The sequence below is a fragment of the Choloepus didactylus genome, chromosome 2, assembly GCF_015220235.1.
Source record: "Choloepus didactylus isolate mChoDid1 chromosome 2, mChoDid1.pri, whole genome shotgun sequence".
Lineage (NCBI taxonomy): Eukaryota > Metazoa > Chordata > Mammalia > Pilosa > Megalonychidae > Choloepus > Choloepus didactylus.
The window spans coordinates 142,513,212-142,657,390 of NC_051308.1; the positions used below are offsets into that span (position 1 = coordinate 142,513,212).

The window sequence follows — 144,179 nt, forward strand, 5'->3', positions numbered from 1 at the left end:
TAAAATATTTCTATTCTTAGCAGCCAGGTAGTCCACGTAGTCCATTTTTTACTTAAAACAACTATAAATACTTATTATCCACAGAAGCTTTTTAAATGCAACTTTTGAAAATACAATGAAATCAGCTAAATGTATTTCTCATAACATGCTATCGCTGTGAATTCTTCTTACATGGAGACAGTACTTAGCTCTAACAGCTTTTTCTGCTGTTACATTTGTCCCCATTGGAAACTGATCTCTTTCTCTTTCTCTCTCTCTTTATCGTTTAGAAACAGGTTACAGAAGCAATGGCCAGGAGGAAACATGAAATATTCATAGTCACTACTAGAGGCTTAAATTATCTTACAGGTGTATGTTTTCTCTTAAAGACTACGTACATACGTGTACATACACATGCAGGACATACTTATATATTTCTAACAATCTAGATCACACAGTCTGAAATAATTCTCTCTGACTTGGTCATGAAGCACTTCTACAGTGCCTCTCCTGAGGTCTAACAAGGCATGTATGGAAGTGGACAGAGCAGGGATAACAGAACTGAGAGGTAAAAGCTAAAATTATAATTTTTAGTTCTGGACAGGATTATTAGATAGTCTCCAGCTGTGCTGCCAGGTGTCTACCATTGAACAAAAACATTAGAAAAAGATTAAAGATTCAGACTAGAGAGAACAAGTCTTAATCTAACTAGTCATGGATTTTGGGAAGAGGCAATTTTTTTCCCCAAGGCTACATCTAAAGGACTCTAAATAAGCTTATATATATATAGATGTATTCTTTTTTTAAAGATAAACTGAACTCATGTTGGAGCAAGGCCTCTTGTCAAAAGTGTTTTTTGAAGGTATCATTTTTTTTTTTTTTTTTTTTGCTATTGATAAGGAATTATCCAGGTTAACTTTTCTGGATGGGTTTTTGATGAATTAAATTCATTGTTCCACTTTCCCTCCAAATTTAAATGACTCATTGAGTCTGAATGAGTGTCCGTTTTTGAGCCTGACTCACCAACAAGGGGAAAATGCTAAATTTCTGTGTAGCCCTATCATAGAGTGCTGGGAACCCAGAATCCTGAATTTTAAAATTTGGTTTGTCAACAGCTTGTTAGTGAGTTTGACAGAATCTTATGATTTCTTCAGGTTTTGTCTCTTTTCTTTCAAACTGAAATATAATAACTATTAAGTTGTTGGGAGGATAAGTCCATGTGATGGTTAAGTTCACGTGTCAACTTGGCTGGGTTTTGGTGTCCAGTTGTTTGGTCAACCAAGTAGCAACCTGATTTTTACTGTGAGGACATTTCTTGAACTTAAATCATCACTAAGTTGGTTGCATCCATGGCTGATTACGTCTATAATCAACTGAAAAGATAGCTTTCAGCAGTGAGAGAAGTCTCACCCAATCAGTTGAAGGTTTTAAAAGGAGAAGTGATGATTTCAGTTGTCAGAAGAGAGACTTTCCATCTCTATTTCAGCCAGCCAGCTTCTCCTGGGGAATTCATTGAGGACTTTCATCAGAGTTCCTGGCTTACAGCCTGCCCTAAGGAATTTGGACGGGTGCATCCCCACAGTGGCATGAGGCAATTCTTATAAAAATCTCATAATATTTACTTATATCTCCTGTCAGTTCTGTTTTCCCTGGAGAACCCTAGCTAATACAGTTCATATAGATGATTTTGAGTTTTTCCAATGCCCAGAGCCCTGAGCTAGGAAATAGACTTTAAATGGTGAGTAAAACTGAGTCTCTACCTGTCCTAGTGGTCATTACAGCCTAGTGAATGGTTTCTACATGTTAGTGTGTATAACTATCACCTGGGGTAATTATTGAAATGTAAAATTATGAAATTGTATACCAGATTACAGTTTTCTCTTATGAAGCCATCAGTTTTGCACAAAATTATTTATAGCTCTTGCATTGAAGTACACATATTTTAAAAAAATTAATGAAAAATTAAATTTTCAAAGAAAATTCAATCAGCAATATTATGAATGTTTGCAAAAATGAATCTAAACTCCAGAATGATTGCAAAAATGGTTGCAAAACTTTTATGCATTTGCTTCTGGCAGGATTAAGGTATTTACTCAGCTTGTACAGCATAATAGAAGCAGTTATTGGACTACACCTAGCAGAGAGGGAAGATTGTATGAAGCTAGAACGGAAGTGTGGAAAGCAGACAGAACTGTGACCTCTGGGGGATAAAGTTGAAGGCTGACAACTAAAGCCATAAAGGGGTTCTAGAGATTCTATCCAGTTCTAATCCAGATGCTGGCTCCCCTATATCCACTAGGGGAAATAGACTGTAGGAAGAGGTAGCAGGTTCAGAAATACAGAACACATATGGTGTGGGAATGAAGAAGATCTGGGCTCATTTCAGTAACAACAACATCCAGTCCCTGGATAATGGGGCTTGGAGCAATAAGGCCCTTGCTCAGCCATGTGAATTTGGGGCAGGGCTTTAATCTCTTGAGTGGTCTACACAGAGAAGAGGCACAGTTACCCAAAATGTACAAGAAAAAGATGGGTTTTCTTAAGAGAAGTAGAGGGAGGAGAGATCATGAAGGCACAGAGAATTGTGCAAATACCACTCACACGAGTCCCTTGAATTGATCTCAGCAGAATGACTCTCTACGTGCCACTGAGAAATTGGTGAAGGTCTTGCTATACCAATTCCTGAGCAGTTACTTTCTCAGTTTATAGAATAACAAATTGTCTGCTGATTGCTAGGCATTCATTAGAAGCATCTGGAATGGGGCTAGGCCTGTCAACAGTAAGTAACATTCATGAGTGTCTATGGAAAAGAGCTTTTAAAAATGCTGACACAAGGACCAATCTGAATAACGAAGGAATCCCTAAGACCAACAGTTCATTATATAATTCAGCATCAATTTGAAGTGAGAATATAGTCTGTCATCTACAATACTTTACCATTTTGATTTGTGTAGCAGCAGAGACTAGTGCAGTATCTAATTATGCTGTTTAAATATGATTGTACTAGCATATTGAACAGCGAGCTTAGATTTCAGAATATTTTTTAGGGATTAATTGAAGTATTTTTAGAGAATTGGGGAAATAAAAAATGTGATAGAAGACAACATTTTGGTAAACAAAGTTGTAAAATCTGTACCATCCTAGGTATAATCTGGAATAATATATGTGTTTTAAAAAAAGCAATCCTAGAATTTTTTTAAAGATAAGAAGACAATAAAGCTGTCCCTACAGTCTTTTTACAAAGAGATATCAAAAAGAATAGCTCTGATTCATATATAAGTTATAATCAGAAAGGGACCTGTTTGGAAACTATGTAAAGTTTCTAGGGAGAAAAAAAGCAAAACTAAAATCCCAAAGGAAAGAAACATGATAAACCAAAGACAAAAGAAGGCTAAACCAAGGAAAACTGTCATGAATAATGTGAAAACGAATAAGCTCAAAAACAAAGGAAAAGTCTTCTCTGAGAAAAAGAGTTATAAAAACTCAAAGAAAAGAAATAAGAAATCAGAAGAGGCTGAAAATCAAGGTAACCAAGCTTGGAAAAGAAATTGAAGGTCAAAATAAAATCTCAACAGAAATAAAATTCCCATTAAAAGAGAGGGTATGGGGGATGGACGTAGTGAAAGAATGGAGAGATCTATCTGCAACTGATTCTGATGGGAAAATCTCAAAGAGGTCCAAAGAATTAGTCTAGTGCCTAAACAGAATAATACATCTAAGAAAATGTGCTTCTAAAAGATGGGAGATGGAATGGGGTTAAACTAGCTCCTGTCAATAGGAGCTAAATGAGTTAGGGATTTGGTCAAAAGAGGTGTGGGGGGAGTGGGGTTGGGGGGTGTTTTCAAGAGAGTCATGGACGTCAAGGAATAGAAGCAAAATGAGAAACTGGGATGGTCAATGGTGGGCCATTGTGAAGAGTTTATCTTGGGGGTTCTTTTCTCTTTAATTATAGGAAGGTTATTTTTAGCACAGAATTTAGATATTCTTTTACCTACTATGTTTATAATCACCTTTGATTACTCTGATACACTTATATAGATTTGCATATGGTAGTGTGAAGAACAAAAGGATGAAGCATTAATGAGAATGTTGCCTTCTCCGTATCTTTCCCCCATTAAAACCTAAGTGAAAGGAACAGCATTATATTTCAGCACCATGTCTAATGGTCTGAGGTGGTGACAGAGAAGTCAAAGGTGGGCTGCAGTGATGCTAGGAGAGGCATATATCAGTGCAAGATGCTGAGCAGCAACTTGTGAGTGGACAACTCAAGAGTGGATCTGAGATAACCACCTGCTTTATATCTAAAAATGCTAGAAGAACATGTGTTTTAAAAAGGATGAGAAAAATGACAGGTTATGCATTTATAATCTTACTTATCACATGAAACAATTGAAAATAATTTTTACCATCTTTTCCTAAATGAGAATTCCTCTGAAGTAGTAAGAGAGATGTTCGAGTTCACAGAATTGGTATTAGGGCCAGAATTGGAATCATCTTTCTCCTTTTCTAAAATCTCTTTCCTCTTCACCTGAGGCAGTGTCATTCCATATGCTTAACTCATTGACCTACACTTTTCAGAGTATGAAGGTAAGGCATCTTCTGGGGTAATCAGAACAAGTGCTGGGCCTTATGAGAGCTCAGATAATAGCTATTGTCAAAGAGATAAAGGCATTGCATCCAGTGAGACAGAGGGAAGACAGGGCACCTTAACCTCAGAGGATGTGGAGACCCTGTGGGGATGCTTAGTTTCCACCACCTGGAGCTCAGAACCTTCGCTTAGCAATATTCTAATTCACCTTCTCTTTTGGCATAGGGGTTGTTTTAGTTTCCCAGCTGTTAAAACAAATACCATACAATGGGTTGACTTGACAATGGTGTGCCAGTTTGGATGTATTATGTCCTCCAAACTGCCATGGTCTTTCATGCAATCTTGTGGGGGCAGACGTATCAGTGTTGATTAGGTTGGAATCTTTGGATTAGGTTGCGTCCATGGAGATATGACCCACCCAGATGTGAGTAATACCTTTCATTAGATTATTTCCATGGAGGTGTGGCCCCACTCATTCAGCATGGGTCTTAAATAGTTTACTGGAGTACTTTAAAAGGAGCCACACAGGCCAGATGCAGCTGCAGCTTAGAGAGACATTTTGGAGAGGGCAGTTGAAAGCAGACTTTCGCTGATGCTTGGGAGATACTAGCCCAGAATTTGCCCCAAGAAGCTAAGCCTGGAAACATTTTGAGAACGCCATTTTGAAACACAACCTGGGAGCAAGCTGATGACAGCCACGTGCCTTCTGAGCTAATGGGTTTTCCGGACACCAATGGCCTTTCTCCAGTAAAGGTAAACTCATGTTTATGCCTTGGTTTGGACACTTTTATGACTGTAGAACTGTACCTTTGTAACCAAATAATCCCCTTTATAAAAGCCAATCCATTTTTGGTATTCTGCATAATGGTAGCATTAGCAAACTGGAACAAATGGTAATTTATTGGCTCAAGGTTTTAAGGTTAGAAGTCCAAAATCAAGGTGTCATCAAAGCAATGCTTTCTCCCCAAAGGCTGTGGCATTCTAGGTTGCCAGTGATCCTTGATCCTTGGCTTTTCTCTAACATGGCTATGTCCATGGTGCTGTCGTCTCCTTTCTTTTCGGAGGTCCATTGACTTCTACATTCTGGTTGCTCCCTGTGTCTTCTCTCTTTGGCCAATTTCCTATGCTTATAAGCACTTCAGCCACATTGGATTCAGGCCCATCTTTATTCAGTTTAGGCATGCCTTAACTAATATCTTCGAAGTTCCTGCTTATAAATTGGTTCACGCCCACAGGGCCAGCAATTGGGACCTGAACATGCCTTTTATGGATAACATGTGGATAACAATCCCCAATAGGAGAAGTAACAGTTTCCTGCTATTGATAAGTTCCTGGATGCTTTACCATCCCTTATTGATTTTCTTAGCTGTGCTCACACCTCTGAAAATAGTCCCTTCAACCATACTCTCTTCAATGAAATTCTTTAAGTGTGTCATCTATTTCTCACTGGCACCCTGACTGATATAGATTTCAATTTTCCTTGAAATTTATTGTTTCTGATTTCTTTTAGGTTACGTAGGAATTTAAGGATATTCCTATAACTATTCATTTAAAATTCACTTATTTAAACCCTGAGCAAGTTTATGAATTCAGGAATTCATCTTTGAAGATTAATTTTTCAGAAATTTAAGACACACTCAACTACCCTTGCTTTCATTGTGGTGGCCAGATTTATGATAATGTGGTTGAAAATCACTGTATTTTTTTTCTTAGTATCTGCCTTAATACTGTGTATGTCCAACAGTGTCAACTGGCCCCAATTAGTGAACTGCAATTATTGGAATAAGACATAAGGGACAAGGACAGTTTATGCCTCATTATTTTGTTTTTGTTTTTAGACAAGATAATCATCAGCCCGCAAATTGCAGAGACAGTCACTTGTGGGCAAATGTGGCACTACCTGGATTCTGAATTTGATACTGATTCACAGATGGCCTCATTTCAGGCTGGAATTCCTGTCTTATGGCTTCTCACCGTTAAAAAGAATCTAAGAGAGGAGTAACCACACCCATCTTTGTGTCCCAGTTTTATCCTGGAGCTTACCAAGACGCTGAATGACATTTTTGTTTACACTTTTCTTCCTCACCAGTCTCTGAGCTCTTCAAATGCAGAAATGTCTTATTCATATTTATAGCCTTGAGGTGCAATGCTTGGTTGAAAATTGCTGTTGGAGGCATAAAAACAAAGAAAGGGCCAGAGAAAGTGCCCCATGTGTTGGTTTTTGTAGGCAACAGAAGTTCCTTAATATGCCCAGTAGAGAAATAGAAGGGAGCTGAGTTGAGTGCTGGGGGATGTGTCATGGAGCTTCTGTGGGATGAGGTGAAATAATGCCGTAGCAGTAGTACAGAGCCTCACCTAGAGCAGGATAAAGGATGTGGCTGAGACTCAGAAAATCTGGAATTCCAGCAATTAGAGGAGTGGACCAAGTCAGGAAGAGTGACCACAGAGCCCAATAATGTAAAAGAACAGACACCCAAATTTCTTTGTTGATCATGTTAGCAGGAGATGCCAGCAATATGAAAAAACAAACAAACAAACAAACAAAAAACATTGCTACGGGAACTAAGTAAGGGCTCAGAACAAAGCAGGAGGCTCAGCATAACCTTACTGCCAGATGGACACTTCTAGCAAAATGGAAACATCAAGCTAAGATGGGAGACTCAGGAGTTGATGATGTTTAACCAAGGGTGAAGGCAGTGATGGTGGGGAAGTGGGAACATAATTGTGATATACTTTGGATGTAGAGCTGATAGGACTTGGTTTGGAAGAGAATGGTGATGGAAAAGAATGGATAAAAGAAATAGTTTAGACTTTTTTGCTCTAGCAATTGTGGTGGGAGTGGACAGTTGGCTATTTACTAAAATGGATGCCTGGGGTAATGACAGGTTTGGGAATAGATATCAGGAACTGAAATTTTTAAATGTTAAATTTTAGATAATTTTATAGATATTTAAGTAAAAACAGTTGTATATTTGAGGCTAAAGTTCCAGAGAAAGGTGAGGACTAGAGATAAAGAAGTCATAGAACAGTGCCCAAGAATGACAACTAATACTTTTTACTGCTTACTAAATGCAGTATTTATTCATGTAATCCTCATTACAACCTTTAATTTTTGAACAGATAAGAAAGCAGAAGTACATAGTAGGTGGTATTGAAATTTGAAAACTTGTTAGCCAGACTCAAAGCCTTTTTCATTATTTCAGAATTTGGAAAAATATTGGTATATCCTAGTGGCATGTTGGGTAAGAATGAGCCCAGTAGAAATGCCAGATGTAAATAAAACACTGTAGTCCCTGGACTCTAATCTCTGTTTTTGGATTTGAAAAATAACCTTGAATGCTGATTATAATTTTTTAAATGATAGAATAAGTAAGTACACTTTATTGGCACTTGCCTCCACAGATATTTCTGTGAAGGTGGAACATTTGAACAGACAACTGTTGCTAAATCATGTTTGTTGTGAGAAGACAGCTTGTTCCGAAAAATTTGGCTTGCATCATATCAACACATTTTAAAGATGCCTCAAATAAAAAAAAATGAGGAAAAATACAAACAACATAAAATTGGCTTCAGAGTCTTGGAGGGATTATTTTTTTTTGGGGGGGGTGTGAAACTTCAGAGAACAAGCAAATGAAAGACCATTTCTTTCTTTTTCAAATCCCCTCATATTTTCTTTTCTTTAATAAATTCTATTATTGGCTTATATTAATGAAATTCTTTTTATTCACAGTAGATAAAACATACTGTAATCTTTTAATTATCCATATATTTATTGAGCACCTATTGTGCTAGGAGCTGCTTACAAGATCTTGCAATTTAGTGTGCAGTAAATATTGAATGCCTCGCTAGTCAAGTTGATTAATAGTACAAACTGCATAAGTGAATACATTGAGCATGCAGAACAAAGATCTATGAATATTGTCTAAAAAGAGAGATCCATTGTCTCTTTTGAGAAATGTATCATCTCTGGTGTCAGTGGATTTTAGATTCCATTCATTAATTTATTTCAAAATGTTTATTGAGTGCACAACCTATGTGCTAAATCTTAGGGATTCGAAAATGAACAGATGATAATTACACTCTTCCCTTTGTGCCCTCCTGACACTTTCTAGTTAAATCACTTTGGATAAATATTTCTCTTCATTCCTATCTCTAATTGAAATCTCAACTGTTTTTCAGCTTTTTTAACCGTTGCTGTATGAGGTAATACTGACATTCATAGCTGCTGAACTCTAGCTTTGAGTCTCAGGTGTCACACATATACCCAAAGTTCCAGAGACTGACCAGGTAATACACTAAGAGCTCAGCATCTCAGAATTTAGAGAGAGCTATTACAACTCAGGAATAGATGTGACTGCTGTAAGAGCTTACAATCTGGGGACCTTTACAATAAGCCTTCTAAGATTCAATCCTCTGAGTTTACACATTAAAGTTAGTCCATATTAGTGAGGCATTATAATGTCTGTCTTTTTGTTTCTGGCACACTTCAATCCAAATGCTGTCCTCAAGATCCATTCACCTAGTTGCATGTCTCACAACTTCATTCCTTCTTGCAGCTGCTCAATATTCTCTTGTATACAAATACCGCAGTTCACCATTCTGTTCATCAGTTGTTATACCCATAGGTCGCCTCTGTCCATTGCAAATTGTGAAAACTGCCACCGTAAACACCAGTGTGCAAGTGTCCATTCATGTCCCTGCTCTCAGATCATCCAAGTACATACTGAATAATGAAGTTGGAGGACCTGATGGCACCCACATATTTAGCTTCTTGTGGAACCACCACACTTTCCTCCAGATAGGCTATATCATTCTACTTCCCCACCAATAATGAATAGGTATTTCCCTCTCTCCATGTTTTCTCCAGTGCTTGTATCCCTCTGTTTATTTTTTCTCTGCAATTTTATAGAGATATATTCACATACCATACAATTATCCACTGTATACAATAAATTGTTTACAGTACCATCATATAGTTGTGCATTCATCACTACAATCAGCACTTGAACATATTCATGACTCAAAAAATAGGTATATATAAAATATATAAAAAATAAAAAAATTTAAAAAGGTAAAAGAAAAAATAAAAACACAATACAATACAATAACAATAATAAGGTCAGACAATAACACCACCACCAAGAATCCCATACCTTTCCCTTATATCCCCTCTCATAGACATTTAGCTTTGATATATTGCCTTTGTTACATTTAATGGAAGCATATTACAATATTACTGTTAACCAGGGACTCCAGTTTGCATTGATTATATTTTTCCCCAATACCATCTCTTTTCAACACCTTGCAAGGTTGACATTCTTTTGTTCTCCCACACATAAAATATTTTTATATTTGTACGTTTAGTCACCATCACTGACCACTCTAGGTTTCACTAAGTTATATGTCCAAGTCTTTATCATCTATCTTTCCTCCTGGTGTCATTCATGCCCCTAGCCTTCCTCTTTCAACTTTACTCACAAACATCGTTGTTCATTGTACTAACAATATTGTGCTACCAACATACAGTATTGTGTTATCCAAGTATGGATCTATATAATCAATCCTGTGAATATTCTATACTCCTTTAGCATCAAATGCCTGATCCCTACCCTGTTTCTCCTCCTGATAACCTGTGTTCTAAGGTTTAACTCTCAAAGTTTGCACATTAATGTTAGTTTATATTAGTGAGACCATACAGTATTTGTCCTTTTGCTTTCTGGCTAATTTCACTCAACATAACATCCGCAAGGTTCAATCAGGTTTTTATATGTTCCATGACTTTTTGCTGTCTTACAGCTGCATAATACTCCATCATATGTATATAACAGTTTGTTTATCCACTCATCCATTTATGGATATTTGGGCTGTTTCCATCTCTTAGCAATCATGAAAAATGCCACTGTAAGCTGTGGTTTACAAATGTCCATTTGTGTCTTAGCTTTCAGTTCCTCTGAGCACATACCTAGTAATGGAATTGCTGTATCATATGGCAATTCTATATTTAGCTTTCTGAGGAACCATCACACCGCCTTCCAGAGGGGCTGCACCATCCTACATTCCCACCAATCATGAATAAATGTGCCTCTTGCTCCATATCCTTTCCAGCACTTGTAGTTTTCAGGCTTTTGTTTTTGTTTTTGTTTTGATAAAGGCCATTCTAGTAGGTGTGAGATGATATCACATTGTGGTTTTGATTTGCATTTCTCTAACAGCCAGTGAAGTTGAGCAACTTTTCATGTTTTTGAGCCATGTGTATTTCCTCTTCAGTCAACTTTCTGTTCATATCTTCTGCCCATTTTTTAATTGGGTTGTTTGTCTTTCTGTTATTGAGTTGTAGAATCTCTTTATATATTCTGGATATTAAACCCTTATTTGGTATGTGGTTTCCAAATATTGTATCCCATTGTATAGGCTGCCTTTTCACTTTTTCTGACAAAGTCCTTTGATGTACAAAAGTGCTTAATTTTGAGGAGATATCATTTATCTATTTCTTCTCGCACTGCTGCACTTTGGGTATAAAGTCTAGGAAACCACTCCCTATCACAAGATCTTTAAGATATTTCTCTACATTTTCTTTTAAAAGTTTTATGGTTTTAGCTCTAATGTTTAGGTCTTTGATCCATTTCAAGTTAATTTTTGTATAAGGTGTGAGATAGAAGTCCTCTTTCATTATTTTGGATATGGCTATCCAGTTCTCCAAATGACATTTAGTGAAGAGGCTGCTCTGTCCCAGTTGTGTTGACTTGACTGACTTATCAAAGATCAATTGTCTGTAAATGACAGGATCTATTTTTGAGCACTCAAGTCTATTCCATTGTTCAGTATATCTATCTTTATGCCAGTACCATGCTGTTTTGACCACTTTAGCTTTGTAATATGTTTCTGAGTCAGGTAGTGTGAGACCTCCCACTTCATTCCTCTTTCTCAAGATGTTTTTGGCTATTCAAAACACCCTGCCCTTCCAAATAAATTTGGTTAGTGCGGGACACTGTTATCGAGTTCTGACTTGGCGGGCCTGGGCCAGGGGAACTGATCAGCCCCTAGGAAAGGTAGTGGGGCACGGGTGGTAGCGCCCTCCACGGCCCCCCGGGCCTGAGAAAGTGGAGCCGAATGCAGGCCCCATTTCCTCACCCCAAAGTACAACCGTTGGGGAGGGCTTGCCGGAGAAACCCCCCCCCCCCCCGTGCCTTACCCGCACCCTCCATCCTCTTCGTTACCGGAGCAACTCCCGCCCCTTTTCAAACAACCTCCGTGCCCTCTCAGAACCAATCCAAGCCTTTAACCCCTACAGCTACCCCGCCCTCTAACCGCCCGACATAAGCTTGTACTCTCCCCTAATAAACTCTCTCTCTTGGCTTCTTCACCCTAAAAGAAACGTGTCCCGCCTGTTCCTTCTCGCCGCCCTCCACACCTTGCACGCCTCCGCCGGGGACCGGGCCCAGTCCCCCGCCTCGCCCTCGCCTCCGGGAAAGAGCCCCCGCCGCCGGTACCCTCCGAGCAATCCCGAGAGCCTAGGATTTAGCAACCGGCCGCCACCCCCCCCAGACGAGTCAACTGCGACCGCAACTGGCGCCCAACGTGGGGCTCGAACCCACGACCCTGAGATTAAGAGTCTCATGCTCTACCGACCCTGGGATTAAAAGTCCTCTCCAGGCAGCGGTCCAGTAAAACCACCCGCTCGCCCGGACGCCTCTCCAACTCCCCTTCTCCTCGCCTGCAAGGTAAGGGCCGCCTCTCCCTCGCCGCCCCGCGGAGCCGCCTCTCCCTCGCCGCTCCACGTCCGGAGCCGCCTCTCCCACGCCGCTCCGCGCCCGGGCCGCTCTTCCTTTCCCGCATTAACCTGGCTCTTGCCCCCGACTACCTTTCGTCTTCTCTTCCTATGTCCCCCCCATTCCTCCTAACACTCTTCCTCCAGTAGCTTTCCCTCTTCCCCTCCATTACTTTGCTGTGGTCCTCTGTGTCTTTGTTTCTTTGTTTGGCGCGGTGTGCCTCTTTGCGACCACCCCCCCAAACTGCTCTCGCTACTAGAGGGTCCTGCTTTCTATTCTCGCCGTCTCCTTCGGCCTCGCGGCCACAGTTTACCTCATTTTCTTTACTCAATAATCAACCCCCCTTTTTCTTTTCTCCCTCCGCTATGGGTAATCGTCTATCTGCACGCCAAGCACCTCAAGTTCGCGCTCTAGCGGGTCTCCTAGACACACATCGCTGTAAGGTGTCTGTCCGGCAGCTGCAAGTATACTGGGACCTCCTGCTGCCCTTTAACCCATGGCTCACCACTTGCCATCTTTGGGACCCTGTTACTTATAATCGCCTTATTGATCGGGTCACCAACGCCATGGAACATGAGAGCAAGCGCTTCCCTCCCGGCTTGCTCCCCACCTTAACCGTCCGCTCCTGCCTTCAAGGCTCCCTCCCCCCTGATCGAGGCCCCATTAAATCCAAAGAGGCCCTATCCACCCAGTCAACAGATTCAGACAGCGATACTAATGTTGACCACGATTCGGACACAGAATCCTTAGTCGAGCAGATTAACAACGCGCTTGAAGTCGCCCCCCAAAAACAAAGCAATACTAAGCCTCTGCAAAATGGCGAACTTCCTCCTTCTTCTTCCACTGAGGTGAGGAAGTACTCTAGTGATGACGTCAGCCCTAAGCCGGGCCGGAAACCGCATGCGCTTTACCCCGGCCTTTCACAGGGCGGAGCTAGTCCGCCATCTTATGCCTTAGGCCCCGCCCTTTCACAGGGCGGAGCTAGTCCGCCATCTTACGCCTTAGGCCCCGCCCTTTCACAGGGCGGAGCTAGTCCGCCATCTTATGCCTTAGACCCCGCCCTTTCACAGGGCGGAGCTAGTCCGCCATCTTATGCCTTAGACCCCGCCCTTTCACAGGGCGGAGCTAGTCCACCATCTTGTGTCTTAACCACGCCTACCGCGCCGCCATCTTGCGACGCTTGGGGCCTCCCACTTCCGCCTTCCCCTTCGACAAGCTCCCCCTCGGAGCCGCTACCGGCAGCTGCCGCCGCTCCTCCCACCCTGCTGACTAACAACCCCTGGCTGCCTTCTACACCTCAAGGCAACCCTTGGGACAACGCTCCCCCTACCCCCACTCCCGTGCCAGGCCCTCTGCAAGCGCGTCCTCCTTTCTCTCGTGCTTTTCGCTGCTTTCCTCTTAACCTTACCCCCACACCGCAGAAACCGTACGACTGGTATCCCATTGACTCAGATACTATCAAGCAGCTTCGCAGGGCCGTCAAGGAAGACGGGTTAGGTAGCCCATACGCTTCCCAATTACTACAGGATATCGCCATGGACTTTTGCCTCCCCCAAGACTGGGCCTCGCTTGCCCGTACCATTCTTAACCCCGGCCAGTTTGTTGATTGGCGTGCCCACTTCCAGGCAGAAGCAGCTAGGCAAAGTGAGCAAGACGCAGCCACTGGAGTCTATCATCACCCCGAAGCTTACTTGGGCACGGGAGCGTTTATAAATGCATCTGCCTATATTAATGCACCTGCCACCTTTTGGCCTATCCTTTGGGGAATCGCCTTACGAGCGTTTGCCAACTGCTCTGCCTGTCGGCCTAATAAATTCACCAAGCTCTTCCAGGAGCCGAGTAAGCCTTTCGCCACCTTTGTCTCCAGAGTCGAAGAAACCTGCGCTCGAAAGGTAAGTGATCCCCAGGCCCAATATTACATGTGCCCATCCTCAAATCCTAGAAAATCGTACTGCAATTCCCCCAACGAGTACTACTGTGCATACTGGGGGTGTAAAACATTAGCCACTAATTGGAAGCCTCCTGTTCCTAATCAATACCTTACCTTAAGGTGGGCCCCTCCAGGGTGCAAACTCCCTACTGTTAACTGGCTCGGCCAAGAAAGTGAGGGATCCTGCACACATCTTAATCTTACAGTGCAGCTCCCCACTGATCCCTCCTGGTTACTCGGTCGAACCTGGGGCTTCAGAATCTATTTGGAAGGAGTTGACCCAGGTTCCCTTATTTTGATAAAAAAGGAGGCTGTACTAAAAAACCCCTCTTCCATTGGTCCCAATAAAGTCATTAACCCCCTTTTTCCACAGCCCTCCAGCCGCACCTCAGCTCCAACCAGCCGCACCTCAGCTGCCAACAGCGCATCGCCAACCCCACCACCCCAACCTTTTCTGCCCCCCTCTTGTTACTCCTCTCCCCTCCTCGGCCTTATCCAAGCGGCCTTCACCTCAGTGAATTCCTCCAACCCCAATCTTACCTCCTCCTGCTGGCTTTGCCTCTGCACCTCCTCCTCCCTGTATGAGCCCGTCGCCTCCAACCTTTCCTTTTCAGAAAATACAGAGGACAGCCCCTCGGAATGCAATTGGAATACCTCTGCCGTCCCCCTAACCTTTCATTCAGTCTCCTTTACAGGAAAGTGCATCTGCCCTCGCTCAAGTAACTCTCCCAACCTCACAGCTTGTGCCAACTACTCATCTCCCAGCAGCTATGCCAAGTTTCTTACTCCCCACTACTCCTCCCAATGGCTCTGCTCCTCTACAGGACTTACCCCCTGCCTTAATGTGCAAACCCTCAATACAACTAATGAAACTTGCCTCCTAATTGTCCTTATCCCTAGGGTCCTATACCACAGCGAGGAAGACTTCTTCCTCCGCCTGGAAAGAACTGCAGCTTCTGCCCCCCTGCAAAAGCGAGAACCCATCACCGCCCTCACGATTGCCTCCCTCCTAGGTCTTGCAGGCGCTGGCACCGGAATCGCTGCACTAGCCAGTCAAGGCTCCACCCTAACTCACCTCCGGGCGGCTGTTGACGAGGACATTCGTCACCTACAAGACGCTATTTCCCATCTTAAAAATTCTGTCAATTCCCTCTCTGAGGTCGTGCTCCAAAACCGCCGAGGCCTCGACCTTCTCCTCCTCAAAGAAGGAGGCCTTTGTGCCGCCCTAGGAGAAGAGTGCTGTGTATATGCCAATTCCACAGGTCTCGCCGAAGACAGCCTAAAAAAGGTCCGAGAGGGACTAGAACAACGCAAAAGAAACCGTGAAACCACCAACTATTGGTCCCACATTTTTACCCCCCTCCTCCCATACCTCCTCCCTCTCATCGGCCCCCTACTAATGATTATTCTAGCTCTCACCCTAGGGCCCTGCATTATCCGCAGAATTGTCCAGCTTGCTAAGAACCAAGCCAATGCTGTCTTTTCATCATTTGTGCAAGTCCAGTATCAACAACTTGCCTCCACTGAAGAAGCTGACCCTCCGCAGTGTCGCCACCCTCGTCCATCCCGCAAGCAGCGAGGCCCCTCTCGAACACCCGGGCGCCACACCAACGTCGAGCTCCAGCCTCTCTAACTACCATCTACCCCTATCCCTTCCCCCACCTCCCCTTTCCCTCATCCCTTGGCGGATCTCTCCGGTAAGCTTCTTCCTCTAATTAGAAAAGAAGGGGGAAATGCGGGACACTGTTATCGAGTTCTGACTTGGCGGGCCTGGGCCAGGGGAACTGATCAGCCCCTAGGAAAGGTAGTGGGGCACGGGTGGTAGCGCCCTCCACGGCCCCCCGGGCCTGAGAAAGTGGAGCCGAATGCAGGCCCCATTTCCTCACCCCAAAGTACAACCGTTGGGGAGGGCTTGCCGGAGAAACCCCCCCCCCCACCGTGCCTTACCCGCACCCTCCACCCTCTTCGTTACCGGAGCAACTCCCGCCCCTTTTCAAACAACCTCCGTGCCCTCTCAGAACCAATCCAAGCCTTTAACCCCTACAGCTACCCCGCCCTCTAACCGCCCGATATAAGCTTGTACTCTCCCCTAATAAACTCTCTCTCTTGGCTTCTTCACCCTAAAAGAAACATGTCCCGCCTGTTCCTTCTCGCCGCCCTCCACACCTTGCACGCCTCCGCCGGGGACCGGGCCCAGTCCCCCGCCTCGCCCTCGCCTCCGGGAAAGAGCCCCCGCCGCCGGTACCCTCCGAGCAATCCCGAGAGCCTAGGATTTAGCAACCGGCCGCCACCCCCCCCAGACGAGTCAACTGCGACCGCAGGTTAGTGGCTTTTCTATTTCTGCAAACTAAGTTGTTGGGATTTTAATTGCTATTGCATTGAATCTATAAATTAATTTAGGTAGAATTAACAACTTAACTATATTTGGTCTTCCAATCCATGAACATGTTATGTCCTTCCATTTATTTAGGTTCTTTGTTATTTCTTTTAGCAATTTCTTATAGTTTTCTGTGTATAGGTCTTTTGTGTCCTTGGTTAAATTTATTCCTAAATATTTGTTTCTTTCAGTTGCTATTGTAAACGGAATTTTTTTCTTGATTTCTTCCTCAGAAACACTACTGATTTTAGTATGTTGATCTTTTAACCTGCTACCTAGCTTTATTCATTTATTAGTTCTAGTAGTTTTGCTGTAGATTTTTCTGGATTCTCTACATATAGTATCATGTCATCTGCAAACAATGAAGATTTTACTTCTTCCTCTCCAATTTATATGCCTTTTATTTCTTTTTCTTGCCTAATTGTTCTAGGTAGAACTTCCAGCACAATGTTGAATAACAGTGGTGACAGTGGGCATCCATGTCTTGTTCCTGATTGTAAAGGGAAAGCTTTCAGTCTTTTCCCATTGAGTATGATGTTAGCTGTGGGTTTTTCATATATTGCCTTTACTGTATTCAGGAAGGTCCCTTTTATTCCAATCCTTTTGAATATTTTCATCAAGAAATGATGTTGGATTTTGTCAAATGCCTTTTCTGCATCAGTTGAGATGATCATGTGGTTTTTCCACTTTGATTTGCTGATGTGGTAGATTACATTAATTGATTTTCTTGTGTTGAATCAGTCTTGCATACCTGGAATAAATCCCACTTGTTCATGGTGTATAATTCTTTTAATGTGCTGCTGGATTTGATTTGCAAATATTTTGTTGAGGATTTTTGCATCTGTATTCATTAAAGAGACTGGTCTATAATTTTCTTTTCTTGTAGTATCTTTGTCTGACTTTGGTATTGAGGTGATGTTGGCTTCATAGAATGAGTTAGGTAGCTTTCCCTCTTCAATTTTTTTGAAGAGTTTGAGTAGTACTTGTACTAATTCCTTCTTGAATGCTTGGCAGAATTCATATGTGAAGCCATATATTTCTGGACTCTTTTTTGGAGGGAGGGGGAGATTTTTGATGGCTGATTCAATCTCTTTACTTGTGATTGGTTTGTTGAGGTTGTCTGTTTCTTCTTGGGCTGACGTTGATTATTCATGTTTTTCTAGGAAGCTGTCAGGTTTATTAGCATATGGTTGTTCATAATATCCTCTTGTTATCTCCTTTATTTCTGTGGGGTCAGTGTTTATGTCCCCTTTCCCATTTCTGATTTTATTTATTTGCATTCTCCCCCCACCCTCTGTCTCTTTGTTACCCTAGCTATGGTTCCATCGATTTTATTGATTTTCTCAAAGAACCAGCTTCTGGTTTTGTTGGTTCTCTCTATTGTTTTCATGTTCTCAATTTCATTTATTTCTGCTCTATTCTTTGCTATTTCTTTCCTGTTGTTTGCTTTGAGGTGAGTTTGCTGTTCTTTCTCTAGTTCCTCCGGATGAACAGTTAATTCCTCAATTTTTGCTCGCTCTTCTTTTTTAATACAAGCATTTAGGGCAATAATCTTCCCTCTCAGCACTGCCTTTGCTGCATCCCTTATGTTTTGATATGTTGTGTTTTCATTGTCATTTGCCTAGAGATATTTATAATTTCTCTTGTAACTTCTTCCTTGACCCACTGGTTATTTAAGAGTGTGTTGCTCAGCTTCCATATATTTGTGAATTTTCCAGAATTCTGCCTGTTATTGATTTCCAACTTCATTCCATTATGATCTGAGAAAATGTTTTGTATAATATCAATATTATTTAACTTATTGACACTTGCTTTGTGACCCAGCATGTGGTGTATCCTGGAGAATGATCCATGAGCACTTGAGAAAAATGTGTATCATGTTGTTGTTTGTGGTAATGTTCTATAAATGTCTGTTAAGTCTAGTTCATGTATTGTACAATCCAACATTTGTTTCCTTATTGATCCTCTTTGTAGATGTTCTATCCATTTATGAGAATGTTGTATTGCAGTCTCCAATTATTATTGTAGAGGTGTCTACTCTCCCTTCAGTGCTGTCAGTGCATGCCTCTTGTATTTTAGGGTGCTCTGGCTTGGTGCATAAATATTTATGATTGTTAGGTCTTCTTGATGAATTGTCACTCTTATTAATATATAGTGTCCTTCTTTGTCTCTTTTAATTGTTTTAAATTTGAAGTCTAATTTGTCTGATATTAGTATAGCTATCCCCTCTCTTTTCTGGTTGTTGTTTGCACGAAATATCTTTTTCCAACCTTTTGCTTTCAACCTATTTTTGCCCTTGCATCTAATGTGAGTCTCTTGTAGACAGCATATAGATGGGTCCTGTTTTTTAATCCATTCTGCCAGTCTATGTCATTTTATTAGGGAGTTTACTCTGTTAACATTTAATGTTATTACTGTAAGGGCAGTACTTTCTTCTACCATTTTCTGTTTTGGATTTTATATGTCATATTTTATTTTTTTCTCTCTTTACTTTTACTCTGCTTGATAGTCTTCATTGCTACACTCTTCTTCAAGCCACTCTCTCTTGTCTTTTCCTATCAGCCTAAAGCACTCTCTTTAGTATTTCTTGTAAAGCAGTTCTCTTTTTCACAAACTATCTCAGTGTCTGTTTGTCTGGAAATATTTTAAACTCTCCCTCATTTTTGAAGGGCAGTTTTTCTGGATATAGAATTCTTGGTTGGCAATTTTTATTTTTCAGTATCTTAAATATATCTTACCACTGCCTTCTCACCTCCATGGTTTATGCTGAAAATCCACACATAGTCTTTTCAAGCTCCCCTTGTATGTGATGGATTGCATTTCTCTTGTTGCTTTCAGAATTCTTTGTCTTTGACATTTGACAATCTGATTAGTAAGTGTCTTGGAGTAGGTCTATTCAGGTGTATTCTATTTGGGGTATGCTGAACTTCTTGGATCTATAATTTTATGTCTTTCATAAGAGATGAGAAATTTTCAGTGATTATTTTTCTTTCTTCTCCTTTCCCCTTCTCATGTATATTCATGTGCTTCATGTTGTCATTCAGTTCTCTGAGATCCTGTTCATATTTTTCCATTCTTTCCCATATCTGCTCCTTTGTGTGTAGGATTTAAGATGTCCTGTCCCCTAGTTCACAAATCCTTTCTTCTGCCTCTTCAAATCTGCTGTTGTAAGTCTTCATTGTGTTTTTCATCTCTTCTGTCAGGCCTTTCATTCCTATAAGTTCTGCCATTTGCTTTTTCAAATTTTCAATTTCTTCCTTATGTTGCCCAATGTCTTCCTTACATTTTTCATCTATTTTACCATATCTTCCCTCACCTCATTGATTTCATTTTGTAATTGATTTAGTGTATTTGTTTGAACATCTTTAATTAGTTGTTTCAACTCCTGTATCTCATTTGAAATGTTAGTTTGTTCCTTTGGCTGGGCCATATATTTGGTTTTCCTAGTGTGACTTGTAGTTTTTGTTGGTGTCTAGGCATCTGGTTTCCTTCATTAGTTTATTCCAGAGATCATTTTCACTCTTTTTACTTCAGGTTTTCTTCTTGGTTGGCTTTGTTCTCTTTCTGTTCTTTGGCTTTCAGTTCAACTTATTCTAGACCTCTAACATAGTTTCTGTTTAACTGATAAGAATTTTTAGCTCCTGTTATCCTGGTTTTTGCCCTGCCAGTATGTTTTCCTTGCCAGCCAGTTGTCAGATTAGCTCTCCCCCAGTTTCCCCCTAAAACCAGGTGCCCACGGGCAACCTGGCTCTGGGGGTAGGCACTGTGCACCACAGCAAGTGTGGGTGAAACAAGTCTGCTCACTCCCAGTGGTGTTCCATCTTTTACCAGCCAGCAAGCTCTGGGTTTGTTTTAGAGCACTGCTTTAACTGTTGTTTGTCCATATTTCTCAAAGAGGGCTTGTTTCCCATGTAGTGCATGAAGACCAGCTCCCATGGGCCTGGTGTTAGGTCTGGAGAGGGTCTGAGAAATCCTCAAATTCCTTAACACTTTCCAGTCTGCCCAGAAGATGGTGCTGTTTGGTGACTTATTCTTCCTGGCAAGGTGTTTACCTTCTGGATCTGAGGCTGTGTCTAACCAGGTGAGGCTGAATTATCTCTTGAAGCCCTGCTGAGTCTGTCTGGGTATGGCTGAGTTACCTCTTGGAGTAAACTGAGTCTGGCTGGGTGGGACTGAATTGCCTCCTGGTGCCCCTATCTGACTGGGCAAGTCTGAAGCTGCAGGGTTCCTATGCCCTCACTTTGCTGGGAAAGTCTGACACAATATCAGCCTGTGTCCCCTACTGTCCCTTTTGCAGAGGACTCCCCCAGCTGCCAGTTTTCAGCCATCCCCCAGGCAGACCCAGGCTGGAAACAGTCTCCGCCTACGTTTTCTCAGACTCTTTGTCTGTCACTGATCTGGACCTTGAAATGTTCTCCCCTTTCCCCCTGATCTCCAAGCATTGGGGAGCTGTCTCACTGCTCTGAGCAATTTTTTAGACTGTGTCCCCACCGGGAGGTGAGAGGAATCCCAACTGCAGGTTCTGTGTTCCTTCTATGCTGTGTGAGACCAAAGTAGGTGGGGAGAAGATCAGCCGGCCTGAAATGGAGTTCTCCTACCTGATATCTCTCTTTTTCTTCAATCTGGCATCTGTAGGGTCCTTCTCCCATCCAAACCCTCCTCCAGAGTTCCAAACAAGTCAGGGTTATCCCCCTTTTTTGCTGAGTAACTGGGGAGAAGTTTTCAGTAGCTGTTTACATTGCCATGTTGATAATGTTACCCTGACAAATAGGATTTTAAAAAGCAAGAGAACACATTCCAGAAAGGAAGTTAAAATTTCAAAAATAATTATATATGCTCATTGGCTAATGAAGAGGCCATATGTGTTGCAGCTTGTATTAGGGTTCTCTAGGGATACAGAAGTGACAAAGATATCTGTAAATATTACAAGGTTTTATAAAATTGTCTCATGCAACTGTGGAGATACATGAGCCCAAATTCCATAGGGCAGGCTGCAAGCTGGGAACTCTGAAGAAGGTTTTCAATGAATTCCCCAGGAGAACTTGGCCAGCTGAAGTAGAGATGAAAATTCCCCCTTCTGACTGCTGAAGTTATCACTCTCCTTTTAAAGCCTTCAACTGATTAGATAAAATGCCTCTCATTGCTGAAGGCAACCTTCTCATTTGTTTGTAGATGCAATAAACCATAGATACAATCAATTTACTGATTATTTAAGTCCATGAAATGCCCTCACAGTAATAGGCAAGTGCTTACTTGACCAAACAACTGGACACTAATACCTGGCCAAGTTGACACATGAGCCTAACCATTACACAGCAATAGATGTTCATAAAAGAGTAATGGAATATAAGGGTCTATAGGATGCATCATGAAGGGTTTGAAAGCTGATGTCACAGAGACTGATCAGTAGCCCCCAGGGACCATTCTTATCCTTTTCTATGTAATTAAAGAATACACAAAATTTTAGCTTGGCTGAGGACCTTCTAGCTAGACCCCAACCCTCTTGAAACAAGGTGTGACTATTGATCTAGTTTGGGCCTGTTGGGTGGATTATAAGTGATTGGTGCGGCATCTATATACTTTTCTTAAAGACAAAGTTGCTTACCTGGATTTCCTTTCTCCACTGCCACTCCTGCTGGAAAATTATGGCAACTACAGTAACCTTGAAAGACAGGTGTTAAAGATGTCTAAGCCCTCTCTCCAGCTATGGGCTGCTGATATCTGGATTGTTACATGACATGAAACATACTTCTATTTTATTTAAATCAGTTTATTCTAAGGTCTCTGACACATCAGTTCTCACTGACCCTAATTAATATCATTATAATCACCATTTTAACTATATCTAATCTCAATCCTAGATTTTCATAAAGGCAAGTTATTTAATATGTATTAAATAAATACATATTAAATACGTAATTATATGATTTATTTTGTCTTACAAATAAATTTGCAGAGAGTTCTTGGTTAAACTAAGTGTCTGGATTATTTAGTGCATAAAATCTGGTCTCTATAGAAAATGTATGCTCTACCAGACATATGAAAAGTTAAGGGGCCTTGGAGGGGACTCCAGACCTTTTTCCTGGGGCGTAGCCTTCTGGAACATTTGGTGCGGTCTCTCCTCTGATTGCTTTTCTATCAGGAATAATGGGACTGCTGTTGATGATTTTTTTCTCTGTATTTCCATCTTTTCTGTCATAGAAAAAGTAAAATATGTACTTAAAATGAGAATAACTTGTTTCCAAAATTGGATTAATTATTGCAGGGCCAGAATTAGGGTGAGGCAAAAGAGGCATTCCCTTTGGGCATAAAATTTAAAGGATGCTCCAAACTCAGTAATTAAGACAAATGATATTTTAATGTGATATGAAAGAATAAAAATTAATGAAAAAAATCCATGGTGAACAAAATGTCCACATTTTAAATAAAGAGAAGGTTAGGATTAATGCTTCTTCCTTTTGCCTCATGCTCCAATATGGCTCTCTACATCATGGTTTCGACCTTATCTTAATACACTAGAATGATGTACTGTAAAAAAAGTCTAATGCAGGTGCATAGACCAAGCCACTTGCTACTAACATGAAAAATTAAGGAAGAATAGTCATTTCTTGGGTTTCAGAACATGCAGCACTTTTGAAGTCACCACTTCAAAATCAGCAAGTTATATATTCTAGAATTAATACCTTTCAAATAAAAATACCCCCTTTTAAAATTAAACATTCTATTTTGAGATAATTTTAGATTCACATGGAGAAATAATATGAATCCTTCCCACAGAATCCCCTAGTTGCAGCATCTTGCAAAACTATATTACAATGTCACAACCAGAATATAGACATTGATATGTTATTCAGGTCTCTCCAATTTTACTTGTACTTATTTGTGCATGTGTTCATGTGCCTGTCTGCTATTTATTTCCGTGCAATTTTGTCACATATATAGGTTTGTGTCCATCATGATAATCAAGAAACAGAACTGTTCTATCATCACAAGGATCCTTCATATTGCTTTCTTTATGACCACACCTACCACCCTTCTCTCCACAGACAATCCCTAATCCTTGAAGACCATTAATCTGCTCTCCATTTCTATAATTTTGTTTTGTCAAGAATGTCATATAAATGAAATCATTCAGCATGTAACCTTTTGGGACTAGCTTTTCTCATTTAGCATTATTCCCTGGAGATTCATCCAAGTTGTTGTGTGCATCACTAGTTCTTATTTTTTATTATTGCTGTGTAATATTCTGTAATTTCTTTAACCATTAACCCATCAAAGGACATCTAGGTTGTTTCTAGTTTTGACTATTATCAATAAAGCTGTTAGGAATATGTGTGTACTGTTTTGTGTGTGTGTGTGTGTGTGTGTGTGTGTGTGTGCATACTTTTCATTTCTCTGGGATAAATGCATAAGAGTGCAATTTCTGGGTTGTATGGTAAATGTATGTTTAGATTTTTTTAAAAAAACTGCAAATTCTTTCAGAGTTGCATTCTCATCAGCAATGTATGAGTTATCTAGTCCCTCTAAATACTTGCTAGCTTTTGGTGTTGTCACTATTTTTCATTTTAGCCATCCTGACAGGTGTGTAGTAATAACTCAATGTGGTTTTAATTTGCATTCCCCTAATGGCTAATGATGCTGAACTTCTTTTTATATGCTTATTTGCCATCTGTATTTCTTCTTTGTTGAAATATTTCTTTATGTTTTTGTCTGCTGGTTTTTTTTTTCTTTCATTTTACTGTTTCACTCTTTTACTGTTTAAAGTTTTAGTGGATTTTTTTTTATTTTTTTAAACTTTAGAATTTTGAGAATTCTTCATATATCCTTTGCCAGATAATGGACTTTTCAAATATTTCACCCAGTCTATAGTTTGTCTTTTCATCCTCTTAACAGGGTCTTTTGAAGAGCAAATGTTTCTAATTTTGATGTGGTTCAATTTAGCTTTTTCCTTTATGGACCATGCTTCTGGGGTCAAATTAAGAACTCTTTGTATAAGCCTTGAGTTTGAAAATTTTCTCCTATATTTTTTTACTAAAGGTTTTATAGTTCTGTGTTTTACATTTGTCTTTGACACATTTTGAAATACATTTGAAAATACCTCTTTTATGCTTCCAAAAATATCAGCAGCAGTACTTATTCATGTCATTATTAAATTTACACCAGAATGGAAAAGATTATGTTGAGGATGGAGTGAATTAGATTCTTTAAATACTCAAAGATCATGTCTTTTCTCAGAGAGACATCACAGCCTAGACATCAATACATTCACTAAGCGTAAAATGTATAAACCATAATAAAGAGAAAAAAAGGGTTGCTAGTATTGAGAATAGCTCACTTGCTATAAAGTAGTAGCCAGGTATAAAGTGTTTTGAGCAGATTAAGGGAAAAGGAGATTTTATATGAATATAAGTCTCACATTTTTCATCTCCAAACTCATTCATCTAATTGTCAGCTGTACTGTTTTAAAAAGGTGACTTTAGATATTAGATGGACTTTTCTTATAGGGAATAACTGAGAATCTTAAGGTAGGAGGAGTAAAGGAGATAAAATGGGCACTTGAGAAGTTTGGTATTTAGAATTGTTGACAGAAATATACTTTTGCTCAGTTCCCCACTCTTTATCATTGACCATAGCGCACAAACATACAACTAGGGCTTTCAATGAAAAACATTTATATGGACAGCAACATAAAAGTCATTTATGTATCAGAGAACTTTTCTAGATATACTCTTGAAACTAGAGATTTCTTATAACTGGATTTTAGCTGTAATACCATATATTATTATTATTATTGAAATCTATGTTTTCTGACAATTGGAGTTGTTTGAACCTAGAACATCTTAAAAGCTTTCTATAGAATGAAGGCAGGGGACACATTCAGTAAGCAGAGGAATTGAGGTATCTATTCACAAACAGACAATTAACTATTTTTCAAGCCATGTTTTACTGAAGAGAGCATCTCATCTCATGCTACTCCTTCCAACCAGAGTCCACTTAACATGGTGTTGCTATAAAGAAAAAAGCAGGCTTTATTACGTAAATATTTAGTTTATGCATATTTAAGTCACTTACCTCATTTTGGTTAATTTGTTTTCCCCCCAGGAAAATTATAATCTTCCTTTCTATCATCATTCTGTAATTTTTTTCCATAATGGAAATGCATTCCATCATTCTTGTTTTTCAAACTGCCAATTCCTTGAGAAACTCATCTAGAGATATGGATTCTCTTTCTCTAGAACATTTTTTTCTAATCTTAGTGTAGTTCGGTTACAGCTATCGCCCATTGAAGACCGTAACTCCTGTCTAAATATATCAGCAAATGGTAGCCCTGAAAATTGTTTGCCAGACAGTGTAAGGGAAAGCTGTGTGACAGCCACAAAACTAACTTTTCTTAGCTTCTAGTTTCAGGGAAATATTTGTGATTGTATGGGAGAAAACAATTGAGGACCCTCGAAAGTTCCACTCCTGCCATTTTATCGAGGTGAGTTGATGCGTTAAAAGGTGGGACACCTCTGCAAACCTAAACTCCTATTCTGGCTATTTTTCTCCATTTAGGTTTGTGATTTCTCATTAGTTTCCCTGTTTGCTTTTCTTCGATCATAACCACTCATTCATTCATTCATTTAATATGCATTTATTTTATGCCTATTTGTAACAAACACTGGGTTAATTTCTGTCTATTCTCTTAAGTTTCCTATCCAGAACCATTATCTGTAAAAGCAGCCTAGTGGCAGCAGAATCTGGTGTTCAGTCTGCCCATAAAAGATGGGAAATAATTATGTTGACACTGCCCATATTTGGGTTTGGAGATGCTATCATAATTTCAGGAAATTAACTTAGATCATGAATCAGTATACATGAAGAAATTTAATGCTTAAAACTAATTGCAAGAAGGTGTATATTATGTTTTTTGATTCAAGAAAATGGAAAAAATTGAATAGAACCGTAAGTCTGTTCATTGAACCTAAGGAAACCCTAATGTAGAGTTAATTTTCTACATAAATCTTGAATGCTCAAGAATAAAGAAAAATTCCATGTGGTTGATGAACAAAAATACTGTTAGAACTCAGCAACCCAAGGTGTTAATGAACTTTTTTCCCTACAATATTTTCTCTCTTTTACAAATGTAATCTGTTTCAGTGAAACATTTGTGTCCGTTGACCTAGAGATTAAACAACTAAAAGAGTTCTAAGCATTTTTCATTATCCAACAAATCATTTTCTTTTTTAGATAACACCATCCCGCCTTTTAATTTCCTTCAAATGTATTTTGTTAATCAAATTGCTCTTTGAATTATGCATAAATTTCCATATTCCACTTGAACTGTAATACAAAATGACCTGCAGTTATCAAAAAGGACTTGACCTTTGAAAGACAGAAATGTCATGGCTCCTAAAGGTAGCTTCTTATATATACAACCCAGAATCCTCTCACCTGATGCCTCATGAGAAAGGAATTAGGATGAGGGGTACCTGTGTACAAGTCACCTATTTTGATTTATTATACAGTAAACTACTTGATGAAGGCTCATCATCTCTCTGATGATGACTTATATTACTCTCTATGGTTAATATAGTAGTCAAAGTAGTCAAAGATAATACTCATTAGTTAGTCATCTTAGACCACCAAGGTATTTCCTATTTTCTCTTCAGTAGTTTTTGTTCCAGATGAAATACATAATGCTAATCCATAGAAATTTAGAAAGAACTTGGGAGATAATGTACTTAATATCCCCATTTTAGACATGAAGAAATGAAAGCCCAGTGAGGTGTAATACTGTCTTTCTTTCATTGTAAGGTACACATTTTTTTTTTTTTCACATGTTAAAATCTCCAAAAACAGTATGTTTCTTACAATTGATAGCATTTCTTGGTCAGTTGGCAATCATGCCTGGAATGCATGCACTCGGTTGCTATTGGACAACTGCACGAACTTGGTGGCATGACTGGGCAACTGCAGCTTCACATTTCAGTCAGTGAACCACTTAAGGATCGTTTGAGTAAAGCCTAAGCCCTATTTGTAGCTTAAAAACGTGTGTTAATGCTTTCTAGTAAGAGGTACAAAGTAGCAGCCTTAACACTTTTATAATGGTTGTCAATGGCTTCTGAAAGTGAAGCATTCTTTTAAGAAAGCTTCAACACCAAGCCCATGACGGCACAAAAGATGACGTCTGGGAAAATATTTACACCAACTATTCCTAGTCAAATAATTGATTCAAAAGAGTCAACTGTCTTTTTTATATTTTCACATATGTATAAAACATAGATACATGAAAAATCTGTGCTTAAATAAGTCTAAAATAGCTCTTTTAATAAGCATAAACTAATGATATCATTAATGGCATCTTACATTAAATGAAAAAATAGTATTTATTAGTTGGTTGAAGAAGTATTAGAATACAGCACTTTTGACTCCCAATTTAATACTCTTTTCTCTAAACAATTATGAATTTAATCCATTCTATTTCATTCTGATTTCTTCAGGTGTTTTCCTATAAGCCTATTATCCATTTGTACTCCATCTGAAGTTAAAAAACAAAATGTTCCAATTTTGGTGAAGAAATCTAATCTTTATTTCTATGATGTTAGCACAATATAGTCACACAATCGCTTTAATCTGTACTTAACAAAATACATTTATAGCACTTTACAAACTTTTTCAGTTTGGAAAACATTGCATAACATTTTATTAAACACATACTTTATATATATATTATATATTTTTCATAATCTTATTTACTTTAAAAAGATAATTAGCTCTCTTTGTCCAATACTTGGTTTTATCAATAAAGCACAGCCTAACAAAGGAAGAAGTGCTCCCATTAGCAAATAAGATAAATAGAACACTAGGAAGAAATACCACCTGCTAGCCTGATTTATTTTAAATTAAGGTACCAGTGGAATGTAAACAAATACTTTTTGTAATTTTCTTACAAAAGATGTGTTATCAAATATACATGCAGAGGTCTGAGTTCTAGTCACTATCATTATATTTCCTTAACAATGTGGTACAATTTTTTAAGTCATTAAAAACCATAGCCTTTGGCACTTTGAGTAGAAAAAGAATATATCAATATTTATGTAAAGAAAACAAACTTCAATGACTAGAGAAGTACTTTAAAATTTTTTGTTAAGAAATATGAAATATTAGGAAATATCATACTGCACCTGAAATGCTGCGGATTTTTTTTTCTTCAGAGTACTAAAACCAGTCCACCTTTCCCTCTATAAACTGGCAAAAGCCAGTAGGAGTGTCATGATGTTGGTGGTGGTGAGAAGTGGAGAAGGCAACATTTTACTCCTACTCCCTTCTCTGAGAAGGAAATTGACCAAAGGGATATGGTTGAGTCTGTTTTATTGCCAGAGTTTTCAATTCTGCTGGTTTCGCCTAAATCCCTAATGCCTTAGGAGCTTGGTTTCTCTATGAAAGTTCTGCCCTTTTCCTGTAGAAGTTGTTGCTGATGTGATACCACCCACCTTAAAAGAGCTCATTCTGTTCTCATTGAAAACTGAACTAACACCAGATCAACCAGCTCTGTTGTTTCCTTTTTATCCCTTTGGCAATCACCAAGAGTATATTAGAATTCTTAAGAAATGGTGTAAAAAAGGTTTAATACTAAATTCCAAGAACCAAGTATTTCTTTGTACTTAAAATATCATGTAAATTTTTAAATTGGAAAACACATCAATATGTTTTGTTTTATCTTCTTATTGATAGTATTTCCTTTGATTTAGGCTCAAGGCTTCATTCAGGATAGGTAGCGAAGACTGTTTTTTTCCATTTTAAGCACTGAAACTGTGCCTATTCAAATTTTTGAAGAAATGCATTCTTAAGTTAGAGTATGAGATACTTTTACATACTAATTTGCATCTTTTAAGATTATTCCTGTTTTTGTGTAAGTAATAAAAAACATTATGGAGAAGAGGATAAAACCCATCTACTGTGGCTCAAATTTACCTGTTATCAGGATACCAAAAATGTTTATTGACCTGGAACCCCTGGAATCTTGGGGTTACTTGTTAAGGTAGCAACAACAACCTAAGTCAGATGGTTGAAGACATCTAAGGGTAGATTTGACCAACATTGCTGGAAATGTAACCCAGAATATCAAGTTTTGGTTCAGATTTCGTTTATAAATTCATAGTATATTTTGCTTAAGGAATGTCAACTGTTTTTTGTTTTTAAAATAGAACATCTCTATAGCATCAAAAATCAAATACTAAATAAAAGAGAAACAATAAAATGCAAAATATGATCACAATTTTTAAAGATTCTCTGAAACAATATTTAAAATTATGCAAATTTACTCACTAAGAAACCAGATTCTTCATTAGCAGTACTTGTACTTAAATAAAAAGTAAGCAGCAGAAAAACTATGCAGAAAAATACTAGTTAGTCCCTTTCACTGAAAATGGCCCTATGCAATTTTCTTTGTTGAAGAAAGCATAATTTTGAAGAAATGCATGAAACCTTTTCATTTTTTAACTGTAACAGAGCCACTATGGAGAAGCTGCAGGGTGTCCTAGTCTAACACAAAGCAGCCAGCGTCTTCTTAATAAAGTAGCATTTCTTTGACAAGGAATTGCACACCACTATTTCACAGCTAAATAGAGTTTAAGAGTTTACATGGTATATGTACTATAATAATAAGCACCACCCAAAATTGAGCTTTAGGTGCAGATTCTGCAAAATGATTATATAATACTGCATGGCCTCTGCTGTAGGGGAAATCATATGTTCTTGATTCCCATGGATAATTATAAAGAAAAATCACCAAAGTTGGCACATTCAGGAAGTAAAATAGTATACATTGATACTGCCCTCTGCAAAACATTTTGAGCTGATGACAGATCTTAAGAAAACTCTCCACAATATCACATTATTTAGGTTCTCACATTGTGCTTTTCCCCCTCTTGATGTGAATGTAATCTATAAGCTTGAGTGTAGCAGTCCCAAAAATCTTACAGTTCCTTGTTGACAGTGGGTAATTAGTTTGGCAAGACTGTTTTCCAATCCTCTGGAACAGAGCACAGGTAGAATCAACATCTGGACTTCTAGAGGTCACCCAAATTATTGAATGGCCATCACTCAATCCTTATATGCCCGTGTTGGAGAGGTTCCTTTGTAGAAGATATTTCTAGTGTTTTCAGGGCTGTTGCTTCTTTCAGGGATTAAAATGATGTTACCCTTTCTCCTCAGGGTGGAGTCGCGTGAAGAAGAAATGGACAATGTCTCTGAACCGATTTCACTACCCTCTACTGGAGTAACGCGGATGGTGGTGATACCATGGTGATGATGCTCATTATTATCTATGTTGCTTCTCTTGCGATCTCCAGAACCAAAACTGTCTTTCAGAGACTCACAGCTCTCTGAGTCCCTGTTGAGATCGTTGAGCTCATAAGTTTGGCGAAGGCTGCCCTTTTCAGGAGCTTTCCATTTCCAGGAGCCACTTCCTTCGCCTTCAGTGGATGGGATCTGGATGATGGGCCTGTTGTTCTCTGGGTGAGCCTCAACCCTCACGATACCACTGGGTTCATGGTCTGTCAAAGTTTTGTAGCGGATGGAGCCAGTACAGGAGACAGTGCTGCCTTCAGTGTTCTTGGGGCTGCTTTGGAGGACACCCTGCTGCTTGGACATGGCTATCACTTGCATGATTCTGGGCTGGCTGTTGGTTCTATTGCAGGCCACAGTCTTCTCAGCAGCTTTCAACCATTTGGCCCGAGCAGAGCTGCTTTTGGGGGAGATGCTTATGTTTTCTTGGGTCTCTTCAGGGATGTGCACCAACTGTGAGGACCCAGGCCGGGACTGAATGGACACTCTTGGCCCTCCAGGCATGCTATTGTTACACCCAGGTACAGTGCCAGGTTGGATCTTGAGATACTGATTTCCAGGACCATGATGGTCTCCATTCACTCCTACCCTTGATGGCTCTGAACTTGACCTCATTTCTATGGATCTGGGTGGTGACTGTCCAGGCTCAGTCTCTATTACTTGCAGGGACAACTTACGACTTTCATTTTTATTCTTCCACTGGGTAAGAAGTTGCTTTGATCGAGCAGAATCCATAGACGCATGAATGGTTGCATTTCTTCTGACAGGGTCTTCTATGGATGGGGTGTTGGCCCTGGGAAGGGTATTGCTGAAGGTAACCATGTTCTCCTTCCCCATTGGGCTTCGTGGAGTGATGATTTCTACATCAGCATTTGCCCTTTTGAGGTTTGTCAGTGAGGTAGCATCTCTGTGGTTTCGGTTGAGGATGCCTTCTGTATGAGCAATTCCATCACTGCTGCTACCATTTTTAGCAGCTAAAACTCGGCTGGGGTCTTGATTGAGGTCTGTCAGAGACCTGAGAGCTTCTCTATGCTGAAACATGCTCTCTTCACCAGGCAGAAAGTTCCCCACAGCATATAGACCCTGGTGTTCAAGATAAAACAATAAATAAGCATGAGAAAACATAGCTATTAAGAGTTTTTCCTGGAATACCCATGAATGTACATGATTGAAATGTATACTCTATACCACAATATTGACTAATACAAATAATGGAAAATTCAAATACACATTCTTCTGCTCTTCAGAGCACTTCCTTTTTCTCATTTTAGGAACCTCTTGTTGAGTGACACATCAAATGGCTTAAATGATTCATTTTACCTTCCATTTCAATCATACCTTAAGAAGGAAAGGTGAAGAGGTATAGAAAAAAAAAAATAGAACAATGGATCATCCAAAAAAAAAAAAAAACATATCAGGTTTTGAAGTGAGGTCAGAGACATATATTGCTACAAATCATATTGAGTACAGACAGACTAACATGTTCAGCACTGTACAGAGTGTTCTCCAAAGAAAGAGAAGACACTGTCACTAGGTTGTGACACGAACATTCCTTCCTGATTTATACTCAGTCTTAAACTGGAAATAACATTTGGTGAATTTAGTGCTATTACACTAAATTTAGTCCAAACATGAGCCAATTTTATTTAATCATGTCTTCATATTCAGACTATCAATATTTTATTTGTTTTAGATTTTATGGTGAAAATTTGGAAAAGGCTACAAATCAGATTCAGAATGTTTACCCATTTTACACATAGAGATCTAATCTGAATTTGCAGTTTATGAGGTATTAGTTTAGACTTATGATAAAGCAAAGCAGTCACTAGATGCTTTTAAAGTTAAAACAAAGGAATTTCATGATTTAATATTTTATAGAGTAATTAATGAACAACAGCTTTTAGGTTTATAATTGATACATTTCCAATTTAGGGTACAGAGTGAAAACAGGAATGGAAGAAAGTCATTATCCTGCCTCTCCAATTACTTTAATTTCTAGTTAAAATCTGCCCTTAAATAATGTCTGCCTATGCTCTCACAACCAGAGTTAAAAAGATGAGCTAAATTTACCTAATGCTGTATTAAAATTTGTACTAGATTCTGGTCGAATAAGGTGTCAGCACAAGATGCTCCTGAGATCTGTTCCTTACAGAATCTTTGAACAACTAGCAAAAACTGGCAAAGCCACCTTCTTCAAAATTCTAGAAAACAGTTATAGGTTGCAGTAACTGGGCAAGTACCAAATCAAGAAAATGCAACTGAAAAAATGGTAGAAGTTCATGGAGACTTGCTGACTTCTCTCCCATCACCTCCTTGGTGCAGTGTGAAGCCAGTATGTGCTCCAGTTATGGATCTCTGACCCTGTTATGGAGGGAACAGACTTACCCCCATGTACATACTGGAGGGCCAGTATGTCAGTGCCAGTCTATCTGTTGGCAGCTTGAAAGACTGAACCAGAACACTTTTCTCCAGCTTGCCCTCCCAGAGCTTACTCTGCAGGCAGGAGCAGCTTGCCCATCGCTAAAGTAGTATAAGAAACAATCAAATCAAAGCACTGAAGGGGGGTGGAAAGGATTACTGGCTTTAAGACATACAATAGAGCCTGGAGGAGAGTATCTGTTTCATAGGGATTAGAGGGTACATTTAGATTCCTATAAATGGGGAAATTCCTGAGGCCAGGAGTACAAGCCAAGGACAAGATGCAGGCTCAGAAAGGACTAAGAGGACCCCACAGTTTCACTTCAGGCTGATCTTCTTGATAGGTGGGCTAAACTCTGAAGGACAGCACCACCCAATAGAAAGTCAATTTTCAAAGACCATAAAAGGTAATTTTGCATAAATTTGTTTCTGTTAGCTCCTGGCAAAAGTTTATATCCAATATTGCTAGCTGGATATAAACTTAAGGAAAAGACAGCTCAGGGACAAAATCTCAGAGTTAACACATTAAAATATTAAAATTTACTGTGTGTTACAAAATATTACAAAATAAACAAGCAGGAAATGATGATCCCTTTAAAAGAACAATATAAAACTTCAGAAAGCATCAATGAAAAAGACCAGATTTTTGACCTACCAAAGACTGAAAAATGATCTTCACATGCTCAAAGCTAAAGGAAAAAGCAGAGAAGGCACTAAAGTATATAAGGATAATGATGAGTGACCAATATGAGAACCTCAATAAAGATAAATAGAAATTTTAAAAGGGAATCAAACAAAAATACTGGAGTTGAAGACTACAATAACTGAAATTTAAAATTCCTTAGAGGGTTTCAATAGATTAGAGCTGACAAAATAATGAATCTGTGAACTCAAACAAAAGATAATAGAAATAATTCAGGCTGAGGAAAAGAAAGAATAAAGAATTTTAAAAAGTGAACTGTGCCTTATAGACCTGTGGGACACCATAGGTATACCAATATATGTATTATGGGAGTTCCAGAAGGAGAAGAAAGAGAGAAAAGGGCTGAAAGAATATCCAAAGAAATAATGGCAGAAAAATTCCCTAATTTAACAAAAGGCATGAATATGTACATTCAAGAAACTCAGTGAACACCAAACATTATAAACTCAAAAAGAACCATGCCCAGGCACATAGTAATCAAACTGTCCAATACAAAGTAAAGAGAAAATTCTGAAAGCTGCAAGAAAATAGCAAAGTATTATGTACAAGAGACAGCATGATTGTGAAAGCTCATGGATCACATCCCCTTTATCCAGTGTATGGATGGATGAGTAGAAAAATGATGACAAAACTAAATTAAAAATAGGTGTGATTGGGGGGTGTTTTGGGCGTTCTTTTATTTTTTATTCTTATTTTCAGTTTTCTGGTACAAGGAAAATGTTCAAAAAATAGATTGGGGGTGATGAATGCACAACTATATGATGGTACTGTGAACAACTGATTGTACACTTTGGATGACTGTATGGTATGTGAATATATCTCAATAAAATTCAATTAAGAAAAGTATTATGTACAAGAAAACTCCAAAAAGGTTAAGTGCCAATTGCTCATCAGAAACCATGGAGGCAAGAAGGCAGTGAGATAGAATATGCAAAGTGCTGGAAGAAAATAATTGCCAACAAAAAAATTTTATATCTGGCAAGACTGTCATTCAAAACTGAGAGAGTGAAAGAGAGAGTAAGACATTCCCAGGTAAACAAAAGGTGAGGGAGTTTCTCAACATTATATGTGCCCTACAAGCAATGGTAAGGGGACTTCTTCAGACTGAAAGGAAAGGACACCAGACAGAGGATTGAAGTGGCATAAAGAAATAAAGACATCTGGTAAAGGTAACCATGTGTGTAATTATAAATGCTAGTACTATTGTATTGTATATTTTGGTATGTAAATCCACTTTTTACTTCTTACAGTTTCTAAAATGCAAGGTGGCAGCATAGAGAGGTGTGGAATTTAATTAGTCCTCTAGAGCAACTAGTAAATAGCCGAGAAAAACTAGTAAATAGTCTAGAACAATTGTTGGGGGACAACCGTGACTGTTCACACATCATACATCAGCCTGGAATGGGCAGAATGCCTGAGAACACAGCATAAAAGCTAATGAGGTCTGCTGAGAATTAAAGGGACCACACTTCTTTACACCAGTAGGGAGTGATGGGCTGACAGATGCCACCTGCTGGGCAGGTTAGGAAAAGCACAGCATCTAGAAGCCTCACAGGAAAGTCTGTCAATCTTCTAGGACTCACCCTCAGCGAAATGATACTGAAAACAGCCTCCTCCTGAGACCTGAGCCTGTTCTGATCTGGGAAAAACTGATTGGGGTAATCAAGGAAACCAGATGCCTAGACAATTACAAATTACACTAGGAAAAATGAAGATATGATCCAGTCAAAGGAACAAACTTACGTTTCAACTGAGATACAAGAACTGAAACAACTAATTAAATATGTTCAAATAGATATGCTAAATCAATTAAAAAACCAATTCAAAGAGTTGAGGCAAGATAAGGCAAAAGAAATGAAGGATATAAAGCAAACATTGGATGAAAATAAGGAAGAACTCAAAAGTCTGAAAAAACAATTGGCAGAACCAATGGAAATGAAAGTTACAACACACGATGGAAAACACAAAGGAGACATACAGCACCAGATTTCAAGAGGCAGAAGAAAACATTCATGAACTGGAGAGCAGGACACCTGAAATCCTACACACAAAAGAACAGATAGGGAAAAGAATGGAAAAATATAAGCAACATCTCAGGGAATTGAATGACAGCATGAAGCACATGATTGTATGTGTCATGGGTGTCCCAGGAGGAGAAGAGAAGGGAAAAGGGGTAGAAGCAGTAATGGAGGAAATAATCACTGAAAATTTCCCATCTCTTATGAAAGACATAAAATTACAGATCCAAGAAGCACAGAATACCCCAAACAGAATAGATCTGAATAAACCTATGCCAAGACAGTTAAAAATCAAATTATCAAATGTCAAAGACATAGAGAGAATACTGAAAGCAGCAAGAGAAAAGTGATCCCATCACATACAAGGGAAGCTCGATAAGACTATGTGCAGATTTCTCAGTAGAAAACATGGAGGCAAAAAAGCAGTGGTGTGATATATTTAAGATACTGAAAGAGAAAAACTGCCAACCAAGAATTTTATATTCAGCAAAACTCTCCTGAAAATATGAGGGAGAGTTTAAAATATTCTCTGACACAATGAGAGAGTTTGTTAACAAGATACCTGCTCTATAGGAAATACTAAAGGGAGCACTACAGACAAATAGGAGAAGACAGGAGTGACAGGTATGGAGCACAATTTTGGGTGATGGTAGCACAGTATTAAGTACACTGAACAAAGATGACTGTGAGTATGGTTGAAAGAGGAAGGTGAGGGGCATGTGGGACAATCAGAAGGAAAGAGGGAAGATAAAGACTGGGACTGTATAACTTAGTGAAACCTAGAGCAGTCAATGATTGTGATAAAATGTACAAATACATTTTTACATGATGGAGAACAAATGAATGTCAACTTTGAAAGGTGTTAAAAAGGGGTTGGTATTGGGGAAGAATAGAGTCTATAGTTAACAAAAACATTGTATTATGCTTCCTTTAATGTAACAAAGGCAATATACCAAAGCTAAATGCCTATAAGAGGGGGATATAAGGGAGGGGAATGGGATTCTTGGCACTGATAATGTTGTCTAACTTTTTTATTGTACTTGATTTTATCTTTTCTTTTGTTGCTTTTTAGATGTCTTTTCTTTTTTTTTTTCTTTTTATTTTTTTTTTTGATTCTCCCTCTTTCTTTGTGGAAGAAATGGAAATGCCCCTATATAGACAGTGGTGGTGGTGGTGAATACATAACTATGTGATTATACAGGGAACCATTGATTGTTTTCTTAGAATAGAATGTATGGTGGGTGAATAAAACCATCTTAAAGAAAACAGGTTGATGGATGAACCCTGAGGACATTATGTTTATTGAAATAAGTCAGACACAAAAGGACAAATATTGTAGGATCTCATTGATATGAACTAATTATAGTATGTAAACTCATAGACATGAAATATAGGTTACCAGGATATAGAAAGAGACTAAAGGATGGGGAACAGTTGTTTAATGTGTGCAGAATGTTCAACTAGGTTGAACTTAAGCATTTGTAAATGGAAAGAGGTGATGGCAGCACGTTATTGAGAGAATAACTAACAGTGCTAAATGGCGTGTGAATGTGGTGGAAAGGGGAAGTTTAGCGTCATGTATGTCACCAGAAGGAAAGTTGGAGGTTAAAACATGGGAATGTATAACACAGTGAATCTTGTGCTGGACAATGTCCATGATTACCTGTACAAATATTAGAAATTTCTTTCATGAACTAGAACAAATGTATGACACTATAACTAGAGGTTTAGAATGAGGGGTATATGAGGAAAAATGTACCTATTGCAAACTATGTACTACAGTTGGCAATATTTTAATATTCTTTCATCTACAGTAACAAATGTACTATACCAATACTATGAGTCAATAATGGAGGGGGGGCATCAGATGTATGAGAGGATTTGAGTTTTCCTTTTTCTTTTTATTTCTTTTCTGGAGTAATGAAAATGTTCTAAAATTGAAAAAAAAATTCTGATGAATGCACAACTATATAATAGTACTGTGAACAATTCATTGTACACTTTGGATGATTGTATGGTAGGTGAATAATCTAAAAAAATTGAATTAAAAAATTAATGATAAATCTATGATTTTGGGCATACAAAGTATAAAGGTGTGATCTGTAGCAAGTACAACAAAAATTGGGCATCTGGAGAAGTATATGAATAGTGAATGTATATTATTGAAATTAAGCTAGCAAATCAAATGTTATTGTTATAGATTTAGGATGTAAAATATAAGCCCCATAGTAACCACAAAGAAAATATGTGAAAAAAAAAAAATATATATATATATATATATATATGAAAGTACAAAAGGAACTCAAAATAGTACACTACAAAAAATGAAATAAATATGAAAGTGTCATTAGCAGAAGAATTGAGAGACAAAGAAGGTATAAGACTTTACAAAGATAGTCCTGCATTATCTGTAGTTACTTTAAATGTAAATGGACCAAACTCTCTAGCAAAAAGGCAGAGATTGGCAGAATGGATCAAAAAGCATTACCCAACTAGATGATATTTATAAGAAATTCACCTTAAATTCAAAGACACAAGGATGTTGAACATGCAAGGGTGGAAAAAATATTCCATGAAAATAGTAAATAAAAGAGAGCTGGGCTAACTTTACAAATATCAGATAAAATGGACTCTAAGTCAAAAACTGTTATGAAGGACAAAAGAGGATGCTGTGTACTGAAAAGGAGTCATTCAATAAGAAGATATAACAATTATAAATATATATGCATCTAACAGCAGAGCCTCCAAATATATTAAGTTAATATTGACAGGTTTGATGGGAGAAATAGATGGTTCTAAATTAATAGTATGAGACTTCAATATGCCACTTTCAATAAATAAAAGAACATCTAGGCAACAGGACAATAAAAATATGAACAATACCATAAACCAACTGGACGTAACAGACATATATAGATCACCTCAGCCAATACCAGCATAATATACATTCTTCTTTAGTGAACATTGGTCATTCTCCAGGATAGACCATTTTTTAGGTCACAGAACAAGTCCCAATAAATTTTAAAATATTGAAATCATACAATGTATCTTCTCCAACCAAAATGGAATGAAGCTAGAAATCAATAACAAAGGGAGAGCTGGAAAATTCACAAATAGATGGAAATTAAACAGCACACTATTAAAACAGCCAGTGGGTCAAAGAAGAAATTACAACAGAAATTAGGAAATATCTTGAGGTGAATGAAAAAAAAAAAAAAAAAAACATACAACATTCCAAAACTTAAGGTAGGCAGAAAAGGCAATGTTGCTAGGGATATTTATGGTTCTAAATGCTTATATTAAGAAAGAAGAAAGACCCCAAATCAGAAACCTAACCTCACAAACGGAGAACTAGAAGAAGAGCAAACTGAATCCAAAGCATACAAAAAGAAGAAAATAAAATTAGAACAAAGACAAATGAAATAGAGGATAAAAAAACAGTAGAGAAAACCAGTGAAATCTAAAGGTGGTTCTTGGAAAAGAGCAATAAAATTGACAACCTTTTAGCTAGACTGATGAAGGAAAAAGGAGAAGAAACAGATAGCTAAAATCAGAAATGAAAGGGTAGGGGACCCTGAATACCCAAAACCATATTGAAAAAGATCAAAGTTGAAGGATTCACATTTCCCAATTTTAAAATTTATTACAAAGCACAGCAGTCAAAACAGCATTGTATTGGCACAAGGATAGACACAGAACAACAGGATAGAATTGAGAATTCGGAAATAAACCCTCACATCTATGGCCAACTGATTTTGATAAGGGTGCCAAACCTACTTAATGGGGAAAGAATAGTCTTAAATTGTGCTGAGAAAACTGGATATCCATAGGCAAAAGAATGAAGATGAACTCTCACCTCACATCATATACAAAAATTAACTCAAAATGGTTCAAAGATCTAAATATAAGAACCAGGACTATAAAACTCCTAGAGGAAAACAAAGGGAAGCATCTTCAGAAACTTGTGTCAGGCAACAGTGTCTTAAACCTTACACCACAAGCATGAGTAACAAAAGGCAAAATAAATAAATGGGGCTTCATCAAAATTTAAAACTTTTTTGGCATCAAAGAACTTTGTCATGAAATTAAAAAGACAACCTATGCAAGGGAAGAAAACATTTGGAAACCTCATATCCAATAAAGATTTAATATCCAGAATATATACAGAAATCCTACAAGCCAACCATAAAATGACAAAAGAAAAAAAAAAATTAAAAAAATGGTCAAAAGCCTTTAATAGACATTTCTCCAAAGTTAATGCTTAATTGGTATGGAGTTTCTTTTTGGGGTGATGGAAAATTTTGTTAGCTGATGGTGGTGATTGTAGCACAACACTGTGAATATAATTTACATCACTGAATTTTATGTTTGTAAGCAGTTAAAAGGAGAAAGTTTCAGTTATATGTACATTGCCAGAATAAAAATTTTAAAACCCACAGAACTGTACAACAAAAATTCTCAGTCCTAGGGCAAACTATGGCCTATATTTAATAGTTTAATTATAATAATATTGTTCCATCAACTGTAACAAGGTACCATACTAGTGCAAAATATGCAAAATATTGATAATCGGGAAAACTGTGGGTAGGGCATAGGGAAGCTCTCTACTTTCTGCATAATTTTTCTATAAAATTCCAACTGCTCTGATAAAAGAAATGGAAAAAAACTTCTTAAATTTGTGAGTTTGGGGAAATCTTCCACCAAAGTGTAAGCTCGGTGTGTGTTGTTCAATATTGTTCAGTGCCCAGCACTGCACTCAATAAGTATTATAATTGTTTAATGCTTATCATGATATGAGGCACAACTGGCAGGAGAGTTGAGGTTCAAGCTCAAATCTTTGACTATCACAACCATGAAATCCCACATATGCAGATGCATGAACAGGAGAGCAACAGTTCACTGTCTTTTGTATACCTTCTGGTAGCACACATTGCCAGTTACATTCTTGTGGGCAGCCCAGAGTTATCCACAGTTCCTGGCACATTAACTTTAGTTTGATCTTTTTTTACTCCTCTGAAGAAAGCATGTAAGAGTGATATTTAAAGTGACATGCTTGACTGCCAGTTTGTACCAATGACAAGTAAATCTATTTTCTATTTTACTATTTTCTTTTGTAAAATTTTCTTGTTATACCTTTTGCAAGTGTACTCATACCACATGGTTGAGAACTGCTGCTATAGACAATTCTTTAACTTTTTCCTTCATTATTGTGCTTTCCTTATGTGTGGCTATTCCCTGGCTTCTTCTGATTCTTATGATCTGACATTTTTATGTGCCCTCATAACTACAATAGTGCTTCCCCAATAATGTTGATGATACCTAAATCTATTTCTCTGGAACTGATTGCTCTTTTGAGCTTCAGATCCAATTCAACTGCTTGCTTATCAACTTGCCCTGGATTCCTAAATTGAGCTTGACTACTGTCCCCCAACCCCCATCTCTGTCCTCTGTTTTATCACAGTCTGCTAATGAAGTCATCATCTGCCCAGTGTTCTGGACTAGAAATCTGGCCATCATCCTTTATTTCTCTGGTTCTGTCACCCTCCACTCATATTTGCATTGCTCTTTCACATGTCCATATCTTTGCATATGTATTTTTTTTTGTTTGAATGCCTTTCCTACTTTCCTTTCCCTGAGAAACTCATTTTTACAAAACTACATCACTTCTATGAAGACTTCTCTAACTTCCTTAGGCAGTTTGCTATTCCAACAACATTTTGTTCACATCCCATTAAATCATTTACCATATTGTAACTGCTTATATTTATATGCCAGTCTTTATATTGTAAACTCTTCAAGGATACATCTTATTTCTCGCTATTCTGATGTTTAGCACAGTGCCTGGCACACATTAGATAATAAATAACTGTAAAATGAATGAATGAATGAATGGATGAATGAATGAAGTGAACAAGGTCACTTACCTCATGCCAGAGATATTTCCCTTGAGGGAGATTAGATTTTAAAATAGAGTACTGTTAAAAAATTCAATATAAGTTGGATCACAGTTACATCCAGCAGCTACATTTGTCTTGGGCAAGTTTATGTAACCTTTCTATACTTCATTTCCTCATCTGTAAAATAATACTAGTAATAATAGTTCCTATCTCCTTTATGCTGTTGTTGCTGTTGTAAGGTTAAAATGAGATAAACCTTTTAAAGTTAATTTCTGATATATAGTACAAGTTCAACAAATTAATTTATTTAAACTGGGGTATACTTTTGACTTAGCATGGAAATGCAGCTTGAGATTTTCTTATAATCATAAAACATATTGCTAGTAGATTACAGTGTAAAATATTGCATGCATGCTTTCCATAAATTATGGTTTATCAAGTAACAATAATAAATTATTTACCAAGTACAGAGCAATTCCTCCTCCTATTAAAAAGCCACAATAGACATCAACTGGGTGGTTCTTATACTGTGTTATCCGTGTTAGTCCACAGATGATTCCACAGATGATAAACGTAAAAACCAAGAGAGGTTTCAGAAGCTTGGAGGAATCCGTTAATGTGGAATTGAAGTACATCTTTAAAAAATGAAAGAAATGGTTGAGCCTGATAGGAAGTTCATTTAATTATTAAATTACAATGAAATAAAAAGTTAAACTACAAGTGTAATCAATATACTTGACATTAACTTTATTGTTCCATTTGCCCTGCTATGGCTAAGTTTTACACCTGCAAAGAAGGAAGATACATGTTGAGATTTATCAAATAAATAAAGGATGTCTCATTTAATTATGTGAAAGTCTGGAAAAACCAGAAGCATAAGAATTACCAGACATCTGTTTAGTCTCCATATTAATTGTCACATAATTTTAGTTTATTTTTCCCACAAAAGACTTCATGGACTATTGTATTAGCAGCTACAATGACCATTCATTGTATGGCATACATCAAATTTACACTGACTTAGAACTCACAGATGTTTCCTTATAATATTATTTAAGTAGTGAAAGTAACGTGTGTGTACTTAAAAAATAATTACTTTAGTTTTAGTATATAGAACATTCATGTAGTTCATAATACCCTCATGAAGTACAATATTACATTAAAGGCATACTAGGCTAAATACATATCATTATAATTGTATAGAAAAAATTCTTTTCCTGTACTATTTTTTAATAGTAGTATGAAATTTCTGCTTTCAATACCATTGTATCAAAGGCCTCCAATACTAAAGCTTACTGTTCAGTTATTAAATGGCTATAGAATCTAATTAGTCACAGCACTCATTCCTTTGATTTTCTGTAGGACACAGCTTAACAAAAAAGACCTGGTTACTTACTGAAACATATACAGCTGCAAATGCGGCAAGGGTAGCATGCTGAGAAGGGAATGACTTTCTGCCAAAGAAAGACAGTCAAATTATGCTGTTTAGTTTGGATACAGTGCTAGCAATCATCTGAAGAACACTGGGTGGTTAAAATGTTTAATGTAAAAGTTGCAAGACAATAAGCAATAACTTTAATTTCTGTTTGGTTTCCTGGGGAAAGACCTGGGTGACAAAATAAACACTTCTGATAACCATTAGTATCAAAGAATAATGGTGATACGCTTTCCAATATAAATATGAGTATACAGCTTGGTAAGGGACCACTTCTTTACATCATTGAAATGATGGTTGAAAGGAGAAGAACTGATTGGAAAACATTATAGTTTATCTTATGTATTAGAACTATTTTCAATTTAAAGTAAAATTCATAAAACCTGGGGTTTTAAAGCTTTTAAATTTTTTCTGTGCTCCTAAATACATGGCTTTGTTTAGATAAATTTTTTAAAAGATGAAATTATTTTCTCACCACAGTGGATAAAATGTGCTTCTTTAACAGTTGGGAAAAAATAAGTCTAAATTTAACAAACTATATTCTCTGTATATTCCACTTTGAAATAATTATCATGCCAAGAATCACAGAGCATTTTCTTTAGTTAAGCAATTTATAGAGCAGGGTGGGAACACAGGAGTGGGAGGGACACTGAAAATGATAGAAGAAGAAGGAGAATATAGATTTTTTTCTATGAGTAAGAAAGTCTTGGAAAAAATAATATTCACAATCAAATTAATGTTCTCCTAATTATTTGGCACCAGAATAGAGTGACTTACCATCCAACAAAGGCAAGATAATATAAAAGCATCAAGAAAGAATAGAGGGCATAGTTCTTGAATGTAAGTTCAAAATTATTGAATGGTTCATGTGTATCTATTTACATATTTTTGACTCTTAAATTGATCACTGGGAACACACTGAATAATAATCCCAACTTGTATAATTACATATTAGCCTCATACCTCATAGTTTAGTTCTTTAGAACTTGTAAGATACTATCTCTTGCTATACAAGTTTATTTTTACTTTATTGATTGAAAAAGCAATCTAATTTACTGGTAGTTTCTTAAATTTTCTGTCTCATTTTTTTTAAATGCAAGGTCAAAAGCTGTACAGATCTGGGGTCATTCAAAGAAAATATGAAATCCCAGATGTTACCCCTTCTCAAACTCTGTCAAAGGGAAAATTTACATGATTCTTTTGAAAAAATCCATAATGGTGATGTGAACGTCATAGATACTTAGTCTTGCACTTAAGCCAGTGCAAGACACATACTGCTGTAAGCCATCATTGACTTTAAATCTCCTATAATGAACCAATTGAGGTAAAGTTAAAATCAAAATGAGTATAGGGTGGATCAAAGGTCATGAATGATTATTAGTGTGTGGTCATGAAAGTGAAGTAACTCTTCTATGATTGGCGATGTGGCGTCTTGGAATCCTAGTTGTAGGGGGTAAGCCATAGAGGTGTAAAGGGTTTTAGCCTATAATTTAACTTCAACAAAGTTATATAATTGTTTTATTAATGCCTCGTTCATGAAGAAAGTCATACTGGGTATGAGGTTGGCTTGAAACCGATTTGGGGGGCTTCAATTCCTTCCTTTCTTGGGCTAGACTTTGACGAACGCAGGTGTTATGAGTTAGTAGCAAGAATGTGAGGCTGAAATTTGGAGATATTCAAATATTTGGAGTATTTGGAATGACCCACTTAGGTATTTCTATGTTACAATTGCTAAAGAGATCATGGAATTGAAAATAAAGATATAAACCAAATCATTATGACTGCAAAAGGTGCAGATAAGATGATACTACAGGCAATTATTGAACATTGACAACTCTGAAATGGAATGCTGGTAGGTCTCAGTTTCTAACCTTCCACTGTTGATAACTGTAAGGTCAGATCCTGAGCAGATATCTTCCACTATGTAGGAGTTTTCTTTGCAAGATACATTCAGAGAGGTATAGTTTGGCTTGCACACAGTCAGAAAGTACGGTGCTTGGTAGCCTGTGGACAGTTGTATGATATCTGTAATGAGCGCTGTAGAGCATAGTCCAAATACATGAACACCTGCAAGCAAAAGGAAAGAAACTGTCATCAATTTAGTGGTCATTGTTGATGTTGTGTCACTGTCAACCAGGTTTATTACACATTAACATGACAGCCTCAAAATCTGTTGTGATCATTTCATTTAGTTTATTTCAAGAAAATAGTCTAGAAAATACTCAAACTTGGATATTTAAGACCAAACTAAGGGCAACGAATATCTCCAAAGCAATAATCTGAGGCATTTTCATCAATTAGGTTAAGTAGGGACAATTCTTAATATTATTAACCATAGGTTACTTATGGGGACCTCTGGAGCATGTCGGTGTGAATGTGTGATTTGAGAAGGATTAATGTGGGGAATGAAGCAAAATTCAAAATAATATAAAATTGTTCAGCATGTTTGAAACACTAGGGCTCTCGTTCCCAAAGGTCCTTAACTCCAGCCACAGGTGTCAAACCCTAGAGAGTTAGTTCTAACTCCCTGTAGGCTCATGGCCACAAATGAAATGATAAAGTCAGAGAGAGGGCAGGAAGGTCCTGTCCTGGAAATAAAAATTACATCCCTAGGTATATGGCCATAGGAGCCTGCCTGCATGTTTGGAATCCTGAGATGGTGGTGTTCACACATCTCTATCTTTTGTCACCTGGGGCTAGTTTTAAAATCATAAAAGCACAACCCCAGTGAATGGTGCACTCAGACCCCATTTCTGATTGAGTTTCCTTTCCTGGCCTTATCGTCAAGGGTCTCACTCTTTGCTCACACACACATGATCTGGAACTCACTTGATCCCTCTGATTATCTTGATATCGTGTGTTCTGAATTGAAAGTCTAGATTATGATGATGATTTGTTCATAGAAATCATTACAAAAGGCAGTTGGGTAATTTTTCAGTGGACTCTCCCAAATCAAGATCGCTGGCCTGCACATTACCGTTTTGTGTTTTTCCTTCTCTCCTTGTTGCCACCAGCCCAACTCCCTTTCCACTCAGTACCACTGGGATTCATATCCCAGGACCTTTATTTCCACACTACAATTCCTAGCAGCAGGCAAAGTCTTAAAGAAGAGTAGGATTAAGAGGGGAAACCCACCCCCTTTTACTGGTGGAGAATGAAAATCGTAACCCCATGCTCTGAAAATTTTCTCAAGGCAACATGCTCTGAGGTTTTATTCCCTTGCCTCATTCATAACCCTGCTCGGGGGCCTGTTCTTGTCTTACCAGCTTTGGTGTGCCTTGCTCAGTGGAACAGAGCCCAGAGCATAATTTAGAACAGATTTTCTCTGTCTTGGGAGAGAAAGTTATACTTAATTATCTAGGTGTTAAATGAAGCTGCCTATTCTTTGAGCTGGCAGGTTACAGGTAAAAAGGAGTTTTTACTGACTTATTGGAAAAGAATGTAAAACCTTCTGGTTGGTGTACTTCACTGTGGCTTGTCTACTTGGATAAGTTAAAAAATAAAAAATATCAGGTCTGTGACTGAAATGACATTCAGATGGTTCATGCCCATCAGAAGAGATGAAAGTTTAGCTAATGGTATGGCTCAGATGCTGGTTAACCCAGGCCTAAAGATTTCCTATAGGTCTTATAAAAAAATAGGGGGTAAAAATCAGAGAATATAATCAAGGAAAAGCAGCCACAGATTCTGAACTAAAAGAGTCTAGGACAATTGAAATGGAATCACTGATGTAGCTAAAGTAATTTCTGAAAGAATTATCCATTCATACGGGCCTGCTGGCATTTATTTTCCACTTCAAAAAACTGAACACAGACCCAATGGAATCATTTTAATGTAAATTCTTGTTTCAACCAGAGCTAAAACAAAGATATTCTGACATGCATGGCATGTTAACTCTGAAAACAAGGACTGTGACTGTAAATAACACATTTCAGATACAAGGCCCACATTTTGGTGTTCTAAGTTTCTTGAATAACATAAAGCTCATGCTGTACCTGAAATTATACATCTAAATTATAGCTTTAAAGACTTAATGTCTGTAATTAAATATAACATTTCTATTTGGAAAAAAAGCATTTCCTTTCTTTGTAATTGTTTTCCCACACCCACCAACAAATCTAACGGCTCTTCTAAGGAAAGAGTTGAAGTTGCAGCCTCCAGCGTTAATGTTGGGCTCCAGGCCAACCCCATTTCTTCTTTTAGACAGGCAACAGTAGAGAATTCCTTCTCCTACCATAATCTGCAAAGACAAGAGGGTGTTCAGAATGAACTCAGAGATTACAAATGCATTACAGGTCATCTCTTAACACTTCATCCATTCAGCAAGGCAAAGATGTATTTTTCTTAAAAGTTTTAGGAGTGTCAGCAAGTTTTCTTGACTATTTGAGCAAGCAGTGAAAAGTAAGCAATTCAGGGACACTGTAAATAGCATTAATTGGATGCCCTGCACTCCCACAAGCCAGTAAAGGGTACTATAGTATCCTGGCACTTTGAGGTGGTTGCAGCACTCAGGTTTTGGCCCTTTGCCAACAAGAATGAATGACACACACCTAATTGATTAATCACATAGTGATTCTGCCTGGTTAGAGTCTTGACATTTTATTCCTAAAACTGTTAAAACAAGATGAATGGGGAGGATGGGGATAAAATAAACATCAGATATAGGATCAGGAACATTTAATAAACAGATTAGTTCAATAAACTAATTTGGAATTGAGCAAAATGATCAATCCATGGAAAATAAGTGGGAGGGTAAGAAGATACTCTCTAGAACAAAGTTATCCAATAAATATTTCTGTGATGGTGGAAATGTTTTCTGCACAGCCCAGTATGGTAGCCACTACCCACATGTGGCTATTGAGTACTTGAAATGTAGCTACTGCAAATAAGGAATGCAATTTTTAATTTCACTTCATTGCAATTAATTAATTAACTAAAAGTTAAATCAATTTAAATTTTAAATGGTCATAAATGATTAGTGGCTGTCATATTGGAGAATGCAGATTGCAAAATAATCTAATAAACAGGATAGTATTTCCTACAGTATCAGGTTGCTGTGAAAATCTGTTCACAATGGACAAAACCATATTATAGTATCAGAAGAACTGTCTTAAGATAAAGGACAGTGTTCTTTGCCATAGGATTTCAGGATGCAGGATATCAGTTAAAGAACTCAATATTATTTAAACATTATATCCTTCAGGAAGCTGCCCTTGAAATCCCCTACTCAACTCTAAATTGAATTATGTCCCCTTCTACAATATATGGCTCCCTTAGCATCTTGTCCTTGTGCATAGCTTTATTAAAATGTACTTTACTTGCTTTTTCGTTTTTCTCTCATTTGATGAGGACCTCCTAAGGGAATAGCTATTTTTTTTAATCTGCCTTTATCCTCTCTGTCTAGCACAGTGCCTGGCACTGCAGGATTCACATTTGCTGTCTTCAGTGTGGGACTTGCATTTGCTACCTATCCTGAGCATTTGGGTTGTCAATTGTTCTGTAAGATTAAAGCAAGCTTTGAAACCAAGAGATTTAGTTATGCAAAAGTCCTTCATGTATTTGAAATTATTATGCCTAAGAGATTTTTAGCAAATTAGATATTGATTTGTACAAATGTGTAGCACTGAGAAAAGCAGGGTTACATGATATACTTACCAACAGTCCTTCAGATGCAAGTGATCTTCAATTTAAAGATTATAGCCATGATAAGGGGCTGAAACAGATTTTAGCAGGGAAACTTCTCCCCATTTCTCATTACCAGCTTAACATTTATTTTATGAAATTATTAAAATCAATGTTTTGTTTTGTTACAATGACAATAGGTCTACAGCCTTCTGCTTCAAATGTTCAAACCAATAGGCACAATTTACACTAAATTTATATTTAGTTCTGTAGATAATAGTGGTGTGTGTACAATGATAAATCTTAACTGGTATAAAAATTTTTAAAAATAATTCTCTTTTTGGAACTCTACCAACAATCATGCACGCGTGGAAATCACGTGGCATGCCCAACAAACTACTTGACAGATTCATGTCCCCCACATGATTCATGTTCCTCACAAAAGATATGATCAAGTCCCAACCCCCATTCCTGTGGGTAAGGACTCATTTGTGGTTAGGATCTTTGAAGATCCTATACGATTAGGCTAAATTGAATGAGGGAAAGCCTTAAGTAATACATCCCAAGTCCTTAAAGGAGAGGAAATCTAGACAGAGACATAGATGACTGAGCAGGAGAAGCCAGTCAAGGAGACAGATTGCCATGGTACACAGGCAGAGTCTGAGCCTTTGGAAAGCTGGGAGGCTACAAATTCCTACTGTTTCAGTTATGTAGCATTTGTCACATCAGCCCTAGCAAACTAAAACAAACAGTATAGAAAGATTGAAAAGGAATTTATTTTTCCCAAATCATTGAACACTGAGTTCACCATTACTACCTCTTGAAATATATCATCCCACATTAGTACTTCACGTTAGAAACAGGAATGCAATAGGTTCTATATGCTGTGTAGATTGATATAAGATATGCCATACACACAGAATAGTATAATGACTATCTCAAATTGATCATTTTAAGAAAATTAACCTCTCATTCTAATGCACTGTTGCAAGGGCAAAAGAGATTGATTCGATTTTCACTTCTTCAATAATAATTCAGTGAATAATTTTGTTTTTTCCTTTTTGACTATATATGTAACAATCTCACATTTTGTCCATGAATGCTAAATTATAAGAGAATTTATTTGTATACTTTCATCAGGGAGATGTGTTTTATTACACAACACACCAGTCATTATCTCAAATGACCTTGAGATTTCAGAAGTTTCATTTTAGTCATTCTAATATACTCAAAACTCATATGTCAAGAGAGTGCTTCAACACCATTTGGCTCAATTATGTAATCTGTATAGAGGTTTCCTTTTAGTATTTTGACATCACCCAACCATCCCTCTCTTTCAGGAGCACATTAATTTTCCTCTCATTCATTTAATCTCAATATATATGTTGTTGCATGGATTTTAAAACAATTTAATTTGCATTAAAGGCAGAATTCTCCTCAGGGGAAGGGGAAAGCTTTTCCAATATATTTCTGTATCTCTTACTTATTTCTTTCTGAGTGGCACATTGTTATGTTCCAATGTGGTATCAAGGAATAGGCTGTAAAATAAAATTATTATTTGTTGCTGTTATCATTTGGAAACAGAAAACAGTCTATGACAGGTATCCTCCCGCAGCATTCTGCTTATGCTGTACAAAAGTTCAAAAAGAAACAACACATTGTTTTTGTTGCTGTGCCAAATATCATGGACAGGTTTTTGAGAGATTCCACAATGACTCTGCTTCAGGGAAGAAGCATATATTGCTTATTATTATTATATAGGAACTGTTCTGAGAATAGTTCATCAGGAGAACTCATGATCCAGAAGATCTTTCTCATAAAAAAACAGAGCAAAATAGCAGGAATAGTATAATACTCATATCTTCAATGTTTAAATTTGCAATGAATGTCTTTTGGAAATCCTAACATATTTAATATTCTGATAATCTCCTAAATTTAAGGTTACCCTCTAGGAAACCTAATCAAATTCCAACATAATTCTCCTATAAAAGTAGATGGATTCATCCTTAACAATATATAATAAAATTGTATTTCCAGGGAAGAGGAGGTATTCATTTTTTTTTTTTCTTTTCATGTAAATTCCATGAAGATTTATGAAAAACCCAGATACTCTGTGTTGTTTTCTCTGGAAAATAATCTCCAAAAGGCCTTAAAAAAACGCTTGTTTCATTTTTATTCTAAAGTAAATGAAACTTGAATACTAATGGATTTTCCAATTTAAGAACAATTTCAGGAATTTTTATAGTTTCACATTCAATGTTACAAAGACAAATTATTTTAAAAACAGCTTTCAGAGCATAATGCAAAATCTGAGATGCAAACACTAAATGATTTATATTTAAATGCTTATATAAAAATTCAATTGATTTTTCCTTTCGTTCATGTCGGAGTCCCTTTATAGAACATTACTGATGTGAGGCCATTTGCTTTGTCTTCTTTCCTTGTGATTGGGGAAAATAGGGAGCCCCTCTCCTCACACCAGTCTACTCTAAAAGCCTCTTCCAAATGAAGGATTCCTCCTGTCCCTCCCACCCCTACTACCCATTTTGGTAACAGGTTTATGCCACCAGAAACATAAAAGGAAAATAGCATCCATGAAAGGCAAGGATTAGAAACTATGTATTTTCACTTTCAGGAAGAGAGAAAAAGGGAACAGAGTAGTAATTATGTAGTAAGATCAAAGACAGAATTATGGTTTTGTAACAAGATGACATATTATGGGGAAAATGTATGTTTTTGGAGAAGGCCTTAAAAACAGAAGGGAAAATGAAATTAGAAAGCAGTCTACAAATATGGTATATATTTGCAGAAAAAAGATATGAGAAAGAAACAGGCAACAAAGTGAAGATCTGTCTCACTATCAAGTTAGTTACCCAAAACCTAGGCAACCAACAGCAGAACTGAATTGCTGACATCCTGAAGTATCCTTGAGCTTTAGGTGGTATGGGGGAAATTAGGAACTTCATGGTGCAAACATCTCCCTAGTTTGCCTGTTGTTTCCATGCAGCAGTTACGGAGGCCCTGTGGAGACCCACAAATTCAGTGGCACTTCAGGGAGCCTTCTTCACCTATAAGAACCACAGGGCTCTAATGGTGCTTTTTGTGGAAGGAGTTGGGATTGGGTTCACTTGGGCAGCTCTGTGGGAAGGAAGTCACAGTAGATTGCATTTTTATTTCTTCAGGGATTAAGAAAGATATGACCCAGCATCCCCCAGAAAGCTCTTCTAAGCTGAATATGCAAATTTATTATGGGGATTCAGGGAGTCATAGAGGCAAGAACACAGTGATGAGGCTAAGGTCATTGTCCCAGGACATGCAACAGTGTCAGCAAAGGAAGCCATGTGAGATAAAAAATGCTGGCAGAGAGTGTTTTCCTAACAATTTGATTAAAAAACTCTAGGGAAGAAAGACTTCTGCATATATAAAAAGCAAATTATTTAAATGATTAAATATTAACACAATCTTTTCAGTAAAGTCATGAATGTTTTTATAGTATTTTATTTATTTTATTTCAAATATGTAAATTATAATAAATTTGGGTATTAAACCCCAGTTTAGGAGAAATGCTTCCTGGTATGATACATTTAAAGCATATATTCTTTCTGCTCTTGTCAATGGATGATATGGATTTTTAATAAATTTTTAGAGAAATGACAGGGAAATGCTGTTGCTCTGAGCAATACAGCCCTTTAAAAATGTTTTATTAGTCCCAGAGTGTCAGTTACTTCCAAGTACATCATTATAGTTCAAATCACCATGGAGTCACTGTAGTTCATACAACTCATTAATTTACAAAGTATTTTGAGACCTTTTAAATATGAAAAAGTTCTTTGGAAAATTAAGTTCCAATTTTACCTTCTGAGACTATCTTATATAATTTATTTACAATCTAAGCAGAACATTATAATTGTTTAGCATAAGGGGAATTTTTAAAACAAATCATGGCTATACAAAAGCACAGCGTTTAAAAGGTCTATGAAAGACTTTTCTAAAATTGCTGAAGTATGGAAACTGAATAGGCCAATTCATCAGGGAATCCTGTAAAAACTCCATTCAAATACAGCTTTTAATTTAATAACTACCTCCTCTGACATTCATGAGGCAGAATAGATGGTAAAAATCTTGGCCAGTCTAATTAATAGATTTACCTAGAAATATGTTGTTAAATATACGTTAGCCTAAAAACAACTATGTTTTAGTTCAGTTCCAGTGGGTTGGGTGATTTCTTTTTTGTGCTACATCTTTTAAAATGTTAATGCAAATTCTGAATCTAAATTATCTCATTTTGTGTGTGTCTGTGTCTGCCACGAATGTGAGTTCTGCCTTTTTTACTCTACAATTGCAAATGTTCAGGGCTTATAATCAATAAATATGCTAACCTAGTAAAAAATGAAGTTGCTTTTCTAAGAAGAAAGTGTCTCAGCTATATAATAATTTGCTTTTATCCCAGAGTTTTCCAGACTTCAGATACAAAGTAGACATATAAAAGTACATTAATTAGACTTTGTATCAGAAATGCCGTTATTAGCTATTCAAAGAGAACTGTGCAGTTACAAAACCTTTTCAGAATGACTTATGAAAGTAAATACTGGTGTTCTGCCATTTTTTTGTAATCATATAATCTTCTTTAACCATTAATATTAAGCTATTAAATATTCCCATATGGAGTTATTTAAAGACCTCAAAAACATGATCTTTTGGTTTCAAGATATAAAGTTCATCTTTTGTTTTCTTTCAACCCATTTATTTCACAAATATGATCATATTTTAGTTTTCTGGGACTGACAAACACAGTTTGTGGGTAATTCTTACCGTAATTGCAGGTCCAGCAAAAGCCAAGCTAAGTAACATAAGGAGTGGAATTGCCTCCTGGGTCGGTTCAATGTACGGCATGCTAAGGCTCCGGTCATAGCAGCTGAATCCAGAGTGAACAGGCTTGAAGACATCGGTGAGTTCAAGGAAATAGAGGCTAACCACCGATGATGCCAATATGGGCAACTGAGAAGGAAAGACATAGAAGCTCAAATTTTTCTTAAATAAAGAGACATAAATATAATCAATACATATCACAAACAGGTGGATTTCTACCATTCTCTCACTATCTCTCTCCAACTCCAGAATTAAAATCATTCTGAAGTACTATTGTTCTGTCTTCAAAATATATTTCCAATCCATCTACTTCTGTTGGCAACCTACTACAAGCCCAAATCATCCCTCATAATTGCTCTTGGGTTGCCTCCTAAGGTTCTCTACTTTCACTCTTGCCCTCTCAACTACCTATCTCTTTTCCAACCAGCATCCAAATCATCTTTTAAAAATATTTCAGGTCATATCACTCTCCATGTTAACCAATTCCAATGATTCCCATTCTACTAGAATAAAATGAAATGCCATACAATGGAATGGACAGCTGTCCTAGTTTGCTAATGCTGCAGAATGCAAAACACCAGAGATGGATAGGCTTTTATAAAACGGGGGTTTATTTCACTACACAATTACAGTCTTAAGGCCACAAAGCGTCCAAGGTAACACCTCAGCAATTGGGTACCTTCACCAGAGGATGGCCAATGGCCTCTGGAAAACCTCTGTTAGCTAGGAAGGCAGCTGGCATCTGCTCCAAAGCTCCGGCCTCAAAACGGCTTTCTCCCAGGACGTTCCTCTCTAGCAAGCTTGATCCTCTTTAAAACATCACTCCCAGCTGCACTCTCTTTCCTCTTTGAGTCAGCTCATTTATATAGCTCCACCGATCAAGGCCCACCCCGAATGGGTGGGGCCACGCCTCCATGGGAACATCTCATCAAAATTATCACCGACAGCTGGGTGGGGCACACTCCAAGCAAATCCAACCAGCACCCAAGGGTCTGCCCCACACAAGACCACAAAGATAATGGCATTTGGGGGACACAATACATTCAAACCGGCACAACAGCTTTGTATGATTTGGTCCCTGCTTTAGTTTCTTATATCTTCTTCTGCCACACTGTCTTCTCCATTCCTTGCCCTTTGCTAGTTACAATCCAGTCATATTGATCTTTCTTTTCCTGTCACAGTCAAATTCATTCTACTTAGGGGGTTTTGCACTTGCTATCCATTTTTCCTTTTGTATTCTACCCCTGGCTCTTTGCAAAAATGGCTTCTCATCATTCAGCAATGCATTCTAGAACTTTCCATCTAAAGTAGCCCTTGCACCACCCTCCACTCTTTAAGCATCATCTTGCTAAATTTTTCTCACAGTGCTTATCACTAACTGAAATTATCTTGTCAATTTAATTCTTCACTTGTTTATTTTTATATGTCCCCATATATCACACTGAAATACACACTCCATGAAGTAAGAGTCTGCCTGTGTTATTTATTGCAGAGTTCCCAGTGCATAAAACTGATCTTGGCTCCTGGTAGGCATGCAATACATGATTTAATAGTTTAATGGAGCAATAAATATTTGTTGATAAATGAATAATTGACTATATGAGTAAACCTTAATTTATTAAGCTAGCTATACTTATTAGCAAATAAAAATGCAGGTCACCTACTAAAATTAGTTTCACATAAACAATTAACTTTTAGAATAAGTTATGCCACATGCAAATTTGGGACATACTTGTACCAAAATGTGTCAGGCACTATGTGAGGTTCTAGTCATGGTGAACAAGACAAACATGGGCTTGACCATCAAGGAGTGTAAGTTTAGTGAGAGAACTGTCTCAGCTAAAGGGGAATATTGCAAGTATGTTGTCTAGTGCCAGGCTTTTCAGAACATGCAAATTCAGCCATGTAAAACTGAAAGAATAGTTTATCTTAGGACTTCATTCATTGCAGAAGACACAATATTTATTTAATCAAACAGGACAGAGTTTTGATAAAGGAATTATAAATCACTCATTATTTCTGATTGTCTGGCTTTAGAGAATAAATTTACAATCCAGCATTATGCCTTCTACTCCCAAGAGCTCTTTTGTAATGAGGTGAAAATTAAGTTTATTGGACAAATTAATACTGTGTGTTGATTAAACTGGCATTTTTTATTTTGTTTTGTTTTGTTTTTCAGATGGCTGCTTTTCAATGCAGAGGACAAAAAAATATGTCAAAACACTTAACATTTCTTTTATTATAATTTATGATAATTTGATCACTCCAAATATTTGATCATTTCTCCCCCACCTCTTCTGTAGTGCAGGAATAGCAGCTTTCAGTTTGGCCAATAAGTCAACACTTTCTGGTGCATGTGAATAACCGAGATTTCCACTTAATTTTAATTTTTTTTAAATTTGAAACTAAATTTTTAAAACTATTTTTAAAACTAAATGATACTCTAGTTTTACCTTAACAAATATTTAATATAGTACTTACTATGTATCAATGTTCTAAGTGATTTATAAATTTTAATTAATTTGATTATCTTTACATTCATTTAATTAAAATCTTTCATTTATGACATTAGCTGGGTGCCATTATTATTCTCATTTTGCAGATGGATAAACCCAGTCACTGCTAGTAAGTGGCAGAGGTAGGTTTTGAGTCCATGAAATCTAGCTCCAAGGTCTTGTTTCTTAATCACTGTTCTATGCTGTCTTTCCAAATATAGTAATGAAAATTTAGGATAAGAAAATACAACAAGCTTCATTTAATAGGGGTGTTATTTGGCTCAAGGTTCTGGTTAATTTAAGGTTTCTGTTTGAAAATCTTTAGTTAAAATATCTACCATTTATTATAAAAGATGCTTCCTTATACGTGTGGTTTCCACACAATCAGAAAAATGGCTTTTCACCATTAATTTGAATGCTAAATATTTCGCTTTTAAACCAGATTGCATGAGTGACCTTCTTCCCTCTTTCCTTGATGCCTTAACTTCATATTTCGTATCTTCTACATGTACTTTATAATTGGGAATCAGATCTGAGATTTTCAACATCTACCCAAATAGCATCTGATCATGTCATTTTTAAACAGTCATGCTCCAGGGAAATGAATTTGATGTCTTCTGTAGAAAATTGAACAAAATTTTAATGACATGACCAATCTGAATACTAAAAAAAGAAAACAAAAAACAATAAAAAATAAAAAAACACTTCCCTAGTAGAGATGTTACTCATTATTGAATTATATGCTTTATTACTGTAGAATCTGCTCAACTTTGTCACAGTGAAGATATAGCCATAGAATGAAAGTGCTATTTGTGTATGTGTATGTGTATACGCATGTAAATAGGGGAGGAGATTCAGAATAGCACACCCTGTAGTAAAACCAATAGGGTCCTAAGGACTTCAAGGCATCTAGGAAGTTCTAACATCCACTTTGCCACTCACTACTACCAGTGTGGCCTTGGAAACGTTTTTCTTAATCTCAGTTTTCTCATTTATGAGATAGGCATGTTGATAGTATACATCATAATGGGACTGTTGCAAGGACTAAATGAAATATTGCAAATAAAATTCAACAATGCCTGGAATAAAAATTGGTTATTTAATGTTGGTATTAGTGTTGCTGTTTTTGTTGTTGTTACTACTAACAATAATAAAGTGATCAGATGTCACCATTTTCATAATGCTTCATTTGATCATTCCTGTTGAGAGTAATTTCTTCACTTCCCTAGCACTTCTATTCAGGAAATTTTCACACACTGCTTTGTATACTTATCTGTTATAGTTTAGTTACAGCCTTTGCTCTACTTCCTAAACTGAAATCTCCTTAAGGCAGGAGGTTAATGTTATTCCTTTACATATTTCCACCATGGTATGTATCATAATGGTATACAACATAATTCATATATAATGAATTAATATATGAACAAAAATAATTTCTGCCAATATTCTGCTTCTTTCAGACAGCTACCTTCTTGAAACTCCAAAGTTTTCCTGTTACACCATTTTTGTTTCCATGTTTTAGTATCTTTACAATTCTCTAAAAAATGTGTCAAGCCTTCATTTGTTTTCAAAATAAGAATCATTTTTGTTCCATGTTCCTTTTTGATGCTTGTTTCTATGGTTTTCTAAAATCATCTTTTAGTCCTTGTCATTTATACCAATTTTGTTAATGATGAGCCATTTGAACAAAATATAATGTTAGAAAATAAGTAATTTTTCCATTTTGTTCTTATACTTGATTTTACTAAGCAATACAGTGAGTTAAATTACAATGTTTTTGTCTATCGTATTTGTCTTCAAACTTATCTTTCGTTGTTTTGAAATGCTCAACAACATAACTCTCTTGATTATAATAAATTTAAGAAATGCTGATTTTGGCATGGATATAGAATTGATATACACTTAATAAAATTACATAAAGAGACTTGTATGGATTGCATACAAAATGAGATTCTGAAAAGTATAGATAATCAGGCATTAAGAATTTTATTCTTTAGTTATGATGTAGCCAAGAGAAAAGTGTGAACCAAGCTATTTTGATCTAGTAATACAGAGGAGCAGAATTGCCTGAAGATTAGGAAAGTGCTTTCAAAAAGAAAAAACTGATTCTCACAGTTATCATCTGCTAAAGAATTTGTGAATAAAAATAATAGAGCAATTTTAAAGAGAAAAAAATATAACTGTTTTAGAAGACAGGACAAACAAAAGAAATGTGCTTTGAAAGATCACATTCCCTAGATAGCATTGATCATTTTGAGACCAATTTTTAAAAGATAAATCTATAGTGTATATCAATTTTAGTGAAATTATTTTGTGGAATCTATCATGACATTGTTATCTAGGTCAGATAGCTAACTTGTTTTTAGCATGTGATTATAAAAGCAGTTTTTCTTCTCATTTGGGAAAGTTCACTTTACTCCTAGCCTAGAGCATATTAGGCACTCAATACAGGTAAGAATAACTCTTACTTTATCATGGTCATGGGAACTTAGAGCCCTTTAAGAGTCTCTTGAACTGATGAAAATATGGTCATAAAAGGCCAACCAACATATATAACATGGATGGCTCATTCATTTTTTTTGTTCTTTCATTCAGCAAATACTTATTGAGAGCCTAATAGTGGTAGGCTTTGTTCTAGGTCCTGGAATTACAGTTATGATAAAACAAAGTCCTTATTCTCATAAAGATTTCACTCTAGATGTAGAAGGCAAACAAGAAATAAAAAAATAATATTAGAAAGAATACATGCTATAAATTAGATAAAAGAGGGGGCTGTGGCAACTGAGTGTCTGGGTTGCTATTTGAGTTGAAATTTGCAGTGACTTAAAGGTTGTGGTACAAGTTAGAATTTTATTCGAAGTACAATTGGAAACACTTTGGAGGATTTAAGGAGATGCATAATATGATTTGAAATGTATTTTGCAAATATTCTGGCTGTTGAATTGAGAATAGAGTGTAGTTAGTTGAAAGTAGAAGCAGGGTGAAAATAGAAACATAAAAAACCTCAACAAATACTTACTGAATACCTTGTATGTGGTAGGCACTATTCTAAGTGTGAGGAATATAGCAGTAACCAAAAACGTAGAAAGATCCACACACTCATGGAGCTTATCTTCTAGTAGATGCATTTCTAGTGCAGTAGTCTGAGTAAGAGATAATGGAAGCTTTTACTAGGGTATATTACTGGCGATTTAGAGAAGTTGGCAGAATCTGGATAACGTTTTGGGGACAGAAATGACAGGACCTGTTGATGGGTTGATCATCAAAGAAGAAAAACAATTGAAGGTTGAATCCAAGGATTTGGGGCTTGAGGAATTGGATCAGTAGTGTCATTTACTGGCACAGGGAAGACAGGGGTAAGCTTGGGTTTGGGGGAAAAGGAATCCAGAGTTCTCTTTTGGAAATCTTAAAATAGAAAAAAAAAATAGTAGTAAATCAGAGTAATTTCATTAAAGCCTGTGGCCACTAAGGACTTTGTCACAGGTCAGCACACAATAATGAAGGAATTTTTCTACCTCCTATACTTCAATCTTTAATGACATTCTGTAGTGTGGTTTTTGTTTGTTTGTTTTTGCCTTATGGCTAATATAGATAAATCTTTCCTTTAAATATCTCCAATAGTAAAAATAATATAGCATTAGAGCTTTATGATTTATAAAACTATTTGTATCCTAATTGTAGCATATTCAGACTAGCTACAATGCACCTCTAAATATAAACACTCTAACACTTGTGTATCATTAGTGGGAAGAATAGGTCCTAAAACATTATTCAAGGTCTAGAAATCTAAACTAGCTTTCACAAATAACAAAGAAATGTGGGTGAATCTGGCCCAAAATATGGATACTAAAACAGAATTAAGAAGTCAAAAAGAGGTCTCTCTGTGTAAGTTGATATATGATAATCAATCACTTGTAAACCATGAAGAAAGAAAAAAAAAATATGTTGATGAGATAGAACTAGGTAGGTGTTAATTTGGATAAAAAAAAAACAAAACAAAACATATGACTCCATAGCCTAGTCTTCCCAATTTGAGTCTCACTTTGATACATTGTATTAATGTTTAATTTTCACATTTTATATCATTTTGGGACACTTAACAAGATTGATTCCTAGCATTCCTTTTTAAATTACATTCTTTGACTTCTTGTGGCATTACACACATTGAAACCAAGATAATCTAACTTTGAAATGTACTGTGCAAGTGTTGCTCTTTAAAGGTGAGAATGATACTGTTAAACCATTAACATATCAATGTCTTAAAGCTTGATACCTCTAGCCTTGAACTCTCCCCTAAACTTCAGAGGGAGTAGTTAGATAAAAAGGAAAAATTATTTAACAAATTTGCCAAAAAATAGATTTAATTTGGGAAAAATCTTAACTTTCTGATCTTTGAAGCAACTGATAAAATTATAAAAATATATAAAACTTAAAACACTCATCAGCAATATAATAAAACCGGAGAAAATTCAAACAGCTTTAGAAGATTTTTGCCTCAAATGTGTGTTGAATACATTAAATAGACAAAGGAAATGCACAGCTAATTCACACAAAAGATATATTAGACAAACATAGGGTAAAAAAAAATCTATTATTAGCAATCAAAGGCAAATAAAGCAAACTTAATACAATTTTATAGTATCAAATGGCAAAAGTAAAGGACACCCAATATATAAGGCTGATAATGAAATTGTTATATGGCTGCTGATTCTGCAAAGTAGTAAAATCTTTTCAGAAAGCAATATATTAAGACAATATCAATTATTCAGAAGCCAAAATTTTTAGTCCTAGTCTGAATAATCAACAGAATGTAAAAGCTACTTATGTACACATGCACATAAGCACACAAGGATTTTTAGCATTTATTTATACTACAGAGAATTGGAAATCAGTCTAAAATGTCAATAATAGGAAAAAAGGTAATTTTTAATATATTAATTTAGATAAATTACTAAATGGAAAATCGTTTATTATGTGAAATTAAGTAAAACAATATAAATAATATATATATGTATAACTACAACTATGTAACATAGGATTGAAATAGAATATGTAAATGTAGAATTATTAGCATACTTTTGAGAGCATTTCTCAAAAATGTTTTAACTATACATATTTTTATTATAACCTAAAAAGAAACAAGTTAACACAATCATCAAGAAACATCTCATTTTAATTCTAAAAATAAAGTATAAGGAATGTATAACAGACAAATCTTGTTGCAACATATACAGCATGCAATGATAATGTAGCTTTGTACAGAAAAGTACCTAAAATTGCACAAACAAACATGGGGACTGCTGCATCGTTCTGCCTGAACAATTCTTCTATACCAAATATTTCAGATCTTTGGGGAAAATAAATGTGCTGAAATTAACTCCCGATTGGAGAGGGTATAAGACTCCATAAACGGAGGCAGCTTATGTGGAATGCATAGATGCAGATTAAAACAGTAGTGTGATAGAGAGGAACTATTTCTGGCATTGGAAACCAGGAGAATCCAGTTTCTCCCCTCATTTATTTCAAGTATTTGGGCAAGTTTCTTAACCTTTTTGGGCCTTATTTCTTCAGAAACAAATGGGTCTCATTCTTAATCAGTGTAATGAGGGACTTCTTATTTTGCCATCCAGTTCTAAAATTCTGCAGGTAGAGTCATGATTTTACAAACATTCCTCTCATTTCTTTTCACATTGTCACTACATTATGTAACACATTAGAGTTTTCCACTTCTAGCCATTCCACAATCTGTTTCATCTTCCACAATTCTTCCAGGGTTATTTTCTTAGAATTCACATCTAATTATGCCTTTAATAGCCCCCATTGATAACAAAATAAAGTGCAAATATTTCAGAATGGCATTTATGATCTTTCATAACGTGGCCTCGAACTGTCTGTCTTGTTTAATACCTACTCTTTACCCAGATGCATCCAGGTTCCCATTAAACTCATGTCCCAAAAACACAAATTCTAGTCTCAGCTTCAAGTCAAATTTTCCTATTTGTTCCCTGTAAAAATTGTCCTCATTCTTTCAAGCAGAGACGACATGACGTTTTTTATCCTTAGCCGTCCCCACACCTTCTCCATTCTCTCCATCCAGAATTAGAGATTCCTACCACAGTTACTCCACCTGTAACTACATTGTAGAACCTGTTGCAATACTACCCTGCCTTGGACTACACTTATTTGTGCATTACCAGCTCTTGTCTTAAGATCAGGTACTCAATACTGAGAACTTTTAAAATTCACACAATGTTTGAATGTTTTAGGTGTTCAGTAAATGTTTGCTGAATTTAATTGAAAGAAATCAGGAAATTGCTATTAAAGAAAGAGAAAACAATATATAAAACATACTGATGATTTAGGTACCAAATACTCTGTGTGGTTTTTAAAATAGGTTGCTGTATTCAATCCATATTTTATAAAGTACTATTATTACCCCCAATTCACAGACAGGGGAACTGGGAAGAAACAGGTTACATAAATTGCCTGATGGTCACCAAGCTGGTAAGTGGTAGCACCCAGATTCCTACACAGGCTCCTAAGTCCAGGAAACCTGTTGCAAATTGATTTGCTGGGGGGGGGGGGGTCTCAACATGCTTTCCCATTCATTACCACCATATTGGAAGCAATTTCCAAATGGGAAGAGGGTGTTGTAGGGGATAATGTGCCTTAAATACTTTTTTCTCCCCTACTTCTTCCTCATCACCTGGACATGAAAGCACTTATTTCGCTCACATATAAGATTTATCCTTTCTAGAGCCCATTTTACTCTCAGTTGCTGGAAGCAGAATTTATTGAAAATCAACTCAAACCTAAAAAGAAAAGAATATGTATTGAGTCTTTACTTAGACATTTCCCCCCAATAAATTATTTAATTCTATCACATTGGAAAATATTATCCACACTTTAAGATAAATGCCCCACCCCAGATAAGTTAAAAACTGCCTAGATTCCACGTGGCAAGGCAAGCAATTGAAAACTGATCTGTCGAATTCCTGAAAGCATGCACCCTACTACTACACCGTTATGTCACTCCACCATATGCTGCCATCTGGCAATAGTCTGACACTTTTCAGGAAAGGATAGCTCCAGGCTTCAGTGGGAATGCCAGCTTAAAGGACAGAAGGCAGCCTGTGTGCAAGGGGTTTGGGGGGCACCAAGAATGAAGAGGAGGCATGCTCTTTCAGATCACACTCTTCCTGGAATGGATCTCCAAGGTCTTCGAGGTTCTTCCCTGTGCAGCTTCTCTGAACTTGTTTGAACTTTATTTTCTGTGATATCCTAAGAACCTTTAATTGTAATTTGGATGTGGTCTGCTTTTACCTTGACTTCTGTCTTACCTAGTGAATGACTTCTAATATAAAATATCAGGAATTGGGACATTTAAGACATTTAAGGCTACAGATACTTTCCTGTCTTTAATGCTTCTTTTGGATTGCTTCCTCTGACTGCACAGAGATTTCTCAATGAATGGCTTTATCACAGAAAAGTGTCATATGGGATGGCAGTTTTTCCTTTACTTCTCTCTCTCCTGTTCAATGTCATGAACATTGAGAGTAGAGAAATTGTCTCATTCATCTCTGTATCCCAAGGGTCTAGTATAAGGAAGGACCCAATATACTGGGTGTCTTCAATGTTGAATATATATATAATGAATGATTTGAATAGAGATGCCAAATATTTAGACAGTTGTAGTATGGTTAATAGGAGAAAAAAAAAAAAACAGTTAAAAGATTCTTGTTTACTTCTACCACAAGAAAATACTTCCTATTTTGAGTTTCTGGAATTCTACTGATTTTATTAGCATTAAAGAACATAAGAAACTCAAATTGGGTCCCCCAAACAGAAATGGTAATTAGTAAGGGAAAACTACCAGACTTAACATATATGTTAGGTCTAATGGGAAAAATCTGTTCATAGTGTTTCTGCCTGAATATGAACTACATCTTTACAGCTTTAAAAAGGCTAATTACAATCACTCAATGATCTGATAGTAAAGTCTAAAATAATGACGAGGCTCTTTTATTACCTAAATATCGATCTAGCATTCGGCTTGCGGTAGTAGACCTTGTAATCACCAGCCTTAACCTTGGGCACTGAAGATTTGCTGTTCTTACATAATTAGACACTGAAGTATGCATATTGTCTTGGAAAGCATTTTGTTCTTCAAACTAAATTAGAGAATAAGACCTGAGGCAGGGGCATATATTTCAATTGTTAAATGTAATTTCCTTTAAATCCTTTCTCCCAGCTGTCATTTTTTTTTTTTTCATTAGAAAGTATAGCTGACTTTCAAAAATGTGGCTACTAATAGCAACTTAATGCTACTAATATTTGCTAGGTACTATTTAAAGTAATTTACATGTGCTAACTCATGTAATCTTTACAATACCCTTTTGATGAAGATACTATTACTATCTCCATCTTACAGATACAGAACTTGGGGCACAGAATGATTTTACATGATTTGCATAAGGTTATACAGATTGTTAGCTGGATTCTAAACTCAAGCAAATTGGCTCATGAGTTCATCTTTGTAAGCATTATACATACCGCTCTTCCTAAAATTTCTACCACTAATGTATACTTTCCCATAGATAATAAGAAATTCAAAAAATAAAATAATATGAAGTACATCTTTTCTTTACATCCTATGAATGCCACCCTACTATTTCTAGTGTAAGTGGTACTGTGCATGCATTTTTGTCTCCTAAATAAAAGGTAAGATCTTCATATACTCAGACTAAATAAGCATTTTAGCTATTCGTGCGTTTATTTTATTCATAAAGAATTTCACCTGAACAATTTTACAAAGGAAATGCATATTACTTTTGGGGTCCAACACATATTTCTTAATACCAAACAAAAAGGGAGTTAAGGAAAAAATATTGTCATTTCAATAGCATCAGGAAAATAAAACAACTAAAGAGTTTATATTTGAGAGATGGTAGATGGAAAAAAGAGGAACAAATTTCTGATTTTGAGATCTAGTATGGCATAATTTCTCACGTTATGTTCTCATAAATGATTGCATTAGAAACCATCAGTATGTTGAAATTCATTTTTCAAGTTGCCTACCAAATTCAAGTACCAAATTTATCATTATATCATGTTATATAAGCATTTATAATAGTTCATATTTTAATTATGTAATCAATTTATTTAATAAATATTTATTGAATGTCTACTCTGTGCCTGATGTATTTTACTTGACCTATAAATTATACAGAGTAGATATTTATAGTCTAATTTTGGAGATGAAAACCTAGCAATGGATCATGAACCCCTCTCTCTCAACCTTGTCTCCTGCAGACTTAAATGCATACTTTGATGCACATTAAGAGCTGACCTTCAAGACTGAAGATTTTCTAGTGCTATTAGAAAATATAGCTGACTTTCAAAAATGTGGTTACTGATAGCAACTTAATGCTACTAATATTTGCCAGGTACTATTTAAAGTAATTTACATGTGCTAACTCATGTGATCTTTACAACACCCTTTTGATGAAGATACTATTACTATCTCCATCTTACAGATGCAGAACTTGAGGCACAGAAAGATTATATGACTTGCACAAGACCTCACTTACTTGAATGCTACTTTTGAAAGTGAATAATGTACATCAGAGATATGGAAAGTGGGCTGTTAATGTGGGTGGGACATTGGTAACTTCTACCTTCCAAGATCAGAAGGCTCTGTTTAAGTAACGTATAATTGTATTATTTGTTTCATTGCGAGATGCATCAAGAAACTACATACAATGTAATGTGATAAAAGTATACTGACAAACAAGAACATTTTATAACTAAAGGTTCAAATGAATAAATCTAACAATGTAGCTGGATTTCTTGACTAAGGCAAGTACCTGGTAAAAAAAGTGATTTGAGCCAAGAAAAACTGAGATCAGACTCCATATAAATAACTTAATCAAAGCTCTCCCTCAACTAGCTTTGAGCAAGTTGAGTTTGCCACCAGGGACCATGCACAGATCCTTGGCAGGTGGTCCAGTTAGAACAGAAAGAGCTGTAGGCTGGAGGAACTGATAAGCAATGTTTTTGTAGCTGGTGAACTTTTTTAACCAACTTCCCCACTTTTTCAAGGATTATCCATGGCATAAGAGGTTTATTTGATCCTTGTTCAAATGCCAAGCATTGAGCAGGAGCAGCCCGATCCTGATCTTAGAGAAGATGTCTTTGTCTCTCTGCCCTAGCTCAGTCTCTGTCTCAGTTTTGATACAATTTCTTCCCAGATTAGAAATTGCTGTCTTCTCTGTGATTTTTAATGAAGCCTAGAAAATGAAGAAAACGCGTATTTCTTGGCTGCCTAGGAAAGACTGGGGACTGAGACAAAACAAAGCAAGGTCTTTGTGCTTCTTGGCATCACCTCCTAGGAGCCATTTACTACCTTTTCTTTCTCTACTCTGCTGCTTGCCATGTGCAGTCTTGGGAAGGTGGAGGGCTGGTGGCAGAGGAAGGAACATGAGCTTATTCAGTCAGGGCTGTGAACTTGGGAATGGACAGTTCTTAAAGGCTTTTTATAGCACCATAGAGTCAGCATCTTCTAGAAGGTGCTGCGCTTGGCTCTTCTTGCTCATGTTGGGATAAACACCTGGACGCTGAAGTCTTGGCAATTTCTTTTTTTGTTTCTGGACAGGATGGAAAGGGCACTGGCCTTCAGTCAGCCAGAGAAGACTGAGGCCGAGGTCAAGGACAAAGCTGAGTTACAGGTTTGAGATCTACCTATCTCAGTTAATTGCATTGGTAGATTTCTTCACTAACACAGTAACGAAAGCAACGCAAATTTACTGACAGCCTACTATGTGCTCCCTGGTATTTGTACTGCTCTAGATGCCAGATTTAAAAACTTAATGATAAGAGGAATCTCCTCATGCAACCATCTAAAAAGTCACTAGAACCCAAACTATCAATTAAATAACCAATTAGGACTGAGATTTAAACATCAATGAACCTACCATAATTAATTTTCTTTATACATGTAAAATCCAACTGGAAGTTGGAAACCAAATAGGATGTTGGGGTTGAAGAGTTTTCAAAAATTCATCACTCTATAGTATTCAGTTTACATAAATTGTTACCCATCTTTTTGTAAAATTTTCCCAAGAAGAAGACTTTATGATCTATGCCCAAGTCTTTACAGTTTGATGTTCTCCCTGTTTTAATGACCCAAATCTCAGTTGCTTCAATACAAATATCTCCAGATTATCATCCAAGAGGCAAAAAAATTGTTTAGGGAGTAACCCAATCACCCTGAAGAAACAGTCCAAATAGCCTAAATGAGGCCACTTATTCCCAAAGGTTGGATTATCCATTGACTCATTCACCATTTTGTGGAGACTATACTTCACTTTATCCCATATACGTTCAAACTGAGACATGAGAAGATATGTAATTTGCACTAGACAGACCTTGCTGCTAAGTTCATGTGAGGTACCACAGAAATCTGGAAAGATGAGAATGTCAAGGACTCACAAAGTATAGACTTAACAACATCTTTGGAGATTGGATATAGAATAGAGTTTTACACTAGTATGTAGCAGGTGCTCAGTAAACGTGAATTCTACTCCATTGACTAGGTCTAGTAAGACAAGTGTCTCCATTGTGTATATGTGTGCATGCATGTGTGTACTTCTATCAATAAAAAGTGGCTGTACATTCCAATGTGTTGCTTATATTATGTATTTATAATTATAATGAATTATTTTTCATCAATGCATGCATATTATAAAACATATCTAAATGTGTGAAAACAAATAAGGAAAACAAACTCCCTTCCAGGATCTTTACATTAGATAAGATAGCTGGGGGTAGTGGTAAATGGATAAATGGGAAAGAGAAAACTGATTCACTAGCCACTGATTGCACATTCAAATTGTAAGCCATATCATATAATTTGTATATAATTAAAGGATCAGAACAATTCTAATGAGACCAAAATATTTTTACAAATGAGGAAATTGTGTTTTGGAAAAAATGAATTATTTGTCCAAGATTACAAAGCTAATAAGTAGACCAAGTTTAAAAAAAAAAAAAAAAAGAAGCCTATATTCTTTTAAAAGAGCAAAAAATAGACATCTAATAGTTTGTTCCAAAATAGGAACAAAAAAATTGAGTTTATTGTCTCATGTAACTAAAATTGTTTTCTATGGAAATTAACACAGCAAACTCACAGCTTCAAAAATGCCTCTCTTTGAAGTCCCTAATATCAAACAATCCATGAGTATGCCCTAGATCATAAAATGAGCATAAGTAAGTATAATATTAAGAAACAAGGACTCATATAGACCTTGAAGACTGATTTAATCTTCAGTTGTTCAAAAATCCATGAGGCAGAGCAATGTATCTAATGGGGCATTCATCAACACTTATTTTATTAACAAAAATGTCTCTACTGCTGAAAAAGGAAAGTTAAAGAAAAATTTATGTTTATAATTATTAGTGCTGTTTTATTCCATCTTTTTGGTGAAAATTTAGTAGAACTCTACTATGTTCCAGGAACCATGCCAGTAATGGGTTCCATATTATTTCCATTAATGTAAATAAAGGCATGTAATAAGCAATCAATAAATATTAGTTTAATGAATAAATGAATTGTGATGAAAGTGAAATCAGATTATACCTGGAATTTCATTTTAGCATCTCTTATTGGAAAACTACTTAATATAAGATTGGCTTCTTTTGGATTCTATCCATGAGAACCCAGTTTCTGAAACATGACTAGTACTTTATTAAATGGCAGTTTTATGTCTAAGGCAATCTCACAGCATTGGCTTTTGGGGACAGCATTAAATGTCAGACAATATTCATACATATTTCCACTAACCCTACCCTCAAATAACATTTTGTTAAATATAGTGATGCCTTATTTTCCTTTTCCATAAAAAATATTTATTTTAATTGCCTGGTGTTTCCTTGCTTTTAAATTTATAACTGAATGGTCTATGCTACTTTCAGAGGACCTGGATATAAGCCAACTTGTTACAGCAAATAAGAAGCAATTATCCTCCTTTATATTGATTGACATCATTTTGTTATTGAAAAGCAACCAACCAAACAAAAAAAAAGAGAACAAGTAAATAACAGTAATGGACTTAACGGGCAATTGGTTCAGTGTCTAATTACTGACAGGAAAAACACTTCAATGTTAATTATGTTAAAAGTTGTATTTCTGTCCTTGCAACTCTCATTCCAAACTCCACTTGACCATTAGGGAATTAGTCTTTTCCATAGCTATCTGGAAGTACATTTCCCAGCTTATTCATTCTAGAAGAAACCACAGAAAGCTGCAATGCTCATATTTAGACACTCCACAGTTTATATACACACATTTTTTTTCTTTTCCTGTGGCCAAGATGGGAGAATAGCACTCCTTGGGTTTTAGGCAAGTTCTTCAATGTTCTTGAGCTTCAGTGACTTAATTTGCAACAGAGTTAATATCTACCTCTCAATTCTGTTTAAAGGATCAAATGAGATAAAGTATATAGAAATACTGTATAAATCTGTTATGGACAATTCAAAAGTCTATACTGATGATGTAAATTATAGTCTTATTCCTTTTAATGTTTCCTTTTGTCTTTATTGTCTGAGACCTCATGTAAAGTGAAATAATTGTGAAGTTACAGGTGGACAATTTGGTAGTAAGAGAAATGTCACCTCCAGCACTCTGATTTTTAGCTGTAAAAATGCTTTTCCATGAGTCAAACAATTTTGAAAACTATAAAATTGATTCATAATTGTTTTAACATGTTTTATGCAAAGCATTAACATGAAATGTGTATCCTGGGTCTTCAGATACCAGTTTCAAACAGCTGGCATGATTTGTTCACATATAGAATTAGATTGACCCACATTTTAAATGTTAAAATCCAGGGGGAAGCTTTGTAATATGAGGAATTCTAGAAATAGTAATAATTAAGAAAGAGCACTAGAACAGGAGTCAGGAGGCCTAGGTTCTATTCCTGATCTAAAATTAACCAGCGTTTGACTTTCGATAACTCAGTTAACCTTTTTCAGCCACAGTTTTCTCTTATATGATAGAAAGAAGGAGTCAGACCAGATGACCTTTCAGGTCTCTGACAATTCTTGGAGTTGTAAAAGGTTTAATTCTTGAAAAGACATTTCTTTATGTTTTGTTTTGTTACTATAGAAGAGCATTTGAGAAATAGCCTATCCTGTATACATATACTAAGAGGAAATGTTTGTTTGCTGTAATATGTGTAACACATTCCCAATGTAAATAGCAATGATTTCTGCCCCAAATGCCTTTTTATTTAACAAACCAGATTAGACAACCCAAATGCCTAAAGAGGTAGCTTCCTTCCCTTCACACATATTTCATTCAGACCTTCTATTTTCTCATGCTTTTCTCCTAATTCTGCATGGCCTGGCCTCTCTCTATTTCTATTTTCTCTTCAGGATTCTTTCCGCTATCATTCTTGTAGACCTCCAGGTGGTACTTTCCTGAACTCCCAAGTCTTTCCCCTCCTTCCACCCACAAGTCCTTTCCCAAAGGAGCATCTTCTTAGGTGACATCTGAACGTCCATGTCAGAATCAAATCAGTTACCATAAGTGGAGAGAGCACTAACAAAGCCAAGTTCCATGGCTGAATGAAGAAAAACTCAATTTCATAACCCAGCTGAAGCCCCAACCAGACATGCCTTCAGCCACCACAAAGGCTAGCTGAGGCAGACGTCTTCCTTTCACTTCATCACTAATTTCAGCATTATCCTATGAAGTGTGTGTGAGGCAATGTGTTATAATATAAGAGAAAGATAGATGGCAAGTATTCAAATCCCAGATCCCTCACTCAATTGCTGGGTATCCTTTGGAAAGATACCTATCTCTCTGAATTATAATTTACTGATCTAAAAGTAAAGATAATAACTTCTTGGTAGAGTAGTTCTCAGAAGTAAAGATACATATAAGCAGAGAGTCTGTTACATAAAGGAGGCTAGAATATTGACTTATTTTTATCATTACTACTATTACTATCATTATTCTTGTTAACATCCTGTTGAAGATGGTAGAAGATTTATTTTTTCCTGTTAGAAAAAAGTAGGAAAAAGAACATTTTGACTGATGTGGCTATGGAGACACAGTAAGATATTGAAGGAGCCTAGGAATAGAATATAATTCCCTAACAGCAGGTCCTATGTTCAATGTTTGGTCTTGGTACTTGTGGAAATGTCCTTATTTAACTTTGTATCTATAATTTATAAATATATTATCTTTTCTATTTCTTTCTTTCTTTTGCATCAACGTACTCTAAGGACAAGGCATTGTGACTCTAAAATAGGAGGAAAGATTTGCCAGCTCATCTCAGTTGGCTGGGTTTGGAATGCTTCTTTGAACAGACTATCCTCCTACGCAATCTAGAAAATGGAAAAAAAAAAATCTACAGCCTACTATTTTGGTATATACAATGCAGGCATGTTACGACTTTGTCCTTCCTACTGGTGTTAAAGTTTATATAAAGGGAAATAAGCTAGCTATATTTCCCAGCAAGAAGATCAAATGAATTATACAATTTTCAAGTGGAAGAAGCACTATAATGGAAATCCTATGAAATAAAGTTTGCTATAATCAAGAATATGTGGATACTTTCCAGTGGGAAGGAAAGAAAAATTTTATTAAGAGAATTAGGTTTTGTCAAGATATCACAGTTGAGACATGGTTTCAGAATGAACTAATCAGTGTCTTTGCTCGAACAAAAGCTTTTTGAACTTTTCCTGATAGGATGGCAATAGCATAACAATGGGTTCTACTCCTGGAAACACTGTCTAGTTCCTGACACTATATTTATTAACATGCAATAACAAAATCCTGCAACATATCCATTGATAAGTACAGTATTTAATGAAAACTCCCTATATAATTTCAATTTTGTTGAGTTTGTTTAGTTACCACCATCAAGTAAACATCAGATTAGTTTAAAAAAAAACATGTCATAAAGCAGAATGTTTAAATGAAAAGGACCTCTTTCTTGTTTCTTTCCATTATGTTAAGAATTTGTATCTTTTCAGCTTCAATGGTAATTTATCATTGGTTTACATTTCATACTGAATCCATGTGAACACATCTTTGAACTAAAGAGAAGAAAATTGTGAGTCTGAGTACAGATGGAACCATTAGCTTGGTATAAAGGAGATACATTAAACCCACAAAAAGAGCCTTAACATGTGTAACATTGGGCTATTAATCTTGAAAGAAACTTTTACTAATTCTAGGAGTGCTACTGGCTGCAATTGCTGTAAGTGATACAGCCATCATTTGGAGAGTGCTTTGGAACTTTAAATGCAAGAGAAACCTTTTCCTCAGTGGAAAATTCTTTTTTATCTGCCTTTCTGTTCAATCTGATAATACCTTGTGTAGGCTTAGAGAGTGCTTTTTAAAAGGTGACTTTTCTTGTCCCAAGTTAGCTAGTATATTAATTATCAAATGCGTTCAGAAAGTGAGGTACTTGAAAATCATCAGGTACTTTTCAAATAACCATGCAATATTGATATATCATTACTGTCAACCATAAACCCCTTTATCAACAAACAATTGATAATATAAACTAAAGATGTAAGAAAATTAAGTATTCGTTAACTCAATATTTGCCAAACATCAAGTTGACGACCTGGGAAAAGATTGGTTGATTTGAGTGGTTGAACATCTCAGTCTAGTGACCACAGGTATAGAAGAGAAATCCTGACACACTCTGCAAACAGGGGCACTAGCTGCTAAGCAATGAGCCAGCATGGGGAATATATACTGCCCACCACTCTTTGTGCTTGGAGGCTCCCTGTGGAGGGGGAACCTAATTAAGAAGCTAGTCTATTGCCAACGAAAACTGCATCATCTTTGCCAATGTGTCCTTGCCTTCACCTTTCTATTTTCACCAGTGAGAGACCACAGGAAGTCACTTTGCCTGTATGAATTTTCTTTCAAAAAGTTAAGAGAAGCAGTTAGTGACATGTACAAGAGTATGAGCTCTGAGGTAATGCCCAGCTCTTCCTCAGACTTTGCTTTGTAAGCTCAGGGAAGTTGTTTAACTGTGAGTTTCAGTTTCTTCTTTAAAACATGGATAATAATGGCCTCTTTCTTAAGGAGATTCTTTGAGCCTAAATGAGATGATGCACATAAAATATTTAGCTTTATTCTTGGTATATAGTAAGTGTTCCATAAATGATTCCTATTATTATTGTACAAACTGCAGAGATTTCTCCATTCTCCCCATTCATGCCTATTAATTTAGGAGCACTTAAGGAAAACTCTGGAACCCATACCATTCTAGAAATTGGAGAGGCGATGACTTCTTCTAAATAATGGAAACTCCCCAAATAGACCTGGTCAGGACCTGGTCCTTTAAGACTATCCTAGAAGTAAAATAATTCGTTTTTAGGTAAAGGGCAGTGATGTGAGGTGAAGGAAACTGACACATATTGAGTGCCTACTATATCTCAGGAATCATGCTTGGTGTCTTGCACGTTTTAGCCTCATACTGTATCCTAAGGGATGGGTTTTATAACTTCTATTTCACAAATAAAGAAATAAAGGATGAGAGAAGTAACTTGGTCAGAATTTCTCAAGTAGTACATGACATAGGTAGGATGTGAACCAGTTAATCTGACTCTAAGATCCAGGTTCTTTCCAGTAGACCTGGTTGCATTTTTCCTGCCATTATTCAGTCTCAATTGATTTTGGACTTTGGTATGAATGAAAGTTTTTCCCCTTAGTTTCCCAGTGAAAGTTTCTTCATATCTCATACCTATCATGAATAGCAATTTAAAACATCCTGAACTCCTTGAAGAAAGGCAAAGTTTAAATTGTCCATGACATCACTGACTTAAGACCCAGATACCTGGTTCTGTCCTGAAGAGCTGGTCCCTTTAGCCTTGTTTTGTTGCTTAAAATGTGATCTGTAATAACAGAAAAGGATTGGAATGTATGCTTTGGGTTGATATGTGATGGAAAAAGATTCATGTTTCATTTTCCATTTTGAGTTACAGAGGACTTGGGAAGCTATGCTATAAAGCAAGGTATCATTACCCTAGAGCATTTTATTGACTTGTTAATTCATGCTATATTTATTCATCATCCAAAAGAGATGTAAAACCCAAAATGAGTTCTTCCAAAGGAACTCTGTAGTACATCCTGTCAACCCCTTATATAACTAGAGTACTGATGTTTCTTTCCATTTTCTGGAGGCTCTTTGGTGGTTCATCATGCATTTAAGTTTCAGGGAGATAACTTGCATTCCAGTTTTGTGGCTCTCCTTTGAGATCTGGTACCCCAAGGCACAGTATCATAGATAACTCATTCAAACGCCATAAATTGTCTTCAGGCAATTGTTCTACAGCTTGCCCTGTTAAGGAATTCATAAAGGTTATCTGAGTGGGTCAAAGTGAATGTAACAAATTAACTCATGGAAAAGAAGTCACATTTGTGAGATGTTTGTTCCTTGAGACACACTTCAAATGCATCATAAGGTATTTTTATTTTTACAATTCTAGATTAAGGGACATGGATACCTGTTAAAGGTGATCTCAAAGGTACATATATCAATTCTTTTAAGGCACATTTTTATTAATTCTTTGCGTCTCTTTCAAGAGTACTTTTCTTGGAACCAGACAGCTTCAATCCACATGTGGTCAGCGTCTGGCTGACCTCATGTATGCTCCTTCTTGGAGGCAGAACCCAGGAATTACCTATTTTCTCTTGGGTAAATACAGATACTCAAGCATGAATTGAAAGTGCTTTGTACATGAACACAGTGGATTAGCAATGCAACAAGTGGCCTGACAGGATTTAACCTGAAGACAGGTACCCAACTAATCCTTTACCCATTTTTCATCATGGGACCTTTTGCTGTCCACAGTTTCCTTGAAAAAACTCTATTGTCTTTCATCAGAATTACCTAAACCCATGTTCCCCAAATCCTCTGTGGAAAGAGGAAGGATAAAAATAAATGAATCAATTAATTACTCTACATTAGCAGGACTGATTTTTTTTTTCCTCTTTTCTATGGCTCATGGACAGAGTCACTCATTTTCTGAGACTTATGCAAGTCACATACACCTTTCTTAAAACTAATGTCATTTAAAAAAAAATATATTACACCTAAAGAAACTTGGAAATATACTGCTATCTATAGAAACAGACAATGTCCTTTCCCCCAAGTTTTAAGGCGGTCACTATTCTTCACCACAGATTAGACTCACAATTAGCAAGTATGGAGACTACTATCTCTATCTGGAAATACAAAACCTCCATGTTTGGCAGGAAAGATGGCCAAAGAAGGATATTCACGATTTGGCAACAGCCTTAATAATTCTCTATACAACCCAATCTCGAATTCCACAGAAGACAATAAAATGCCTAAAATATTCTGATTTCCCCAAACCTATCTAGCACTTCTCTTTTTTACCTATGATTTAATAAACCACTTACTTAAAAATGTCTTCCTAATGCAATAGACTACAGTGCATGGAATCACTGTACCTGTCAATCTTTATAACCCTCCCATAAATCGTTTCTCCCTCAAATATTCCATTTCTATAAGTTAGCTGTTCATTATAAATAAATATGCACGTTAATTGCTTATCTGTAAAGCTGCTCAGCATAGAATAAACGCACATATACAAATCATGCAAAATCAGACGATATCATTTATTAATTTTTTTTACCATGGAAAAGGCCAGTAGATTAGTGCCTAGAGATGTAGACCCAAATTTAGAAGCAGATATGAGCATCATAGAAATTATAATTTTGTTGTAACAGAAGCAATCAATAAACCTAATATTATAAAAGCACCCCCAGCTCTCATACACACAGGGCATGGCTTGTGTGCACTTGAATTCTCACCACAAGCTCATATAGTCCCTAGATCCGTACTCGGTATACTGAAAACAAAAATCCCTACATAGAGGCATCATGGCCCCTCAGGGGCACTGACACATGCAGGACAAGAAGGCCAGGGAACTAGACCCACACTCACTCACACAGGTATCCCTTCCCTACCTCCCAGCAGGGGAGGAAGCACCCCGGGCTAGCAGGCACTCATAATCACACTGCCACTCACAGTTACACTCCGGGGAGCTACCGAGAAACCGGGGGGGTGGGGGGGTGGAGGGTCGGGCATTTGGGGGCAGCGGCGCGCCCCCTGGCACGGTGTCCGAGCCCCAAATATTGTCCAGAACCCGAATCTGCTCCGGAGCTGCCCGGAGGATCCGCATTATGCCAAGGCTGTGGGCCAACTTACCTCGACGAAATAAAAACAGGGCAGGAGAGTGACGCTGTCCTTGACCACCTTGCCCTTTGGCCTCTCCTTCGCCGACATCCCGGCTGCCTGCCCGGGTCTGCGTCCTCCCCCGGGCTAGGTGTGCACCGTGCAGCCGAGGCGAGCTGCCTCCTCCAGCCGCAAGCGCCTGGCGCCGCTGATGTCACATTCCCCGCGGGCACCGCTGGAACCAGCGCACTGCATGCAGCGCCCCCGCTTCTCCCCGCCTCTCTTTGCAGCAACCCAGCGGCTGCCCGAGAAGGCAGGTCTTCTTCCTCCCCTACTCTGGCTCTTGCTACGCTTTCCTCTGCGAAGAGACGTCCTGCTCCCTCCTCCAAGCTGTTGCTACTATGGCTTCCCCTCCCTGTTACCCTCCCTCTGCTCTCCACCGCCCTGGTGAGGTTTCCCGGCTGTTGGAGCTTGACGTCAAGAATTCGAAAAGGGGGATGCACTTCTGGATCCGCAGCAGTCAGGCTGAGAAGCTCAGGCGCCTACTCCCTGCTGGGCAATCCTCTTATTTCATTCCAGCAATGCCAACTTCAATATTGCTGGAGAGCAGAAGTCCAACTGCTCCGCACTCATCCACAGGGAGAAAAAGGGCATCCACCTGAGAGAAATTAAAACTTGGAATCTGCACTGAAAAGTAGGCCGCGGTGGGAACTCATTGAGGGCCCGTTGTTAGGAAGGAATGACCATCACTTCTGAGGATTCTCTGCTGAAGAGACTCTCTGGCTCTCTCTGGGACAAGTGAGGGTCACTGTGTTAAGGGCAGCAGATGTTTGAATGCACAGGTAATGAGCATCCTCACTGAGCCCAAAGGCCAGGGCACTTTCCAACCTCACAATCACACCCCCGCACAGTGCCAGCATAGCAATGATAACCTTAAAAAGAAGCACTTCTTCAGACACTAGAAATCCAAATAAAGTCCTTCACTTATTAGGTGCAGTGCTTGCCTGGTCTCAACATTGTGATTATTTTGGCAACTCAGAAGTATCAAATAATAAAAGGCAGAAAAACACCCAGCAGATACAAACCACTGTGTCATACTGATAAAAAGAACCCATTGCCATGATCTCATGCCCCTTGGCATTTCCAACATCTCCAAAGTGTTCATTTCAAGCCTGTGACCACCAATTCCCACCCAGCTTTCCAGCTCACTTTTTCAATTGCAGCTCTGATAGGACGTGGGTAGTATGTGGATGATCCCATCCACTAACTACACAGATCATTGCCACCAGCACTTCAGGCTCTTACTTTCCTCCTTACCATCAATATAATCACAATCCCCACTCACACCTCATCCCCATCACCTTTCCATCAAACTTGGCTGGCAAAACCTTACTCCCAGTTAAACCCAATTCTCCATAGCTTGAGGAAAACACACAACCACATGGTCTTGTCCCATTAGTTTTATGACAACAAACTTCAAGTAGGCCCTACCACCCCACGATCCTAGTATTTTCCCTTAGTTCACTTTCCTACTCTCTGAGGACAAACTTGCTCCTCATCTTTTCTCACATCTCCTCATTCTCAGTTCATGACTTCACCTCTTATTTCACTCAGAAAATCGAACTACTCAGAACAGAACCATCTTCAAAACTGGTTACTTGTCCCCTTGTGCCCCTCCCTCTACAGCTGCCACCATCTCATGCCTGGACTGCCACAACAGCCTCCTAATTGTTCTTTCAACTTTCATCCTTGCTGTCCCTGTAACCTATAATCTATTCCCTACATAGGAGCCAGAATTATTTGAAAATTAAATCCAGTTGTTTCATTTTCCTGCCCAAACTCTTTAAGAGTTCTCCATTATGTTCAGCAGAAAATCCAAATCCTTTACCACTTCCTCAAAGCTCTTCCTGAGGGCCCTGGTTCTTGGTCATTCACATCCCTCTACATCTCAATAGTTCATTCCAGCTCTTTATTGCCTCAGGGACTTTGCACTTACTGTTCCTCTGTCCAGGAAGTCTGTTCTGCCAACATTGCATGACTTAACCTCTCAATTCATACCTCAATTTACATTCCTCAGGGAAGTTTTTTGACCGCTCCACCTAGAAAGCATTCATCACCACAGACTTCCATTGCTCTTTGTTCTCTTGCTCTATTTTTCCTTCATAGGAACTTATCACTATCTTATAGCTTATCAAGTATTTCTTTGTCTATTTTTTTCATTGTCTGCCTCTCCCGTGAGAATGTAAACCCCACAAATTCAAGCACTTTTTTACCGTAATGTATCTAATAACTGGAACTGTGCCTGAAAAATAGAGGTTGCTCAGTAAATATTTGTTGAATAAATTAATATCAATAAAATTAAATAAGGCATATAAATTCATATAGCATAATTTCATCTGCATATTAAATGTTTAATTGTTGTGGTTGGTTCTATTTGTTTACTATGAAGTTATTACCTACTGACCATTCTTCTCATTAATATCAAAGTTACTTTGTGTGTATATGTGTGTATATTTCTATTTACAACTTACTTGGTACTTCAACAAAATTTGCAATTCTTTTTAGAAATGAAAAAAAGGAGTTAGAAATTTTTAAATTTATCATCCTGGAAATTCAGCGTTTCTATATAAGCAACAGTAAAACAAAAGGCTAAATCTCATTAGCAAAGAGCTGAAAATTTGTGTTATAATATCAGATGAATGCTGATGACACCTCAGTATTTCAAGCAAATATTGAAACATCAGGAAAATACTTTCCTTCCTTCCCTAGCTGGTCTGCAACCTTGACCTTTTCCCTTTGTTAAGGATCATGAAATGCTTCAGAATTCAAAGCCCATTCTTATTGTAAGTCCTTTATCCCTACCTTGCCTAGATTTTGGTTCCTTCATTTCTCTTCTTTTAAAATATTCTTTTTACAATTTAAATCATTTCATAAAACAATCAAGCTACTTTATGGATCCCACTAAATACTAAACACAGTATAACCTTTTACATGGGGATAGCAGCTCAAAACAATCCCTTGGATAAGCAGGGCAAATGTTTTCCCTTGTAGACAGGATCTAGAAATGGAAATAAATACATAAATAAATATGTAAATATTAAATAGCATGCAATTTGGAATCAGGAAAACAATACATTTGCTATGTTTGAACTCTGCTCCTGAGCAAGTCACTTAAGATCTCCAAGTTTCAGTTTTCTAAAATGAAAAATGAGAAAAGTGTTAGCACTGTCTGACAGCAATGCTCTGTAGTGAAAATGTGACAATGTATGTGAAATCACTTGTCAAATTGTAATGTCGATCCATCCATTCATTTGTCCATCCGTTCCTCCAACAAATATTTATCCTCCACTAGGTGAAAGGCAGTTTTCTTCTCTACCCACTGGATAAAAGGGTAGATGTGGTTCTTTCCCTCAAGGAATTTACAGTTTAATGCAGGCGGAGTGGGGAGAGACAGGCAATAAACGAGCCATAATAATAGAAAACACTTAGTTGATGCTTACTATGGGCCAGGCACTGTTAAAAATGCTTTGTACGTGTTACTCGATATAGTCCTCACAACATCCTTATGAATGGGGTACCTTTGTTTTCACATTATACAATTTACACGTCACATTTACATAGTCAAAGAAACTGAAATGCGGAGAGGTTATGTCATTTCTGCAAAGACAGCAACTGTAATTGGTAGAACTGAGATTTGAACCCAGGAGATTGTCCCAGGTTCTGTGATCTTAACAGCTGTACACACTGCCTCTCTAACAAACAAATACATATTTACATCCTGCAATATTCACTGTTAAAGAAACAATTAGGGTGCTGTTGTAATTATAATGAGAATCCTCTTAATATGGTGACCAAAGAAGGCTTTGGGAGGAGCTGACCTTTACACCACTTACTGCTTTGATGCTACTAGAAGATACATCTTGAACTAAAAAATATGTTCCATTCCCCCTATGTCATATAAATCTGCATTTTAGCCGAGAGCAGAACGGGTATGTGGAAAGTTGCTTCAGGTATGCTATTCGCAGGTCCTTATAATTAGTGGTATTAAAAACAATTTAATGTGCCTTACAGAACTTTAAAATTTTCATTGGAAATCCTGCTGCAGTGCATTCAAATCAGAAATGGCACCCACTGGAAAAGTGGCACTCTGACATTTCACAAGACAGAGTATTTCGCAGCACAAATAAGCTGGAAAAAATATGCTTGAAAATGCATTTGACATCATCATTAAAATGGTCAGACTCTTGAGATAAGAAAGAAATCATTTTCCTATGTACTGGTTTTGGTTTCCCACAGCCAAATACAAACTGTTTTTCAGCTTCTTGGCAACTGTTCATCCTTGAGGGTATTTACATGACATTTATCTTTAAGGTCATAAAGAAGTGTATTTAATTTGCTAAAGTGTTTCCCAGACATCAGTCCACCCCATGGCATTTTGAGAAGACAATGTAAGACTTTTACTGCATCTTTCTAAAAGGGAGAGTTTTAAAAGAACTGATTATGCAGATATGTAAAGTGGAAAAGGTCTGAAATGAATACAATCCTGGAAGATGGGAAAGTGATGTTCTAGCTCTGGCCTCATCACTGGCTAATTTTGTAGCTGTAGATAAGAACATTTTCACTTAGAGGCTCAGTTAGCTGATCTAAATGATGAGTTAGACAATTGAAGTGGACATCTGTTGTTTCTGTTTGTCCAGGATCCATTCTTCCTTTTTCTTGCGACAGCTCCTTGATTTTCCCAGGATGAACTATCATTCTCTCATTGCAATCAAATCCTGGGAGTGTAAATCAAGGTGTTCAGTCTTCTCTGGGCCACTGACTCAAACTTAAACAACTGGACTCTGTTCTTCAGGAATTTGACTCTTAAGGGGAGTAATAGAAAATTCTTGATGTTGATTCATGGTAAAAGCATAGAGAATGGTTTTGGATTCTGACTTTTTGATTCTCAAAACTATCCTTGTTCCTTTCCTTTCAGAAGCCCAGATTTTCACCTTTCTTTTGTTTCTTTGCACTTCACTATTTCTTTTCAATAAGTTCCCTCTCACTAATTTAGCCTGAGTCCATTTCTGTGGCTGTAATCAAAATATCCCTAACTAATCCAAAGAGATCACAATACACTCATTTGATAAAGCATTAATTTAACACTTTTTTTTTAAAAGAAAAATCTAATACCAATTTCACCTCACACCAATTCTTCTGCAGGAGACTTTTTTTAAATAGAATTTTACATTTTCTTATCATCAATGACTTTTGTCCACCATGGTCACCTGTGATTTCCTATCAGGACATGGTAGGTGATTTATACAAATCTAGCCAGCCACATCACACAGGATCATGTCTTGGCTTTGGGAGTCAATAGTTACCCCAAGGAATCCCATAGCAGAGACACGGAGTAAAAAACAATGTTGGTTTGCAGAGTTTTTTTTTTTTTTTTGTTCTCAGCCTGAGAGGGCTCAAGCCACCCCACCCAGAGGCTGATTCCTTAGTTCATTCATAGAGCAGGGTTTATTGAAGGACCACCGTGTGCAGGACCTTTAGGCACCATGGGTGAGGACTGGCAGATGGGATGGAGGAGATGCAGGGACCAGAGCAGCGGTGTCTGGCCACCAGGTGACAAGAGGATGGCTTCCAGCAGCTTTAAAGGAGGGAGGGCTCTCAGGGGGGCTTGTGTGAGGGATGACTAGGCTGGAGTGAGGGGCCTCTTGGGAAGAAGCAGGGGTGGGAAATGTATGGTGTGCATTGGCATACTAATGTGTTGGGAATGGGTTATGATTGTACCACAAGATATTGATTTTCCTCAGGAGGACTAACCAGGGTCTGGGTGCAAGAACTTCTGTGCTGGTTGTGTCAGTTGTAAGCAGTTTCTGATGACATGTCCATGGACCCAGAAGGCTGTAAGCCAAAGGAACAGCATCAGCACTTGTTGCTCTACCCCAGTTCACTGAACCATAGGCCAAGAAGCAACTCACCACCTGGAACACACTGAGCACACCTTCTGCACAACCAGCTGCAGAGCTCATAATTACCCAAGGAACTCTGGGCACAGCCCCAGGTGTGAACTAATGGTGAAGTTAAAGAGAGGACAGAACCAGCAGTGCTCCTTATGGGTGCAGCTAAAGGCAATGGCTGATATTTTCACTTGTATCTGTTAATTCTGTGCAAGAAACTATCAATTTGTCTTTTCTGTGGTGTCCAAGGTAACTACATGGCAACTGCTCTAAAAATGCATGCACTACAATTAAGAGCATTATTTTATTTTGAAACATTTGATGCAAAAATGTTTAAGTGGATTTAAAATCCATCCAAGCTATCACAAGAATTATTAAAATTACTTTTGTCAGTGAGAAAAGAGCTGTTAGAGTCTTTATAATTTTAGCTGTTGTTATATTTTAAGGATTGTAGAACAATGATTTTAGATTCTTATCACCTACTTGTGCAGCCATGGTTTTTCCTTAATGGTGACTATCGAGAATTTGAAGAGATCATAATTAAAAATTTTTATCAGAAAATGTATGTAGCCATTCCTTGTAAAAACCATACTCATGGAAGTAAGCTCAAATTTCTCATTAAAAATGTGAGTAGATTTTACTTAGAAGTTTTATATAAATTTAAGCATTTAATGTATTTCCTTAAAACTTGGCATTTTGTCTTCATGATTACGTACTGTAAAAATATACTTTTTTTTCACCAAGTTACTATGTAACTGCCCTCAATTTCCTTAAAGTTTACCATAGTGTGCTGTATAAATATCACTAGTTTATGCATGAAAAGGTTGGGAAGTGCATGAACAAAAATTAGTCTATTCCGTTTTCTTTATTGTCACACTATGCACATTGCTACACTATTTTAGTGGCAAGTAACATGCAGCCACTAATTGAAATGTAAGACCCTCACAATTACCAGTCTAAAAATCTTGTCTTCTCTGATTTATTCATGCCTTTCATTCTTTTCATTTAGTCTCCAAATCCTTTTTAATTTCCATTGAAATTCTGTTCTTTCATATCTGTTCTTCCCCATTTCCATTGGCATCAATTAATGCCTGGTTACCTGAAAAAGTCTGTTGAACTTCAAGTTCTTCCCCCAATATAATATCCCTCTGGGTAAGTCATTCCACACTAAATACCTCTTGTGTGAGCTACTCAGCCGTGTTCCCCCTTGTTCAGACATGTCTCCTGTCCGCTGAGGAGCCTGTTTGAGTCATAATTGTGCTCTGTTCTTTCTGCTTCTGTGCCTTCTTTCCACGCTGTTCCCCTCCCTGGAACGCATTCACATCTGGTTTCTGAATTTTATCCTTGCTACTCCAGCTCTCAGTGACTGGTAGTCCCTATTTTGCACTTCATTCTGTACTGTTTTGTTTTGACATTTTCTAATCTTGTAATCTGAATTACAGGAGCAAATCAAGGGAACAACCCATGTAATTTCTCTTCCATTCTTCCCCTTACCCCCTTACATCTCTGCTCTTACCATCTTATTCAATCCTTATCTCTATAACATTATAAAACTCCTGCCTAATTTCCCTGGTTTCTTTTTCTGATTAATTCTATAATTTTGCAAAAGATTAATTTTTCTAAAGTACAATTCTGATCATGCCATCTCCTTGGTCAAAGGCTTTCCATGGTTCTCCATTGCCTAGAAATATTATTTAATGGCTTCCAGGGTCTGACCTACACCAACTTTTCCATCAACTCCTGTTCCTTCTCTGCACAGGGTCTACACTCCAGACACACTGGCCTATGTGGTATTGCATAAACCAAGTTCCCTTGCATTAATGTCTTTTGTGTGCTCTTCCTTTTTCCATTTTTCAAGTTTCAAACCAAAAGTAACCCCATTAAGAAGTTCCCCTTATCTTTCCCATCTTTGTGTTTCCTCAGAGCATTTTTTAGATATCTCTTTGTAGAACATATTATTATGATTATCTTATCTTTCCTCAGGGATAATCTGCTCCTTGGAAGTAGGAACCATGTCTAATACATTTTTTCTTTTGAACCCTTGGCATAGTATTGTATACACATCAAGAGTTAATGTGACTATTTATTGAATAAATAAATTCCATAAATTCTACGTTCTCCTACAGCAGTCAGCACAGCACTGGACCAACAATTTGAATAAATACTTACTGATTAATTTATGGGTGCATGATTTATGATTCTGTTGGCATAAACTCTCTTTTTCTATCTCTTTCTATTTCAACACTTTTGAGAACACTGTCAACTTTCAGAGAACTGTGAAAGGAGTCTGACACACAGAAGTGAGAATCTATTTTAATTAGCCCAGAATGACTCCAGCTGTCTCAATCCTTCAATAATTATCCATTGGGAGCAAGAGTTGGGCAATAATTAGTCCAACATCAGAACTTTGAGCATCTCTCCAGAGCTGCTGAGGAATGTACAGATCTTCCATCCTTCCTCTCTTCCCAGTGTCCTAGCCACCTATGCCTCTCTATTGCTCCTCCTTAAATATTCCCTGTCACATTCTCCAAAATTCTACTGAAGATTCAGTTCCCCTCTGAAGTTTTCTAGGCTTGTCCCTCAGCACTAACAGCTCCAAACATTTTCTATAATCCATATATCCTCTTATTTTTTCTCTGGGTACCTATGCACTTCTGCCGCTCTTGCATTCCTCTTCCTAACTGCAGTGTTATCCTCAGCTGTTGAACTCCTCTGTAGGCTGGAGCATCTATTTTTTTTTCATACTAAAGTACGATTTTTCTGTATGCTCTCTGAACTTGACTTCCATGATGATAATCATTACATTTGATAACCAACTGTGACAAAATTAAGGACAAGGATCCAACTGATTTTAGAAGGAATTAAAGGAAATATCTTTATAGACATGGAAAACAACATAAGATGATATGAAGTAGTGGTTCTTAATTTGACTGCCACTGCACCACTTTCTTTCTCACAGGATGTTTGGACAGCCCTTATCAAAAGAGCTGAAGCAAGATAGTTTCTAAAATTAAGATATCTGAAAACTTTAAAACAGAATTATAGAATTATAATTATAGTGTCTTTTAATTTCACAGAAATACATAAAGTAAATGAAAATTTCACACAAAACAAATTTTACCCATTTTATTTGATATGGATTTGTTTGTTTATGTCCGAAAAATAGCCATATTCCTGCTGTGCTTTATTTTGATGTGCAAAGTAATATAAATTTGAACTCACACAGGTGTGGAGTCTCAAAATGGCAAAGGCTCTTCTGTCCTGTATTTGCAAGTGTAGACACAGTACTCATTCAAACTCCAGAATTCTCAGATTCACTGACTCACCCTTTACATGGATCTACATGTCATTCTTTTTTTGTAACTCAATGAAATATTCTTTTATCAAATTTTTGTCTTTGATGAATTCCAGGTACAGGAAATATCTGTTGCTTTGGACTGCATCCATGCCTTCTGAGACATGATCTCTCCTCCCAGTAAAAGCCAATAGGTGGTTCCAGGGGATGGAGGCCTTTCTCACCACAGGATCCACCATGCTGGCCATGCAGTGAGCATACAACTGAGGCAAGGCCAATCATCTATGGTCTCCCTTTCTCCAGCCAAGGAGCTTTGTCCAGAGATGGTCACATAACCAATAATTACCTCCCAGACAATCCTGCCTGAGTGTTCTAACTAGAGCCAAGAAGGAATATTGTCCTTCCCTTTTTTTGTGGTAAGGTTTTACATGTGTAAGTCCAAAGCTTACACTTTGTGGCCGTTCTTTCTGTCAAATAAAGAAAGCCCTATTAGAAGAGAACAAAGCTGACATTTAGAAAGAAAGAGAAAGAAAAGATATAGAGAGATCCCCCAGTTTTGAGTCTCTGAATTCAATTACTCATGAGGCTAGATCCAAAATGGCCTTCCCTAAAGTTCAGCTACATAAGTCTAATCACCAGCTCCCCCAAATATTTTTTTTTCTTAATGAGAGAAGTTTAGATTTACAGAACAATCATGCATAAAAACAGGATTCCCACGCACCACCCCAACAACACCTTGCATTGTTGTGAAACATTTAATTGATGACAGCACATTTTTAATAATTGTACTATTAATTAAAGTCCATTGTTTACTTAGGGTTCAGTTTGTGTCATGTACTTCCACTGACTTTTTTAAAATTTTTGTTCTGTTACCATGTAAATAATCTAACATTCCCCTTTTTAATCATGTTTTAATATGTATTTCAGCATTTTAAATTATGGTCACAATGTTGTGCTACCATCACCATTATCTATTACCAAAACATTTGCATCATTCCAAGTAGGAACCCTGTACATTTTAAGCCTTAACATTTCTGTGCCTGTGTCTTGTCCTGCACCTTAGCTTGTTAGTTGTTTACTAACAACTCTTGGTTATAGGAGTTTGGCTGCCCCTCTGTTTCCCAGGAGAAAGACCTCCTTCTCCTGGATATTTGAAGCTGGCAAACCTTTGTCTCAGACTGCGTGCCTCTACAGTTTTTTAATACTCCCCTTGTCTCAAGCTGCTTTTGCCTAGAGGGCAAATTCTGGAGGAGGGTCACACCAGAGAGGACTTTCTCAAGTCAGTCTTTCTGGATCAACACAGGGCAAGGGGCCCCCAAAGGGGGCACGTCCCAGTTCAAAATGCCTAGGGAGGGTATCATGAAGGGAGGAACCAAGAGCTTCTCTAACAGCTCCCCAAAGCTGAGCTTTCCTAGTCTGCCCAGCAAACACAGCCCTTCAATTAACTGTCTCTGCAGCCCTGAGGATGTCGAGCATCTTTAAGTCTCCACCACCACTGCTGGGAGGGTTGAATCAATGGCTGTCACCACCTTTGTTCAGGTTGAATTGAAACAATAGTTGCCCTCAGAATCAGGACCTCAGCAATCTGAATTCACTAATCAAAAGCTGTGATCAGTGATGGTCCATCCCATTCTCTTGCGGAAGAGGATTTTTGTGTCACCTGCTGCCACCAGTGAGCTAGCCAAGGGCTGGACCTCAAGACAGCCTGCTGTGAGATTGGAGGCTGGGTGCCGGTAGCTGTGAAGAGAGGGAAATTTACTGTTCTTTACTCTAATTTATCAACCTCTTCCTCCTACTCTTCCCTGCATGCTGTACAGTGTTTTGGTCTCCAGAGTTGCAAAGTAGGTTTTTTAGGCAGTTTCTGCCTGTTTAATAGCTGTTTTGATGGAAGGATTGAGTCCTAGAGCTCCCTACTCTGCCATCTTCCTACAATCCTCTCTCCCTAACTATTTTTGCTTGTTACTTTACTTTGAGTTCTTGTCACTTATAACCAAAAACTTCTGTGTAATGCACTCTGTATAAAGTACAAAAAACGGAATAGTGCTAATGATCTTGTAAGACTTGTTCTTTGGTAGCAAACTATGAGGTGTTAACAGTCAGTATCTAACGGATTTCAAGCTACAATCCCTCACACCAAAACCTATACTATATCACTATAGACTACAAATTAAGCCTCAACACAAGCTATTCACCACTGCACAATTTGCTGCCATCCACAACTTGCATGTAGGGATGATGACTCGGGGTTCACATCAATTCTTTCTATGTAGTGATTCTGGAGCTTCATTACTTACAGGGACACAAAACTCACCCATGTACGCCACTCACTGGGGTTAAGTAAAACTGTTTGGTGAATTGTGGAAGTTGTGTAATGGGCCAGCACTTGTGAGGTGATGCCAGAATAAAGACAAATGAAGACCTGGCAATTTAAAAGAATCAAGGTATGCATCATTTAGCTTCTATTTAATATAAAATGTCAAAACCCTTCAGAAAGAGCTTCTTGCATTCCAAGAAAAAGACCACACACCTAGATAACAGCTCTGTTTTAACAGCATTAAATTTTCTTTCTGTGAAGAGAAACTACAAACTCATTCTAGAGGCAAAGAAAGAAGTCACCTTGGAGATGATCTTTGCTTTGCAAAGAATTGACATAAACAAATGTAAATTGAATAAGACCCGTTGTCCTTGGTGAAGGATGTTACACAATTTTGTGACCAGAAAACACTCTTCCAAGGTTTTTTTTGGTATGTTGTGAGGTGAGCCAGTTTCACAAAAAGCTATATTTTTTGTGGAAGAAAGAGACCCAGACTCCGACCGCTACTTTACTGGACAAAAGCTAAGGAAGACTCAGAACATGAAGTCTACTACCAGGAGCATATGCCAAGACTCACAAGAGGAACTCACCAGAATGGAAAGGGTCTCTGGTTTGGTGACGCAGGTCCAAAAGAGAAGTTATTGAGGGAGGGCTAGTTCTGGAAGAATATGAAACTAAGGTTGGAAGCCCCTCTGGACTTGGTCACCCTGACATAGTGTTGTGCTTTGAAGAACAATGGATGGACATGAGATTGTGAACTGAGAGAGCTGTCACACAGTAGTCCTAAAGTGGGATACAACTGCAGCCTGTGCAGGGTTCCAAGCCAAAGAGAAATCACAGTGGCTTTGGGCAAATTGTGCAGAACTAGTGTGTGGTAGCAAATGAAACAAAATGCAACAGGAAAAATAAGGCTTTCTGATTCCGTATCTCTTCTGGCATTGGAAGCGGGTTGAACCTTTTAGATCAAGTTAGCCCCTAGAGTTCTTGGGCCCTCTAGAGAGGGGTTGCTAAACTACCAAGTCACAGGGCAAATCCAGCCTGTTTTATAAATAGTGTTGTTGGAACAAAAGCACACCCTTTCCATTCCATATTGTCTAGGCTATTTTCACACTACAATGGCAGAGTGGAACAGTTGCGACAGAGGTAATATGGCCTACAAAGCCATATATATATATATATATACACACACACATTGCCCTTCATGGAAAAATTTGCTGAACCCTGATATTCAACAACTTCTATAATTTCTCTTTACTACCTCTATCCTAATTCTCACTAATTCCTAATGTTAGTCTCTGAGCTTACTCTGAGTCCATTTGGTTTTTGCCTCCAGAATGGACCATGACTCTTCATATACCATTCATCACCAATGTCTCCCATGGCTGAGTTTTTAAACAGCATTCTATGTCACCACAATAGCTAGTGTTTGATTCCATAATGTCACATTCTATGGAGGTGAATTCACTGAGGGCAGTGAATTTCTGATACGAATTCGGACACAGAGGAATAACATGAACACAAAATGAATAGCCTTAAGTTTATTTTTATAAAAAGATTTGATAGAAATTAAAAATATTACCTAGAGTAATCTGCCATAAAACATAGTAGAATAATATTGTAATATGATATTTAAATTCCAGACATCCATTTATCCTTGCGAATATTATCCAGAGAAAAATTTGTATCTTAAAATGTTATAAAATGGCAAAAGCCACATTATACAAGTATCTTCAATTTGCTCAATCTGTGCTGAGTTCTTTTAAAATTATTTAAGATGCCATGCAAATCAGAGTAAATTAACTAGAGCTTCATAAAAGCAGATGGAAGCTTGGTCTTACTGTCATTTGAACACTGAAACCAACTGTTGTATTGATTAGAAGGGAATATGATTACAAAGGAAAAAAATATTTTCCATTATTGACCAATTACTCATCACCATCATTATACAACACAATTTCAAAATGTATATATAGTGAATATATAAATATTGTTTAATGGCGAGTTCTGACCTGGCTCCCTAATCCCCCTCACTTCAGTATGAGTTGTATATACATATAATGTATATGTGTGTGTGTGTGTGTGTGTGTGTGTGTGTGTGTTTATAAAGCAGGGGTGGGGGGTGAGGAGATAGCACTACATTCTGGCATATGTATTATTATCTATCTATGCATACTTAATCACATTTTGGTTAAATAAAAATTTAATAATTCAACAAAAATTTATTGAAGAATAACTATACAAGGTACTGCACCAGGTACAAGTATTATAGAGATACAGGAGCACATTCTGTTTTCAACAAGTTCACACTATTCTAAGGAAATCTATGTAAAATGAAATAATTAGAATACAAATCATTGCTCCTCAAAACTTTTTCTCATATACCCTTTAAAATAATATTTAAAAATTGCTTTTTCTTGCACATTTTATGTTAGCATCTTAAATTTTAACATGTTTGATTTCTGCAAATGATAAAATTTTGGCATATTTTAAATATGGATAATATTAGACAAATCTGTTAGACTCGTTTTAAAAATGAATCCAGTGGAATCAAAACACTGTTATGATGTGATATCCACCTTTATCCTTTAATAATATAACTGAAAAGAGATGCTTTCAGTAATGGTGATTTAGGTGATTCAGACTACATGTTTGCTAAGAACAAGCAAAAAACTAGACACAACATAGAAAATATCTTCTTAAAAGCATTAATCATCCAAGTCAGTGAAGATTAACCAAACCTAGCCCAGAGAGAGGGTAACAACATACAAAGGTGAGCTTGAGTTGCTGACACCAGTGGTATTTGCCCATGGAGAGGAGGCACTCCTATTAAAGTGAGGATGACTGGGGAACTGGAAGGAAATGCCCCAGAAAACAACTGAGAGGCCAAGCTGTCCTTGGGGGCTGACTTGTGGAGATTAATGGACTGGGCTGAACACAATACCTGCTAAAGGCAGAAGCCTAGAGTAACACATTGGCTCTGGGCAAATATCTTAGAGGACTAAATTCTGTAAGTAGGATGTAAATATTACTCTGGGAGTCACGCAGGCAACTCTTCAAACCTTGGTTCCCTACTGCAAGTGCCCACAGATAACTGGAAGCAGGAAACAAGATCCTCCGTGAAGAAAGTAATATAGCACTCTAAGTCAAAAAGTTCATCTAAAAATGTGTTCAAATAAAATCAGTCTGCAAATAATTTAAAATTATAAGGCTTATAATGAGATAAGTTTACATGGGCCAGAATCAGCAGAAGCAATAGACATCTGAAATAGACTCAAGAGAACTCCAGATATTAGATTTATCAGATACATACATTGATATAACAAACACGTATTCTCTCCATGAACCAATTTGAAGAGGAATTATCTAGAAATTAGATAATTAAAAAATTGTATAGATGGGTTTAACCAAAGATTAGATACTGATGAAAGTATAAGAATGGGAGAAGAAACACAATTAAAGATAGTAAATAAATCAAAAGGGGGTTAAACAGATCTACAGTATTCTAAGGACCTTGTACTATATGATAGGAATCAAAAAAATAAAACAGGTGGAACAAATAAAAAGAGCATAAGAAAATTAAAGCTATAAACATATATAATATGCATATTGTATGTAATACGTATTTATATATAATTGTATTGACTTCAAATTGACTATTTAGTTAAAATACAAGTATTAACACATCAGATTTAAAAATTAATTATATGCTATTTGTAGAAGATTCTGAAAATTTGAAATATTTGAAAGAAGGGAATTAGTTCATCATATGAAAATCTAGTCTATTTAAGAATAGAGTTTATGTGGCAGTTGAGGATCTGGAAAATGATTCCTTTAAAAATATTTATAAAATGGGGAAGTCTTTATGTACCCAACAGGAAACCAAATTTCAGTTTGAATACCTCAGAAAGAGGAAATATGATAGAAGGGAATACATGGTAGGGTTTACAAAAAAAAGGCCATTGTCAGGATCTTTGACTCACTTCATATATTCTCACTGGACAGCTCATCCATTATCAAGACCTTAAACTTTTTGTAATGCTGATGACACCCAAACCTTTCTGTATAAACCCACATACAATTGTTTATTAAAATACCAATGAATGTCCAATACACACGATTCATCTTCCCTGCGAAGATGTTCTTCCTCCTGTATTCCTTTATTAATTTCAGCCATCCCAGACTTCTTCCTTTTCTCATTTTCCTCTCTTATCTGCTCCTAAATTATACTAATTTATTGAGGTTTCTTCTATTTTCTGTCACAACTACCAATGCTCTATAATCATCTCTCACAGGGAATACTACAAAATCCTTCCAATTATATATGTGTTGTGATGGTTAAGTTCATGCATCAGTTTGGCTAAGTTGTGGTCAAGTAATTTGGTCAAGCAAGCTCTGGCCTGACTGTTACTATGAGGGTAGCTGATTACATACACGAGAAAGGAGATTGCCTTCAGCAATAAGACATGCCTCATCCAATCAGCTGAAGATCTTAAAGGGAGAACTGATTATTTCAGCAGCCAGAAGGAAGAATTTCTACCTCTACTTCAGCCAGCCATCTTCTGGGAAATTCATGGAAACCTTCATCTGAATTCCCAACTTGGAGCGTGCCTTACGGAATTCAAACTTGTCAATCCCCATGGTTGCATAAGCCAATTCCTACTATAAATCTCTAATATTTACCTCCATCATCACCACACACACATGCATATATGTATATATACCCTGTCAATTCTATATCTCTGGAGAACCCTGACTAATACACCTGATTCCAGTTTTGCCTCCTCATAACCTTCTTTCTCTATGCCAGAGTGATTTATCCAAAATGCAAATTTGAACATGTCACATATCTGATAATCACATTTTAATAGTACCTCCTATGTACAGCACTATTTGTCAAGCTTTTCTATTGTCTAGAAAGGGAGAATACATTTCTATTTACCAAAGAAATAAATACATTTTAAAATGCACATTTTATTTTTAAAATCCATGGTAATTAATGTCACTTTGTAATGCACCTGTGTGTGTTTTAACTACTTACCATTAAATTTGTTCACCCTTTCCATAGTCTTCCATGCTTTTAATGACTTCCCTCCTTCTCTCTCCCCCACACCCCCCACCCCCACATGCACACTTATTAAAAACCTAGGAAGTTGTCCCAAATTGAGTTAGCTCTCTGTTTATCAGCTGTCTACACAAATGAATTTGTTACCTCTGATTCTCACATGTTTAAGAATAATGAGCCACAAAGGTCAAATTTGACTGCTTTTTATAATTTTATTCCATTCTTAAGTGGTAAAATATAACATCCATATAGAGAAGTACCTAAAATAGATAGACAGTTTAATACATTACAATAACTTAAACTTCTGTGTAATTATCACTTAGGTCAAGAAATAGAAGATTGTCAGTATACCAGAAGCTCTTGATGTGTTCCTCTATTTGAGACTTTCTTCTTTTACGAAACATAATGGTGTTAAGATTCATCGATGTGTAGTATATATAGTTTCTTTTTATGTTGTTCTACATATTTTAGCATGTGAAAATATCACTATCATTCATGCATTTAAAAGATTATAGACATTTGGGTTGTAGTTCTAGTTTTTGGCGATTGAAAGTAATGCTGCCAAAAATATTCTCATTGTGCACATAATGCACTAGCCTCTAAAGAGCATAAACCTAGGATTGGAGTTGCTAGTCATAGAAAATGAATATTTAGATTTTACTATACAATGTCAAACTGTTTTCTAAAGTGACAGTACAGTTCACAATTTCACCAGCAATGTGTGAGAATTCCCATTGTTCCATATGCTTTCTATTGTAAGATTATTAAATTGTAACAGATACAGTTGGTGATTTGTTGTATCTCATTTACATTCCCTAAACAACTAAAGAGGGTGTTCACCTTTTCATAAGTTTATTGGCCATTTGAATATCCTCTCTTTTGTGCTGTTCAAATCATTTGTCCATTTTTCTATGGAGGTTATCTTCACCATTTTTCTTTTCTTTTTTTTTTTTCTTAGGGGTCCAGCCAATGGCTTCAAAGATTGGCCAGTTCCAGGGACACTGATGAATAGAAACCTTAGTGAGATTTATTCCTAATTATCTCATTTGTCTCCCCCCATTAATCTTTTTTTATTTTAAAATTAATTTATCTATCAAATAAAAAAAAATCCAAACAAAATAAAGCAAAGAAATGGGAAAAACAAATATCCTGAAATAACTTCATTCCTTCCGATATACTCCTACCATACCAAAAGAAAATTGATGAACCATAGTCACACCTGAGCATTTGTAGGGGATTTTTAAAAATATTTCCTGGATATGTGTTCTGCCAATTTTTTCTTTCATATATAGCTACCCACATTTTAATTTTCTTTATGGTGTCTTTAAATGATACCAGAAGATTCTTAATTTTAATAAAGTCAAATTGATTAAACTATTTATTTATGGTTTTTGCATTTTATGTCTTGTTTAAGAAAGTTGTTCCTGTCCTGATCACTAAGATAATCTCTTAATGATCTGCCCAAATCTCTAATAGGTAGATCTGTCATACTGTTGGAATTAATTTTTATGGAATGAGATACACAATTTATTTTCCCAAAAGATACCAAACTGTCACAGTACCATTTATTCAAAAGTCAATTTTATTTTCACTTCTGCTGCATTATAATACTTTTTTACATAAAACAAGTATTCCTATATAGATAAGTCTCTTTCTGGAATACATTTACATATTTTTTGTCTCTTTGATCACCAATACCATGTTGCTCTATTATTACAGCCTTATATTAAATCTTGATATATGGTGTAGCAACTCTTCCACATTTTTCCTTTTTTGTGTGTCCTTTGCTTTTCCTTATAAATTTTTAAATAAGCTTGTGAAATTCCACACAACAAACCGACAAAAATATGGAGGGTTTTATTGAAATATCATTGAATTTATTGATCCATTTAGGGAGAATTGACCTCTTTACACCACTGAGTCTTCCAATAAGTGGACATAATATACTCCGAATATATTTATGCTTTCATATTTTTAGACAATGGTTTATACATGTTTTGCAGAGTCTTGTAACTCTAAATTTATTCTGAGATATTTGAGTTCTTTAATGTTACTGTAATTGGTATGTTTTTATGTTAGCTATACAGACATATGTTATATATTTATTGATTCTGTATTCAGAAACTGCTAGATTCTCTTATTATCATAATTGTATTTTTCTTCATGTTGTCGAGAATAATGACATTTTCCTCTTTAATTCTAATCCTTGCACTTTCCTCTTTTATTTCTTTAAACATAAAAACTATAGATGTTTTATAATCTGCATCTAATAACTCCATTAATTGAAGTATTATGGATCTCATTGATTGTCTTTAATAAATGTCACTGTTTTTTTTTTTTTACTTTGCATTGGTCATTATTTTGAAAAGTTATTTTTAGTATGTTTCAAGGCTTATGTTTAAGGCAAATTCTGCCATGGTGGATTTTGTGATTGCTTCTGCTCGGTGACAGGTAGTGTTATCAGCCTGAAACACCTTAATCCAAATTCCAACTTGAGATGTCCTGACGCAGGCAATCTGAGAAAGGTCTGCAATTCCATAAAAGGTCTATTCTATTTCTTACTCACCTTTACCCTGAGGAAGTAACACACCTGTTATTGTGGGGCAAGTGTCCTGTTAGATGCCCCACTTTGGGTGTGCTCTGGGGTTTCATTTCTGTTGTCCCAGTGCTATCAATGCATAGGTTCTGACTTTCCAATATCAACAAGTACCGTATGGCCAAAGGTGGCTTCTGAGCTCCAGTATCTTTCTGGGTTTTTGTTCCTTTGTTTCTCTTTCAATTTTGGTCAGGTAATTAATTATTCCTTATTCTCTTATTAGCTCTTCAAAGTTTCTAAGGAGATTATCCTGATCTGTCACTATCAGTAATAAGAAGACCAAGTTCCTTTAACCTGTAAGTATGGCTTATATATTACAAAGCCCTCTATCAGCTTTTTTTCCCTACTCACTACTTGAAATTTATGTCCTCACAATATTAAATGCTACTCCCAATTGTGCCGACATCATTTGATGTTTTCTCTCTACAACTTTGTTCATTAACTCTCTCTTGGAGATTATTTGTGGTTGACATTGCCAATTTTTGGCCATCTAGAATCCGAACTTCCTTCATGTTTGAATAATTACCCACCTTTTAAGTTTTAATAGGAACATGAACCTACCATCCACCTAAAAAGCTAGAAATAATGGATTATCATTTTCCGAACTCTCCTGGAAGCCAGCGTGTTAGAAATCGCCCTGAGCTTAGCCAGATAAACCCACAAAGGACTTGAATCTGGAGCTAATAATGTGAAGAAAGAGGACCAAGAGTGGTTTCTTTCCTTTGTCAGTGGTGGTGGCAGCAGCATTCAGCTTCCAGTAACAGTTGTTTCCGCAATGCCAGCAGCCATGCCCAGTTGCAGTGATAGTGTTGTCAGTGGCCCAAGTGACAGCTTATAATTTTCATGGGTATTTTTGATGGTTTGGTATATTGTAAAAATGCCCATAGTTCTTTTCCTCTCCCTATTTCATGCCCCTTCATAATGTGCCTTTGCAGTTTTCCTATAAAGAGTTGGAACGTATTTTTCCATTCTTTGAACCTGGCTGACCTTGAGACTTGCTTTGGCCAACAGAGTATAGCAGAAATGATTCTATGCTAGTTTCAAGTATAGTCTTTAAGAGGGCTGGCACACTTCTTTTCATTCTATTGGGCCTCTGATAAGAAGTCATGCAGTTGAGCCTTGTTGGTCTATGGTTAATGAAAGTCATGTGGTCCAATTACCTCAGCCAACCGCCAGCCAACCATCAGCCAACCCCAGAAGCATAGCCATCTAGCTCAATGGAACCAGAAAAACTGCCCAGCTGAATCCAGAGCAATTGCCAAATCACAGAATTACCAGCTAAACAGAGGTTGCCACTAAATTTTGGAACGATTCATTCAGGTGGCAAAAGATAGCCCTCAGTTGTCATGATTTTGCTGGGAGTTCTGGGTACAAAATCTTTCTTTATGCTCCTTTCACATGCTTGATTCTCAGCCTATCTTATACACTGTGAGATTCCCAAATAGCCTTTTTAATAAATTCCTTTTTCTATCAAATCAGCAAGAAATGGTTTCTGTGGCTTGCAACTAAGTATGCTGGTTGATACATTTGGGATGAGATAGTAATTGCTATACTAATGCATTTTTTTAAATTTCCAGTCACTTTGTTTAATCACTTCATGACCCTTTCTTCTATTCAAAATAGGTGGTATATTATATTCCAAATTCTTTGGAGAACAGATGAAATACCGTATGGTAGTGAACAAAAAAGATAGTTTTTTGTATAGAAAAAAAATTTAGAATGAGTAATAAAAAGGTCCTCATTTTCCCTAGACTCTCTAACATAATTGACAACCCTACAAAGACCATAGGAATATTTCTTGCTTTTGTGAGAGAAGAAAAAATCAGGAAGGAAGCAAAATGAACTTTTATGTTGGTAGATGTCTAAACACCTTCCATCCAGACAGGCCTAAGGGCTTTCAGGTTAATAAAATTTCACATGGTCTAGCAATCTGGAATCAGAATGTACCTGTAAAGCTTAGAGGTATCAAAATTTCATCATTTTATAGCCAATCTGGTACAGGAGCAGAAGAACTATCTATGAGGTATGTCTAATTAAATTGGCCTGAGAAAGCTTCATATGGTCATCGAGAAGCCACCTCTCCCCCATTGGCACTGAGATAGGAGTTCTTGTGCACCCAGGGAGGGCTCACAAGCAGAGTTTCTCACAACCTATCAAGTGGTGAGAGGATTAAGTGGTTTTTTACTTGTCCAAGATAAGTAGCAGCACAGTTGTGGCAGACAGAACAAGCAGATCTAAAGAGGCTTTATATTCTGAAACAAGGGATAGCCTAGTAGTGACCAGTATGACTCATGACCAAAGAGCAAATGGGAGAAGAGCAAAGAGCAGATATCAAATGGTTAGGATACAACCCAGACCAGATCGTTTAGCCTCCCTACCCCATTCCTAACATTTTGGCAGAAGTTAGGTGTGACCATGAGAAAGCTGATAATTGGAAAGAACACTTTCAGTGTCTGAAATCAGGCAGAATGACAGTTAATAATAGAAATTCAAGTTTGGTTCTAGAAAAGTAAACATATATTAAAACAGCTGACACTGGAGGCCAAATATTTCTACCAGCTCATATTAAATGTGAATAGCCTAAAAATGGATAGATAGACATTAAAGAAATCAGATCTACTGGAGATAATGATTAGATACAAGAAGTCAGCAAAAGGGAAGAGATTAAGATGATTTTCAATTTCAATACCATGGGTTAAGTGTAACAAGCAAGCAAGACAGCAAATATACTTAACTGTACTGATTCCTTCATGATTCCAGTATTCCAAACCTTGGAGAGGTTACTTAGTTATCTGAACTTGAATTTTCTTATCTATAAAATTATATGTCTAGTACTAGCTCTAAAGATAAAGTGACCATAAAATTGTTCATCCAAACTTGGCTATTTCTGAGAGTGAGAAGGAGTGCTGTTTAGGCTGTTTATTTTCATGATAAGACAATGAGGATAAATCAGAATGTTAGGGGGAAAATGGAATGTATGTTCAACTTTTTAAAAAGTGAGTAAAAAACTAAAGAGAAAGAGAGAAATAACATATGTGAATAAATTAGGATTGGTTTTGGCTGCAAATAATAGAATATACACATACACAAAAGTGGCTTTAGCAAATTGAGTTTTCTATTTTCCACAAGACAGTGCTGGAAGTTGGTGGTCCAGGGTTGGTACAGTGATTCCGTGATGTCATTAGAGACCTAGGTTTCTTTTGTTGTTTTGCTCATCCATTCTTACTTTGTGCTTATTTAGTCATACATTGTCTTCACCTAGGAATATGGCAAAAGTCTAAATATATGAGAGACTAGGAAAGTAAGCTGGGCACATTGCCTTCCCCAATAAAATCACAATTCTGATAGGTGAGTGAATAATTAGCGGTTTCTGCCAAGTGTTTATGCAGGACATTTGTGAATTCAAAAACAATACATAAGTGTAAGTTGATGCTTTTATATTTCATATAAACTTCTTCTCTTTGGATCAATTTCAAATGCATTTACTGTCCAAGGATATGAAAGTTGGAAAAAATTTTGAATTTTACCTAGCTCAATCTAGGAATTGGATACAAGATTTGTTTTCCTTTAACACCATCAACAGATGGCTATTTAGCCTTTACTTGACAGTTTCTGACTTCAAGGTTAAAATATCATCTGGATAATGGATTATATAATGCAACTTAGAATATTTACCAGAAACCATACCCATGAAAACAGAAAAGTAGAAGATGAAACAATGAAAACACTGAAAATTTAACTCTCAATCTTCTATTGGAGACTGGATGGATTTTCCATTAATTGAGAAATACAATCAATATGTTACCCATGTTTTGTCTCAGGAAACCAAGTAATTCTTTCTATCTGAAAGAAGGTAGAAAGACAATAAATCTCCCTTCAACTGAATAACTCCTGGTTCAGAGCAATAGTTTTATACTAACCAGGAAACAGAGGGGCTATTCCTTGTTTTGGGAATACTGCATTTTGTGGAGCTAACCTGATGTTCCCATATTTATTTGGAGACTACCATTCACAAAAAAGCAACAAAGAGAGACTTAAATGGTGCACTGCATCCTGAGATATGAATTCCTCAAAGTAAAATACTATGAGCAGAAACTGAGGTCTGAAAAGCCTGGGTAAGAATGCACGTTGGTGACAGCAGGTTTTTCTGGATTCCATTGCTTTATTATGGGAATGAATCAGATAGCAGGAGTGAGGAAGGACCTGATTCAGTACAGCAGAACTACACAAAATGCATTCTTCCTATACAGTGAACATGGGGCTATGCAATTATACCAGCCCCATTCATTCATTCAGCAAATATTTACTGAACATCTACTACATGCAGAAATAGTTCTAGGCATGGAAAATATACCAGTTAACAAAAGACTAAATCCGTGTCCTTCAAGGAGCTTACATTCTGATGGAGGAAGATAAACAATGGGTACAAAAATAAATACATATCAGGTAGTGGAGCTGATAGGGTGAAAATTAAAGAATGGTAGGAAGTAGCTAGGTGGGGTGGGGGAAAGGGTGGTCACTATTTTGCATATGGTAATCAGGGAAAGGCTAATTGGTAGCTTACCTGTGAGTAGGTGGTTTGGAGAAAGAAATCCAGCAGCCCAGATGAATTTGTTTCCTGTGAGGGAGACTGAGCACTTTGTGCTTGCCAATTCCTTCTGCTTGGCATGCTCTTCCCAAAGTTGCCTGCTTTTTCCCTTACCTTCTTCAGCTGTCAGGAAGAAAAGCAGACCCTTTAAATAGATTTAAAAAAAAAAAGGAGTTGCTGATATTAGACTTCTCAATGAGAAACAGAGAAAGCCTGTCTTCAGTTTTTTCAAAATTTGTGATACTTAAATGTCTTTATTGTATAAGTCATAAAACTTAAGTTTTTGCAACCAAAAGTTTCTTTTACTGATAGGACAAGGAAGAAGCAGATTCAAAGCTACCACTTTGAAGGACTTGCAAACCTCTAAAGACTGCATTATTTTCGTGTTCTAGGGATGCCATGGTGCATAACTGCATGGGGGCTATTTCACAGTGTAATCTATGTCCTGCCTAGAATTGTGCAAGACTGCTCTGCCCATTACATTATTATCAAAAGATGCAAATCAAGAAAGAAAAAGCAGTACTCCATCTGCCCAACGCTTACAGTTTGTCATTCTCTTATATTTTGTACTCGATTATAACATCTATTTCTTATTTGTGTGCATGTTGGTACCTTTCATTAGCTTGTAGGTTACTTGAGGATACGCATAGTGTATTAGTCATCTTTCCTTCCTCAGTCTTATATACGTGTTAGATTAGTGAATCAATAAATTTAAAAATTAGAAATTGTATTAAGCTTCTATTCTCTTTCCTTTTCCCCCAGATTTCTGAGGCTCTGAACTGTGACTGAATATAATTTAGTATCTACTGCCAAAACAGCTTCAAAACAGTTGAGCCCACTTATTTAGAGCACGCTTGTGAATGGCCTTTCATCTAGTTTAAGTAGCCAATTCTTTTAAGAGAAAATGACATTGTAATCATGACCATACATCTGGCCAGACACAGATAGCCCATTGTTTTCCTGACTTCAAGCAAAGAGTTTTCCAAGCTGTTTGTCAGAGCCATTGAGGGTAGAGTGTTTGAATTCAGCTTTGGCAGCAGGACTTGCGATGAAGAAAAAGCACCAAATTTTTATAGATTCCTTTTCTAGGCAACTTATATTATTTATTCAAAAAGCATGCACTAAAATACTGTGTTCGATACATAATACTTGGGAAATTCAGGAAAAGAGAAAAAGCAACCCATTATACTGTGATATTATTAACATATTAGTGCATGTACCCTTTATGTATCCCAACTTTTAGACATTTGAGTTATCAATCTTTTGGTTCTCATAAAAATATATATAACTCTGATTATTTCTTTAGGATAAATTCCTAGTAGTGGAGAAGGGTTTGATTAATTAGAACATTGAATGTCTAACACACGGTGCTTAAAAAGTTTGACATGAGCATTTCTTGAACAAATAGCACATGAAGATAACCAGCCTCCTGAAGCCATTGTGGTGACTGGATTCTATAGGCCAAAATCTGTTTCTAACAAAGACCTCATGGACCTTGGTAAGTACTGTCCACACATGCTACCATAGCAGAAATGACCTCAGTGTGCACCGCAAGCTACAGCCAAAACTGCAAGCCCAGCTGAGACTGGAATCCAAGTACCAGGAAATGAATCATACTGTTATATAGGCTTTTTACTTTTCCTTTTTTGGCACTGGTGGGTGGAATAATTTTTGCTTTCTTTATTTTGATGCTTAGCTTGGGATGCAGGCCAAAATTTTAAAGGAAGATGAGACTTGCACAGTCCACAGAGAACCAGTGTATGAAATGCTAACTTTTAAATGTGGAGGGGCAGGCATAGATAAGGAGTTGGCACTTGGGCAAAGAGTCCAAATTCTGTTCTGTTTGATCCTATTTTGAACCTCATCCAAGTTCAAGGAGGGACTGTGGAAGGACTATCTCTTGGGGACTTGTTTGGGGGCTCAAATTCATCACTAGTAGTCTCACATTAACTTACGTAGCTTAATTACATAAGTTCTATTCACGTTTTGTCTATCAGGGATCTGGGGTTTGGGTTCCATCTCAAAGGGATTTAACAGCAGTAGAAAAGGGGATTAGAGACATAACAGCATCTTTTGGACTTAGGGACAGATTAAGTTAATTTAATTAATTTGATTTACTGAAAGGCTGAGAAGGAAATATAAGCAGGCTACAGCTTGGACAGAGTCTCTAGGAATCAAGTTTGCTTAAGTTTTTTGGGAGAAACTCGATTACTTTGGGAAAAAGTAAATTTTAAAATTAGGGTGAGAATAGAATAAGTGGGAGAATGAAAGCAAAAGCAAGGTACAATAACCAAGCAAGATGAAAAGAGGAGTTTCCTTTTAAGATGTTAGTGACCAGGTAACAGAATAAAGAAAAGGAAAAGATGCAGCCAAACCAAGTTATTCTTAAAGATGAGACTCTAAAAAAGCCACCAGAAAGGATGGCTATGGACAAATGTGGCCTAACCTAAGGGGAAAAAGTCAGCACCCCAGCAAGTAAAAAGCTCTTAGGTGAACCAGATGCAGGAAATTATTGGGAGGCACAATCTTAAAGCTACGGATTTGGAATCTGTGACAAACCGTTGGGGAGTCTCCTGTCTATATTAGAAAATACGACTTGGCAAACTTTTAGATGACAAATAAAACAGTGAGTGAATTTTCAGTATAATTGCAGCATGGCTGTGGAGCTTTTACCAATGTTTTGGCCCAATTTAGAATTTTCTGAAATGATCAGTTATTTTCAGAAGGACACAGAAATTTGTATTTTGAGAGTGGGCTTATTAAAGTAGAAGCAAGACTCCTCTAATAAATTCCTAATCTCCTCCATCAGAAGGCTGCAGACACTTCTCTAGTCAACAGGCTTTGATATTAAGCCCAACAAGTTAAGAGGAAAAAAGATGATAAATGATATAGTTTGATAGATAGATAGATAGATAGATAGATAGATAGATAGATAGATAGATAGAAGGAAAGAAAGAAGGTAGGAAGGAAAGAGAGTTAGAACACTTTGCTTTATATTTCCATAGAGTAAAACAACTTTCACAAGGCATAGTTACAATTCTGGTACATTTCTCCAATTCCTACTCCTCCTAGTGGAGATATACTGACATTTCTGATGAGATCAGAAAACTGCTGAGTGTGGATTTGTTTCCTCTTTCTCAGATCTCTGGTAAGCTCAAAGGAGTAAGCAGTGTTCCTGAAGTTGCTCAGCTTTTCTTTCCTGTCTATGAATGTGTGTGTAGATGTGTGTGTATGTGTGTGTGTGTGTGTGTGGTGGAAACAGTGCCAGGACATGGAATGAGAGACAAAGAGGAAGAGAGAAAAATGGAAAGTCCAATGTGGCTCCACATTCATATTCCTCCAGTTTGACTCTGGGTTTATTTCCAGTTGATTCAAAAGGGATATAGATAATCAACACCCTCAAAACCCTTAAATTCAAAAGCATTCAGAATGAAAAGCAGCAGTCCTCTATCCCCCTCACCCTGTCCCCAGTTTCATTTCCCAGTCAGCTATTGTAACAGTTTTTGTTTCATTTGTCATGAGGATTATTGAGATAACTTATAGCTCTATTACTTGATTCAACTTTAAATAATATTTATTGACTCTCATCTTCTCATTTCATTAGTTCTGTGCATATTTCCAATTCATCTACTTGCTACATTTATAAGATAAAATGATAAACTTAAACTTCCATTTGTTGAACTATGAACTTATAGAGAGTATAAGTGATTTTACCCTCCACCTTCTGTAATTTTCTTCTTCCAACTTCTATCAGTTCCATTATTATTTTTGTATTGTTAATGTTTATAATATTTACATATAAGTTCTATTCTGCTGCTATAACCAAAAATTCAGTACTTCATCTGTAGGTTAATTCCAAAACACATGAAAGGTCATTTTGATATCATAAATATACAAATACTTATTTATGGAAGAATAAATAGTGTGGTTGTGCCCATAAAGAAGGGAATGTAATCTTTATGCCACTTAATTTTTGCTGCTCAAAAGAGAATGTTCCAAACAGCAGGTTTAAATGGATTTATTTTCTTACCTCAAAATATTCACTCAAAATTTTGTCTTAATTCATTTTGGTTCTTTCTTTTGAACAATAGTTACCTCTGCAGCTTTTAATTTTTTCCACCATTTCTTAGTTTGTATTTTCCTAGTTGAAATGATTTAGTAAATATAAACAACAAAATATATACCTTCATCTTATCATTAAGAAATTTCAGATTCTCAATTGAACATTCAATTCACATTTCACTTTATTTTTTAAGTCACTTTTGAAGGGTTTCTTGACTTTCTAATGTAATTTGAACTGATTGATTTCTAAGTTAGCTGCAGAGCTGTCATCCTGGAATTTATTTTCCTCATACTCCCAGGTTAGTTGCACTCTTTATTAAAGCAAGAGTCTTGCTTTTCCTTAAACATGTCTTTCATTTTTCTGGAGTACAACTTTAAGTAATTTTTTTTTTTTCCAAAAAGAGTGCTTAGTAGGTAAACTTTTTTTAGTCTTCCCACACCTCTTTCACTTGTGCATTTGATTTTTAGTTTGAGTGAATTTTAAATTCTAGTTTTTAAATAATTCTTTCTCAGAACTTTAAAGATGCTGTTCTTTTGTCTCTAACATGAAGAATTGTTCATGGCAACTGACAATCTGATTCTGGTTCCTTTTTAGGTTATTTTTTTTAGGGGTTGTCTATTTCCACAACAATGTTTAAGCAAGGAACTTTCCATTCACTCAACTCCTTCCATCTGAAAAGATAAGTCTTAAAATCAGGGCAATTTTTCTCCTAATACTGTTTGATTATTTCTTTCTATGTCTTATCTTTATTCTCAGATCATCAGAAGGGATCCCTTGAATCTGATTTTTTTTCCCACATGTTTTCCACTATAATGTTTGCTCAATATTCTGGAAAATTTCCTTGATTTTTTTTATTCAGCGTTCTAATTTACTCATCAGTCATGCTCTTTTATAATTTATTACCTGTTAGATCTGGGCCCTGGGACCCTCCCTCATTTCTCTCTTTTGTAAAGCCAGGTTGTAGATCAGGCCATGCAACCATGTTGCTGTTCCCTCCTTCTCCCACTTCTGTTTGAATCTACAAACCAGGCATTGCCAAGTTACGAGATCAACTATGCGTAATCCCTTATTGGCCAGAACTCAGTTACCCAACATTTCCAAGACACTGTGTAACCTCCTGAGTGGCAGAAAGCCCTCTAAAGAAAGAAATCCCACCACCTGACTGCTTGGCTTTCCCTCCGGAGCAGTCTCTAAGCCAGTTGGGGCCACCCTGCGGCTTCTCTCAATGAACTCCTGTTTTTGCCTGCCATTTGACTTTGTCACCAGTCTTTCGCACCAGAATACCTTACATTACTTATACAGAATTTATTTTTAATTTCAGATATAATATTTTAGTTTTTAAGCACTTAGATTTCTTCCTCAAATTTCTCATTTTCCATCTAAGACTTTATTTCATGGCTGCAATATACTCTCAAACCTCTCTGAAAAAGCTAATACATAATAAATAGTCTTCTGTTACTTTCATAATCTATTACTTCAAAGACCAGTTGTTCTATTTGTTCATCTTCATATTTCACTTTCATCTTTTGATTTTTCTAACATGCATAGTGTTGCTTAGTAGCCTGTTCAACGTTATTAATAAAATATGCTGTTGAGTGGGTTTGTTCACTCAAATGCCATTTTTCTTAAGTGGAAGAACAGATTCAGGTCTAGTAAGCAAGAAGATCCTGTAGGGAGAAAGGCCTATAGGTTGTTGAGGCTGGAAACAGGCAGGAGGCTAAGCTTTCCAATGACAGCCAAAGACTTCACTCTGAGCAAGTAATTCAGTATGCTCAGGTGCCTCTCCCTTATTTCATTTTCAATTATTTGCTCTTTAAAAAAAGAATAGAAAGTCTCCATTTCTATTCTGAGAGTTGTCTAAGTTCTTGGGACTCTAACTGGGGGTAAATCTGTAGCCTCCCACCCCTTATTTGCAGGAGAAGGCATGGCTCATCTGGAATTGATCCAACCAATTTGCAGCAAATCTTCCATGGCCACCTTGGTAGAAGGGCTACCTGCATTATCCCGTTCCTTCTCTCTGTGCCAACCCCCTTTGATCTGAGACTCTGGGATTACAGATGAAATAATGACTCTTAGCTGTGCTTCAGTCTTCTACTGGGCACTGTTGTTGTTGAAGTGTCTTCTGTATTATCTTTCAACTGAATCACGTCTATTTTAAGAGCTTCAGCCATTTGAAAAATTATCAAGTCCCAACATCCTTTCTTTTCAACACTGATAGATGTGTTGTTTTTACTTAGAATATTCAGTCTTTGTGAAATACTGCCAATAAGAGGAAGCAAATGCATGCCCTCAACCCACCATCTTGATTCATATTTCTGCATTTGGACTGCATACATCTGAAAAGTATTTTGGTGTAAGATGTCAGATAGTAATCTAACAAACATAATGCTTTTCTATACAGTCAATTGTCTCAATATTGTTGACTATAATATTTTTGAAATGGTCTTTCCTAAATGCTATAAATACATGTGTATATACACACATTCTCATATTAGATCTTTATTGTTTAATTGTGCTATCTATAATTGTACTGGCTTAATATTGTTAATATCGTAATCATTTTAGTTTTATAATACTTCTCAATATTTAGTTTAGAAGTCTACACTTATTTTCTTTATTTTTCCCTCAAAATTTCTTTGATCTTCTACTGTATTTATTCTTCCAAATGGACCTTAGAAATATTTTGACAATTTTTAAAAGGTTATAAGTTTGAATGAAATTATAATTATAGATTAACATGAAGACAATTGACATATTTATGATATTGAGTTTTCCCATCAAGCTATGTATCCATATTTGTTAAAGACTTATTCTATTTCCTTCAATAGACTTAAAATTCATGTAGGTACTGCACATTTTTTTGAGTGCAGTACATTTACTGCACATCTGTCCTTCCTAGGATGTCATATTTTGCTATTTTAAATGGTATGCTTTTAAAATTATGATTTCTTCTCATTATCATCAGTATATAAGAAACCTAATCCTTTCATATATTTATTTTTAATTGTCCCTGATCATTTGACTCAATGTTCTTTTAGAATTTATAGCTAGCTTTGAATTTCCTAGCTTTTCAGACAATGATGATTAGCTGGACCTTTTATTTTCTTTTCCCACCATTTAACAAACTGAACATGAATGTACTCCTAATATAGACTGGTTACATTGCTTTGTAATAACCCATTTGTTTAATTTCTTCTTTCCCTCACTAGATACTGAAGTCCCTGGAGCCAAGGGCAATATTTGGCTTAAAAATTGGCTTGGTTATAAAACAATTTTTTAAATGTTACAAAAATTGCCAGTGCTAGGGTGCCTGATAGCTGCCTAATTTCCAAGGAGGAAAACAATGACTCAGTGGAGGAGCAGTTTGAGTCCCTGGTCAAATCTATTTGTTAGCGGTAATCTATTTCTGTTTCAAACCTATCCCTGGTCAGAAATGCCTATTGGGAAGCTTCCAATATTCTGAACCATGTCTTTGGAGAACTTCTCTTAAATTTTTCAATTCTTTCATATTTATTCCATTTATGTTACAAGTCAGCATCCTGAACCTCTGACCAATGTCACCAACTAATGGTAAGAAAATGGTCACACATAGTTAGTTAAAAGAAACAAAAGAAGCTACTCAGGTGCTTCCATTTTAGCCTAGTCAGAGCCATGTGATTTAAGGTTCCTGTCTTCACTTGAAGAGGACACAGACTAATGAGTAGTTGTTAATTAACATTAAGGCAAACCTATACGTCGATTTGCTCACATAAGAAAAAAATAGTACCTATAGCATAACTTGTTTATTGTGTTGATTAAGAAAATTAATATATGTAAAGCTCTTAGAATAGTCCCTGGCACATGGGAATGCTATCGTGGTAGAATGCTTAATAGCTGTAAGTTCCTTCCATCCCAGTAGGCATGCCCCTTGTCAATACAACTTCGCTGCTCTTCCCATCCAGAGGTGGTTATCTGTTTCTCCAACATTTGAATATGCGGTGTCCTCATGACTTTCTTTGATACACTGAATACAATGGAAATGATTTTCCTCAAGTCTAGGGTTTCAAGACACCTTACAGCTTCTGTCTTTGTTCTACTGGAATGTTGTCCTGAGACCACTATATAAGGAATTATCTCTAGCTTACTGATGTATAAGATGCCACATGGAGAAGAATCAAGGCTCTGTAGCAGGTGGCTAATGCCAGTTGCCATATATGCAAAGGCAGCCATCTTGAATCTTCAGTACTTCTGAATCTCCAACTGAATGCAACTGAACGCGTGAGCCCCAGATAAAACCAATAGAGAAACTGCACACTCAACTCGCAGAATTATGTGAAATAATAAAATTTTTAGCAATTTCATTAAGATGTAATTCATTTAACAAGAAATCCCATACCCATTAGCAGTCACAACCCATTTTACCCCAACGCCCCTTCTCCACCCTAGCTAGAGTTTTGCCTATTCTGGATACATCTATAAATGGAATCATATGATTGGTGTTTTGTTTGTGATTGGTTTCTTCCACTTAGCATGTTTTCAAGGTTCATCCATGTTGTAACATATATCAGTTCTTCATTATTTTTCATTGTTGAATAATATTCCATTGTACAGATATATGACTCTGTATGCACCTGTTAATCAGTTGATGGACATTATGGGTTGAGCAATGCGTCTCAAAACAATCTATTGAAGTCCTAGCCCTCAGTACCTCAGAATGTGACCTAATTCAGAAATACGGTCATTTCAGATGGAAATAGTGAAGTGAAAATGAGATCATGCTGGAGTAGGCTGGGTCCCTATTGCAATATGACTGGTGTTCTTAAAAGAAAGGAAGAAATGGACACAGACAGACACTGGAAGTGAAAGATGGAAGGGAGAAGCCATGTGACAACTGAGGCAGAGAAGATCATGGATTCTGATAACCAACCACGATAATAAACCATCAGAAGTTAGTAGAGGCAAGGAAGAATTCTCCCCTACAGTTTAAGAGAAAACATGCTCCTGCTGACCCCCAGATTTTGGACTTCTAGCATCCAGAACCATGAGACAATAGATTTATGTTGTTTTAAGCACCCAGGTTGTGGTACTTTGTTACAGCAGCCCTAGAAAACTAAGATAATGGACACTTGGCTTGTTTACATTTTTAGGCTATTATGAATAATGCTGTTATAAACATTCATGTACAAGCTTTTTAATTTTTTTTCTTTATTAGAGAAGTTGTGGGATTACAAAACAATCCTGCATAAAATACAGAATTCCCATATACCACCCTATTACTAACACCTTGTATCGGTGTAGAACATTCGCTATAATTGATGATAGCACATTTTTATAATTGCATGTACAAAGATTTTGGGTAGACATATGTTTTCATTTCTCTTGGCTATACCTAGGAGTGGAATTTGATGCCATATGGTAATTAACCTTTTGAGACCATTTACCAAAGTGGTTGTACCATTTTTCATTCCCACCAGCAATGTACAGGGTTCCAATTTCTCCACATCCTCCCCAACACTTGTTATTATCTGTCTTTATGATTATAGTAATCTTAGTGCATGTGAAGTGGTATCACACTGTGGTTTTGATTTGCATTTTCCTAACAGCTAATGATGTTGAACATTTTTTCGTATTTTTTGGCCATTTTTACATCTTCTCTGGAGAAATGTGTATTTGGATAGTTTGACCTTTTTAAATTGGGTTTTCATCTTTATATTATTGAGTAGTAAGAGTTTTCTATATATTCCAGGTACAAGTCCCTTATTGATACATGATTTGCAAATATTTTCTACCATTCAGTAGGTTTTCTTTTCATATTCAAGATGATATCCTTTGAAGCAGAAAAGTTTTAAAATTTGATAAAGTCCAATTTATCTATTTATTTTCTTTCATTGTTTGTGCTTTTGGTGTTCATATCTAACAAACATTTCCGTAACCAAAGGTGATGAATATTACTCCTATATTTTCTTCTAAGCGTTTTATAGTTCCAGACTTTACACTTAGGTTTATGATCTATTTTGAGATAATTTTTGTGTATAGTATAGGGAATTGATATAATTTTCTACTTTTACATGTGGATATCCAGTTGTCCCAGCACCATTTATTCAAAAAACTATGAATTTCCTGTTAAATTGGCTTATCACCCTTGATAAAAATCAATTGATGATAAACATAAGGGTCTATATTTGAACTCTCACTTTGGTTCCTTTGATCTATATGTCTATCTTTATGCCAATATGACACTGCCTTGATTGCTATAGTGTTGTAATAAGTTTTGAAATCAGGAAGTATGAATCTCTAACTTTGTTCTCATTCAAAATTGTTTAGGCTATTCTGGATTCCTTGAATTTCCATATGAATTTTAGGTTCAGTTTGTCAAATTCTGCAAAAAAAACCCAGCTGGGCTTGTGTTGAATTTGTAGATCAATTTGGAAAGTACTTTCCTCTTAACAGTACTAAGTCTTCTGATCCATGAACATTTATTGAGGGCTTCTTTAATTTATTTCAACAATGCTTGATAGTTTAGAGTATAGGTATGAACTTCTTTGATATGTTTAGTCCTATAAATTTTATTATTTTTGATGGTACTGAAAATTGAACTGTTTTTTTATTTTACTTTTGGATTGTTCATTGCTAGTGTTTAGAAACACAACTGATTTTTGTACATTGATCTTGTACCTTGTAATCTTCCTGAACCTGTTTATTAATTCTAATAGCTTTTTTAGTAGATACTTTAGAATTTTCAATAGACAATTCAAAGACAAGATCATATCATCTGTGAATACAGATATTTTAACTTTTTCCTTTCTAATCTGAATACCTTTTAACTTTCTTACTTAATTATCCTGGCTAAAACCTTCAGTATAATGTTGAATAGAAGTGGTAAGAGTGGATATCTTGTCTTCTTCCTGATACTGGGGGAAAGCATTTAGTCTGTAACTTTTAAATATGAGACTAGCTGTGGGTGTTTCATATATGCTGTTTATCAGGTTGCAGAAGTTTCCTTTTATTCCCAATTTAAGTGTTTTTTTAAATCATGAAAAGCTGTTGGATTTTATCAAATGTGTTTCTTTTGAAGATAATCATGTATTTTTACCCTTTATTGTATTAATGTGGTATATTACACTGCTTGATGTTTGTATGTTAAACCATCCTTACTTTCCTGGGATAAATCCAACTTGGTCATAGTGTATAATCTTTTTAACAGATGCTGGATTTGGATAAGTAGTTTTGTAGAGGAATTTTGCATCTATATTCAGAAAGAATATTGTTCTTTAGTTTTCTTGTGATTTCTTTCTCTGGGTTTGGTATCAGGTAAATTCTGGCCTAATAGAATACGAATTGGGAAGCTTGTTCCCTCTTCTAGTTTTTGGAAGTAGTTATGAAGAATTGGTATCAATTCTTTAAACATATGGTGAATTCAATAATGAATCCATCTGGACTTGGGTTTTGCTTTGTGGGAAGTTTTTAATTTGCTAGTTCAATCTCTTTACATGTTATAGGTCTATTCAGATTTTTCATTTTTTCTTGTATCAGTTTTGGTAGTTTATGTCTCTGTAAGAATTTGTCCATTTCATCTAAGTTATCTAATATGTTGGCATATAGTTGTTCATAGTATCCCTTCATAATTATTTTTCTTTCTGTAAGTTCAACAAAGATGATCTTTCATTCCTGATTTTATTAATTTGAGTCCTTCTCTCTCCTTTTTTTTTCCTTCAGTACAGCTAACACTTTGCCAATATTGGTGGTATTTTCAAATAACTAATTTGTGGATTCATTGATTTTATCCACTGTTTTTATATATTCTATTTCACTTATTTCAGTGCTAATATTTATTATTTATTTTCTTATATTTTATTTATGTTTTGTTTGCTCTTCTATTTCTAGTGCCCTAAAATGGGAGGTTGGGTTATTTATTTGAGCTCTTGTTGCCTTTTTAATATGGGCATTTCCATTTATAAATTCCTGATTGTGCTGCATCCCATACGTTTGGTAGATTGTATCTTCATTTTCACTCATCTCAAAACATTTTCCAATTTCTCTGGTAACCTCTCCTTTGACATAGTGGTTATTTAGGACTATGTTGTTGAATTCACATTCATTTGTGAGTTCTCAAATTTCTTTCTGTTATTGATTTCTAATTTCATTCCATGGTGGATAGAGAACATCCTTAGTATGACATCAGTTTTTTATATTTATTAAATCTTGTTTTGTAATTCAATATATGGTTTACCCTGGAGCATGTTCCATGTGTACTTGAGAAAAACATGGATTGTGCTGTTGGGTGGACTGCTCTATAGATGTCTGTTAGGTCTCATTGGTTTATAGTGCTGTTCAAGTTTTCTATTTCTTTGTTGAACTTCTACTTGGTTTTCTATCCGTTATTGAAAGTGGGCTACTGAAAGCTCTAATTATTACTGCTGAATGGTTTATATCTCCCTTCCATTCCATAAGCTTTTGCTTCATGTATTTTTGACCTCTATTTTTAGGTTCACATATATTTATAATTGTTTATTTCTGATGGTTTGTCCCATTTATCCTACAAAACATCCTTCTTTATTTTTAGAAGCATATTTTTAAAAGTCCTTTTTAGCTGTTACTGATGTTGTCAGTTCACTTTTCTTATGGTTGCTGTTTGCATGATATATCTTTTTCTAGCATGTAATCATCAGGGTTCTCCAGAGAAACAGAACTGACAGGATAGAGAGAGAAAAAGAAAAAACAAAAAAGATAGGAAAGGGGATGGGGGTGTAGAGGAAGAAGGAGAAGGAGAAGGAGAAGGAGGAGGAGAAGGAGAAGGAGAAGAAGAGAGAGATTGTAAGAATTGACTGACACACAACTGTAGAGATGGGCAAGTCTGAATTCAGCAGGGCAGGCCGCAAGTTGGAAACTCTGATGAAGGTGACATTGAATTCCCCAGTACAAGCTGGCTAGCTGTAGTGGACATAGAAATTCTTTCTACTTGCTGAAATCCTCGGTTCTCCCTTTAAGGACTCCAACTGATTGGATAAGGAAACTCCTCATTGCTGAAGGCATCTCCTTTACTGTGGATGTTATCAACTGGCTAGTGATTGAAGTAAACACATGAATCAAGGCAGTGCTTGCTGGACCAAACAACTGGACTTTGTAACATAGCCAAGTTACTACATGAAATTAACCTTTACTTTCAACTTATTTGTAGCATTGAACCTAAATTTTGTCTTTTGTAGATAGAGTATTAGTTTTGTTTTTGTTTTTTTTTTTAATCAGTCTATCTCTACTATTGATTGGATTATTAATCCAATATACTTTTTTGAGCTACTTCCTTAGTGGTTGATCTAGGCCTTACCTTATACATCTTAACCTATCAGATACATATTGGCATATGCATCATTTTAAGCTATTGTAAATTTCTTTTCAGAACAACAGGGAAGTAAATAATCATAGTGTCTGATGACAATTGTTTCTGTTTTTCCAAGTCAAAGACAAGAAAAGAGACTTGGTGGACCTGAGTGACTTACATAAATACCATAAATCTATTTCTTTGGTTATCACTATTCAAGCTACTATGCATCCCTACAACTCTACTATTACTTTTTCCTATTCTTCTCCATTATTACATCATGAAAGACTGTCCAATGATATGCTAAAATCTATAAACATTTGAACATCTGCAGCATTCCCCTCATCAACAACTTTAGGTGCTCTCTTAGAGAACAAAAATGAAGATAGTAGTGCTGGGTTGCTTTTTAATAATTCCACAAAGAAAACAAGCTCTCATTCCTTGTGTTTCTAAGATACACAAACCATCTGTTTGTGTTTTAGGATTCTTTTTCAGAAGCCTCATGTGTAGGATGATAGTCTTATTTTCAAAATGTATGGTATTTTATACTGTTTTGAACACAATGAACTAGGTTATTCTTGCTATAAGGAGCTTCCTTCAAGGAACAAAAAGGGCACTTTGGGAAGCTATACTAACTCTCAAGGCCTTTTAGGGCACCACTCCTGAAATTGTTAAAATGCCTAGGAATAGAGAGCCTTAATGACTTAAAGTAACAGTTTACAAAATGGTACCTCAGTGTTCCAAGAGCTCTTAACTTGCATGCTGGGCAGAACTTACCTGACAGCTCACATTTTAGGTCAGACTTCATGATTTCTAGACCTGTGTCTGCCATTAACTGATTGTGTGCCTGTGGAAAAATCATTAACCTTTCTAGTTCTCAGTTTACACATCTTAAAAGTAAGAGGGTTGAATCTCATTATTCCAAAGAGTCCCTTTGTACTTCAAAAAGTCATGATTAACAAGAAGAGACTCAACCTTAATATGTAACAAAATCAAAGGATTATATGACAACACTGAGGTATATTGTTTTGTATACATATACTCACATGTATATATGCATATATACACTCATACATTCACACATACGTACATTGAATATATATATGTGTGTGCATGTCTATGTATGACATAAAATAAATTAAGGGGATTCAAGAAGCAGATGTAGTTGATATGCAGTGATTTGGGGGTTATTATTTGAGACAGACCTTCTGAAAGATGTTCCTTTGACCTCCAATATCTTTCACAATACTTCCTTATGGATCTGTTCTCCACTTTTTGCTTATCAGAAGTTCTTATTAAAATTAAAGTTTCTACTTGGGACAATAGAAAAGTTCTGGTAATGGGTGGTGGTGATGGTAGCACAACATTTTAAATCTAATTATTAGCACTGAATTATATATGTGAATGCGATCAAAAGGGGAAATTTTAGGTTGTATATACAGTACCAGAATAAAACTCTTTAAAAAATCCAGCAGGGGAAACATAAAAAATGATAGCCATAATAAGTATATTACACAGAACTTTATAAAATGATACATGCTATGGAGAAACATAAAGCAGAATAAGGAGAACTAGAAGTTCTTGAGGGAGTTGCAAATTTTAATAGGTGCTCAAGCTTTGGTCTATTGAGAAATTGTTATTTGAGCAATGACTTTTTTTTTTTTTAATTCATTTTATTGAGATATATTCACATACCATGTAGTCATACAAAAAAAAAAAAAATCGTAGATTTGATTGTTCACAGTACCATTACATAGTTTTGCATTTATCCCCCAAATCAATCCCTGACACCTTCATTACCACACACACAAAAATAACAATAATAATAATTAAAGTGAAAAAGGGCAATTAAAGTAAAAAAGAACACTGGGTGCCTTTGTTTGTTTGGTTTTTACTTTCCTTCCCCCATTTTTCTACTCATCCATCCATAAACTAGACAAAGGGGAGTGTGGTCCTTATGGCTTTCCCAATCCCATTGTCACCCCTCATAAGCTACATTTTTATACAATCGTCTTCAAGATTCAGGGGTTCTGGGTTGTAGTTTGATAGTTTCAGGTATCTACCACCAGCTACCCCAATTCATTAGAACCTAAAAAGGGTTGTCTATATTGTGTGTAAGAGTGCCCACCAGAATGACCTCTCGGCTCCTTTTGGAATCTCTCTGCCACTGAAGCTTATTTCATTTCCTTTCACTTCCCCCTTTTGGTCAAGTAGATGTTCTCCATCCCATGATGCTGGGTCCATATTCCTCCCCAGGAGTCATATTCCACATTGCCAGGCAGATTCACTCCCCTGGGTGTCTGATCCCACGTAGTGGGGAGGGCAGTTATTTCACCTGCCAAGTTGGTTTAGCTGGAGAGAGAGGGCCACATCTGAGCAACAAAGAGGCATTCGGGAGGAGGCTCTTAGGCACAATTATAGGCAGGCCTAGCCTCTCCTTTGCAGCAACAGTCTTCCCAAGGGCAAGTCCTGTGGTAGAGGGCTCAACCCATCAAACCAACAGTCCCCTATGTCTGTGAGCACATTAGCAACCGTCGAGGTGGGGCAGCCCAAAGAGCAATGACTTTAAAGAGGTGAGGAAGTGATCTATGTGGGTTCTTTTTGGAACAAAACCATTTACTTCAAAGATAAAAAAAAAAAAAAAATCCCTTTTGACTGCAAAGGTAAAACAATTACCCCTGGAAGGCATTTTCATAGAATACTTGAAAGAAGAAAGTTTCTTTCTTTTGTCATGGATTAGTTCATTATATTAATCATCATAGATCAAAGGCTTAGAAATGGCATGGTCAGAACAGGTATGAAAACACTGGGCATAATTTATATAAAGGAGCCCAGCAGGGTCAATAAATAACAGTTAAAAGTTAACCCAGGGAATAACTTAATTTTCCTAGGTTCTGAGGATCTCAGGTGGCATTTACAAAAAGATTGCACATATAAAATATCACCAACATTCCACATATCTGTTTTCAGGATGCTCCATTACTGGACTTTCATGTCAATGTCCTCTGAGAATGCACCAAAGGTTGACTCAATGAGGGTTTTGCAGGGATTTACTGTGGTGGTTGAAGCTGTATGTACCCCAAAAAAACATGTTCTTAAATCTGACCCATTCCTGTAGGTGTGAACCCATTGTAAGTAGGAAATTTTGATGACGTTCTTTCAGTTAAGGTGTGTGTGGCCCAGCCCAATCAGGATGGGTCTTAATCCTATTACTGGAATCCTTTATAAGTGGAATGAATTCAGATATGAGAGAGTGGAAACCACAGGAAGCAAGAAGCTGAAACAGAACCCAGAAGAGAAGGATGAAACCAGGAGACACTGCCATGTGACAGAGGAACCAAGGACCATTGGCAGCCAGCCCCCAAATTCCACAGTCTTTGGGGTTCTTCTTGAACATCAAGGCATCACCTTAATGATGCCTTGATGCGGACATTTTCCCAGCCTCAAAACTATGAACAAATAAGTCCCCATTGTTTAACTCTATCCAATTTCACAGTATTTGCAAAAGCAACCTTGGAAACTATAACACTGACTTACCAGAATGCTATTCTCTCTGATATCTCACAGATTAACTTGTACTGCACATGAAGGCCCCATGGATAAGATGTGTACAACTATAAAACATATAAATGATAATTCCATATGTGCAAAATTGTCTCCACTATGCTTCATAAAAAGCATCAGCAATCACACAGGGAGTGTTCACAGTAGAAGTACAGTAAAGTCTCCACTCAAAATCATTACAATGGGTTTGCTGGTTACTGCTGTTGTTTCTAATATTGAGGAGAAAGATGCTTAAAGTGTTTTGTATCAACCACAGCTGAGAATTTAACATTGAAGTTAAAATTACAGACTGTGGTGGTTTGGAACTGTATGTGCCTCAGAGAAACATGTTCTTAAAGTTAATCCATTCCTGTGGGTGGGGACCTGTTTTAGGTAGGATTTTTTGATGAGGCTACTTCAGTTAAGATGTGGCCCAACCCAATCAGAATGAATCTTAATTCTCTTAGTGGAAACTTATAAACAGAATGAATACAGACAGAGGGGGAGAAAGGCATGTAAGCAAGAAGCTGAAAGCAACAAAACCCAGAAGAGCAGGGAGAGACTAGCACACACCACTATGTATCTCACCATGTGGTGGAGGAGCTAAGGATCACCGGCAGCCAGTCTTTGGGAAGAAAGCATGGCCTTGATGATACCTTAATTCGGACATTTTCTCAGCTTAAAACTGTAAGCTAACAAACTTCCATTGTTTGTGTCAACCCATTTCATGGTATCTGCTTTAAGCAGCCTCAGAAACTAAAACACAGGCTTTCCTGTTAAAAGAAGATATATACCAGATTCCTTTAAAATCTAAGCTAATTTCAAAGAACAAAGCATCCTTTGCAAATGAAATTATTCCAAAATAATTCCTTATTCTTTCAATTACAATTTTTCATTAAAAATGTAAAAGAAAGATGCTATACAGATTAGAATTTATAAATATCCAAGGGAGTTGCAGAAAAATACAACTTTGAATGAAATCTTTGGTGCAGTGTGAGCATTTATGATAATAGCATACACTAATAAAATTCCACAAGTGTGCCTGCAACAAGAATTCCACTAAACTGCCCCTGTTTTCAGGAGATTGAAATTGCATTTGGTTCTTAATAGTATAAAATACAAGAAGGGTAGAAATTGATAAAAGCTAGTGTTGCAAGAATCCTGATTCAGTACCGGTAGCTTAGTTTCCATTTTAATAAGTTACAAACCATTATATTTGCTGGCAGTAGGTTAAATATGGTTTAAGTGAAATTACAGAGTAGAATCTGTTGGCACAAATCTTGAGTAGGAGGAGTAAACGTTCCATAGCACAATGTGTGCTTCCATGTCCATCTGGTGTTCTGAAATAGAAAAGTCAGGGAGTTCTACAAAATGTGCTTGATGATACATTTGAGAAAGAGAAATTCAGAAGATAAAGCATGTTCATAATTTTTGGTTTTGTTACACTACCTATTAGCAAAGGACTACAGGCTGAACAGGCTATAACTTTATTTTTCCTGAAAGAGATTTTAAAGACACTTCTCATCTCACTTGATCAAGGCAAAAATATTGTTTCCAGTTACAATCACAGATTTAATAACAAATTCTGAATGAAATTACTCTAAATGTATCAGGTTGCCACCTTCTGTTGACCATTGCCAAATGGAGATATATGCTTTCCCTAGTGCATGATTCTAGTCTCATATTGTTTAATTCTATTAAATTATATATATATGATTTTGATATAAAATCCTCAAAGCAAACACACAGGCAACAACAAAACGGAAACAACTTGAAAACACAGAGAAATGAAGGAAAAATATCCTTACTGCTGTAGCCTAAAGATTATCATATTTTGATAAGCGTCCTTCCAGCATCACATTTATTTACTTATTCAAATTATTTGTATATTTTTCACCAAGGTATTTTTTACATATTACTTATAGCCTGCTCTTCTCACTTAGCAATATACCCTTGAACCATAAATATTTCCTCATGGCCATAAATATTTAGCTATAGCTTTTTTATCAATTATGTTTAGAAATTAGCTTTGATAACCAGATTCTGACTTGATATTCATCCATTTGCTTTTAAGGAAAATCTGCTTCTTAGCTGGAAGCAACCATATCATTCCACTTCAGAACTAGAATAAAGAAGCACAACTTTATGAGATGTCTTCCAGGGAGGTCTGACACATTGAACTTGATACACACCCAGGGAGCCTTCTTCCCCATTGCACACCCATGGTTAATTGATGCACAGCATGTGGGCAAACACTGTTTAGGTGCTATTTCCTGGGACAGACTGCCGAATGATTGGAATGCACCCAGAATCAGAGAAGGACATTTCTACCAAACCAGTGGATTGGAGCTCTGCTCAGGTCTGGGCTAATAAGATAGTTAAAGACCAGCCCATCTGATAGAGCAGACCTCAGTTAGACAAATCTTTAGTAACTGCAAATGGCCATCAAAAATGCTGTTGCTGAACAAGTTATCAACACCCACACCTTCTGTTTCAGAGCTTTTGTTCCAGTATTGGTGGCTATTCCTTCCCTCCTCCAAGTCCAGCTTCTAAATATGGCCTAGTTACCCTAGAGTCTCCAGTGACTAGACAGAGGCCATTAGATATTTTTATTCCTACAAATGCATTGTAGAAATACATATGTTGTTTTTCCCAAGCAATTTTTAAGACTTTGGTCATTCGTCTCTATCAAATCGTTCTATTTCCCCACTTTGCCCTTCAGCCCCCTGAATTTTTTTATTCCTAATGCTAAGCCCATTACTTGATTCACAAAAGGCTATCAATAAATTATTGTGGAATTGATCTTTTATTAATGAATGAAGGAGTGGCATTTAAAAATATATGAATTTCAAGAGAGCTTTTTGGCCCAGGTGCCTTTCTGAACCCTGTTAAATCCAACATGGAGTTTTGTGCCTATTTGTAAGATCAGAGTGAACTGGGCAACACAAAGATTTGCAATGTCACAAAGTTGGCAAAGGATGTCAAGTTTAGTTGCTGGGGTGCTTTATTTCTATGCAGTCTTAAGAAAATGAACTTCATTCTGATATTTTTTTTTTACAGTAGTTACCTTTGTTACAACTGATAAAATATTATTAAAATAGCACTATTAACTATCATCCATAGTTCACATTAGGTGTATTTTTTTCCATATACCACCCTATTATTAACACCTAGTATTAGTGTCATCCATTTGTTAAAATTCATGGAAGAACATTCTTATATTTGGACTATTAACTATAGTCTATAATAAGGGTCACTGCACTATACTGCCTTATGTTTGATAAAATCTGAATTTTTATTATAGTAACATATATAACTAAAGTTTCCCTTTTAACCACATTCACCTATATAATTCAGTGATGTTAATTACAATCACAATATTGTGCTATTATCACCACCATCCATTTCCAAACCTTCACAATCAACCTAATTAGAAATTTGGTATAAATTAAGCATCAATTCCCAATTCTCTAAACCTAATCTATACCCCAGTAGTCTGTATTCTAGATTCTAACTCAATGGGTTTGCTTATTATATTTAGTTCATATCAGTGACATCATACAATATTTTTCCTTTTATGTCTGGCTTATTTTACTCAACATAGTGTCCTCAAGTTTCACTATCATGCTGTTGCATACATCAGGATTTCATTCTTTTTTATGGTTGAATAATATTCCATTGTTTGTATATACCATATTTTTCTTTATCCATTCATCAGTTGATAGATCCATGGGTTGCTTCTGTCTTTTGGCTATTGTGGATAATGCTGCTTTGAACAAAATATCTGTCTGAGTCCCTGCTTTCAAGTCTTCTGTGTATATACCTAGCAAGATTGCTGGACATCTGGTAATTCTATACTTAGCTTCCTGAGGAACTGCTAAACTGTCTAACACAGTGGCTACACCATTTTACAGTCCCATCTACAATGAATGAGCATCCCTATTTCTCTACATCCTCTCCAACACTTGTAGTTTTCTGTTTTTTCCAGTAGTTGGCATTCTAGTGGCTATGAAATGATATCTCATTGTGGTTTTGACTTGCATTTTCCAAACAGCTAGTGATGCTGAGCATATTTTCATGTGCTTTTTAGCTATTTGTATACCCTCTTTGGATAAATGTCTATTTAAGTCTTTTGCCCATTTTAAATTAGGTTATTTGTCTTTTTATTGTTGAGTTAAGATTTCTTTATATATTCTGGATATTAAACTCTTATCTGACATGTTTTTCCAAATACCTTTTTCCATTGAGTATGTTGTCTTTTCATTTTCATGATAAAGTCCTTTAAGGTCCAAAAGTTTAATTTTAAGGAGGTCCCATTTATCTATTTTTTTTTTTTTTTCATTGCTTGTACTTTGGGTGCAAAGCCTCAAGAAACCATTGCCTAATGTAAGATCTTGAAGATGTTTCCCTACATTTTCTTCTAGGAGTTTTATGGTGCTACTCTTATATTTAGGTCTATTTTGAGTTAATTTTTGTGTATGGTGTGAGATAGATGTCCTCTTTCACCTTTTTAAAAATGAATATCCAGTTCTCCCCACCATTTGTTGAAGAGACTATTCTTTCCCACTTGAGTAGGTTTGGCAGTAACAATCACCTAGTGATAATATTTTTAAACATAGAAATTAAAGGATAATTGGTGTTTTGTCTGTCTCCTTTTCATCTAGACAGGATGAAACAAGCAAACAAAAATACCCAAAGTTCCTGTTTGTCTGCCAGATCCAGACAGACCATCTTGAGGTTCTAGAATGTAGAACCAGCCCTAGGTTTTCAATTTACATAAACCGGTGTAATGGAATGCTAATGACAACAGTAATATTCACTACTTTCTTTTATTAACATTTTCTCCAAATTCAGGTTCCAGTGACTTTAGAATTATATGCATTCTTTTATGGATGTGGATATACCCAAGTCAGTCTATACCCCCTTTCATTTAACCACCCATTGATTGCATTTTGACTAGTATCTTACTTAATATTTGGATGATACCTAAACCGTTTACTAATACCAAGTGTGATGGTTAAATTCATGTGTCAACTTGGCTAGGTTTTGGTGTCCAGTTGTTTGGTCAAGTGAACACTGGACTGATTGTTACTGTTAGATATTTCAAAGACATAAATAATCAGTAAGCTGATGCATCTATTGCTGATTACATCTACAATCAATGGAGGAGATTGCCTTCAACAATTAGAGAAGTCACACCCAATCAGCTGAAGACCTTAAAAGGGAGAAATGATGAGTTCAGCAGTCAGAATGCTGACTTTCCATCTCTACTTCAGCCAGCCAGTTTCTCTTGGAGAATTCATTTAAAACCTTCATCAGAGTTCCCAGCTTGCAGCCTGCCCTATGGAATTCAGACTTATCCATCACCACAATTGCATGAGCCAATTCCTATAATAAATGTCATCATCATATTTGATATATATGGTTCTGTTTCTCTGGAGAACCCTGACTAAAACAGATTTGGCACCAGGAGTAGATAGGTGAGCATGTTTTATATGATAAACCCACTCTAACATTTCAATCTCTCTAAGCCTTTGAATCCCCTCATCTATATTATACCAGGGCAGTCCTGCCATTTCAACTTCAGGCAATGCAGGCTACCTTTGATTCATATTTCAGCCAATCACCTGAACAAACTGTTAGAGCCCCTTCTATCCCCTCAGGCTACAACATTAAATCCAGAATCTTTGCTTAGTAAACCCACATCAATAAATTCAGTCCAATCCAGCTTTATGTTCCTTCCACCATTATCCCACACCCTTAATACCCATTTTCACATATATATCCCCCTGATTACTGTCTATACAGATTGGAAAAAACATGCAGTCCTTTTGGAGTGTAGTACACCTCCTTATTGGTCACACTTTGTACCTGACCTTCCAGGTCCTGTTGAAACTTCAGTCTAGTTAAATGTCTGGAAAAAAAGAGGGGTTTAAGGGGTTGGTCATGAGAGGAATTAACAGTATCTTGCAAGCCAACTACCTCAGGGCATTCCACTGCAGTTTCATCTGGTAAGAAAGGATTGATTTCTACTGAGAGAGGTGTGAGGGCTCTTTCCTTAGGGGTGGTAGATACAGGTTTATCAGGCACAATATCATTAACCTCTTCAGGTGGAGACTGGCTGGCTGATTCCTCAGGGCAGACAATCACAGGTTTATCTAGCAAAAAAGACTCAGCAGATTTTAGGGTTTCAGTGTCCCCATCATCATCATCATCAACCCATATGTTCCCATTCCAGTATTCAGGATCTCATTTCTTTCCCATCACTGCTGTCACTTTAACAGCAGAAACTTTGCAAGGTTGGGAATTCAATTTATGTAGTAATTCAACCACTCACACAATGAGCCTCTGGGTCTGGTTTTCAGAAGTCTTAAGTCTGTAGCTCTAAGAAATAAGAGTTTCTTTCAGGGCACACATCAAAATTTTCATATCCTGCATATGGCATCTAAGCTGGAAATTTGAAGCTTGAGTTCATCTCTTTATTTAACAACTGTATCTAGCATATTTAGGAAAAACCAGCTGACATCATTATACTTTTTTAACTCCACAAAACTCTGTTGAGGTATCAAATATACTGTCAGTCACAGCCTTGCCTCTTATAATCATATGAGTAGCAGCATTTATTGGTGATATTTTGCATATCTTTATTGCTAATTCATGCCATGGACTATCAGTGCCATCCTGATCTGAGCTCTACCCTCATAGAAGAGAACGCAAATGCACCAGAAGAAGAGAAGTGACCAGAATATTCTTGAAATAGATTAATCTGGTTCCTAGGCTAACCATCATTCATTTGTTGCTTAAATAGAAACTTCAATTCTAGTATCAGAAGTATGAATGTAGAAAGAAGCAACACAGACTGAATTACTGGGTAAGAGAAAATTATTTTTGCTTACTCTTATAACTTTTTATTGAAAAAGATAGTTTTCAGTAATATGGATATTTTTAACCTGAAATAGAAAAGCCAATATTATGGATGAGATAAAGTTTTAGAGACTGTCTCAAAATTATCAGAGCATATGAGGAACTGTATATCTGATTACAATATTCACTTATGATTTGAGTTAATTTTTCCTCTTGAAACATGAAAATTTCATTGTTTTTTATTTCTGCTTGGTGAAAAAAATTTTACTGCCCTCCTGGATTTCAAATCTGTCCTCCTAACTTTGGAGAAGAAAATAATTTTTTTTTTTGATTTCTGAATATGATGTCTTTTTTCATGAAAAACTATAAAATTAAAAACGAGTGATGAAATATTTTTAACTATAAAATACATTTTCTAATTCAAAGGCAAAATGCAAGTATACAGGAACTCAGTGTGTACTTTTTACGTTGAAGGGTCTATTAAAACTGGCAAGAGAGGATTTTATATAGAATTTGAAGGGTTTTCATAACAAAGTATTTATTTTGAATAAAATAATTTTGAGAAGACGCTTTTTCACTGACAGTGTGAGTCTCTCAAATCTTTCTTCAGCTTGAAGTTTTCTGATAAATAGATAGAAAAACCAAACTTTGAAAAAGTTTTCTCTACAGGCAGGAAATCATTTCCTGGATGCAGTGATTTTCTTCATAACTCTTTTAATCTAATGCATTATTTGTGAAGAGATTTTATCTGCAGGAGTCTGTGGAGTTAGAAATTCCTTTCTGCTGCCTAGGGAAAAAGTTTAAAATGTACATTGTTTCTATAAAGATATATTTGCTCTAATGAAATACTAATGAACAGGACATTTTGAAATTTTCTGAAAGTCAGTAACGTGGCTAGGAACAAGTCAAAGTAGATAGAATCTTTTTCTTTTTCACAAATCTCATATGCTGCCAATACATAAATATGCATCAAGCCAAAAACTGTTATAACTTTGGACCACAGATGGAAGTTGTTTATGAAAAACTAGGGAACATCCAGTTTATTTATAGTACAGAAATCACTAACACTGGAGAAAGAAAAAAGCAATTACTGTATCTCCAACCGTGTAATGACCATGTTAGACAGAAAAATCACAAATTTAGCTTCATCATTCTTAAATCAAAAAGCTGGACTGTGGAGATTATAACTGCATTTGGAAAATTAGAGAAAGATAACACTTTTGGAATTATAACACAAAAGGACAATCAAACTGCTACCATTATTCACCAGGACAATAAAATTCCATTTTTAAGAAGACATAAAAGAAAAAAAGTCATAATATAAATACTAAAATAAAGTTGATAATTAGATGACAAACATTCTTCTCCATTTATCTCTCATCTTCATTCTACGATGGCTATCTTCTTATACCTCCTTTTAGTTCTGATTTTCCTTTGTTTTTTGGAGTGTCACATTGCCCATCTCTTTTGCAATCAAATCATTTTTTCCTTTTTGCATCTTTCTAGTTATCAGCTGCTCTTCACACCAGACTTTTCCTTCTTCCCTCTCTTCCTGACATTTTCATAATCTCAAAGGTTCACTCCCTCCATTACCCCCTTCCTTCCTGTTTTTTTTTTTTTCCTTTTCTCTTCTTTCTCTTTTCTTTGCAGGGAACAGCTTTTCTCTAAGGAAACAGCTTTCTGCTGAAAGAAAAGGAAGACTTTTCTTTCTCAATGCTATCTAAAATGGGCACAAACAACTTTCTGGTAATGACCTCCTCACTATAAGAGATGTGCAAGAGGAGGATAAATAGGACTTAGTGGAAAAGTTGTAAAGACATCTTACAAGAAATAAGAGGTTGAATTGAGTGACCACCACATTACCTTCAGCTCTAAGATAATATGCTTCTATCATTCTACTCCTCGACTGAAGCAGGTCAAGAAGCTTCCCACGATGCTGTACCATTCTGCAGTGTTTACAAAGGTAGCTGATCATTCATAACTGCCCCTCCTGCAATTAGAAATGTGGAAAAATCTTCCTGTAAGGACGGACACTGAACAACTACTTGATTGTTCTCAGTTTAGCCTGATTTTCTTTCTGTTCAGCTTTTCCATTTTCATTTTATCATTGATTCTTCCGTTTCTTCTTTCCCTTGCTTTATTCTCCCTTTTTTTGCTGCCAAATTCTCATCTCCTTTGCTTCCCTTTCCTCTTGTCATTCCCTTCTCTTTTTCATGTTTCTTCCTTTATTCCTTGCCCCATTCTTTCCCTTCCTGTTTGTGTTCCTATTCGTGCTCCCAGAGAAGTCTTGCTTTAAGGCCTTGACATTCAATCCTCAGACTCAGAAGCAATTAGTCATTAGAGAAGGAAAGGTGATACTCTCTGGCCTCTTTGGAAAACTAAGATTACTTCTCAACCCTTCCTCCCCAGCTTAGGCCTCCTACTATGTCCCGGATCCGTTTTAAATATTGATGGTATCACACTAGCAGCCTCCTAACGTAACTGCGGCTGGCACTCTGCAGCGGCAAGAGGAGCTGCAGGTTCAGGAGCAGGTAAGGGACTTGTGACATCTTTTCCTTCTATCTGTTACTTGCTATAGTCCCTGGGCTTCAAGCTTGCCAAGGACAGAAAAACCTATGGGCTTGTCAATAGGTTTACTGCCCAGTAAGAACCTCCACTATAGATTTGGGTGAGCTGTAGACTTTTCTGATGTTTATCAGAAGGCAGCAGGGGAAATGTCACCAGCCTCTGGTCGTCAGGAGGGACAACTGTGCAGCCAAGATTCTAAAGCTTGATGTCTTGATGCTTCTGAGTCGAAGAAAAAGAATACATTTGGTGGGGAGCTTTCTGCTTCCAAACATGGCTTATTCACACCATATCCCAATGAATTAAGTCTGTGGTCACCTAGTTCACTGTCTCAAGGGCGCCCAGAATAAGGACAGTGTATTTTCTGAATTTCAGAGCAGTAGCATCAGGACCTGAAGAATTATGAAACAGCTGAGTGCTTAAATGTGCGTCACTTAATTATGTGCCACATGTAATTTCAGCACAGTTTTATTTATAGTCTGACTTTATTTTTAAAAAGCTTATATTTCAGAGTAGGAGGCGATGCAAATCATTTTAGGCCTTGTAATGAGGCTTAAAATGTGACTCAATGGAGCTGTAAAATTGGCCAGCACTTCAAATGGGTCATATTTAGACCAAGATGGCAAAGAGTACTTTAACGCATACAAACAAGTTCAGGCTTCAAAAACTGGAGACTTGTTTTGGTGTGTGTGTGAGTGCGCATGTGTGCACTGTGGTATGTGTTTGTATGTGAGAAGACGTGTGTGTTTGTTTTGTGGAGAGGTGATTATTTGTTAGTAGTAAAGATAGAGAAGAGGTCAAAGGAAATTCAGGACATGTGACAGAGATTCAGAATTTATGTAAATATCAAATAAGATCAGACTGAGTCAGCTGTATATTCAGAAGATGCAATTCCAAACTGGGGAAAAGTAAATGAGATTAAATATGGGAGCAAGGCAGGAGGTGCAAAGCTCAGAGAGCTGAAGTGAAGCAGGGAGCTTGTCTGAGTTGCCGGAAATGAAACAGAAGCCAGGGGAGCAGGGAGCTCCTGAGCCTTCTCCACCAAGGCTAAGGCTAAAGTGTGTGTGTTTGAGATTGTGTGTATGTGTTGGGGCAGTGGAGGAGGGTGTTAGTCTGGGATAAGGTTGGACTCTTAGTTTGTTAGAAGGTTTTCAGTGCAGAGTAGGCAGAATGACTCCCAGATAGAAATGACTCGTAGACTTTACCGCTTTGCTTATGGTATTGTGTGACCAAAAAAGGATCCCTTTGTGTGTTTTTTTTCCTTTATTAAGTCAAGACAAGAATGATTGGAGCTTTTTGGTAATTTGGGGGAACCTAGACATATATTGTAAAGTTCATTGGCCTGTTTTAAAGTACTCTAGCTTGTCTTCACCTTTTCTTTTTCCCTCCTCTGTCCCCACCAGTCCCATATGTCACCTCATCTTCACACAGTTCCTGACCTCTCCTTGGGAGGTACCCTGGAGATTGCTCTCAATTTCTTAAGTAATTCATCCAGAAACACAGAGACGGTGCATAGCCTTAGAGTTGGCACAACACCCACATAACTCATTGACTCAAGGCCAGGCCTGTGGGGATCTGGCGATCAGTGGTCATGAGTAAAACAGTCTCAAACCATGACAACCAGTTGATTGAATGTTTCTATTTTCAGAGTGTGCTTATCACCTTGGGGATATAGAGCTGTATCATTTTTCATCAATTTTTAGCTGTTCTCCCTCATACTTATTTACCTCTCATTTGTGCAGCTACCTTCACTCTTAATCCTTACATGCACTTGCAGGTATAAGCACATTTTTAACCAAGGCTGAACACAAGCGTCTCACCCACAATCCCTCTGCTTTATGCCACTGTCTTCACTCCACGCCCTCACAGTCTCATGTTTGCCAGAGCAAAAACATGTCAATAGCAGTTAAAAAAAAATCTTTCGCAGCCAAACAATAGCCAAAAGATTAGCTGCATTTTCAAGGTCTAGGAAAATACATTGTATGAAAATAACATTGAAAGGATTGAATTTAATCTGTGTCTGCAGCAAAATATCACTTTTTGGATTTAAAAAACAAAGACAATACATTTATATATAATTTCAAGGCCTAGCACAGTACTCTGAAAAGATTGAATTAAATTTGGATGGCTATTAATCAGTTGTTTTCTTGATATTTGATTACTGGTGAGAAGGAATATTAATCTGAATATTAGTCTATAAACTAGATTATTGTCATAAATATCACCACTAGCAATAAATGGTAATATGGTAGTAAGAAAAAATAATAGCAATAATAATGATGGCATTGCATTTGTTTGAGATTTATAAATTCTGTGAGGGCAGGGGCTGATAGAGTGGTAAATGGTTTTCACACAAATGTTTTTTCAATCTTCTTAACAATTCAAAGATACTGTCTCATTCATGCCTGAATCCCTCACTTGCCTGATACATAGTCCACACTTGACAAATGTTTTTTGGCTTAGGGATTTGTAGGGTGGTTTTTAATATCCTCTTTGTTAATACAGAACACACATCTATGGTATGACCATAAACTGACTTATTACAGCTTTCTACAGGGAACAGACATCTTTTATTCCTACAGCAAACAGATATGAGGGGAGATATTTTATATTAAATGTACATAAACTCTGACTACAGGTCAATATTAGACCTTGACATTGAAAGTTAATTCCTTGTCTGGAGATTGTTGGAAAGGTAGAGTTATCTTGTACTATTGATGTATTTATCAAGCATGGATGGTTGAGAAGCAACAGTTGGTTTGAGGAATTCTGCTTAAGGATTGATATCATAACAAATTTGGCATTCACACTTAGATTGATTATCCAAAATTGTTGCTGATTACTGACATACTGCTTGGGTTCTGATGATGTCTCCTTAAGAGAAGACTTCCAGATAGATTCGAAGTTAACAAACAATTAGTGATGAACATTTCTGTCACACCAGTAGAAGCAGTGGCAAGAACACCTGCGGGCTGGCTGTGTGAGTAATCTTTTCGAGTCCTAGTTTCTTCACCAGAAAATCTGAGTGTTAGAGAAGACAACGAAAGTATTTCACAAACTGGAAAGTGCTAATAGAAGTTAGTTGTTATTATTATTGTTATCTTTAAAATAAAGTGGTAATACCATATTTGCCTCAAAAATTTGGTTTGAGAGTCAAATGAGATAATGTTGGAAAATGTTTTGAAGGAGACAAAGTGCATATTGAAATATCTTTTTCAGGGACATCAGTATTTTTTCCTTGTTACTAAAAATGGAAGCAGTTCTTTCTACCAGGTTCCATGGTACTGACACAAATGGAATAATTATTGCCATTTCATGCTCATTTATTGAGTGCTACAAGTTGCTTCTTCAATATCAATTCTCCTTGAAGCAGTTGACATGATATAAAAAATGTCATCCGAGTTATAAAACGCACATGCCAAATAAGTTACCTGCTTTCTCAGCATCACATATGTTTTTTTAAAGAGTTGCTAACTGCAAAAATTTGCCTCCTTAGAACATGAATCACTGTAATTGGAACTTGGGAAATTGTAAGGTAACTAGAATGATGAATAAAGCACAGTTGGAAAGTTTCAAGTATGGCAGTTTGTGTTTTCTCTGAGGCCTTTCTTATGAGAAATTGGGAAGTCAGACAATATCTGTAACACATGTCATACGAAATACAATTCAGCATCAATGATTTTTTAGCAACTACAAAGTTATTTCTTGAACAGATTTCAATTTCAGGCAAACAAACAACAAATCTTGGTTTGATTGTATAGTATTACCTCCATAGCTTCCTAAGTCTGACTAACCCTCTAATTTTGCTCAACAAATATATGATGCTATTTTTGTGGGTAATGCCTCCATTATTCTCACTAGTTCTGAATATGCCAGTTTTTTTTTATCACTCTGAAGACTTTGAAAGGAGCAGTTCAAGAATCACGGCCAATTTTGTATGGACACTAAAAGAGTTCTGCAAGGGGTAGGAGAAGGCGGCGAAACAATGTTCTCAATAACTGCTGTAGTTCTTCTATGTTACCTTCTCTCTCACAGTGTCCCTTCCTTATCAGAGTTGGCAATGGGAGAGGCTGACCTTCAAACTCTCTTCCGCATACACTCACCTCTATGGCTGACAATAAAATCCCTGTGTAGAAGGAGGGAAACTATGACGGAATAGGACACAAATGTGGCACAATAGATAATGAGGTTGAGCATATGAAAACATGGCTTTCTTTAACCAAAAGCATGCCACCCCTGCTACTGATCTCTTCTAAAAGCATCATCCAAGGGACTAAGGCAATTGCATCTCTTTGGACCTGACAAACAGGGCATTCATTCTCCTTTTCAAGGGCTTTTTGAAATCACCACAACTTCAACAACTGTATAGTGTACTCAGATTACTTTGACATATAATAAAGATTCTTTGTGCATAAACCTTCCATGGAAGCAGGTAAATTTTAGATCAGCAGTATAATTGGAATTAATGTTACCATGTAAGGTTGATTCTTTTCCCCAAGCTTAATCCATTCAGTAGTATATATCACTAATCTGTTCCCCAATCTTGAAGTAAACAATCCTTTCTGAATTGGTTCCAGGGTTAACTCCTTGTTCAGTATTTGGTTCAGCCCAAAACCTAACCCCTGACACCTCTGACTTAGCTCTTCTTGGTCCAGAGAGTTCCGAACATCTTAGTTATCTCAGTCATTTCATTCAGTTCAGTTCCCTAACTTTACTGGTTCTTCCTTTTCCTGAGATTCAATAACTTTCCCAGATTTTTTATTTTCTAGTCTGCTTTTTATTAGCTTTCTCCACTCTGCCTCTTCAGGTTCTCTGTTCTACATGCATCAAGCTTACCCACCTAATTGTTTCATCTCATCTAGGGGATGAACTTTTACTCATTAACAATTACAAAGTGACTGTATTACCATATCTGGTCAGAGCTAAATAGGCTAAGTATATATTTTAAGATTGGGTTATTAATAAACATAAAGGGTACAACCATGCACTGTTCAGAAGGAGAATATTTGTCTTCAGACTTGACCAGAAAAACAGACCTAAACCTCTGTCTGTGGAGGCAGTGGGGGAGGTTGGGGTGGTTGCTATTATTGCTATAATTGTTGTCTGATTTTGTTTCTAAAGTCTGAGGTTATTACCAATGGGAAAAAATATTTTTTACACAAAAAATAGAATATTAAAGATATTTTAGTTAAATAATAACAGCTAATGCTAGTATACATGTATGTGCATATTTGTGTGTGTATGTGTGTGTATGCTTTTATGGGGAAACCCTTTAGGAAGGATAATGTCTGTCAACTTCAACTTTTTGTGTATTGTGAGTTAGCATGATTTTCATTTCCAAAGGACTAGATTGGAATCCAGTCTTAAGCTGTCTTTATAAGTAATTTGAGTTTTTTAAAGTTAAATTTGTTCTACCACCTGATTCTTTCTAAACTCAGATCAAACGGCTGAGTCCTACTAGTAGGTTTTAAAATCACCACTTATTAAACCAGATTCTGCTATTTTTTCAGTCAGTTGTGAGAATAAACAGAGCTGTCATTTGAAATGAGGGCATATAACAGTCTTGCCTCAGTCCTAGCATTCTACACTACTGGATCAGTTTCTCAGTTAAAACATTTAACCCAGACCAAGTGATAATAGCAGGTGTGTGTATCATAAAACAAGATCAAGTTCCATCACTCCCACCTATGGACTCTGCTTTACTTTATTTGGTTTGGCCACTCTTGGCTCTTGATTTTCCACAGATCAAATGAACATAAATGACAGCTGTCTTGAATTTACAATGTAAATATGTCTGATATTATATATCTGTCTTTATATTTTGTATCTGAGATAGATTTTAAGTTCCCTAACCAAAGGTCCATATTTCACTCATCTCTTTGTCTTTCACAGTGCTTAAAAAACTGCCTTTCACAGGTAGACATTCAATAAATGTTGCATTCACTGGAAGAAGAAATGTGCCAGAGACAGAACCCCAGCCCAACCCTTCATTATATTGAGGTCATGCCTCAATATTAAGGGAGTTGTTGACAGCAATTTTCAAAATAATTACTTAATTTTAATTAATTAATTAATTAATTAATTAATAAGAGCACTGGGCAATTTATTTTGTTATGGCCATAGTACATTTAGTAAATGCATCTATTGATCAGCTTTCCAGGAAGAGAAAGAACAAAACAGCCTTCAATTATTCCAGATTTTCTGACCATTTGTTTTTCACCCTGTGTTAGCACAGTTCTAAAGAGTTTACTGAAAATTCTCATGTGTCCTTTGAGGACAGAAAACGTTAAATTTTTAGATGAGGATTTTTTATTTATTTATTTATGTTTTAGACGTAGGGAGATGTTAAATGACCACTTGGGACTTCTAAACTGTTACTATCTTCACCTCATCAATAGTATAACAATACAGCCCAGTTTCTTCCTCCACATGCCTGAGCTTTAGAAATGCCCTCACTACTTAAACATGGCATTTTTCTTAATCAGGGATAGCAATAAATCTGCAAGCCCTTTTGGCTCTTTTGAACTTAAGGAGATTGATTTACCTGGTTTAAGAAGGTTTACAATGAAAAATGTTTTTTCTAATGCCCCCTTATATTAGTCACATCAAAGCATAATTTGGTTTCTAAAATTGTTACCTCAGTACTCTAATAAATAAAAGGATTCAATAGTATTTCTTCTTTTTCACAATATATTATATGGTTCTAATGTGGAGTTCATCACCATCAGTGAAATGGTAACTCAAACACTACACGTATTTGGTGACATGTTTTCTCTCATCTGTTATGGAAGAAGCAGAGTTCAGGGTGAATGGTGCAAAACAAGTAGTCAGTTCAGAAACTGAAGGAAAGTAAAGGGAATTAATATTTATTGGGCATCTCTTATGGGTGAAACACATCACCAGTTTAATCCTATTCTTTCAAAATAGGTTTTATTGAATGTACTTTACAATGAGGAGACTGGGCCTCTGAAATTAAGTCCAAGGTTACACAGCTAGAAAGAAAGTGCCTGCCTGGGATTAGATCCCAATTTCTCTAATTGCTTTCAAATCTTGCTGCTAAACTATGATGGCACAAAGTTGATTCAACTATGAAAAATAGACCTAGGAGAGGACTATAATAATTTAGCCTGAAAAAAAATGAAGGAAAAGGGGAAAATTAATGGTTCAGTGACCTGAAAAATGGTTGCACAGAGTATGAGAAACAGATGATCTTCAAGGACATGTAAAATTTCATTAAAATGGAGGATGAAGAATTTTCGCTAGATTGATGGAAGAAAATCTTGCCTGTTAGGGCTCTAAAACACCATAGCAGATTATTAGGAAGAGGTGGGCCTGCCTTTTTGGAAATGCTTAAGACAGAAGAGATTCTCACCTATTTGTGAAGATGTGGGTAGAGATGTGGAAACAGTATGAAAATGAGCGTCAACGTGCTCACCCCATCCTGAGTTTAAGTGCGGAGCACGTAGTCCTCATCCTGCAACTGCCTGAGTTGACCTGTTAGTTGGGATAAAGGAAAAGGACTTGAAAATCTGAGGCAAAAGTGGATCTGCCATTGGTGAAAGGTCAAATTCAGAAATCAGTATTATAAATATATTTTTATTTACACAGGAGGAAAATGGAGAAAAGTAGCAATTTGAGACAGAAAGCATTGTAATTTTTAGTTGATATAGAAAAAAAACCTAAGAATGCTCATGTGATTCCTCAGGGTGTGATTCCTCAGGGAGTTTCCGCTTAAAATTGTATCCTTTATTATTTCATTTAGATTTTAATTAATTAAGTCAATCTGTATCTCACAAAGGTTAATTTACTCGTCATTTTGTCTTGGTTTCTTACTGAAAAGATGCACAACCCCATTATGCTTAATGTGAGTGTTTTTAGAGAAACAATAATTTGCATGTTTTCATGCTTTCAAAAACTCATAAAGTAAGCTGACCGTTTTGGGGAGAAAAGCATCTTGGCAGTTAAGCTCATTTATAATGTAAATTTATTAATTTATCATCAATCTAACATATAATTTACTAATATTGACATAATATTGTTTTTGAACCCAGTCAGAATCTCTTTGTGAGTTTTATTCTTCAGCATATGTTTTATTGTCCATCAGTTTTTCTATCTTTAAGCATAACATACTTAAGAATTCCTTTTCAGGGGTGTATACATTATTGTCATATAGTTAAATGACACTCAGATTATTTTTATTTTCCCTTAGGTTCTTTCCACCTGGGTCTCTAGGAGTTCATTCATACTGGTATTGCTATAACATTTTGAACAACCTTGCCTCCTGAGGTAGATGGGTCATGCTGGAGTTCTTAAAGTTGAGTCCCATTGTAGTAGATATAGAGTGAAGTGGTTTGGAGTAACTCTTTGGGCCAAAATTGAGTCTCCTATGAACCTTTGGGACAAAGGATATGCTTAGCCAGCCCCCATTCCCTAGAACCATGCATTATATTTCACCAATTCTGACAGTAATAAAACTCAGTTCTCTAAAATGGAAGTTTATTTCTACAACTGGCTTTAATTTCAGACTCTAAGCCCTCAGGCTGTCTTCTGGTGAAAACTTTACGTAGAAGATTCCATCTAAATTTATATAAACACAATAACTTAAGGGTCAAATTTGGAATTATTAATTCATTTTCAAGCTAATCAAATCTCCATTTCTCACCTTGCCCTTCCTCTCTCTGGGTATTCTTTAATGCCATGAAGGTTTTATCAACAATAGCCAGATATCTGGAGATTGGAGTGGTGTCTGTGTTCGAGTCTTGTCAGCTTCTTGAGTGCTGTGAGGATGTCCTCACAGTCTTTTTCCTCTCAGTTCTGACAGTGATTTGCAGGAGCTCTAGCAGAGGCTGTGTTCACTTCTTATGCAGTTCCTAGGCATGAGTGATCCCACCTATCTGTGAGGAGTAACTACTCCCACCTTGATCCATGTACACTAACGTGGACCACTTTACTCTATAAGAAAGTCTCCGGTAACTGATATATGGACTCTTGCTACCAGACAACCCTCAAAACTCATTTTTCTCCTTTGAAAAACTTTTGGATTCCCTGCATATCTCTCTTGAGGACACAGAAAACTCCTGGGAAAGGGATGGGTGATGACTGTCTCTAGCCCTAGACAAGTCTTCAGTGCTTCTGCTCTTAATTTGAATGGGGTGAGGGTAAGATCTCTCTTTCTCAGAGACAAAGAGACTTCCTGGGGGAATCTGCTTACATTTTATAACTGTCCCCAATGCTATCCAGGGACAAAGGCCAAATTCCAAACCTTTTCTCACCCTTATTTTTTTCTTTCCTCGAAACTTTCTTCTCTGTGTTCCTGCATCATCCTGTGCTTGTTTAAATTTCCTCCTAGAATAAAGGAGAAAGCTGGTTCTGAATCTTCATATACCTCTGTGGACCAGGAAGTTCTCAAACTAAGAAGACTCTGCACTAAGGGTACTGAGTATGTGCTGGTCTTAAAATATGCTCACAGATTACTTGACAGCAAATCCCTCAAAATGTGAAACCTAATTCCTCACTTTTTCAGTATTGGGTTGGACTTAGTGGCTTGTTCTAAAGAATGGTATGTGGCAAAATTGATAATGTGTGATTTCTGGGACTAGGTTAAAAAGAAATTGCAGTTTCTTCCTTGCTGTCTTTGGATCACTCACTCTGGGAGAAGCCAGCTACCATGGAAAGAGGCCACTCAGTCTTGTGGGGAGGTCCACATGGTGAGGAACTGAGGCTCCCACCATACACAGGTGAGCAAGCCATCTTCAGAGTGGATCCTCCAGGCCCTAACAAGACTTCTGATGTCTGCATCCCAAGCCAACATCATGGCTGCAACCTTTTAAGAGACCCCCAAGCCAGAACCCTTCAGCAAAGTTGCTTTTGAAATCCTGACTCACAGAAACTGTGAGCTAATAAACTGCTATTGTTATTTTAAGCTGTTGAGATTAAATATCATTATTTTGCAGCAATAAATAACTTATACAGACTCTGATTTTTTGTTGTTTTTTGCTTTATCTCTTTCCTCTGGTGGGCTATCTTTACTACTCTCAAGGTATTTTCCAGTTAACTACCAAGTTGAATGAGTATGGGAGAGTGGAGTGAGAGTAGAGATAACCCAAGGGAATAGGTTGAAGTACATCTTATTATCTTATTGTCACAGAAAATAACACCTCTGAAGGGGTGGGAGTAATGGTCTCCAGTTTGACAATAATGACACCCTCGAATTCGTTTTCCATATTGTAGCCAGAAAGCTCTTTTAGAAAGGTATATCCAACTATGTAGCTCCCCTACTTAACAGCCTTAGAAGGGCAATGGCATCACTCCATAAATGGTTTACAAAACATCTCTTAATCTGGGCTCTGCTTGTATCTCTAGTCACTTCTATCCACCCTCCACCAACTGCTCTAACCTCCAGTCTTGCTGGAGGCTGTTCTCCACATGGCCCATGCTCGCTCTCACTTCCCAACCTCACGTAAGTTTTCCTCTCTTTCCAGAGTGGCATACTCTGACCCTGCGCTTTCTTGTCCTCCATGTTGCTTAGACCCTGCTCTTCCACTAGCCAAGTTTACGTCTCCTTCAAGTCTTTCCTGACCCTGTAGCCTGGGTTAGATGTTTTTCCTTTAGGCTGCCATAATATCCTCAATATTATCTGAAATAGCACTTATTGCTGAATATTAAAATTACCCTTTTACTTCTCTGTCTTTCCCAAAATCTATAAGGAATTTAAGAACAAGAATTGTGTCTTGTTTACTATTGTAACTTTGCTGCAGAGTTGGGAAAATAATTATTATTACATAAAGATTGAATGAATGAATTAATGAATGAACACACAAATTTTATCTAAGCCAAATTGGCACAAGGCACAAAATTGAATTCAAAATTGTTTAGTTTAATCACAATTATTGTAGTTCCTTCTTCAGTATGAAGGGGAGATGCTTCCTAAAGTTCTAAAGTTCTTGAGAGACTGAAGTGTCCAAAAAATATAAATCATAATTTTTATTTCAATTTTTTTCTATTTTAACATTACAAATGCTTATTAAATGGGGGTTATTTCATTAGAAGAAAATTCAAGTTTGCATTCTTTGAACATCACTAAATCTTTTTAATAGATATGATATTTTCTTCTGGGATTATTTCAAATTACAACTGTCCCTTATAAAATACATGAGAAATTTCATAAAATGCATTTTAAATTTCTAACAACTTCATTTATTTATTTACTGTCATTAAGAGTGTATAGGACACAGGAGAGAGAGAGACATTACTTCTTTTATTACTTATGCCATATAGAACTATTACATTGGTGAAACAAAGAGATGTAGGTGATAATTAAGACATAGAATAGAAAACTGAATGTATTCTATGAATTTAAAAAATGAAAGCTTTTGTTAACATACTTGACACTGAAACAATTCTGCTCTATTACACCAGAGTTAAGTCATTTTTCAAAAAGCATTATTAATCCAATGTTACAAAACTGGACCTATTTGCTGTGATTCCATGTTCTGAGGGAAAATATCTCATGTTTTGACAACGACCCCTTTTAGATTCTGTATTAGTAAAGAGGGAAAGGTGTAGTTTTGCCTCTCCTACAATTCCTCCCCCAAATTAAAAAGGGTGTCTCTGCAATTCTCTGCAGTGGTCCACTATTTATCCTCCTAGCTAACGGCATAGCTCATAGTTATGTGTTTGCTTGCAGATTTATTTGCTTAACGCAATCTCTCCCACTAAGCTCTAAGCTCTAAGAGGACATGGACTGTGACTATTTATTCAATGCGCTATACTCAGTTCTTAGCACAGTGCTCAATAAATTTACTTGTTGCATGTTGAATGAAACAGCTTTTGCTGATTTATTTCATATGTTTTTGATATACCTGTAGTGAACTATCCTTATTACAGATTCTGATAACTGTATATAAATTTAGAACTATATACATAAATAAATATAAATGTATATATATTTACATATATATAGTTGCCAGTTTATTGGGTAGAAAATTATATCTTGATCCAAAGTTCAAAAAGCTTTAATCTTTAACACACTTTAAAAAGGAAATCATTAAGAATGTCAGCCTCAAATTTGAAGAGTGACAACAATTGGTCCAGATCTTCTCAAAGTCTTGGTACCAGTCAAGAAGATATTTTTGAGACTTCTCATCTCATCAGCCATTCAATCGCATCCTGGATACCATACAAGACAATTCCAAATTAAATTTCAAATTAATGCATCTTGTTTGCTGCTGTATCTCCAGGATATAAAGCAGTGCTTAACACACAGTAGGCACTCACTAAAAATTTGTTGAGAACACTTTCCAGTTAGTATAGATAATTTGCTAAACCAGAACACATTAATAAGCTTTTTTTGTGTTGGAAAATGAGATCTCAAGTTAATAGGTGATTTTAATGATGGCGTTTGACAGCGCTAAGTTGATCTCAGTATTCAAAAATGATAAACCCAATTAATAATCTCAGAGAAAATAAATTAAATCTAGAACAACCTATTATTAGTTTTCCAGACTTAAAAAATAAAGTTGTATGCATTAATAGCTTCTAGTTATTCAGTTTGGAAACAAAAGATAGACATTTCTTCATTATAATGGATATTAGCTGCCAAGAGTGAGAAGATATTTAAAGAGAGTGTTCATTGTGCATAGAAAATAATTCACAGGATGACATAAGTATTGGGAAATGCAACTGATTTTAGATAATGTATTTCCTTTAGAAAGAGAGAAAGATCAGTCACATGTTACAATTTACCTTGGAGCAACACAAATATTTTTGACAAGATTGTTTTGAAGAATGAAAAAAAAAAAAAAGCCAAAAATCTATTGATCCTACCAAAATGTAAAAATTTTATCACCAAATAATATTTACAACATATATCCTAGACTCATGCTCCTTTTTTATTTTATCCCATCTACCTCCCAGTTAAGAGGAACTTTGAATTATTACTTTATATGGGTCTATACTACTGAATTTTTTTATAGTTATGTGTTGCTTTACTAATCAGTTATTTTTTAAGTAAATCTGTTTAAAGTCTTTGAAAAATGGACTTAATTCTCAAAGTGTTCTCCATGATTGTGAAATAGTTTAATGATGTTAAATATAATGCTTATATTATTGAAAACAAGAGTTCTGTTAGACTTTTAAGAATTAATTTTTAATTTCATAAATGAGACAGAAATATATTCCTGTTAAAAAAATAAATGCTGTAGCTAAAGCTCATGTTTCTTTTGCCACCACCTCCAATTCCATTTCCTTCCCAGATGTCATGATTGTTATCAGAGTGGGAAGTACCTTGCAGTGACTTTTTCCATGTGTATGTACATATAACCACAGAATATGCATATTTGTGGTTCTTTTCTATATCAATGATATCCTACTACATGTAATTTTGTACAACATCCTTTTTTTAATTTATATATATATTTTTTAAATTCAGTTTTGCTGAAATATATTCACATACCATACAATCATCCATGGTATACAATCAACTGTTCACAGTATGATCGTATAGTTATGCGTTCATCACCACAATCTATTTCTGAACATTTTCATTACATCAGAAAGAATCAGAATAAGAATAAAAAATAAAAGTGAAAAAAGAACACCCAAACCATCCCCTCATCCCACCCTATTTGTCATTTAGTTTTTATCCCCATTTTTCTACTCATCCATCCATACACTAGATAAAGGGGGTATGATCCACAAGATTTTCACAATCACACTGTCACCCCTTGTAATCTACATTATTATATAATCATCTTCAGGAGTCCAGACTACTGGGTTGGAGTTTGGTAGTTTCAGGTATTTACTTCTAGCTATTCCAATACATTAAAACCTAAGAGGGGTTATCTATATAGTGCATAAGAATGTCCACCAGGGTGACCTCTCGACTCTGTTTGAAATCTCTCAGCCACTGAAACTGTTTCGTCTCATTTTGCATCCCCCTTTTGGTCAAGAAGATACTCTCAGTCCCACGATGCTGGGTCCACATTCATCCCCGGGAGTCATATCCTGCATTGCCAGGGAGATTTATACCCCTGGGAGTCGGGTCCCACATAAGGGGGAGGGCAGTGTGTTCACCTGTCGAGGTGGCTCAGTTAGAGAGAGAGAGAGGGCCACATCTGAGCAACAAAGAGGTACTCAGGGGGAGACTCTTAGGCATAATTATATGCAAGTTTAGCCTCTCCTTTGTAGTAATGAGCTTCATAAGGGCAAGTCCCATGATCGAGGGCCCAGCACATCAAACCGCCAGTCCCAATGTACAACATCCATTTTTAAATGTCAGTACCCTTGACAATTTTTCTATGTCAAAACTTATTGACAAAATACCAGAAATTTAATTGTGGATTCTTCTAGAATTTGTACTAAGAAAAGTATTATATTTTTGTCCAAATATTCTTTTCTTATCCCATCATGTCTAAAATACACTAATCAGGTAAGATTAGCACAAATAAGAAATCTATAAAAAACCCTTTAAGGTAGTTTTATTGCATACATATTAATAGTACATAAAGTCATAATTCATCAGTGTAATGCTTTGGCTATCCAGCAGTATACACTGGAAGCCACCTACTTTTCCATCTAAATTCCATAGTGTATTAAGAAAAACTTATAAAAGATTGATGTATCCAAAACAGCAGAAAACTTGAATCCTAACTCAATCCTTAATAACTCATTTTCTTTTCTTTTTGGATTTACTCATTTATTCCTTCATTTAGCATTTATCAAGTTGATGCTATGTCCAAGGCATTCTGCTAGAGGCCAAGAATGAGGAAATTAATACCTGATCTCTAACCCAAAAGAGAGTGTTGTTTCTACACAAAATAACAAATAACAAATAAATTAAGAGCAGTGTGGTAAACGCTGCAGTGGAGGTATGAAGAACACTGTCGGTGCACTGAGGATAGAGAGATGTTATAGATAATCAATTAACAAATACTTATTGACCACCTATTATATGTGCTATGCACTGTTCTAGGTACTGGCATTACACTGACCTCTTTTCTTTAGGAATTATATTCACCGAAATATCTTTTAATTGTAAAGCTTTCGTGAGTATGTTGGAAAAATAAAGTTCAGTGGTTAAGAGCCGAGGATCTTGTGCCAAGTTGCCTGGGTTGAAGGCTGAGCTCTGCCCTTTCCTATTTTGAGATCTTGAACTTAAACTTAACTTCTCAGTTCTATCATCAACAAAATGTGGACAATAATAATATCTAATCTATAAGACCATGGGGAGAATTAATATATGTGAAGCACTCAGGAAAATGTCTGACATGGAGTAATTACTCAAAGTGTATTAATCACTATGACGTCATCTTTAGTGGCTTCAATTTAAAACTCCTTCCATTTAAAACAGGCATCTTCTTTCTCTTTGTCTTCAGTCCCAGATGCCCATCCTTTTCACTTAGGTTGGGCCTCCATGAAATGCCATGAACTCTGTCAAATGTACTTACTTGTGTGTCACTTAGAGATAGACAGATCTCATTTAGATAGCTCCAGGATGAGGGAAAACAGTCATAACCTGAAAATAGCTTCAATCCAGTTATACCTTAATAAGCTCCAGATTTATTTCTGGGATATACTATCAAATAGAATATGGAGACTTGTAGAAAGAAAAAATAAAATAAAATGAAAAAGACTAAATAAAATACATACACACACCCTTCTGACACAAATCTTGTTTGAATACTTTTCAAGAAACTTCATGGTATGGACCTTATAAATGTAATATTTTAAAGAAATAATTCAGCACTTTGATCTCTCCCAAGGGCAATGTTGCTTGTGAAAATCTGTTCCTTGGTAAAATTAACTATAAATCATATCCATTAGAGGGGAGGGGAGGATAAGGTTGCCAAATTTAGCAAATAAAATTACAAGATGCCAGATAAATTTGAATCTCAGATAAAGAATGTTTTCTTTTTCTCTATTTCACTTATTTCCACACTAACCTTGGCTATATCCTTCCTTCTGCTCACTTTGATGCTTTGGATTTAGTTTGCTTTTTCTAGATGCTCCAGTTTTGAGGTTAGGTCTCTGATATGAGATCTTTCTTCTTTTTTAATGTAAATATTTAGAGCTATAAATTTCCATCTCAGCACTGCTTTAGTTGCATCCTATAAGCTTTGACATGCTGTGTTTTCATTTTCATTCACCTCAAGATATTTCCTAATTTCTTTGTGAGTTCTTCTTTGACCCATGATTGTTTATGACTGCATTATTGAATTTCCACATATGTATAGATTTTCTATTTCTTCCTCTGTTTTTGATTTTTAGTTTTAATCCCTTGTGGTCAGAGAAGATACATTGTATGATCTCAATATTTTTGAATTTACTGAGCCATGTTTTGTGACCTAGCATATAGTCTATCCTAGAGAATGATTCATGGGCACTAGATCATTCTGCTAGATCTATATATGTATGTTAGGTCTAGCTGGTTTAGAGTAACATTCCAGTCTTCTATTTCCTTACTGATCTTCTGTCTAGATGTTCTATCCATTATTGAACTTGGTCTAATAATGTATTCTACTATTAATGTAGAACCATCTATTTGTCCCTTCAAATCTTTCAATATTTGCTTCTTTTTTGGTTTCTCTGCTGTTAGGTTTATGTTTATTTATAATTGCTATATCTTCTTGTTTAACTGATTCCTTTATCATTATAAAATGACCTTTGTACCTCATAGCAGTTTTTGACCTAAAGTTTCATTTATTTGTTATTAGTGGAGCTACACCTGCTCTCTTTTGGTTACTATGTGCATGGTATATATATTTTTTCCACCCTTTCACTTTCAACTTACTTATGTATTTGAATTTAAGGTAAGTCTCTTGTAAATATCATATATTTGGATCATGCATTTTAATCCACTCTGCCAATCTCTGCCTTTTGACTGTATAGTTTAATCTATTGACATTTAAAGTAACTACCAATAATGCAAGAATTTCTTCTGCCATTTTACTATTTAGTCTTTGTATGTCTTATATCTACTTTGGTTCTTAATTTTTCCATTAATGACTATTTTCATATTTATTTGATTTTTTTGTATTGTACCATATTGAGTCCTATTCTCTCTGGATATATTTTTCATATATTTTCTTTTGTTACCATGGGGTTAAAATTTAACATCCTAAATATATATGACAATCATTTTTTATTTGATACCAGCTTTACTTCCATAGCATACACACAATGTTCCCACACGCTTCTGTCCCTCAACTTTTTTTGTACTTATTCCAAGTTATAACTTTATACATTGTATATCTAAAACCATAGATTTATCACTACTTTTCCTGCATTTACATTTTCGCACCTGTAAGAAGTAAGAAGTGGAGTTATATACCAAAAAAATAGAATACAATATTATTGGCATTTATAATTACCTATATGGTTAT

The 144,179-nt window shown here is 36.5% G+C and overlaps 1 protein-coding gene across 1 annotated transcript; it reads right to left on the reverse strand.

Moving 5' to 3' along the window:
* Window positions 1–28,118: 28,118 nt before the first annotated feature.
* Window positions 28,119–77,052, reverse strand: PLPPR4 (phospholipid phosphatase related 4). Its single transcript, XM_037826564.1, has 7 exons — window positions 76,696–77,052; window positions 53,880–54,065; window positions 47,556–47,685; window positions 45,317–45,512; window positions 43,407–43,464; window positions 42,472–42,645; window positions 28,119–32,057 (listed from the first exon to the last, which is right to left on the reverse strand). The coding sequence occupies exons 1-7, from the start codon at window positions 76,771–76,773 to the stop codon at window positions 30,732–30,734; spliced, it is 2,148 nt and encodes a 715-aa protein (XP_037682492.1). The 5' UTR covers window positions 76,774–77,052; the 3' UTR covers window positions 28,119–30,731.
* Window positions 77,053–144,179: the final 67,127 nt, after the last annotated feature.

Bases quoted from the DNA above. Each gene is read 5' to 3' on its own strand.
- PLPPR4 (XM_037826564.1), bottom strand. From the start codon at position 76,773: ATGTCGGCGAAGGAGAGGCCAAAGGGCAAGGTGGTCAAGGACAGCGTC. The intron at 47,686-53,879 runs GTAAGAATTACC...TTGTCTTTGCAG, and splicing joins TTGCTGGACCTGCAATTACG to ATTATGGTAGGAGAAGGAAT. The intron at 45,513-47,555 runs GTGGGTGTGGGA...TTTTGCTTGCAG, and splicing joins AAGAGCCGTTAGATTTGTTG to GTGTTCATGTATTTGGACTA.